This window comes from Nelumbo lutea, chromosome 8, assembly GCF_056320005.1.
Source record: "Nelumbo lutea isolate HS-2025 chromosome 8, American lotus-T2T, whole genome shotgun sequence".
Taxonomy (NCBI): Eukaryota; Viridiplantae; Streptophyta; class Magnoliopsida; order Proteales; family Nelumbonaceae; genus Nelumbo; species Nelumbo lutea.
The window spans coordinates 49,479,007-49,623,185 of NC_142691.1; the positions used below are offsets into that span (position 1 = coordinate 49,479,007).

The 144,179-nt window shown below is 40.9% G+C and overlaps 5 protein-coding genes, 3 non-coding genes and 2 pseudogenes across 8 annotated transcripts; 2 read left to right on the top strand and 8 right to left on the bottom strand.

Annotated features, from left to right (window-relative positions):
• Positions 1-23,447: 23,447 nt before the first annotated feature.
• LOC148844093 (protein POLLENLESS 3-LIKE 2-like) lies at positions 23,448-34,214 on the bottom strand (annotated as a pseudogene).
• Positions 34,215-40,381: 6,167 nt separating this feature from the next.
• LOC148844094 (ATP synthase subunit gamma, mitochondrial-like) lies at positions 40,382-59,457 on the top strand. Its single transcript, XM_088956783.1, has 9 exons — positions 40,382-40,560; positions 41,433-41,476; positions 41,588-41,740; positions 43,005-43,118; positions 43,218-43,345; positions 47,503-47,625; positions 47,754-47,873; positions 59,003-59,124; positions 59,232-59,457. Exons 1-9 carry the CDS (start codon positions 40,466-40,468, stop codon positions 59,374-59,376), a joined length of 1,044 nt encoding a protein of 347 aa, XP_088812909.1. The 5' UTR covers positions 40,382-40,465; the 3' UTR covers positions 59,377-59,457.
• A 1,881-nt stretch (positions 59,458-61,338) lies between these two features.
• On the bottom strand, positions 61,339-61,412 carry TRNAN-GUU (transfer RNA asparagine (anticodon GUU)). Its single transcript has one exon. It is a non-coding gene; the product is annotated as a tRNA-Asn (tRNA).
• Positions 61,413-61,487: 75 nt separating this feature from the next.
• Positions 61,488-61,568, bottom strand: TRNAN-GUU (transfer RNA asparagine (anticodon GUU)). The gene is given in 2 exon segments: positions 61,488-61,523; positions 61,531-61,568. It is a non-coding gene; the product is annotated as a tRNA-Asn (tRNA).
• A 183-nt stretch (positions 61,569-61,751) lies between these two features.
• Positions 61,752-61,825, bottom strand: TRNAN-GUU (transfer RNA asparagine (anticodon GUU)). The gene has a single exon. It is a non-coding gene; the product is annotated as a tRNA-Asn (tRNA).
• A 5,855-nt stretch (positions 61,826-67,680) lies between these two features.
• LOC148844098 (ABC transporter G family member 9-like) lies at positions 67,681-103,349 on the bottom strand. Its single transcript, XM_088956625.1, has 2 exons — positions 102,334-103,349; positions 67,681-67,975 (listed from the first exon to the last, which is right to left on the bottom strand). Exons 1-2 carry the CDS (start codon positions 103,133-103,135, stop codon positions 67,968-67,970), a joined length of 810 nt encoding a protein of 269 aa, XP_088812751.1. The 5' UTR covers positions 103,136-103,349; the 3' UTR covers positions 67,681-67,967.
• Positions 103,350-104,026: 677 nt separating this feature from the next.
• Positions 104,027-105,615, top strand: LOC148844099 (ABC transporter G family member 9 pseudogene; annotated as a pseudogene).
• Positions 105,616-106,326: 711 nt separating this feature from the next.
• On the bottom strand, positions 106,327-108,290 carry LOC148844100 (ABC transporter G family member 14-like). The gene is made up of 2 exons (XM_088959306.1): positions 107,367-108,290; positions 106,327-106,847 (listed from the first exon to the last, which is right to left on the bottom strand). The coding sequence occupies exons 1-2, from the start codon at positions 107,443-107,445 to the stop codon at positions 106,501-106,503; spliced, it is 426 nt and encodes a 141-aa protein (XP_088815432.1). The 5' UTR covers positions 107,446-108,290; the 3' UTR covers positions 106,327-106,500.
• Positions 108,291-108,882: 592 nt separating this feature from the next.
• LOC148844101 (uncharacterized) lies at positions 108,883-110,130 on the bottom strand. The gene is made up of 3 exons (XM_088959501.1): positions 109,843-110,130; positions 109,372-109,569; positions 108,883-109,269 (listed from the first exon to the last, which is right to left on the bottom strand). Exons 1-3 carry the CDS (start codon positions 110,128-110,130, stop codon positions 108,883-108,885), a joined length of 873 nt encoding a protein of 290 aa, XP_088815627.1.
• A 31,663-nt stretch (positions 110,131-141,793) lies between these two features.
• On the bottom strand, positions 141,794-143,008 carry LOC148844102 (putative glucan endo-1,3-beta-glucosidase GVI). The gene is made up of 2 exons (XM_088956892.1): positions 142,919-143,008; positions 141,794-142,746 (listed from the first exon to the last, which is right to left on the bottom strand). The coding sequence occupies exons 1-2, from the start codon at positions 142,971-142,973 to the stop codon at positions 141,794-141,796; spliced, it is 1,008 nt and encodes a 335-aa protein (XP_088813018.1). The 5' UTR covers positions 142,974-143,008.
• Between the last annotated feature and the right edge of the window lie 1,171 nt (positions 143,009-144,179).

Below are 144,179 nucleotides of genomic sequence, written 5' to 3' on the forward strand. Positions count from 1 at the left end.
AGAGCTCATCATCATTTGTCTCCTCGTCGTAGACTTCCATGTCGTAAGTGAGATTGAAGGGAGTCTCACCCATGGCCGTCTTGATAGTGGTTTAGTAGGCCCATAGCACACTGGGCAGTTCGTCCACCCACAGTCCTTTTGCTCAAGCTAAGCAAGCTTTCAGTCCATGGAGTATGGCTCTATTGGTGACTTCCGCTTACCCGTTTGCCTGGGGGTATGCCACTGAGGTGAAGTTTTGCTGTATTCCTATCTCGGTACACCAGTTCCGAAACTTGATGTCCTCGAATTACTTTCCATTGTCGGAGATGAGTACCCGAGGTAGCTCGAAGCGACATACTATATTCCTCCATAAGAAATTTTGTATGTTGTGGGTCGCGATCATCGTTAGGGGTTCTCTATGTACACGGTCTGCATGGTGTTGCTGCTTGTGCTGGCTAACCAAGACAAGGCGTCAGCCTCAGCGTTCTCAGATCTTGGGATCTGCCTAATGAAATAAGATGTGAAGCCACGTAGAACATCTATGACCTTGGCCAAATAAGCAGCCATGGTGGGGTCGCAGGCTTCATACTCGCCGCTGACTTGATTGACCATAAGTTGGGAGTCGCTACATATGATGAGATGCTTAGTCTTCACTCCTTTGCGAGAGCGAGCCCGACTACTAATGCCTTGTACTCTGCTTCATTGTTGGATGATGCAAACCCAAACCAGAGCGCATATTTCAACTTCACCCCGGTTGGACCATACAAAATTATCTCTGCATCGCTTCCTTGTTGGTTGGATGAGCCATCAACATGGAGGATTCAGGACTCTTCATCCCATGTCGGACTTGCTCTAACCGGGATTGGTGCTGCACTGGTTGAAGTCTTCTCCGTGTGCTCGAGCTCATCCAACTCGGGGATTGCGGTGCTAAACGTGCATTCTACCATGAAATCAGCCAAGGGAACTTCATTTGCGAGATTTGAACTGGTCGCCTTGCACAACCCTTACTCCATAGTCCATAGGGAACTTCATTGCCAAGTAATAGGTGAATACTACTACACGTAGTGTGTGCATAATGGGCCGACCTACTATGGCATTGTACAGGGAGTTGCGACCACTAAGAGTGTGTGCTCGAACCTTACAATATTTGGCCACATGTCGACCTCTACGGGTACTATGACTCGCCCTAGAGGTCTGACTTCCTCGCCGTTGAAGCCTACCAAAGGGGTATCCGTTGGCTTAAGGTCGCTTTGCTAGAGCTAGAGCTTGTTGAAGACATCCTTGAACAGAATGTCAGCTGAGCTACCGGAGTCCACTAAGACACGCTTGACTTTGAAATCATTTATCCTCAGCTTTATCACCATGGCATCATCGTGAGGATATTGGATCCCGCATGAATCATCCTCCGTGAAGTAGATAGGGTCTTCAAGTTTGGGTCTCTTCGGTGGGTTCTGCTCCTCATTTTCTAATTCACGAATTGAAGTTCGACCTGCTGTCGAAGTGCAGCCCGCAATGATGGACCCACCAGTAATCATATTGATTACTCCGCGGATCGATCTCTCCTCGGACAGTTGCCATGGCGGCTGTTCGTTCTGCCTATTACTAGACTCAGGAGCGTTTCTTCTTTGGTCCCCCTGTCGGTCTGTTTGTCGATCTGCTTGGTTTCTTTATTCTCTTCGTATAAAATTTTTTAGATACTCGTGATGGATGAACTCCTCGATCTCGTCACGGAGGTTTCTACAGTTCTCTGTACTGTGTCTATGGTCTTTGTGAAAGTGACAGTAGACGTTCCTATTCCTGGTGGCGGGATCTCCCCTCAAGTAAGGTGGCCACTTGACATAGGAGGAGTCTTTGATTGCCATCAAGATTTCTCCTCGCTTCGCGTTGAGGGGTGTATAGCTTGTCCTTTCAGTAGACGGAGTTCTAGAATGCTGACCTAACTTGCGAGATCGTGAAGGAGATTGGCTCCTGGACTTGTTTCTTCCCCTGGTCGGGGACTTACTCTTTCTTCATTTATTCTCGTCATTACCTGTGTTGTCACCTTCTCTTTTTCTCTTTTCTATTGGATTATCGGTCTTCTAATTCATCTCTTCCTCGGTCCCGATGAACTGATCGACGAGCCTGAGGAATTCTGTAATGTATTTTGGCTTGTTGGCCACTACATGCCATTTGAACTCCCTGTGAGTTATGCCCTTCTTTGCTGCCGTGAGCCTCATCGCTAGATCTAGGTCGGGGATATGCAGGCAGGTGTCATTGAAGCGCTTGATGTAGCTTCTGATGGACTCCCCTTCTCTTTGAACTACATTGAGGAGCCTTTCTTGGGACCTCGGGCACTTCTTGGTGGTTATCAAGTGCGAGGTGAACAACTCCATGAATTGCGCCCAATTCTTGATTGTTCCTGGCGCGAGGTTCTGGTACCATGTCCGAGCAACTCCTTTAAATGTGGTGGAGAAAGCCATGCACATGCAGGACTTGTCAGACCCAACTAGGTGCATCTGGGACTTAAAGGAATCTACATGGTCATTAGGATCAAAAGATCTGTCATACTTATCGAGGGGAGGCATTTTGAAGTCTTTGGACATCGGGGTCGCCAATAGCTCAGAGGATAGAGGGGATGACCCAGAGAGGAGAGGAGAGGTCTTTGTGGCTACTGAGCTCGCCTCTTCTTTACCTTTAATATGTTTTTGTTGGTTTGGCCTCGCGATTTGGTTGTTATGGACTGAAGTCCGACGTGTCTTGTGATGCCTTTGCTGCTGCTTCTTTGTTGGCTCTGCATTGGTGTTGCTAACCTCTGTGTGGTCTGGTACTGTTTTTCCGCGATGTAGCTCTTGGTTCTCTAGATGTTGATGCTGACTACCATGGATGGAAGGGCCTTGCCTTGAGTTCGCGGCTAGAACCCCAAACCGGTTACCTGCGAGCGAACCACCTTCTTGATGCGAACGCCGAGGAAGAATGGCTATAGTGGGTTGAGTGCCTTCGGACCTGTTTCTGAGGTTGTCTTGCGAAGCAAGCGGAGTGATGTGTTCGTCTCTCCTCCCACAAGGTGAGACTTGGCTCCTGGGAGGGGCTGGAACCTGAGAAGTCTCCTCGCCTCAGTTGGGAGATTGAGTTATGTCCTGCACGCGAGGTCGGTTCTGCTGAGATGCTGGGTGTCGGGGTGGAACCGACTACTGGCTTTGCGGTAGTGGAGGGAACTGCAACTAGGTAGAACTGGTAGAACATTTGTTGCTGGTATTACTGGAATTGTTGGACTTGTTGCATTTGGACCTGAATGACCCGCACACAATGTACTAGGTCGTTGAACTGGGACTGCCCGACTCCAGGGGGAACCACAAACGGTTCAGCGAAGGTCGCACACACGACTTGAGGGAGCGGAGCGTTTACCTGTGTAGCGCTTTGTGGCATGGTCAGTGTTGGGATCCCAACCGCAGTAAGCGGTATGGTGAACTAACCAATGCACACTGATGGCAACTGAGGTTACCCCCCAAAGACGTTCATTCCAGTGCTCTATCCAGCGTGACTGGAGGATGCCATTGATTTCAGATGAGTTGTTGATTGTGGAGAAGGCTTTTTGTAGCGTTTACCACAAACGGCGCCAATTGATGTTGCGTGATCTGACTGCTCCCTGCTGGAGGATGATATGGCTTCCAGTCGAACGATGAGCTAGATGGATCTGCAAGACAAGATCAAGGAACCTGGGGTGGCTAACCCGGCAAGGTCGCTCCGATGCTTAAGTAAGATAGTTGTTGCGAGCTGAATAGCTTTGAGAGTATAGAAAGCTAGAGAGCTAGAGTGCAGAGAAATCACGCGTACCTTAGGTTATCGGAGTTGGAGCCTTTATATAGCTAAGTCATCGAGGGTTTTGTGGATCGGTTTCTGGATCTTTGTCACGATGGGATCTATTTCCGCTTTAATTGGAGGATAACGTTACCAACTGATAAGGCTTATCAATTCCTCCCGAACCAAGCGGGGAGGAAATAAGGCTTGCCATTATGCGGCGTGATCCCGCAAGGTTCGAGGTCTGTTGGAGAGATTTCCGAGGTCGTCACATAGTGGTCTATCGGTATCCCCGAGCTGGTACTTTTTAGTTCCGAACTGGACTAAATGCCGAAGTGCCTTGGGACCGAGGTGGCTTAATGTCGAAGTGGTTGGGTGTCCAAGCTCAACTGTTGCGAACTAGGCATGTCGAGCTAAGCTGACATCTCTTGGTTAGATCGTGTCCACGTGTCCCCTTTTTACTAGGTCGAACCAAATCATCCTTCATCATACTCCATTTAAACGTGTGAATAGAATAACCTTTCAAAGTTGTTCCGACAAAGGCTTATTTGAGTAATACATGGTGAGATCTAACATGGAAAAAGGAAACCAAGAGGAAGAAGTTTATCAAGAGAAGAAGTCACGATCTAGGTGCAACCAAATTAGATGATACATGTAAAGTGTTGGTAGAGATTTTTACACCATGCATAAAACACATCCCAAAGGGAGCCATACCAAGATACACATGGTGGTGATTATGTAAACCACATCAAGTTCAAAGTCTAATTAAAGATAGAAAACAAAGGGTCAAGAGGTCTCGATTCAATACAGATTTGAGAATGTGGTATCATTTGCACTTGAGTGTGGTAATGGTGAAGGGACAAGTGGGTGATAGCTACGATATAAATGGAGTCATTACGTTAAAATAACACTTATTACTACAACCTAAGCAAGAAGGTGATTGGTTACAAGTTGATTTTCAAGAAAAAAAAGCAACATTAAAAGAAAGGAGTTGAAGAATTGAAAGCATGACTAATAGCAAAGGGAATAGATAGAAAAGATAGAATACAAAGAGGTATTTTCTCCTATTGTGAAGCAAACCTCTATTAATACCTTATTGGCCATGGTATATGCTTAATTTTTAAATATAAGCTTAACATAAAAATAACTGTTAGAACGGTTAGAATCCACCTTATGGATGGCAAATCATGTTAGATGGCTGGAAAGATTTTCAAAAAATTTCCAATCTTTCTAGGAACCGATTTCTCAATGTTTTGAAAATTTGCATTTTTCCGAATTAATCTTGCACTGAATTGGACCAGATTTGAAACCAAATCAAAAAGGGAAATTATACCTGATACGAATACCACAAGTGCAAATCCCAAGGTGGAAGTTCATGCCCAAATCAATCCTAAAACCAACATCCACTGAAGATGACGCGGTGTATAGTTGAAGCCGGTTCAGCAATACTGTTTTCTCCAAAACCGCTATCCAACTTGCTTGGATCTAATGGGGTGAGTGAGCCTAATCTTCCTCAAATTTTTTCTTGCAAAAACTTGAAGAAAAAATGATCAAAAATCAGTTCTTAAAAGCCTAGATCGAATTAGGGCTTCTTGAAAGACAAAAGATAAGAAGAGAGAATAAGAGAGAGAGAGAGAGAGAGATGTTCTAGTCTAGTTTGCCCAAGGTTTTGAAAACCGACCTAGAAACAGAACTGGTCAAGGCACCATTTTCTGGTTTAGTAGTTCAACCGTTTGGGTCAAACAGTTCAACATGTGACGTCATAAATAAATTAAGAATAGAAAATATTTATAAATAATAAATATATTATAAAAATTAAACAAAATACAAGAAAATTTTCCACCGATAATGGAGGTTTGACGGTGTTGGGGTCACACAGAGAAGGGGAAAATCGCCACTAGTGATTAAAATCACCATTGTGAAAATAGGCTCATCGATGGTGGAGAAGAAAATGTTGGTGCAAAACTTTCATAGATTGTGGATGAAACCAGTGATCTGTAACTAGTGGTCTTTTGTACTTTGTAAATGGTGGGTGTCATTGATTAAATTGTCGATTGTCGCTGCAAAACCATGTGTTCGACGACGGCTCGGACTCAGAGTGAGAACTGAGAAATACAAACCTTGCATTCATCGTAGGTCACTGTCACCACTACAAATCCATGCACTCGACGATAGCTCAAACTTAGAGTGAGAATTGAGAAATGCAAACCTTGCATTTGCCATAGATGGAGCTTCAACTGCGAGTCACCAACCACTGTGAGTTGTCATGGGTCACTATGGCTTGTCATAGGTCGCCATCGCCGTAGGTTGCCATAGGTCAAGCTAAGGGAATGATTTTCGTTTGAACCCTATAACCCCCCCCCCCCCGCAATTACTAATTCGATGGGGGTAGGTGGAATTTTTTTATTATTTTAATAAAGAAAAATAAAGCATATAACTCACAAACCACTGACTAGGTCGAACAGTTTAGCAGTTTGACCACTCGGGTCAACGGTTCTCTAACCTTTTCAACATTTTTTGAAAAAAGCAATTTATTGTATAATTGGAACTAGAGACCTGATCGGTTCCCGGTTTTCTGATCCAGTCCAATTTTGAAAACATTAGGTTCGCCCTCTTCTTCTTTTATCCCATTATGGAACACTCTCTTAATCAAATTATTAGATTATCCAAATCTGATTTAGCTCTAGACTCTATTAAGAGATAAGCCTTATCCTCTTGAGAGGATAGGTGCTCTATACCCATTACCAAACCAAATTCAACCCAGAAAACATGACAACTTAAGTTGATGTGATAGCTTACTTAATCTTATTAATTACGGGCCTTAGGCCCATCTACTTCAAAGGCTCACGACCCATGGTGTTCCATGGCCAATTTAGGCCTGATATTGTATGGTGTGGGACCCCACATTGATCTCACATAAACCCACATGAATTCAACCGTTTGGGCCCAACATTTACACTTAAATGATCCTTGGATTCAACCACCCTATGAAGACCAAAGAATAGTGAATTCATGTAAGACAAAGTCCATTAGATAATCAGCCCTGTAATGGTTTCTTACACTTAAACTCTCGATGCCCATAATGATCAACCACTGCCCTATAAGGAAGGACCTCTCTCCTGGCTGCAATGTGCAATGTCATACTCTCTGCTCGAATGGATCTTGGGATTAAAACATTTTTCAAACATTTTCATAAAATAATAATATATAACCTATAAATAAATTTTGCAAAACCAAATTTCAAACACATGTGAAATCCACTACGGATAGTTCAGGTTTCCATTAGAGAGAGTGAAAACCCTAATATTCAATTTTTCCGACAAAATGGTCGATCCTATCACTATGATCCCCCCATAGTTGAATTCTTAGATTGCCCTAACAGGCCCAAGTATTTAACCCTTAGTGGATCTCATTAATTGGCATATCAAAGATAGCGCAGTCCAACACCTAATGCAGTATCATAATCAATTCCAAGATTATGTGTAATTTTTCAACTTTTTTTCCTATCTATCTCCAAGGTTCAGGGGTAAATGTTGTTAATTTGGAATAAAACCTAGTAGGTAGGGGTTTTGGAGTGCTTGCATTTTATGGGTTGTCTAATTAGTCAAAAGGGGGGTTTTGAAGTATCAAGTCTAAGGTTGGACTTTTTAGCTAATAGAAAGGGTTAAATGGAATCTAGGTTTGACCAAAAGGTAAACAAAAGGTATTTTGGAATGAAATTTTAATAATGGATGTTTTGGAGTGTTTGGAGTTTAGTAAAAATATCTAATTAGTCACACGGGATACCAAATTGGCACATTTAAAGTTAGAGGGCTTCGATTAACTGGAAGGGCTGATAAACGGAATTAATTGGAGGACAAATGGGGGAGGTTTGTAACAAAATTTAATGGAAGCTTGGTTTCATTAGTGATTCGATAAGGGAGAATTGTGATGGTATTTAGGTGGCAAGATATTGTGAGGTGTTTAGGATTTGATAGAAAATTGGAAATTTTTGTAAGGAATAACTAGATTCTTTTAATTATGATCATTATATCTGTGAATTTTTATGAAGATGACAACTAGTAGGGATGCAACTTGGGCAGGCCTAATCCAACTAAACCTATGCTTTTGTACAGATTGGGCTTAAGTTTTTGAGGTACAAGTTAGACGAAGGTTAGAAAACTAAACTCAGGCCTGACCTAAACTTGGGTTAAGGTCTTAGGTATCCCAATTTTGACCCAACCCGAGCCCACTTGAATGGATACATACATATATGCATTATATTTATATAAAAATGTCTCCCTTTTATAATTGTTGGGATTTCACCTGAGCTTACGAAAAAGGGAAAACCTCATGACTGATGGTAAATTGAAGATACATGGCATAAAGAAGATTGCGATGTAACAATCCTCTATTAACAGCAATTCCAACTTGATTCTCAGAAAAAGGTTGCCACACGTTGCTTTTATGCAAGCAAGATTCAAAGTATCGATACGATATGAGTTTTTGAAAAGATTGTAGGCTGTTTTTATTATTAAAAAAGATGGGGTCCGGCGTTTCGGACCGTATCATTTGTAAAAGATACGATATATCGATACTTTGAACCAGGTCCTTAACTACATGCAAACAAGAGAAAACCGGGACATTGAGGTTTTTCACTCATTTGGCTCGGGCTTAGGCTGCGAGTTCGGGTTCTGAATTTAAAATAGGTATAGTTCTCTACCCTGATTGAGATCACTACTTTGTTGTTCATCTAAGAAAAAATACATCTGAAGAAGAACAAAAGGGATTAAAAGAAAACATTAATAGATCGAGAATGAATTTCCTGTAAAGATCTGGAATCAAAGAAGAGCTCGTAACTCATGGTATTGATGGCACTATTGGCAAGATAGGAGTGAGATTTCTGTGGTGCTTTAGCGAAACCTAGTTCGATCCTTAACCACCAAAAGCAAGTTGTGATGATATCAGGGGATTCCACTCAAGCCAGTTGAGGACTTTGCATATTTGAACAAGGGAATTGGGGATGGGGATGCGAGATAGAACTTCATCAACCAGAAATTCGCGATCCAAATTCCATGGTTTCTGTCACTAATGATGTCATAATTACAAAGTGATTCCCCTCAGCATCCAACTGATGTTGAATTCTTGAGAGAAACAAAACATCTTTTATGCCAAGCCCATAGAGATGGGAGATCAACTAGATTAATGATGTTAGCATCATGGACTCCAATTAGTAGGTATGAGAGTGCGTAAGAGAGTTACGTTGTTTGTACCTCCTACCACCTAGCCTACTTGTAAGTGAAGTGACTATTAAATGTGGAATTGATGAACTCAATAACATCTTCCCACTTCGGATTGCATTTATCACTCACATTGCCCAAGCTCGTAACGACTAGGAGTAAATTAATCTTGGGATAATAGCATATAAGGGCAATTTTTTAAATTAAAAAAAAATTAAAATTAAGATAATTTTTGAAAATTAATATTAATAAAGGGCAGAATCATTGTTCATCTTCTTCCTCTTACAGCCTATTCACCAGCGCTATCGCTCGCCGCTTCCACCTATCTCCACCCACCTCCACCTCTGACAATGTTGCTGGGGGTGGGTGGAGGCAGAGACGGCGCTGGTGGTTATTTCTCTGCCCAACACCACCACCTCCGCCTCCGGCAATGTTGCCGGAGGTGGGTGGAGACAGAGGCTGCGTCGCCACCTCTACCTCTGCCCACTTCTGACAACGTTGCCGGAAGCGGAGGCGGCAGCACTGGTGGTACTGCAAGAGGAACAAGCTGGACAGTGATTCTGCCCTTTGTTGATATTATTTTTCAACAGTTACTCTATTTTTGAATTTTTTTTAAAAATATTACTTTTACTGATATTATGGCCCAAAAGTTGCCCTTATATGCTATTATCCCATTAATCTTCAACTAATGAAGAGAAATTCTAATATGCCCTCCGGGGCCTGTGAAATGTTAAGAGTACCCTCTAAAATGCACCACATGGCATAATCCTATTGGTTGGAGGCATTTGACCGTATCAGATGTTATTGGATAGGTTCTTGAAAAATTTGTGTTAGCTTCAATTCTTGTAACGACAATAAGGTCCTAGTATCATTTGGGATCACTCCTTCTACTAAATTGCTTTGACTAGATTATTCGGGAGCAATGTGCATAAAGGTTTCATATATTTAATATTTGATATTTAAACTTATTGAACCAAAACCAACTTGGCCCAAATTGTGTTAGGTTAAGTTTGGATTGGGCTAAGCTGAATTCAAGGCTTGCACTTTTAGGATTGGGCTTCTGCGAACAATCAACCCAACCTAATTCACCTGAATTTTACCCTAGTGTCATTACCCTTAATTACAAGTAGGAATAGCAATTTTTCCCATTTTTCAGATCCCCGCCCCATGAGAATCCACGCTTATGTATGTATGTATGTATAATATGATTGAATATATTTGGATCTTTTTTAGTAGGATTGTAAATTTTAACTCTTTTATTTTTAATTTTTAAATGAAATAAAAAAATAAACAAAACAAATGATTGATATCATAAAAAAATCATGGGGAGTAGGGATCCCCGAAGGAACGATATAACCTTGTCCCCGCTAGCAGAGATGGGGATAGGGATTTTTGTGGGCACAGGGATAGGGAGTGGCTCCCCGTCCCTATCCCTACCCCATTGCCATTCATAAGTACTGAGTGGTTGTTTGTACTCTACGTTACCCTATATTATACAATTTTTTAGATATATTATATGTCCAAGGCAACATGACTCGAATAGATCTAGCCCCATACCTATAGCTCTTATAAGTAATAAGCTTGGCCTAGTCCATAATCACTCTTGTCCAGTGGATGCCATTATCACACTCTTTTTGTTTGGTGTACATTATGCTCTTAGCATATAAATCCATCAATAACAATCATACATCCCATACAATTTCTAAATCAAGATTATTATGAATGAAAGTCGAGCAGGATGAGCCAGGTTTAAGATCATTCTAGGCCCAACCCTAAAAACTGGGCCTAAGGCTTGAATCTAGATCAAACCCAATTTATCCAATCCAAGCCTAACCCTCATTGAAATTTGGTGTATTTGAGTTGGGCTCCGGCTTGATATATATGGGTTAACCCCCTTTTAGTCCAATGAAGCAAAAAGGAAAACAAATATGTATCTATAGAGGTCAATCACAATTTATCCAATCCAAGCATAACGCATAATTTACCCTTACAGGCCCATAAACTAAAAAAAAAAAAAAAAAAAATTAAAAGACTTAAACCTCCGTTGTTACCATAAGATTTGATAAAATTGACAAAAAGACCTCTATACGCTTCATTATTCTTTAAAATTTCAAAGAAAACCACATAAATATAGCCCACGTGAGGCTCGCATAAAGTGCAGGTCGTGCTTCCCTCCCTTGGGATATTTTGGGGTGTCGGCTCAGCATGGCCCACGTCCCGAGCCCGCACGGGCCCATGCCTTGCCATGCCGTGCCACATGCCTAGGCCATGTTGGGCCTAGGCTAAACGGGCTAGAAAGGCCTAGACTTTTTTTTTTTGCTAGCTTTCCTTTGGGCTTTGCAGCTTTGCCCAGTTGCCTTGTTTGGGAACAAATTGAAAAAATTAAAAATTTAACAAACAAATAAAAAAATACTTACCAAAATACAAAATGCACAACAAATTGGAAAAAATAGGAATTTTATTTCATTTAAAATATAAAAAATACAAATTGAAAATAAAAAATTACATTATTGAAAAAGTAACAAATAATTTAAATAAAATTGAAAAAATACTTCATCTCCTTAATGTTAATCATCTGCTTTATCAGGTCTAGTAGTGTCATGCCCTTCTTTGTCTTTTAATTTATCCTCAGCATCCAACAAATCTTTAAAGTAGATGTCTTTTTCTTGTTTCTCATGGATGAACAAATGTTTAGCCAAGTGGCAAGTTCCACCCTTGCTACTGAATCTAAAGTCAATCCTACATTTTTTTGTAAACGGCTCTTTTTCCATTCCCCTCAACCTCCTCTATTTTAAATAATTTCCAAATCGGGCTAATGAACTTAGTGTTGGGGAGTTGGTTTCAGGAGGAGGAACCAACCATTTTATTTAATTCTAAAATATAAAAATTAATATAATTACACTTACCTAGATGGTTGGATTACAGAATCTCAACTTGATTTCAATGGTTGAAGCTTTTCAAAGCCTCCTAAATGGCTAAATTGTTAAGTCTTAAGTGCTTAACTGCCTAAGTGTATGATAGTATGATAGTATGAGATTGTATGAGAATTGAGATGAGAGACTAAGAAAGTACGAGAATTGAGAAGAGAATTGTTGAATTCATGTGATGACACTAGTGGACTGGTGTGGAGCCATAGAGGATAGGGTTATTTATAGGAAATGAAAATAATTCAATTTCCCAAAATACCCTAAAAACTAGCCATTTTTTAATTATTGTGAGGGATATTTTGGTCATTATAAAGCCAAAATAAATAAATACCCTCTATATAGGCATAGGTATTTATAGGCTTATTAGCTTATAGTTGTTGATTAAGGGGCGTGAGGGTTGGGAAACAGCTCACTTGGGTTGGATTCGAAGTCACCACCCATAACTTATGGAAATGAAGGTGATGGGACCATCGGGAATGATTTTCAAAATGTTTTTGTTTTAGTAGTGACTCCAAAACCCAAGGCACTCGTTACACCTGCCTGAATAAGACTTGGATGGGATAGGGAAGGGATTAGGCACCCCTCTCTCGGGTCCAATAGGTGGGGTCCACATGGAATCTCAAACAAGCACAACCACAATTATCTAATCAAACGAAAAACATACTAACAAATGACAAGAACAAATCAGCAAGTCTATCCTACCAATTTTCATTATTATTTTATTCTAATTTTATTTTATTATTTATTTTTTTTACTTTTTTGTTTATTTTTTATTATTGTTGTTTATCCTTTTTTATTATCATTATTGTTTTATCTGCTTTTTTATATTATTTTTGTTATATTTTTTATTTTCCACCTTTTATTTAATTTTTCCAATTATTTATTTCACCATTTTCTTTATTTTTTTATATTGTCTATTTATTATTATATTTATTGTTTTTTTAATTATTTCCTCACATAATCCTATTTGTGTATCCTATTCTCTTTCTCCCAACCCTTCTCATATGACCTATAGATAGACCTGTTCATGGGACGGGTAGCCCGACGGCCCTACCCACACCCCAATCGGGATTGGAGACGTAATTAGGCCCGCGAGCCTGACCTCGGGCTCAAAACACCAAGCTCCATTTTGTGTCGGGCCAAGCTTAGGATTTGTCAAAAAAGCCCGACCCGACCCAACTCATTTATATAATATAAAATATATAATATTTATTATAATATATATTAATAATTTAATATATATATATATATATACATTTTTTATTTTTTTCATAATTTCTCTCTCTCTCTCTTATATATATATATATATATATATATATATATATATATATATATATATATATATAAGAGCTATATACTTCGAGCTCAGGCCCAAGCCCGGGCTTTGGGCTTTTTATGAGGGTTGGGCTCGGGCTCGGGCCTTAAAAAAGTATGTTAATGCATAGTGAAAGCCTGGCCCGACCTGGCCCATGAACAAGTCTACCTACAGAAAGACACATCCTTGATATAATATATATATATATATATATATATATATATATATATATATATATATATATATATCATTCGCATTTTTTTATCTACTGCACGCAGATTGATTGAGCTAGTTCGAACTACTTAACCCACTAGGACAAAGCAACCAACTACTCAATTCTCAAATAATTAAAACTAAGAAAGTGTAATATTGACTAAAGAAGATTAATAGAGCGAATGGATGGCAAGAAGATCAAAACAAAAAAAAAAAAAAGACAGGTAAGAAAGAAAATCCTCTAAGGGGGCATTCTTTTTTAGGATTTTGAGATAGGGGAAAGTTGGTCAATGGGATTTTGGTTCCCACTGACCAAAAATCACATATTATTTTTTCAGATTTATGTGGGGACCAGGGAAAGTTTATTTTTCTAGGCATCCAGATGGGTAAATAACTTTCCCACCTAGGGGAAAGTTACCAACACTTGAATGAAACAAAAATGCCATTTTTAATAATAAATTTTTAGGGATAAAATAATCATTGCCTTATGTAGATGAGAAATAAAAGAACATGGGTAAATACACTTACGTGGATAAGTATTTCCCAGGTAACTGCATTTACCCGAATAAGTAACTTACAGAAAAGCAAACATGGTCTAAATGCTTAGCAAACTCGGGTTAAATTTGCATGATAATTAAAACTTCAGAAAATCAATGTTATGGCTAGATTGGATTGGCGACGAAGGTTTCGCCTGAACTGGTTCAACGGAAACCTCATGACCACCCTTTTCAGATCCCTACTATTCCATGGCAAAACGCAGGAGAGGCGATATGAGACAACCAAAAAAAGGCAGAGAAATAGAAATGAGAAAAAGAAGAAAGAATAAATAAAGAGAAACAATGACAGGGTACTTTGTTAGGATTTCAGCTTTATTTGGGACAATATAAACCGGAGATCTCAGCAATCTCAGCAATCTTTGGGTTTGATTGGTCAATTACATGAGAAATTGCACCTGTACACTTGTTTGAAAAAATCAGTTTTTCTCTTACAAAAACCCAGTTTTGAACTTGTCCCACATTGGAAAATTATAAGTTTTGTTTTCAATATTTCAATAGGAGCTGATTTACACTCCTTAGAATTAGTAGAGGAGAGTATGGGGATTCGATACTGCGCAATGCGCACGCACGCGTATGCGCATGTGTGTGTGGCACAATGAGGTGCTTTAGAGGCTCACTTTGCTCGCACCCGCGTGGCTTGTGATGGGCGACTCTGGTTTTGGTACGTTGATGACCGTTGATCACCATTGATGAGATCAACGGTCACGATTCGATTGGGTGTGATCAAGAGGCACAATTCAAAGTTAATTAACAACTTTTTAAATAGTCACAATGATTGAAATTGTGACTGTTCAAGGTGCCTTCTCTAAACCAGCACCTACCTTTTCCTGATACCTCTTCACAAGTTATTTAAGGAGCATGAATCAGACTCCAAAAACACAATTTCGAAATTCACTATCTCTCTCTCTCTCTCAGTCCTGTCTGCTACAGTCTCACAGAAGGTTTCTTTGGAGACTCTTCAACTTTGCTGGTTGCAGATTCTTGCCCAAGGCTCTGTTGTATCCTGGGAACGAATTTGCCTGTAACCCAACAACAAACTCTATAAAACTAAGTGGGAGCAAATAACGTTCTAAAGACAATGTCTTCAAACGCGCCTTAGAGCTTCTCCTCCTAAGTTACACAGTGACCCCATCTTCACCAACAAATGTGACTAGGAGGTCGGTAGAGGCAAGGCGAGCTTCCAATGGGGGGTATCTCGGTTTATTAAGAATGAGATCTCCGGTTGCTGCAATGAAATTTGTTCAACACGACGAATATGACAGAGTATCGGGGATTGGTTGAGTCTGAAACATGCTCCTGAGTTCTTTTCTTCTATCGACAATGGCGATTGGTGACTTCAACCGAAAACAAGAAGAAGAGGTTAGACCATCTTGGCCCAGGTTTCGCTTGGAACCTGATGAGGATAGATCAATCATCGTTCTTGTTCAACTCATGAAGAAAATGAAAACGGGGGATTCTCCGTCTCAGATAGCAATGGCCTTCGGGGGCAGTCGGGGAAGACGTACAGAGAGGTCGCGAAAGGAATTAGGGAGTAGAGAAACGGAGAGAGAGAAAGAGAGAGAGAGAGAGAGAGAGAAGAGTGAGAGGGAAGGAAATCCGCTGTTGAAGTTGCAGCGGCGGTGACGATGCAGGGGAAGGAAAGAGAGAGAATGAGGGGAAGAGGAGAAAATGGAATGGAGAGATAGAGGAGAGAAAGAAAGGATTGACGGAGAAAAACAAGAGAGAATGAGAGAGAAAGGAGACAACCGGATTCTTCTTCGCCACTGCTGCTGCTCGGGTGTCGAGAACTCGAAGAAGATGAACAGTGCCAAAATTGGGATTTGGATCGATTGGTCATTACATCATTAGGGCGGACTCTTAAGTTGGGTTTTATTTATGGTATGGTTTAGCTAATTTTGATTAAGTGTACCTTATTCTTTAAAAATTGACTAATGCTATCCCTACTATTTTGATAATTATCTTGTTGTACTCTTACGTCAAACCCGGTACGTATGTGACATCATGTGACATTTAAAATTTTAAAAACCCAATATTACCTTTGTCCTCTTCCTCCTCCAACCTCTCTTTATCTTTCTCTAACTGTCTCCGCCAATACGAGATTGTCGTCGGTTTCGAAACAAGAATGGCACAATTAAGTAGATCAATTGTGATGGAAGGCCAGCATAGGACCCACCGAACCAACCGGCGCCAAATCAAGATTAGGACTCTTTATGCCAATCGACCTCGGATGATGGTGGACATTGAACGGTGAGCGTCGAAGGCATTGACATCGGACAAGTCATGTTTCTTACTTATTTTACAAGTCTGAATTACTTAATTATTTTACTCCACGAGTTTACCGATGTATATTATAAATACTTCTTTTTATGAACTTTAATAATACACAAAAAAAAACAAAAAATTATCACTTCTCTCTCTACTAAGGCTCTACGCCTAATTCTTTTCGTGAGGCTTCAAGTCCGAAGCCGACTCAATCGTCCGGGTGCTTGTATAGTTGGCCCGGTTGAGTGTGTCCCGCTGCGTCAAATTGTTTTATCAGAAACAAGAAAAACTGAAAGCCGTGAAAAGTGTAATTTGAAGAATCAATCTTCCATTTGTTTACATGTGTCCCAGCCACAAATGGTGCTATACTTCTTCCCATTTCCAATGGCAATTGCCACCTCATCACCAGCGATTATTTGCATTGACGAAACAAAATAGGAGGAAGCAGAAGAAGTAGCAAGGTTTCTCATCTTTGTTCTTTTTCCCAACGTATGTTGTTTCTGATTCATCTCCCTGTCTCTATATTGGTGACATATCTTTGGTGGATTATATTGGCATATCTCCCAACAAGCACGCAACCTATGTTCCACACGCAGCAGAGAGGTATTCTGTGAAGAGGTTCAGGAAGGCTCAGTGCCCCATTGTGGAGAGGTTGACCAATTCCCTGATGATGCACAGGCGGAACAATGGGAAGAAGCTCAAGGCTGTCCGCTATAATAGATTGTTGTTGGAGTTTCTCCCCATCAACCCCATCCATCAATTAAATTAAAAGTAAGAAAAGGGGAAACCTCAAGAGATGAAAGTAATCACTATGAAGAAAAAGAATGGAATTAAGATATATCTAACAGGGGATCTGAGAGGTGAACCACTCCATTATGTGAAGCGGGGCTTTGATCAACTCTAGTGCAAGCTCCACTTTGACAGTCACGCAGACAGAAGGACAAACTGAAAAGAGCTTCAGAGAGACAGTGGTGGCCGTCGTTGCTACTATTTGCGATTTCTTCAACCTGCAGGTGGTTTGTGTAGATCTGAGATCGTTTTTTTCCTCAAATCAAGTGGCTTGTGTAGTGGAGGAGAAGGCAGGCGGCGATTTCTTCAACCGCCGCTCCAAGCTCTCTCTTCTCTCCGTTCTTCCCCTCTGTTCGTCCACAGCAGCGGTTTCGGCAACATACCCACAATGGCAGTTTCGGCAATATACTCACTAAAAATATGGATGACTATCACCGGCAACTACTGGCGGATCTCCCCTTTTCCTTTTTTCTCGTGTGTTTTGGCTGGACCAAGCAGTAGATCGAGCAACAGCGGATCTCCCCTTCTTATTTTCATGTGTGTTGGCCGGACCAAGTGACAGAGAGCAGCGACGGATCTCCCCTGTTCGTCCTACTGAAGCTCTCTGAAAACCGGTGACCACTGCAACATTCAACAATTGTGTTCTATTACTCAGTGAACCCAACAACGATGGGAAAAGGAAGGAGAGAGAGAGAGGGAGAGGCCGATGAGGAAAAATAAGGAGAGAGGGAGAGAGAGAAATAGAGATCTAAAGGGTAAAATAGTCATTTTATCTTTTTGTTAAGGGGTGTTAATGGTAAGGGAAGTATTAATCAATTGTCAGTAAGTGTAGCATTAGTCAATTTTCAAACAGTAAGGATACACTTAGTCAATTCGCTAAACCATAAGGGTAGTTTAAGAAATTTACCCTTTTATTTATAAGGGGCTCAATGGAGTTGGGGTTCTAATCCAATGGTGGGTGTTTTGGGTCAATGGTCAAAGGGTTGCAATGGGTCTGAGCGCAGAGATTGGTTTTGTGTGTACGAGCTAATGGGATTGGCCAAAATAGAATATTTTTTTATAAATAGTCAAGCAGGGGTATTTTGGGTTGAAATATGGCAGGATGGGGTTTTTAGATATTTTGATTTGACTGGTGGGGTTGGATTGGACCAAGTGGACCGGGATCAGGCAGATCTGGAAAGGGTGCAATTTAATCGATTTAGAGCCTCAAAACATAATCTTTGTGTGATGTAGGGGCAAACAAGGGTATTTGGGGTTAAAATTTTATAGTGGGTATTTTAGGGTATCCGGGATCTAGTGGTAATGTCTAATTGGTTCAATGGAGTCAAGATCGTAGGAATTTGGGTCAACAAGAGGATTTAAAATGGAATCTTGGTTTGATGGAAGGGTAAACGGGGGAATCTTGAGTTGAAACTTTATGGTCAGGTGTTTTGGTATGCCGAGGGCTCAATCATATGGTTTTATTGGCTCAGATGTAAATCAAGGAGATTTGGGTTGTGGGTGTTTTAGGCTAATAACAGGGGCTGAAATGGAACCTTCGCTTGATGATAGGGTAAACGAAGGAATTTTGAGTTGAGGTTTGCTGGATAGGTATTTTGAGAGGTCTTGAGTCTGATGGCGGTATCTGATACGAGGTTTGAGGTGCAAATAGTGGTTGATCGAGGGTCATCAGGTTGTTATTGGATAGGTTTAACGATGGGTCTAAGGGCTCTCGAGGGGAATTTACGTTTTTAGGACTTTTAGGGTCACCCAAGGGCCCCAATGGCTAGGTTTTTCAAGCGGGGTGCACTTGGATCGTTGCAGGCCCATGGGCCATGTTGTGTCGTGTACTAGATCAGGCCGGCACACTGGCCGTGGACAATACGACACACACAATCGTGCCATGTCGGCCCAACATGGCCTACATGATTGTGTCATGCCTGGCATGACCCGCATTCCATCATGCCAAGCCGATTCAAAATTAGGCCGCAAGCGGCATGGTCCGATTTACACCTCTAGATGTCATGGTAAACAAAGGGTATAGAGTGGTTGTTTGTACAATAAGTTACCCTATATTATACAATTTTTTAGATAAATTATATGTCATATAACATAAACATTTTATATACTTAATATTTGATGTTTAAATTGGCCCAAAACCAAGGCAACTTGACTCCGGTAAATCTAGCCCCATGCCTATAGTACTTATAACTACTAAGCCCGGCCTAGTCTATAATCACCCTTGTCATGCCATTTTCACATCCCTTTTTTGTTTGGTGTGCATTATGCCCTTAGCACATTATATCCATCAATAACAATTATACATCCCATACCATTTCTAAACCAAGATTAAGAGTGTAAGTCGGGTAGGATGATCCAAGTTTAAGATCATTCTAGGCCTGACCCTAAAAATTAGGCCTAATGTATGAATCTAGAACAAGCCCAATTTATCCCATCCAAGCCTAACCCACATTGAGATTTGATGTACTTGAGATGGGCTAACCCCCCCCCCCCCTAATCCCAATGAAAGAAAAAGAAAAAAAAAATGTATCAATAGAGGCTAATCACAATCTACCCAATCCAAGCCTAACATAGATCAAAATTTGATACACTTGGGTTGGGCTCAGTCTTAACTCAAACTTGAGTTGCTCAATAAGTCTACGTTAAAATTTGATAGAATTGATGAAATGGACCTCTATACCCTTCACTATTCTTTGAATTTTCAAAGAAAATCATAGAATATAACCCAAAGGAAGATATGGTCACTTATATAAAGATGATGTCATGGCAAACAAAGGGTACAAAGTGGTTGTTTTCTATTTGTACACTATTGTACCCTATATATACATTTTTTAGATACATCACATATGCTATATAACATAAACATTTGATATACTTAATATTTGATGTTTAAATTGGCCCAATACCAAGGCAACTTGACACTGGTAGATCTAGCCCCATGCCTATAGTACTTAAATTGGCCTAATTCACAATCACCCTTGTCTAGTGGATGCGTTTCACACCCCTTTTTGTTTCATGTGCATTATGCCCTTAGCACATTAAATCCATCAATAACAATCTTACATCCCATACCATTCCTAAGCCAAGATTATTAGGAGTGCAAATCGAGTAGGAGGAGATAGGTTTAAGATCATTCTAGGCTCAACCCTAAAAATTGGGGTAAAAGGGGTAAAAGACTTAAACCTCCCCTAAGTTTTAAGATAAATACTTATATCACCCCTTTATTTTCTGCCAAGACTTAAACCTCCCTAGTTACAATAAGATTTGATAGAATGGACGAAAAGACCTCTATGCCTTTTATTATTCTTTAAATTTTCAAAGAAAATCACAAAAATATAACCCAAAGGAATATGATCACTTATTTAAAGATGATGTCATGGCAAACAAAGGAAAGCAGAATCTAAGATTGTCGGGGCTTGTCTACATTTGATAAACAGAAGGTATGATTGTTTAAATTTTTCTCTCATTGTTCTCTCTCTCTCTCTCTCTCTCTCTCTCTCTCTCTCTCTCTCTCTCCCTCTCTCTGGAACCAAGGCTCAAAGTATTGGAAGCGCAAAATGTATTGGTAAGACAACTTTTAGAGACGTATCAGGATACTCTTTGGATACGCATGAGTATGGATGAAAAAACCAAGATACACAGAGATACACTAGGAAATTAAAATAAATCATAAAAAATATATTAATAACAACAAATATAATTTTTATATAACTATAATGGATTTATTTAAACATAAAGAATCATATTTTAATGGTTTATATACATTGTGACACATCGAAACACATTTAATTGCCATTGAAAAATGATGAAAGAATCAAAATTTAATGTATTAATTTTCATAAAATCAATATAGTTTGTATTATTTTTTATTAGTATATAAATTTTAATAATCAATTTTAGCATTTATTACCCAACATTCCTTAAGAAGATAAATTTTATTTAAGAATAAAAGTGCATATGTTTATGACAGACAATTACAATATAGCACAATGGTAGACTTATTATCATTACAAACAAATGACTAAGGTTTGAATACTTTTACTTGTAGTTTTTATAGCCAATTTAAAGTGTGTTTAATGTATATGATAATTTTGAATTTGAATTTAAATGTAGCATTAAATAAAGGAGTCGATTTAACGCATGTTTAATGGAGTTTGGCTTCAAGTGCAAGCACGTGCTCACATTGTTCGAACAACCTCTTGCAACCTTGCATTGGGAACATCTCCCCATGAAATAAAGAACATAAGTATGGAGATAATCCCAATGCAAGAATGTAAAGGTTGTTCAGACAGGCATTGCATTGACCAAAGTTGAACTTTGTTTAATGGCATATGAGTCATTAGAGAGAGGGGAAGTAATTATAGGGGTTATAAATAGTAATTATAAGAGTAATTAAAGAGATGGGGAGTAGTTATAGGGGTTATAAATAGTAATTATAGGAGTTGATAAGGGGGAATAATAATTCGGAATGTATCGATCACCGATACATATATAGTAAAACAACCCGATATGGACATGTATAGAATTGATATAGACAAAAAAGGAGTGAAACACTTGATTTTAGTGTGTTCCATGTATTGAGCTCCTACATAAATGATATGTATCGGCCAATACAAACCAATACGTTATGAAATTTTAAACCTTATCTGAAACATTAAATTGAAATCAAAGGTGCTACTACACTAGAAAATGAGCTTTGAGCCTCCGAAGCTCTTTAGCCCAAAAGAAATAATAGTGAATGGAAAAAAGGGTATATCCATTTTTTGGTTTGAACCAATATCGCCATGGATTAATGGATCAAAATCAAATCATAGTCTTCTTGTTTTTTGCTCAAACTCATTTTTTTGAATAATGAACCTCTTAAATCTTTCCATCCCTTTGCTAAGTAAGTGAGGTCTAATGGTGTTTTGATGGTCGAGTGTCATACTCAGGTGAGAACACGAGAGCTCAAAGTCATTTTATTTTTAGCAATTTGTTGCATTCTCTTCCTAGAAACATTCAAATGGCCACTTGGAGATCGATGCTCTCTTGTCAATCTTCGTTGGATTTTTTATGTCCTTTATATGATTTAGAGATCTTTTGTTTTCAAGATTCCTGGTGAGAATATTGTGCTAGTAAAAGAGTTTCTACTAGCATTTTTTGTTTGGTAGTAGAAAACTAGGGAGAACTACAAGAAAAGGGGTGATAAAGAAGTGTAAAATTGGGTTTTACAAAAAAAATAACAATAAACTAGCATATCTTCTTATGTGCATACAAAGATCTAGACAAAATTCTTAAAGAGGGGATATTTTTGTCCAACGATGTCATTCAATAGGGGAAGTCTTAGTCTAATTTGGAAAAAGAGGGAAAGTTTCAATATTTAGAAGAAATCTTAGTGGAGGTTTAAGTATGTGTTTGGAACTGTGGGCGTTTAATCACTAAATGTTTGTACTTGATTTGTTTGCAAAACCGAGAAAAGTAATTATGAACTCTTTTATTGACACTTAGACGCCACTAGGCGCCATTAGGCACCACATCAGAAAAACAGTGAATAAACGCCTACTCGTTGGGGGAGCACTAAAATGAAGCTTCCCCAATGGTAGGCACGCACATAAATCAAGGCTTTCTTTTGCAAGTCTTTATGCGTATGAATCTGCATAATGAAGGAAATGCTGAAGTGGCGCCTATGTGGTAGCATTTGTTCAATAAACACCCATGGTTCCAAACACCGCGTAAGTCTTTTAACTTAAATATGTATGTAATGTATATTACTTGGGTTAGACTACCCAAGAGTAAGCCTCGGGCTCGGCATAAAAAAATAAAGGTTAAATACTTAAACTATCCCTATCATGTAGCATATAGACAAAAAGTTACCCTACTATTTGCATAATCACTTAAAGTACCCTTAGCATTTCTAACAATGCACAAAGTCACCCCTTATCGTTAGCTTCTTTCCATTAATGTCCGCTAGCATGTGATGCCACATGACATTTTTATTTTTTTTCAAAATTCCTAAATTACCCTTTTTCTAAAAATACCCTTCGGCCTTTGAGATAGACGCTCTGTAGTAGTAAATGACAACAAATGCTTTGCATATTGGAGTTGTGGTATTGCTAGACCTAGTCCTCTTGAGGCTTCCAAGAGGGTCATGGAAAAGGCCTAGAATTGGCTCTTTTACTAACTTTGATGAACAAAGTGGTGGTGTGTCGATGTTGAGTGAATTTCCTGATGATGGAATTAGAGGCTTATGAGATGGAACAACTTGGTTAGGTACTCTATTTGAATCAATATTCTCATCAACAAAATCATTTTGTAGGTGTATCTTTGTTGTATTAGTGGAAATGGACATGAACAGAACATTGGGTTGCTCTTTGCAAGGTTGAGGTTACCAAATGAAGGATGAACCCAGGTAGATATCAAAGAGACAACTCTATTCGACCTTGTCAACTCCTTTATTCATCATTTTTTACTCTAGATCATGAAGCATCTATTAGGCTCTTTCAAAGGCTTTGAGATGTGAATCTACCTCCCTTTTGGGCCACCTACTACAACGGGACCGATTTTTCTTTGGCCTCAATAATTCTCCTTTTCTTTGGCCTCTTGTAAAAAGGGAACACTACCAATAACCTTGTTGCTTCTTGCTCCATTGAAACCTGAAACTTCTTCCCTAAGGATCTACCAGTCTTGGTACGCTTTCCATTAAAAGCCAATCCTTGTTGAATCAAGTATAATTTATGTTTTAGAAGTCCAATTTGATCATCTAATATACCACATCTTTGTAAATAAGAAAAAAATCACTTTTTAGTTTATGGAATTTGATGAAGGGTGATCTAGCCCGACCTAGTAGATAGAGGACACATGGATGTCCCATCCAGCTAGACTGTGACTCGGCACATATTGTCATTTCAGCGCCACCTGTCACCTCAGTGGGCCAAGCCACCTCGGGTGTCCCGGGCACCTTGGCAATGACCGAGGACTTATCCTCACCCCGCCCAGATCGAACAGACATGATAGGCCTTATCAGCTAGTACGTTATCCACCTCCCAGGGCAGAATGGACTCCTAACGGCACAGGTCGAGGATCTCAGATGTGTTTCATAAGACCCATGGCAGCCCATCTATATAAGGGCATCAACCCTAGAGACCCAAGTACGCGCAACTTTGTGCTTACTAGCTCTCTTACATTCATAGTTTTAGCTCGCTACACAACTAACTATTGACTTAAGCATCGGAGTGACCGTGCCGGGTTATCCACCCTGGGTTCTCTGAGCCTTCTCTCCTTGCAGCTCGACTTCTCAGCCAACCAACTGACGTCCAAGCTGCCTTCCAGCTATGAGCACCAAATCGTGCACCATCAATTGGCACCTTTTGTGGGAAACGCAACTGAAAAGTCAAGTTTTCTACATCAATCACACTTCTAGCGTCTCATCAATGGCTTCTTCAAGCAACACCAGAAAGAGTGTCGAGATGACCATCTCTAGGGGCATGAACAGACCTCCGTCAATCCAGAGTTTTCCACAGTCTATATCGGCCAGATTACCATCCCCCTCACCATCTCGGGGGTCCCAACATTTCAAAGCCAGCCACAGTTCCACACCCAGTCATTGCATGCCCCACTCCCCTAGGTGAACACCACCACCATCTCAGTCCCAGAACCCTCCGTGGTACCTCCTAGGGTTGGGCATCAATAGTTCGATGAGTTGATCCAAAGTGTTTGAGTTACGCAACTCTAGATGCAACAAATGCATTAATTCTAGCAGTATCAGTAGTACCAGTAGTAGTTTCCGCCACTACAAAACCAGAACCAATACCAGAACGTTCCATAGAACCAGTAGTAGAAAGTGCATCGGTCTCCTCCTCGGGACGCAAGGGCATCCCGGGTCCTAGTCCCTCCTCGGGATCAGGCCTCACCTTGGGACCGTGTGGTAGGTCAGCGCACATGCCCACCTTCCCAAGTGGAGAACTGGAAGGTCGACCCCTGGACAGCCACCATACCAGGATCGATCAACAACAACATTCACAACATGAAAACCACGACCCCTAGGACAGTTGCTAGACGAAGATAGATTAGTAGCAGCATTCATGATGTGAAGACCATGACCCCCAAGTCAATAATTTCCATCTCGAGGCAAGAGGTGCGGGCTCACACCAAGACCCATCTGCACCTCGTAGCGGCCAACATCCAATTCGCGATCGTGAAAATGCGAAAAACAAGAGCCAGCTCCCACCTCGTGACAACATCCGAGAATTGAGCATACTAGGGTCGAGATACCAGACAACACCAAAGTGAACAGCACCAACGTCAAGGCCACGAAGAAGCGACAGCACACCAGACATCAGTCTAGAACAACCCACCAAGAAGCAATCGATCATTGGCACCAATCAGGGTGAGGGAGGAAATAAGCTTGGTAGCTGCACAGCCGACTCTAGTACTGTCGAGCAAACCCTTCCCCCTAGCACCAAAAATTCTCTCGGCCCAAAGTTCACAAGGATTTAAGATGCCCACACTAGAGACCTATGACAAAAAGTTTGACCCTAATGATCATGTTGATAGTTTCCAATCCCAGATGTTGCTCGTCGGAGCAGATGAAGCAAGTATATGTGTAGCCTTCTCTACAACTTACAGAGGTATGGCCAGGTTATGGTACAAGAATCTGGCTCCAAGCTTAATTAAGAGATGGGATCAGTTAGTAGATTTGTTTACTGCACATTTCATCACAAGTAATAAGTGCCTGAAATCTGCAGCAAGCCTTCTGAACGTGGTATAAAGGGAAAATGAATCAAACTGGAGCTACATCAAGCGGTTCAATGAAGAATGCTTGCAAATACCCAACCTTGACCCAGTCGTGTGTCTCATCGAAGCTCAAAAGAGAGTTCACCATGAAAATTTCTTGGCACCTTGGCGTAAACCCACCAAACACAATGGAGAAGTTCCTCGATAATGCCAACAAGTTCATGTGGACAGAAGAGGCTCTTGGGTCCAAAGTAGAGCTCCATCAAGGAAAGAAGAGAAAAAGAAATGATGAAGGCACCAATAGCAATAAAGACCGGCAAAAGAAGAGCAAGTCGCCGAAGAGAAGTCCCCGCGTAAGAGAAGCAAGTCCTCATCTCAGGGGTCCAGGTTAGGTCGGCAATCTAAGACCCCTCCAATCCAGAGGACCACCTACATTCCCCTCAATGCAAAACAAGGTGAAATCCTAATGGCGATCAAGGATACCGGCTATGGCAAGTGGCTGCCCAAGATGCGAAGTAACCCGTCCACTAAAAACCCAAATGTCTATTGCCATTTCCACCATGGCATCGGGCATAGCACGAAAGGTTGTCGAAACCTCAAGGACGAGATCGAAGAGTTGATTCACCATGGGTACCTGAAAAAGTTCATCAAGCATGAGGGTAGGGAGACAATGGACCGATAGGCCGACCAGCAAATGGAAGCTCCCGAATCAAGTAGAAGGAACAATCAACAACCACCTCAGCAACTGCCACCACCAGAGGATAGGCCAATCCACGGAGTGATCAATATGATCACTGGGAGGTCCATCATTGCGGGGTGCAGCACAGCGGTAGGGAAGACCTCAGTTCGGGAGCTAGAGCATGAAGATGAGAACCCATTGAAGTGACCTCGGGTAAAGGAGCCCATCTACTTCACCGAGGACAATGCGCATGGAATCCAGTATCCGCACGATGATGCCCTCATAGTCAACCTGGTACTCAATGACTTCGAGGTTAAGTGGATATTGGTAGAGTCCAGGAGTTCGGCAGACCTTCTGTTCCTAGAGGCATTTCATAAGTTGCAATTGAAGATGAAATATTTGAAGCCAGCAGACACGCCCTTAGTCGGGTTCAGTGGTGAGGTGGTCAGGCCCCTCGGCCGAGTCACAATGCTAGTTGCAGTGGGAGCAGGGACCAACTCAGTGCGTTTCGAACACACATTCTTGGTGGCCGCAACTCCATCCCCCTATAACGCTATTTTGGGTTGGCCCATCTTGCATGCCCTACATGCGGTGGTGTCGACCTACAACTTGTCCATGAAGTTCCCAACGAGCTGCAGAGTGGAGGTAGTATGAGGCGATTAGCTCGAGTCATGTAAGTACTATGTAGTCGCATTAAAGGGCAAGGCAAAGCTGGTGGAGGACGTCGAATTGGAGCCACCACCCGAGCATACGAAGGAGCAAGCTGCCCAATGGAGGAGATAGTTCAGGTATTGGTTTCTGATGTTGAGCCAACAAAGACCCTCCAGATCGGCGCTCTGCTAAGCAAACCATTTCGATTGTAATTAGAAACTTTCCTACTCAGTAACTTAGATGTTTTTGCTTGGTCTGCAGCAGCAATGCCCAGCATAGACCCTAGTATAAAAACTCATAAGCTTAATGTGGTTCCCTTAGTCAGGCTAGTTAGACAAACAAAATGAAACTTCGCCCCAGAGCGGTGGAGGGTAGTTGATGAGGAGGTCGGGAAGCACCTTGTAGCAGACAACAAGCTTTGTTAAGGAGGTCCAATACCCGAGCTGGGTGGCCAACCCTGTACTGGTGAAGAAGGCCAATGGAAAGTGGCACATGTGCGTCGACTACACCGACCTCAATAGAGCTTGCCCGAATGATTGTTTTTCCCTTCCTAGAATAGACTGCCTAGTAGACGCGACCTCGGGGCACGAGTTGTTGAGCTTCATGGATGCTTACTCCGGCTACAACCAGATTAGGATGAACCTAGCCGAATAGGAAAAAAACAACTTTTGTAACCAAACTAGGGTTGTACTACTATAAAGTAATGCCCTTCGAACTAAAAAATGCTTGATCAACCTTCCAGCATCTTGTAAACAAAGTATTTGAACCATTGATTGGTAATAAAGTTGAATGTTATGTTGATGACATGGTCGTGAAGACTCATTTTTCAAATTCTTTAATTGATGATTTAAATTGTTTTTTTTTTCAAATTCTAAGAAAATTTAACATGAAGCTCAACCCGAACAAACGTGTTTGGGATCACATTGGGCAAATTCCTTGGCTATATAGTGAACCGATGTGGCATCGAGGCCAACACGGATAAGATAAAGGCTATACTAGATATGAGACCTCCCTAAAAAATAAAAGAAGTCCAAAGGTTAACTGGCCCGGTAGCCACCCTAAGCTGGTTTATATCGAAGTCAAAAGGCAGAGTGAGGTATGGGACAAGCGAGGTATGGTCGGGTAGCCACCCTGAACTAGTGAACCGGCGTGGCATCGTTGCTGGACTCACACTATAAGGGCTGAGCGAGGTGAAGTTGGAGTACGCTCTCTAGTTCGGATTTGAGGTGTCAAACAACGAGACAGAGTATGAGACATTGATAGTTGGGCTGAACTTAGCAAATGTGATCAGCGCAAAGCACGTTGTGGTACGCAGCGAATCTAGTTGGTAGTGAACCAGGTGAACGGCCAGTATGAAGCTCAGGAGCCTACCATGATGGCTTATCTGGCTAAAGTAAGGGAACTCCTACCTTCATTCCTCTCCTGGTTTATCCGACAAGTACCGAGCTCAGAGAACGCTAAGGCCGACGTGTTATCAAGGTTGGCAAGCACAAGTGGCAATACAATGAGGACGGTGTGTATAGAAGACCTGCCTCATCCTAACATTCTCGGGGGGCTGAAGAGGTCACTCCTGTGTTGCAAGCAGAACCGAGCTGGGTTGACTTGCTTGTCGACTATCTGCTCCATAGGATCCTACCAGCAAATCGCAACGCGGCTCGGAGGGTAGAGCATCAGTTAGCTCGGTATGTTATTATCGACAAGCGACTCTACAAGAGATCCTTCATGCACACCTACCTACGTTGCTTGCGGCCTTCAAAAGCAGATTGGGTACTCCACAAGATCCATGAAGGCTCTTTATGGAGGACACCTAGGAGGCAGGGCACTTGCCCAAAAGGCGCTAAGGCAAAAGTATTATTGGCCCACTATGAAAGCAAATGCACTTGAGCTCGTCAAGAAATGTGAGAACTGCTAGAGGCACGCCAACATCCTCCATCAACCTGCCGCCAACCTGAAGTATCTGACCAACCCATGACCTTTCGCTTAGTGGGGATAGATATCCTCAGTCCATTCCCACTAGCAACCGGGCAGAGAAGATTTTTGGTCTGGGAGTGGACTACTTCACAAAGTGGGTGGAAGCAGAGCCACTGGTGACAATCACAACCCAAAATGTGCAAAACTTTTTCTAGAAAAACATAGTCTACCGCTTTGGACTACCCAAGGTGCTAATATGAGACAACTGTAAGCAGTTTGAGGATACTAAGTTCTAGAACTAGTGTGCTAAGATGGGGATCCAACAAAATTTCTTGTCGGTAGCACACCCTCAGGTGAACAGACATGCCGAGGTGACAAACATGGCCATCCTATGTGGATTGAAAGCTCTCTTGGCGCAATGCCCTTTGGGCCTACAAAATGACTATCAAGACCGCAACAGATGAGACACCATTCAATTTGATGTATGAAACAAAGGTCGTGATTCCAGGTGAGATCAAAGTACCAACCCTATGGCACGAGGCAAACAACGAAGAGGCTAACGACGAGGAACTACGGACGAACTTAAACTTGATCGAGGAAGTACATGACCTGGCCTATATCTAGACTACGGCTTACCAACAACAGGTAGCTCGGTACTACAACGCCCGGGTCAAGAGACGCCAGTTCCGAGTTGGCGACCTGGTACTCTGAAAGGTGATGGTACCTGAGCCCAACGTAGGTAAGCTTGGGCCAAATTGGGAAGGTCTATATAGGGTGAGACGGGTTTTTGGTGAAGGCACGTACGAGCTCGAGACGTTGGAAGGGAAACAGGTAACCTGCACTTGGAATGTTGACAACTTGAAGAGATACCATCTATGAGTTCGTGAGTCAAACATCCAAAAAAATTTACTAAGTCTAAAAGACCACCAAACTAGTCAGGGCACACATTGGAGAGTGGACTACGAGTCGCTCCTAGAGTCAAAGGGCAATAGTGTTGAGCTGATAGAAGACTTCGGCACTAAATAAGACCCAGTCGCCTATTCGGCATGGGCAACATAATACCCAATTGCCTCTTTAGCATGGGTAAAATAAAAAGTAGCTCGAGTTCAGCCTCATCGGTGTGCAGACAAGTCGGGCACATACCCTACAGTGTCTACTCACCTCGGCATACATTGACTTCGGATTATTCCTAACTATGCCTAGCTCGCCAGATCGACACCTCGGGGTAATCTACACAAAAAAAAATGCGCAACCATACACGAAGTGGAAAATAAAGGTACTTCATTACTTCATTGCAAAAAGGGAGTTTTAGTACATTCAAAAAAAAAGGAAAGAAAAGAGAAATCTACTCATCCAAGCTCGGAGGCTTGAGACATGATGTATTTATAGAGAGGTCCAAGAAAAGAGGCAAAGTATCGGTCTTTATGGGGCTCCTCTTTCCCTTCGTCGACATGCTTAGAGTCTTTGGTCAGTTCAGCTTCCATGAATGCATTTGCAGTAGCAACCTCATCGGTCTCCATGACCTCATCAACTACCACGCCCGAGCTGCCTGACTTCTCCCTAGCTTCCTTACTGATGCCATCATCACCTTCCTCTTCAGAATTTGGGTCCTCCTCTGCCTAGATTACCATCTCTGTGGAAACCCTAATGGTGGTAAGCGGCTTGAGGTCGAGCTAAGGAAATGCACACCTAGCCAACCAGGGACAAAATCTGAAGCCCTTGCGGAATGCCGAGGTAGTAGTTTCGTTCACAAACTCGTTGAACTCTGAAGAAGCTTTGTAAGCCTGAACAACAAGAACACCGATCTCCTTTATTTCTTTTGTGATGATGGCCTCGTGTTCGGCAAGGAGAGCCTTGTAATCCTTGACTTCTTTCACTATCTCATAAATACACTCTTCTCTTTGCTTTGCCTTGGCCTCCCACTTCCTCGTGCAATCAACAACTTTTAGTAGTTTGTCTTGGCACTTTATCACTTTAGACTTGGCGGACTACGTCTTGGCCTCGATAGCATGTACCCTAGCTTCCAAAATCTTCGTCTTCGCCTCGAAGACTTGCAGCAATGCCATCTGGCGATCAGATTACTCCACCAGGGAGTGGATCATTGAGTCCATCTGCAAGAAGAGCACATCATTAAGAAGGGCAGAAAACATAAAAGGGCAAGGAAATAAGTTCAGGAACATACCACCATAAGGTGACCCCAAGCTATGGCAGTGAGCTTAGAACATGGCATCTCAGCGTACTTAGAGACTTCGGCATGGAAGATAGCCTCCTTGCTCTTGGGAGTGGCTACCCGGGCATCGGAGATGCATTGGCCCTCCTCGAGGATTGTGCTAGAAGCAGCGACCTCGGGTTGAATGGGTCGGGGCTCGAGCTCCTGGGCCACCTCGGGCTCATGGAATGGAAACTTGTTCCCTGGTCATCTTCAACCAGGTTGATAACTAGGGCATCCTCCCTCTTCATTGAAGTAGCAGGTGTAGGAGGAGCAACGATCGACTCGGTAGCTGGTGGATTAATACATGACACCTTCCTCTTCTTCTTCTTCTTCATGTCAATGAAGAGCTTTGAGATTGGAACATCAGCCATGACGCCTGCAAAAAAGCAGAGCGCTCAATTAGTAAAAGAAAAGCAGTAAAAAGAACAAGTGTGTTTGCACAGAAGTGGAGACCTGCCTGGACTCAGCCCCGCATTGACCAGTTTCTCTTCGGCTAGAAAATTTTTCAGACTTAACTTGAGCTTCTCCTAGGACCAGATTTCCTTCTTCGTCTCCTCATCTAGATTGATGCCAGGGTTGTTGATGATCGTCCTCCAGAGTATCGGGAACGGCCACCCCCAGCCACAGTGGTGATGAAGTAGCGTCTCTTCTAGGCCAGGACCTTGTTGGGGTAATCAAACAAGACTTTGTACCCAGGTCAGGGGATCAAGTAGTAACTGTGTTTTTCAGATGAACAGACATTGGCAGGATTCTTCTTAATTGAATAGATCGAGCTAAAAATATCTAAGGTTAAAGATTTGTCGTAGTCATGGAAAAGGGAGATGAGGCCTACAACGGTGCAAACTGAATTTGGATGGAGCTGATCTATGGCAATGTTTAAAAACTGGATGACTTCCACAATGAAGAGATGGTGCGGGAAGTGCAGCCCGGTAGCTAGTTGCTCTTCGAATACCATGATCTCATCTTGATCATGGTCCCAAGGTTGCTCCAGTCATGGTCCTCGGGGAACTTATAATATGCAGCTAACACTCAGAGCCTCTCTGGCATCATCATAAAAGGACCGAAGCAATCTGGCCCTGGCTTCCGAGAATGATGTTAGGTTGAGGCTTCCTTCCCGGAGCGCTCCTTGAGTTGAAGTGTCCTTCTCGGACGGACTAGACCTCAAACTACATGATGAGGTACTCGCCTCGGCAGGACCAGACTCTGCCGAGGTACCAAGCTCGGACTTGGTTGACCCACTATTCATGTCTAACAAACTACTAGTACTAGAATAAGACATTTTGAACTAAAGGAAAAAATCAAGGAAAGAACAAAGGCAGCTTACCTAAAGACTAAAGGAAGGAGGCATATTCGAAATCAAAGGTGGGTAACACCGACTTGGGAGCAGATGTGCGACCTCAGGACCACGGGCACATGATATATGGTGAAGTGAAAGGTACCCCAAAGGGCCCTATTTATAGCCACTATAGTCGATCTTGAATGGTCTGGATCCATGCAATCCAATGACTCTCATGGAAACTAGTTGCATGCCTTCTAAGGTCAAAATTGGTTAAGCGCACGTTTTGAGGTCTGCGGAGTTAAGTAACCTACGTGATATCCGCGCATTCCCGACACATGATTTGGTTTTCTGATCGAGCCGAACAGGTCGTCGTGGTCAAACTGTCAGACTGGATATCAACCCAGAGAGAAACCAGGCCAAATCCACCTGAGCTGGTCATGAATTCCCCGCACCAGGTTGGGACCCCTGGTACGGGGAGTGGGGGCAATTGATGAGGGGTGATCTAGCTTGACCTAGTAGATGGAGGACACGTGGACGTGACCAGCCAGCTAGACTATGACCCAACATGTATTGTCAATTCAGCGCCACCTATCACCTCGGTGGGCCAAGCCACCTCGGGTGTCTCGGGCACCTCGGCAATGACCGAGGTCCGAGTAGCTCAGGGTCGCCTAACTTACCGAGGTGACACATATTAGATTTCTAGAAGCATGCCAGCTATCTCCTAGCTCTTCAGGATCATGTCGCACAACTATAGGACTTATCCTCACCCCGCCCAGATCAAACAAACACGATAAGCCTTATCGGCTAGTACGTTATCCACCTCCTGGGACAGAACAGACTCCTAATGGCGCAGGCCGAGGATCTCAGAGGTGTTTCGTAAGACCCACGGCAACCCATCTGTATAAGGGCATCATCCCCTAAGACCCAAGTACACGCGACTTTGTGCTTACTAGCTCTCTTACATTCATAGTTTTAGCTCGCTACACAACTAACTACTAACTTAAGCATCGGAGTGACCCCACCAGGTTATCCACCCCGGGTTCTCTTAGCCTTCTCTCCTTGCAGCTCTACTTCCCAGCCAACCAACCAACGTCCGAGCTACCTTCCAGCTACAAGCACCAGATCATGCACCATTAGAATTCTTCTCCACAATCTTAGTCTGAGACACCCTAAAAAGATAGAAATGAAAGAATGAGAAATTATAGAAACCTTGTAAAGATCTAGAAGAATATTATATAGAGACTCTTGGGATGTATTTGAACAGATATTCCTCAATAACTTAATGGCCTTAATGGATTCTTCAACCCTGTTTCATTGCTTTCGTTACACTAGCCAATGTCTTTTAGAGAACTGCCAATTCTATCTCTGATATTAATTACTGCTTAAAATAGTGAAATTGCTCTCTTAAGGTCCTTGTCCACCAACTAATTCACATAAACATTTAGAAAAGAAAGGCTTTCTCATCAGATAAAATCGAATACATAACAACTGGGGAACAAACAATCTTGAATAGACATTTGGGTTTAGAAGATGGAAACTTTCTAATTTAAAGAGAATATACTTGCCTAAACATGTTTAGCCCTTATGTAAGGATTATCTCCAATAGGAACTTTGTGAGTGACATGAAAGGACTCCGAGCGAGTTCTGGTGACCCTAAAGGATTAACAAGTGAACAAAGAGTAGACTTTAAAGGTCTGAAACCAAGTTGGGTGTTCCATAGATCCTGCATCATCATCATCCAAGTGAGTTCTCTATTTTGCTCTCATTTCATATTCACTGAGTGTCGATCGTTAGTCAATTCCATCACATATGGTGTGGGTTTGTGTAATTTGGTGTGGGTTGAGCTTCAATCGATCCATTACTGAGCACCATCTCCTTCTTCCTAAACCTTGGTTAAGCCTCGAGGGACATCCTAGCAAATAAGGAAGAGGCTGTGAAGTTTGATGGCACATCACATGCATTGCTCACTTCCAAACCCTAATCTTGATAACGTCCGAAGTATCGCTTTGGGTGGACTTCATTTTGTTGTACTGGTTGGATTTACAACAATCTCTTGGTGGACTATTGTGCTTGTCGGGATTTGTAGTGGTCACCAAAGATCTTGACAAGATTTGTAGCACCTTCTCTAGTGTGTTTTACTCATCAATGAAAAGAACCTTTAGCTTTGTACTTAACATAAGGGCAGTATTGTCATTTCACCTTTTCCATTAATATTTAACGGTTTTGTCCATTGTAAGAAATGTTAGGGGTAATTTTAAGTGATTATGCAAAGAATAGGGTAAATCATAGGGGTAGTTTATCTATTTGATCAACCATAGGGGTAATTTAAGTATTTAATCCAATCTATACTACTTTAAAAAGTACCAATAGCCCTAAAAATTTCTAAAATTTTAGTTGGACAAATTTTGCCCCTTTGTGTTTAATGCTTTCATACTTGAATTTGAGGAGAAATTTGATATTTTGTTGATTGTTTTAAATGACTAAATGAGTTACTTAAATGAATTGTAACTCAAATTTCATGGAGTGTTTAGTTGGTTATATATATCTCCCTTTTAATTAATAATGAATTGTAACATAGATTTAATGGAGTTTTAGCTAGATGTATTTCTCTCTTTTAATTAATATTGATCAAAACCATTGGTATTTGATCATCTTTAAAAGTAGGTCTAATTGTCATTATGTAATGGTTTTAAAAATGTGGATTTTGAGTGTGGCTCCACAATTTTGATTATGGCTTCTGACAATGTTTTAAAAATCTACCTGGAAACTGAACCACTTTAACTATCATTTTCTGGGTTAGCAGTTCAAGCATCTAGGTCGAACGGTTTGACCCGAAACATTAAATTTTTGAGAAATAAATCTCATAATGCCCGCATTAGATAAAAGGTGAGATGTGAGAGGTGACAAAGAGAAAGTGTGTTAGAATAGCATAATAAAAGAGAGAGAGAGAGAGAGAGAGAGATTAATTGACCAAAAATCCACAAACCAATGCCTGGGTCGAATGGTTTAGTTGTTCAACCGCTCGAGTGAGTGGTTTTTTGACAAAGTTAATGTTTTTTCATAAAAAGTGGTCCAACCCAAAATCGGACACAAAACTATGACTGATTCCTAGATCTAACGATTTGATCATCCGATCCAATCTCGTTTTTAAAACAATGGTTTTTGGGTTAGCTTTTCTATTGGTTTGTAAGTAGTTTCTGCCCAATGGCCCCAATCTCAAGATGTTTGATAAGGTTTTCACCTGAAATATACATTTCAAAAAGTTAGTTAAATTTTAAAGATTGATTTCTAAGATTATGAGCATCACATATTTGAGTGCTCAACTTTTCAAGGCATAATTGATAAGAAGGCTCCGAATAACATTACAAGGCACCAACTAGCTAGTTGGTAAGGTCACTTGGTGGTTGTAGCTGAGAAACTTGGAATCAAATCCCACCTGCACCTGGGTTAGGGGGTTATGGGTTTAAGGGATGGGCCACCCATTTTGTGAGGCCCGTTGTCAACACCTAATTTTTGCTCGACCCCCTCTCTAACCCATTTCTCACATTCCAAATGCCTGATCAAACCTCACCAACTTCCTCAAAACATGCTAAAACCCCAATAAACCAAATTTAACTCAAATACCCTCAAATTCACCATTAAATCCATAAGATTCCCTTTTGATGGTCCCGATTATGCCACATCACCATACCTGTTACCCGATCAGACCACATCACATGAAACCAAACCTTCAAACAACCAATCACGCCAAATTTCAGCTATAAATTCTTTGGTTTTGCCATGCATCTAGAAAGATTCCAAATGAACCACTCGCATCACTTGATACTAGCCAAACTCAAGATCTACACTATGAAACACCATTCCCCACCATTAAACCTCATTTAAACCTTTGTCAACCCCTTGATCGACGATCTGTTCAATTTTGGACCTTAAAATGATAATTTTACCCTTCATCTAGAAAGACTCTGCATCAATCACACGATATCCTCCGAAATCAAGATTTGTACTATGAAACACCACCAAACCTCATCCAAACCCTTAATAACCCCCTGATCGACAACCCATCCGAGTTTGAACCTCAAAATGACAATTTTACCCTTCATCCAGAAAGATTCTGAATGAACCACTTACATTGCCCGATACCCGCCAAGCTCAAGATTTATACTATGAAACACCATTCCCCACCATCAAACCTCAACTAAACCTTTGTCAACCCCTTAATCGACGATCCATCCAATTTTGGACCTTAAAATGATGATTTTACCCTTCATCTAGAAAGACTCCGAATCAACCACACGATATCCTTCGAAATCAAGATTTACACTATGAAACACCACCAAACCTCATCCAAACCCTTATTAACCCCCGATCGACAATCTGTCCAATTTTGAATGTCAAAATGACAATTTTACCCTTTATTCAAAATGATTCCAAATGAACCACCCACATCGCCCGATATCCGCCAAATTCAAGATCTACACTATGAAACACCATGCCCCACCATCAAACCTCACCTAAACCTTTGTCAACCCCCTGAATAATGATCTGTTTGATTTCGGATCTTAAAATGATGATTTTACCCTTCATCTAGAAAGACTCCGAATCAATCGTACAATATCCTTTGAAATCAAGATTTGCACTATGAAACACCACCAAACCTCATCCAAACCCTTATCAACCCCCCGATCAATGATCCTTCCAATTTTGAACCTCAAAATGATATTTTTACCCTTCGTCCAAAAAGATTCAAAATTAACCACACATCGCCCAATACCCACCAAACTTAAGATCTACATTATGAAACACCATTCCCCACCATCAAACCTCATCTAAACCTTTTTGAACCCCCTGATTGACAATGCATCCAACTTTGGACCTTAAAATGAAGATTTTACCCTTCGTCTAGAAAGACTCTAAATCAACCACCCCTATCACTTGATACTTTCCGAATTCAAGATCGGCACTACAAAACACCATTAGACCTTATCCAAACATTTATCAGCCTCCCGATTGATGATCAATCCGACTTTGAACCTTGAAATGACCATTTTATCCTCCATCTGAGAAAAACACCACCGACTGTCACCACCAGATCCAGTTAAACCCATTGTCATCTTTTTAATTGGCGGTTTGGAAAACACAGGCCATAAAATGCCTGTTTCACCCTTCCATCAAGGACGTTTCTACGATCTCACCTGTCGGGTTAAATCCAAAACGTCTAGTCGTTTACACCCCTCTCAAGTTTTTGAAATTACTTTTCTAGCTCCTCCTCACTAAATCCCTTTTGTTTTCCTTTTTTCAAGAACCCCCTTGACGCTTGTCACCTACCTAGCCATTGGATCTCTCTAAAAACTCCCAAATTCAATCAAGGACTTCCATGTCCTTCCTTGGCTTTTGACAATTACAGCCTAGTCCCTCCTTGTAATCTTGTTTCAAAATATTTACAAGGAGGTCCTTGCCAACCATAGATTGCTTGCTTACCTTTTGGCAAGATCTAGGCACCTTTACCATTTTTGGAAGAGCTCTTTTTGCTTCCTAAAAAAGTCATGCAGCTTTTCCTTCTAAGTAAAGCTAGGTACAAAGAAGGTATGTTTCTTTTTCTTTAAGAAATATGGAGATTTTTTGGAAAAAGAAAGGAAAGAAGATCCATTTGTATGAGATCAATATGGGGGGGGGGGGTTCCTAAATAGCCCAAAGGGTCTCTAGGTGCTCACCCTCCTCCTTTGAATCCATCATAGCTAGCTCCCAATGAGTTGCTTTTTCTTGACCAAAATTAAAAGTCCACTTCATTAAAAAGGGCTGTGGTCCCTCTCTATGTCTCTCTTTCCCAAGATTTCGGCCCTCACACATATTCACCCAAAGGTTCTTCACTCCACTGACTCTTTCCCAGCCTTAGACATCACCCATCTTCAACTGAAGACTCTTCTCTACATTCACTCTTCCCATCACCGAACCACCTTCTCCTACCGATCTCCCTATTCTAATCTTCTTCTTCCTCTACACCTCTCACTCAAGCTCCCTCCATCTTTCACGTTATCTTCCTCCTTTATATTTCTAAGGTGAACCTATCTCAATCTATCATATTCGTTTAAGAAGGAAGAGGGGAAGTCCTATTTTGGTCTACCCATCAAAGCCTTTACATGACATTCCCAATAGTCCTAGAGAAAAGCCACAAGTGAGGTAACTTTTCAATAGAATTTACAACTTCTTTTCTTTTCACTTTTTATTTTTCTTTATTTTATTTTTTTTTTACATTTTTTTGCCCAATAGAAAAATTTCAAGTCGGTTGTTATGATTTTATTATGTTGGTTAGTTTGTTTGAAAATGAATGAATATGCAGATTTTTTTCTTTATATTATCTTGGTCTCTTTTTCGAACTTTCCTCATTGAAAATATATGTGTTTTTATTTGACTTTTGTTACCTTCATCTTACTTTTATAGTTAATTTTGTTTAAGAATGAATGAAGATGTTATGTATGAATTCGGTCATCTTATTATTGACTAGTCATTTGTGTTTTTCTTTTTGTATAAACTAATGCATGCATCATATTCGGATTAGGGGATTATGAATTCGACTTAGAGTGAAATTCATGGTGGGTTGTATCATTCATGGCTTCATCATCTCCCTCCTTCGAGTAGAAGTGTGGGAGGCCTTGGATAAAAAGGGGGTAGAATGTGTAGACACTTGCCCCTTTGCTCCTTAAGGGCTTCCCACACCCGAGAAGAGGGAAAGAGAAGATCAAGCCATGTAAGATAGCATCCTCTTTATGACAAACCCTCATTGAATTGGAGGAGGCCATTTAGCTTTTCATTAAGAATGTTTTTTTTTTTTTAATCTTGATTGGCATTCCCAAGATAAGAAAGGGAGAGGGGTGCCTAACACCTTCTCTCTCATTCCCTTTGGTGCCTAGAGTCTTTGTTATAGGGATTGTGAGTCATTTTTCTCAAAACAAGGGAGGCCCATCACTCCCTTGTTCAAATGGTTGATGGGTGGCGGCTCCTCTCATGGCCATGAAGTGATGCCCAATTAAAATGGGACATTCACACCCGTGAAGTCAAAAAAAAAAAAAAGAGAAAAAAGAAAATGTAATTCTTCTATTTCAAATGTTATTCAAATAAACATACCCTCAAAAAGATTGAGGGTATAAGCTAAAACCTAAGTCAAATAACAATTCAATTAGTCTAATTGGTCTCTGGGCAAGCAATGGTTCAATTAGCACAATAAAAAATATTAGTATAAACTATAGAATAAGTTGAAAGGCAATGAATTATCAATTCATATATAATTCATTTGACATTGCCACGTAGGTCTCGTTCCTTTGTAGGTAAATATGCATGGGAAAGTTGGTCAATGAGTAACTTTTTCCTACTGACCAACTTTTTTATGTTCCTTTTGCATTAAGCAATAGGCCCTATAGTAAATTTATCTCTACTTTCCTAGGTAAAACTTATCCATCTCAAATGGTAGCTTTACTACTTGAAAATTTTCACAAAACCTGATGAGACCATTTTACCTATTTTAAGAAAAGGTAAGCTGCACTGTTTACAAACGAACGGGGCCGTAGAAAGAAGTGCATATTTACTGCTTACAAAAAAAAAGAAGTGCATATTTACTCGTTACCGAAAAAATAAAAAAAATTGAACTTTTTTGGCGCAAGCCCAGCCCGTGTACCGGGTTGGTTCAGGCTCGGGTTGGGCCTGTTACACTGACTCAAAATCGCATGATTCCCTCTGTTCTCAGCCCTTACTTACGTCGGATGGGAATCTACTTTAACTCACCAAAAGCCGGATCGCAGGGTTGGTTTAGTGCGCAGTACGCTCTCGGCGCATTTTGTCTATCAATAATCGCCGTAGGTGTTCATTTGCTCTCCAAAGGCCTAATCGCAGGATTCTTTCTGCCTTCTGACCTGGTTCAGACGCTCGACCGCTGTAAACGAGAGAAAGCCCCAAATTCGTGGAAGAAGAAGAAGAAGCTGATCAACAATGGCGATGGCTGCGTTGAGACGAGAAGGGAGGCGTTTCCTGCCATTGATGTCTTCCAACTCCATTAATGCCGCTCGATCTTCGATTGTTTCTGAGTAAGCTAACCCTAAGCCATTTCATAACGTCCCAATTTGTCAATGTCGATAATATATATATGTATACATCCTTTTTTATGGCTTCTGTTTTCCTAACACTGCTTTTCCCATTTTGATCTCATTTTCGTTCCCTTGTGTTTTCTTATTTTTCCTTCCTTGGATACAGAGAAAATAATGTTCATTAGGAGATTTCTTTCTTTTCTTTTTTTTTTTCGGACACCAATTAGGGGTTTGGACATTGGTGGAGGTGGGATATTTACCCGCGCTTTCTTAAAGAGAATATTTGGAAAAAATTATCACGATTTGAACTCAAAATAACGTGGTAATCATGTTAAGATCTTTGATGGTTTATAGTTTAGAAGAAAAGAACAAAAAATTAGTCTTGAACGGGCGTCCAACTTGTAAAGTTCACTGATCGGGGGTAAAACTAAATCAAAGAATTCTAAGTTCAACTGGTAAATGTTCTTTAGTCCGCCTCTCAAGGGGGGAAGGGGGCGGGGACGGTTGAAGAGCTCCATAAATAACCAGTTTGGCATGCAATTAATGTTAAGAGATGGTTTGCAGTTTTGCACTGATTATTCTAAAGGTATATACTGAGGATTAATCACTGAAGCTGATGATTCCTGTTCCTTGTCCTATAATATATCCACATACTGCTTTGATCTCATAAAAATTGCGTTAAAAGATAGTCTATCCACAGACAATTCTGGGACTTCGGTGGAGTTTTTAATGATTTATAACTACTTCCTTCAAGTATTACCATAAAAATTGTGTTGGATGCAGATTACCATTTTCCTTCTATAACTACTTCCTCCAAGTATTAGTGCCTCTATTTATTGTTTAGTCAATTAATTGAATATTGGAATGTGCAGAGATTTGGCCCCTCAGGGTGCACGTGCTATTTCCACTCAAGTAGGTAGGAATCATTATCTTGCTTCATTTCTCTTTGCAAGATAGGGTGACTTTTATTAAGTAAAACTTGACAACTAAACTAGTTAATTTATGGTTCTCTTTTTTCCTCATGCAGTTAGGAATCGGATGAAGAGTGTAAAAAATATTCAGAAAATCACAAAGGCAATGAAAATGGTGGCAGCTTCAAAGCTACGAGCAATTCAAGTTAGAGCTGAAAATTCACGTGGCCTATGGCAGCCATTTACGGCACTTCTTGGGGATACTCCTAGTATGTTTATTAAATATTAACCTTCATTGTACATTTTCTATTGTCAAGTTTGCTTATTCCATTTTTTTTATGGAATCTGAGAACATGTGGTTACTTTACACATTTCCTTAAAAATGTTTTTTTTTTCTTAATTCTTCAAAGTTCTGCATCATTTTTAATGCTATTCCTTTCTTTACTTGTCTAATCTCTCCCATACTATTGGAACATCTCGTTCTTTTGCCCTGGGTCTGGTGGTTGAAGTCTCTCTCTAAATAACAATTGAAAACATTTTTTCAAGAGAAAGAAACGGGTGTTCTGAAGTTTATACTCCAGAAAAGGGGTTTTGGTGAATGCTATATTAAATGAGGATCCATTGTAGAGCTTAAATAAGACATCCTTTTTGACTTACAACTAGGAACAAGACAAATCCTACTTAACTACTAGAATAACTTTGCATTGCTAAAATAACTCTATATCCAATTAGGAAAACAAAATCTTACATCCATCAGAAAATTACTAATGACTCTAATAATTTGAAAATAGCTACTGAAAAATTGTAACAATACCTTTACCATCTAAAAGCGCCAAAAATACATAAAATTTAAAATATCACAGATCTGACTTGTTAGCTCTTGCATCAGTTTGTGTCCTTTATGGCAATAAGAATGGTAGAGTTGAAAATTTAGTTCTTCCTTTCGATGTGAATGATTTTTGAGGCCCGGAATTTGGGGATGCTTGCAGTAGAATGCAATTTGTTCAGTGCCTGGGCATCCTAGAAATGGAAGTGTTATGAAAGATTTTCTCATATTATAAAAGAATAATATTGCTTCTAGTACAAGCAATTCATTCTATTTAATTCCAACTTCCGAACATGGTAATGGTTATGCTAAACTTTGAGGATTTAAATTTTGACTTCGGAGCAATTTTTTACCTGGGTCAAACTGAAATTTTGACATGAAGTTTGGCAATAATTCAAACTTTGATTAAAATTTTGAAAAACTTAAAGCATTCGTACTAAAAGAATAATTCTATTTCTTCCTTATCATCTTTATTTTCTTTTATTTTTCATTTGATCTTGTCTTTCCTTTTCTATTTTCTAGTTCTTCTATTTACCTATAGTAGTGCTTTGAACTGAAAGTATTTGGATGGATGGATGCGTTCATGCATCTCTACATGTTCTTTCTCGCCTACACACTGTATTTGTTCTTTCTCTCCTCCAAGGCTGATTGACTCTCCCTTTTTCTCTATAATAAAATTGATTACTCATTCATAAAAAAAATGCTAGGTGTTGATGTCAAGAAGAATGTTATTGTTACTATTTCATCTGACAAGGGTCTTTGTGGCGGAATTAATTCTACATCAGTCAAGGTCAGCAAGTCGCTTTACAAGTGGGCTTCTGGTAGGATATGAAAACACAGACAATTATTGTTTATTTCTTGTAATGTCAGCAATGATAAGCAAACCTTTGTAAACTTACCTTTTGATCAACTGACATCAGGTCCTGATAAGGAAACTAAATATGTCATTTTGGGGGAAAAGGCAAAAGCGCAGCTTGTACGTGACTCAAAGAAAGATATTGAGATATCCATAACTGAATTGCAGAAGAATCCATTAAACTATACCCAGGTTATTCTGATCTCATCTTTTCTTCTATCTCTCTCTTTTTCTTTCTTTCTTTCTCTTTTCACAAAATCCTTGAATCTTTTGTGTTTCAATGATAAAACACTACAATGAAACATAAGTAATATAAATGATAGGATGTATCAGTCTATGAGCACAAAAACTGATAACTTGGACCTGTGGTAATAAATATTACAATAAAGTGCATCTCATGTAACTTTTTCGCACCTAGCCGGGTGTTGTTTCTTAGGCAGGTTCTTGGTGCCAGATGATCATCATGTAAAGAATAGTGCAGGTGGAAGGGGAATACTATTGCTGGGTATGGATTGCATGAACCTAAGTCTATGCATCAGCGATATCATCTAGATGTTGAAAGTTAGGAGGAAGAAGCACAAGACTTAAAATGCTTAAAGGGATGAACTAATGGTACTAATGCAAGGCTTAAAACTTGTGGTTCTAAATAATTGGATGAACATTACTGTAGAGGGAGACTGCCAAGTAGTAATTTCATGGGTGTTTTCTGAAGATGTTCCTTGGTGTGTCAGACTTTCAGTAACAGAATCTCAAGCAGCAGAAACAAATCTGAACTGCTTGTTCAGGTGGATTCCAAGGTCTGCAGATGAACTAGCAGGTTCTCTAGCAAAATCTGGGGTATGAAGGCAAAACTTAGCTTGGGGGTGTCCAAGACCTGGGAGCTGAGAATGAATTGTAATTGGTACTGCTGGAAAAAGAGAACAATTGTTGAGTCAGTTTTAAGCTGTTTTCTATTTTCTCTTCTTATCTTTTGGATAGAAAGATTTTCTGATAATGAATATACTTTATTCTGTTGACAATCAAAAAAAAAGGTGAGGAGAAAAAGATATGGAGGTCTTTTTGATAATGCCTCAGTAAGGTAGGCCCATACATAGTTTTCAAGGCACCAAGGTGCTAGGCAATAGTGGGTGCCTTGTCACCTAGTTCCTAGGCACCCTCCTAGATGTCACCTAGGCAATGTAATTTTTTACATAGAAACCCTGATTCCTAGGGTAAGTTCCTAGGTTCCATGGTAACTAGCAACCATCATCTTTCATTGATAATTATCTTTAAACGTCATAAAAGAGTATACAGTTCATGTTAAAACATATAAGATCAACATAGTTGATTTTGTGGAAGAGAGAAAAAGGTAGATCTGTGGGTGATTTGATCTCTCATATATCTTACTTGTGTAACTTGTGGTGCTGAATTTTACAGAGTTCAATGGGATTTCCTTGAATAATCTACAGCTGAATGTAGTGGAGATCTTGTTTTCTTCCCCCATTCCTCAAAGATTTCCCAAACTCCTAGATAGGGAAATCCTGACACAGCTGGAATTGGAGCTGTGTTAAGAAGAAGAGATGGAAGCATTCGGTGGGCTTTCAGTGGACCCATTGGGCTTACTGATTCCACAAAGCTGAGGTTCTAGCTGCTCTTATTGGGCTTCATATAGCAAAGGTACAGGGATTGTTTAGTCTAGCTATCAAAGGAGATTCTGTCAACACCATAAACTATCTAGGAGAGAAAGATAGTGGTCCTTGGAGGCTTGCTCACTTTCTGATGGAGGCAAGAGATATCTTGAGTTCCATGACTGTGAAGCTCATCTGGATTCCTAGGGAATTGAACCATTTAGCTGATAGTTGGGCCAAAAGTGGCATTGTTAGGGAAATTTTTTACAGTGACAGAAACCTGTCTTTGTAATTTCTATTTTGGGTTTCCTCTTGCACACCTCACCTCATGGACCTTTCTTTTGTTTCTTAATAATTTCAGTTACTCTTTCTCTCAAACATCAACATAGTTATGAGAAGAAAAATAAAAAAGAAAAGAAATTTCAGAAAATGTAGAACTGAGCTGCTACTTTTTTTAGGAAAAGGAAAAAAAAGGTGGATGAAGAATGTGCTGCTGATGATAAAAATAATGAATGTGTTTATTGGATAGACTTTTAAGTTCTTAGTTCTTACTTGCTTATTGGTTCAGGTTTTGAAGTCTTTGAGGGTTCAAGACAGCATACACTAACATATGTGTTGATTGAACCCTGAAAAGCAAGAAAATAATAAAAAGAAACTAGTATATAAACCCACAAAGTACAAGTTTTAGCTTAATAATATCTATTTAATTATTATAATATCAAAAAACAAAGAATATGAGTGTTTCATAGTAGCATGTACAAAATAGGTAGGTGATTAGGTGAAGTGACCATCCGTAGGTGCCTTGTCACCTAGGCATCGCCTTGACAACTATGGGCCTATGGAAGGTAGCTGGTGTCATTTGGGGCTTTTGTTTTAATTAATTTTTCTGGGTAGCGGCATGTTTTTTTTTTTTTTTTTGCTATTATTATCAGTATTTTCTGAGTGTGGTGCATCATATATCTGGTGCTTTCTACTTGTTGGAGGTTTGGAGCTTTAGTTTTGGTCTGGTTGGGGTCTCTTCTGTGTGCTTTGATCTGGTGATGCCTAGGTCGTTTATGTGGATTTGTGATTTTTTGTCTTTTGGTTGCCATAGTTAAGTTATATTATTGTATCCACAAATCATTTGTTTTTGTTCTCTTAGTCAGTCTCTACTCGTATACCAGTTGTACATGTTGTACATACTGCTCTTGGTCCTGGTAGCACATTTCCTCTTTGCCATGAAGATAAACAAACAAGCTTTTGGTTATGAGATTATTCAGAAGGTGGGCACCTATCATCACATGTTCAGAGAAGATGACAGGATGGGTAGATGATTTCCTCTCATGATCAATAACGGAAAATTTTCATGATAGGAAATCATCTACCTTAGTCTGGATTCATTTTCTGATTCCATTTAGGGACAAAGTGGTTCTGCCTGTACGAGATGTTTGAGGCTATAAGAAGGAATCATGTTAACCTCAGAATCAGAACATCAAATTTTATATTGAGATGTTCTTTTTGTTTTTTAATCAGCATGTTGAGATGTTCTTTTATCATTGACAAAATAACAGCTTCTTTAACTTTGAATTTGTACATACCACCATTCAACTGGTTGTACAGGAGCGTACTATATGCATATATAGGAGTACATTACACTTTACCTTTTCAAGAAAACAAAAAAAAAGAACCTTATAGTTTCATATTGGATTTCTATTGTAGATATGCCCATAGAAATATTTATGGGGTTATATTTTTGGGTATCACTTTGACATAGCCAGATCCAATTTTCTAAGTGGATGGATATTCATTTTTGGGATCCTTCTGAACTGCTTATTAGCAAGCTTAATTTGAACAAGTGCTTGTTTAGGCTGGTTCTATCTTTGTTGGAGGCCAGCTAGCTGATTGCCATCTCGTATTCATCTATTCTTTTAAATTTTGGTATACTTTATTTCACTCCTCTTTTGCGAAAAAAAAAAAGAACAACACGCACACACACACACACAAAAAAAAAAAAAACCGCTCAGCCTAAATGACCCAGGAGGCTGCCCTCCCTCCTACATCAGCTAAACAAATAGAAGAGAATACATATTTTGTCCTCACTTGAAAGCCTGAACTTTCGCTATGACCTGTGGCAGCCAGACAATCAGGAGCTTGGTTGCTTCCCAAAACACATGCTTATATTGAATGTTTAGTCTCCAAGATTCGCGGATGTAGTAGCACTCTTTGATGATAGCATTAATAGCATCCCAATCCCTAAGACAGTCGATTATCAGCTTTGAAACCCCCTTCAATGATAATGTTAAAATTTCTATACAATTTGCGGCCTCGCGAGCTTCTAAGGCAGTCCATGCTTCTGCTGTATTAATGGAGCATTGACCCACTGGCTTGCTTCTGTATATTAGAATTTATCCTTTGTCATTCCACTTTGACATTTTTCTAGGTAGCTACTTTTTATTGTGTTCAATGTTCAAACTCAAAGAATGGGTGAAACAAGCTTTTGGTCATAGATTACTAATTCTTGCTGTAGAATCAGTGAAGTACACCTTAAATTATGGTTGATAAATATCAAAGCTTATAAGAAATAGTCAGATTCTTCAACAAAGACATCTTTCACTTGCATTATCAAAAATTTATGAATTGAAAAAGTGACAATCATTTATCTCTAAATGAATTGTTAATCCAAGTAACTACTCTCTTCCCTGTCCCAAATGCACATGCACACTCAACAGGCTTTGTGAATAATTCAGGTTCTTGTTCTTCTAGGTTTCAGTTCTTGCTGATGACATTTTGAAGAATGTTGAGTATGATGCTTTGAGGATTGTCTTCAACAAGTTCCATTCGGTTGTCTCTTTTATGCCAACTTTAGCAACTGTATTGTCTCCCGAGGTGACTAGTTTATTGTTACTTATCTTTTTGTTTTTCGATAAATGTTTATTGTTACTTATCTTGTTTGCTTAGAAAAGTGTGTTTTCAATTTCCTGGATACTTTCTGAACTTTGTTTTGTTTGGGTCAGGTTGTGGAGAGAGAGGCTGAAGCTGGGGGGAAGCTTGGTGACCTGGACAATTATGAAATTGAAGGTGGTGAGACAAAAGGCGAAATTCTTCAGAATCTTGCAGAGTTTCAGTTTTCGTGCGTATGTACTCTCCCTCTGGAAAATAGGACATTATTACTCTTCCGTTTCCTTTTCTTTCCTGGCAGTAGGTAGGGCCAAACCTTATTGGCCTTGAAATGCAACCCTTGTTATAACTTATAAGGTAACACTGTAGCAATTTCTTATTTCTGGTGTGGTTATTGTACGTGTTAAAATAGTTTATGTTGTAGAAATCTATTTTTCTATACAGTTTGTGCTGCTCAAAACATAATTGGGATTTGGCTGTGTTTAGAAGCCGAAAAAGATTAGGTGTGCAGCCCTCCCTCTGAAGTTCATATTCTAGTACCTTTTAACCTTTATTGTGTTAAGCAATTGGGTGCTGCCAGAACTGTGGTGTCATGCAATTGATGCTGCTGAAAGTCATCTTGAGAAACATTGAGATGCTGTGGAAGCTATAGATGCCAATCACCCCCTCTTCGATGTGTGCATGGTTTAAAATTTCCCTTAATTTCTTTATATTTTCACAACATGTTTCCATTTCCATGGGTAGTAACATGAAATTTTACTGGAATCAACATATTCCCTAGTGAACGCTACCAGTACTATGCAGAGTGCAAGAGATAGTATTATAATATAAACTGGTGACAATATTGTAGATATGTTTCCTCTCCCTCCCCTGTGGTTCAAGAAAGTTGGGTACCACCGCCTCAGTTCAGGGTGATGTTAAACTTTGATGGAAGCTCCTTGGGTAATCCAGGTCAGTTGGGAGTTGGGGGTGTATTCAGAAATGAGAAAGGAAAAGACTTTGCCCTTTACTTAGGCCTGATTGGGATGGAAGATTCCTTAAGGGCAGAAGTCATGGCCTTACTTCAAGGCCTGAGATTGGTGAAACAATGGGGAATGCAGCAATTAGAAGTGGAAGGAGACTCCAAGCTGGTAATAGGGTGGATGCAATCTGGAAACTTGTGAGTTTGGTCACTTAGGCAGCCTCTAAGAGAGATTATTAGCTTAGATAGGGAGATTGGGGTGCAATTTAAATGGGTAAGAATGTCAGCAAGGAATGGGCGACATGTTAGCTAAGCAAGGAGTTTCTAGGGAGTCTTTGTTTTGGGCTTGTTTGGAAGGTTTTGTTTTTTTGTTTTTATATTCCATCCATCTTGTGGGTGGTAAATCTGTAATTTTTCAAATCTTCAATGAAAGTAACCATTTCCTATAAAAAAACATTGTAGATATGTAGAGTAGCAATGTTATTGCCTACTTAACTTGCATGATTACCGCTTTGAGCTAGCTTGATATGCATTTCAAGCATGAAATTAAATATTAGTTTGTTTTTGTGTAATAGATTATTTAGTTTTTTTTTTGCTAGGAAAGATTATTTCATTGATCTATTAGAACCATTTGCATTTTCTATGAGTTTAAAATTTTTCTTTAACTCATTCTATCATGTAATTTTGAATCTTAGGATTTACAGGACAACTTTAAAACATATTCTTTTGCCTATAACCTTAGTTTCTTAGCTATGTTTAATGATTTAGAACAAGATAATAATTTGAAAAGGTGTGCCTATGCTTATTTTATTATTTCATAAAATATCATTCTATATTTTTGCATATTTTACAATGTTTTCACCATTTCTATAGTTTTTACTAAATTTCCATCTGATATTTCTGACATTTTGACATGTTTCCTATATTTGGACAACCCGATATTTCCTCCACACTGGCATTTTAACCTATGTGGGCTACACAACAGAGGGTAACCCATCCTCCATACTCATAACCCCCAAACCCTGGTGACAGCGGGATTTGATGCCAAGTCTCTGCTACAACCAGGTATATGCTTATCTCTGACCGAAGGGTATAATCTTGTAAGGACTTGCTTTGTAGAAGAAGAAATTCAGTCCCTTCAACTTAAGTTCAATATGTTTTATGAGTTTATTCCATCTCTCCAAAAGTTAAAACCAGTCTCAGATTTGGTGCTTTACTCTCTTGGAAATCTGTTTGGATTCTGGGTTATGAGGACTTCATGACCATGAGTGAGAAGGTGATTCTTGAAGTCTGTAACATTTTCCTTTGACCTAATGAGTGTGATATTTCAGTGTGGATGGCTGAATCCTTAGGTTGTTTCTCCTCAAAATTATTAATCTATCCTTGTCCTAATCTTGTTCTGTTAAAAGCTCTTTGTAATGGTCTTGATCTATTGAAAATTAAAGCCTTTTGTTGAAAATGGCTCTCATGATTATCATGGGGGCTTCAGGGGAGATGCAGGAGAAATGATAATGGTCTGTTCTAGACCAACGGGGGAATAGAATTCCCTAAAAGCTCTCTCCCTGTTACAGGGCCTAAAATTAGTTTTCTTGAGCTTGGTTTGGCTGCAAGTGGATGGACATTTTATGGTCATAATTGAGTGGATAGTCTAGCTAAAGGAGGGGGAAGCATTGTTTTGTGGTTTGCAAATGGCAGGATGACATGAATCTCTTTGATTTTTTTTTTGATAATAATCCCACATGGCCTTCTTCATGGCTTTGTTGATCCTGAGGAGGGAGTCCTCGGCTTCGAGGATTGGTTGTCCTTCTGTTGGTTCACGGACCTGATTACTAATGCCCCAAACAATGCTACCAGGAATACGCTGATCAATGTTGTTTTTTGCTCATCTCATCAATAAGTCATCATCTGATCCACAAACTTGCTCTTTAGAAGAGGGCCTAGTGGAAAACCATGGAGGAAGGGAGGTTTCAGCAGACTGAGGCTCGAAGAAGATCTCTAAGGTTGGAAGCAAAGCAGTTCCTATTTGAAAGTTACAGGGTGAAAGGGAAGAAAGCTTTAAAAATCAGAGAAGTTAATATGGCCACGGTGTTGCTAGTAGGGGTAGAAGCATTGGTGTGGTTTCAGACTTTCATCGAAGATGCTGTTCAGGTGAGTAGGAAGTCTGAAACAAAGATTCAATTGAGATTAATGGCGGAAGGTATATAGCAGAAAGAAGGGAGAATCCTGAAGGAAGGTACGTGGTGCTTATGGAATTCTTTGGAGAAGGAAAAAAGCAGATGGTCTGCTTCCCTGAAGGTAAGAAGTGGAATGGCTGGGAAGAAGTTTCAGGGATTTTGAAGGACTTCATTACACGGGAGAAAGCTAGAGAAGAAAGTAGAAGGGAGCTAGTAGAAGAAACACAGGGGGTTTATGGAGACTCTAAAGTGAGGGAGCAGAAGGAACTGCCAGTAGAGGTAACAGAAATGCAGCTTATGGCTCAAGCAACAAAGGACTGTAGAATGGTTTGCAACAAGCACAAGAATGACTGGGAGAAGAAATTTATTGTTACCTTAACAGCCCCACCGAAGGACTGGACGAGAATTGCTGAAGAGTTACTAAAGAAGCTGAAGTTAAACAGTACGGTTATTTTAGCCTCCTTTGAAAAATGTAAGGCCCTTCTAGAGTTAGTAGAAGAGAAAATGGAACTCCAGGCTATGTGTTGTCAATTGGAGTCAGCCTCTGTGACTGCTCAAAATGGATTCCTCATTCTAACTCTAAGGATCTGCATGAGAGGGACAAAGTAATTGTTCGTTTTTGTCTCAATAGCTACCGTTTCATCTATGGATTTCAGATGTTTTTGTCTCAATAGCTACTCTGTAAAAAGCAAGGTTAGAAGGCTTTTTTTGTTAAAGACCTCCACTCAGCTGCAGTATGTTTGAGTAATGTAAACTTGGAAGATATCCCGTGTTCAGTAAAGGTACTGGTTGATGGAATCATTTATTCAGCCTGGCTAGTAACAACCATTGAAGCTGAGCTTTGGAGGGAGGGAAGAAGGGAAGAAGATGAGAAGGTAGAAGAAGAATGGCTACGTGGAAGAATTCCAATGGATGCAGGAAAAGAGAAAGGAAATTACACTGAAATGGCAAAGCAAAATCTGGGGAGAGGAAAAGGTGAATTAAAAGAGGGAGAAGTGTATAAGGCAAGGGAAAGAAAGGGATGAGACATACGGCTGGTCTTATGCTGAGGTGCTGACAAATGGGCCTAGACGTGTGAATCAGTCCCAATTTCAAATTTCAAAAGAAGGGGTGGGTCAGCCAGCTGGTGGATCAGGTTTGAATAGAACTGAGCCATTAGGGTCAAAGGCTATTAAACCATAATCACATGATGGGTATTAAGAAAGATGGGCCTGGGTTGGTGAAACAGGGGCTGGGTAACTTAAAACTTACTTTGGGCCCAGCTGTTGGGCCTCAAAGGGCAGCAGCACATGACAACTTAAAAGAGCACGTGAGTCAGAAGGAAAGCCCTTTGATGGATGATAATATTGGTCCATCTTCTTCCTCTTCGATCAAGTCAGTGACAAAGGAAACCGAAAATACCAGAGACGGTGTTCGGCAATGATCTGAGTACAGAGCAAAGGGAAAACTCTGGTTTCCCCTGAAAAGCGAAACCCAAAATTTAATAGATGTGGTGGTAAAGGTAAGGAGAAAGTGCAGGAACCAGACTCAGAATTTGAAGAGAGTTCCAGCGAGGACGAGTCAGACTTGAGTGAATACTCAAGCTTGGGCAGTATAGATCAAACAGTGCAGGTTGATATGAACAAAGCAGAGAGTTTCAACACTGAAGAACTGTTCTTGGGAGAAGAAAAGGAAAAATCGACCAATACGAAAGAAACAAAGGAATTTGGGCAGATGACACCTTCCCCTAAATTAGAGAGACTACCTCCTGTTTCCAGCAAGAACAGGATGCACAGGAAGTGAGACAAGGGGAAACTTTGAAGATGAGTATGAAGGCAATAGAGAGGGGTGCATTTGAAAAGGTTTTAGGCGCAACCAGAATTGTTAATAATCCCACTCCCACTCAACACAGGCAATTTTCAGGGGCTGATTCTGATTTTCTGGGCTCCAAACAGGACTTCCCAACCACACTTGTCTTCGATTCTCGTCCAATGTCTCCAAGTAGTGTGTCCTTTCAGTTTTGGCCACTGATATGTGTGCTTTGCCTGAAACAGGTACAGCAGCTAACCAGCCTGATTGGTTAAGGAGAGAGGGTGGAGATGGGATTGTGAGGTTAGAAGAGGGAGAGGTAGAAGATAGAAGAGGGGGGGGGGGAAGAGGAAGTGGAAAAGAGGGCCTAATAAGTGAGCTTGTGGATTTGAAAAAAAGGGAAGAGACAAGTCAGGAGGGTGTGCAAGAAAAAGGTGACTCAATTTTAAGGGAGAATACAAAAGATAAAGGAGTTCAGAAGACAAAGAAGCTTTCTAGAAAGAGTGAAGAAAAAAACAAAAAGTGGAAGAGGAAAAAGACAGAAGTGGAAAGGCTGATTCTTGATGTAGAGGGTGATATTGAATTTAGTGGGAGAGGAGATAGGCGGAAGCAACAAAAGTAGGGAGGAAAAATAAAAAGAGGGTTTCAATTTAAGAAGTCAAAACATGAAATTAATTAGTAGGAATGTGAGAGGTTTGGGAAGTGCAAGGAAAAGGAGTGTGATAAAAGACCTAATAAAAAGAGAGGATCTTGATGTGGTAATGCTGCAAGAGACCAAATTAACATAATTGGATCGAAGGGTCATCAGTAGTTTGTGGAGAGCGAGAGGAATAAGATCGGTTGAGGCTCCATCTTGGGGGGCTTCATGGGGTATGGTGATTTTGTGGAAGGATGAAGTTCTTGAAGCAATGGAAGAATTGACAGGTAGGTATACTGTATCAGTAAAATTCAAGAGTGTGGAGAATGGATTCAATTGGGTGTTAACTAATGTCTATGGACCAAATACTTATAGAGAGAGAAGTGATATGTGGGAGGAACTGTATGCAATTTGGGGTTTGTGGGAAGGTGCTTGGTGTTTGGGAGGGGACTTCAATGTGATAAGATTTTCTAATGAAACTTCTAAGCCCAATCAGTTTATCACCACTAGTATGAGGAAATTTAATGAATTCATAGACTTGTGTGAATTGAAGGAGATCTCCCTGTTGCAATCCAATTTCACTTGGTCCAATTTTCAGGAAAACCCACTATGCTCAAAGCTGGATAGATTTCTGTTCAATAGAGGATGGGGAAATCATTGGGAAGGTTTGGTTTCCAGGGCGTTGCCTAGAGTCACTTTAGATCACCACCCCATTAGATTAGGAACAAAAATCTTCTTACATGGCCCTGCTCCTTTCAAATATGAAAACATGTGGTTGACGCATCCAGATTTTATTCAGAAAGTGGAGGATTAGTGGAAGGAGGAACTAAGAGGAATAAGGTGGGAAGGAATCAAATTCCATAAGAAATTGCAAAGATTAAGATCTAAAATAAAGGAGTGGAATAGGGATCATTTTGGAAGGTTAGAAGAAAGGAAATTGACCCTAATTTCCCAGATTGAAGAGTTGGAATGTGGAAATCGAGAGAAATCTCCGTGCGGAAGAGAGGGATTTAAGATGTAAATCAAAGAAAGAATTGGAAGAAGTCCTTAAGAGAGGAAATATCTTGGAGACAAAAGTCAAGACAAAAATGGATAAAGGAAGGAGATGGGAATACACAATTCTTTCATGTGATTGCAAATGGAAGAAGGTGCAAAAACTTTGTGGCTAGGTTGGAAATCAATGGAGAGCTAATATCAAATCAAGATGAAATTGCTAGAATCTTTGTGGACCACTTTAAATCCCTTTACAGGAGACCTCTAGAGGATAGATTAAGCTTAGAAGGTTTGGAGTGGCCTTTACCAGATGAGGAGGCAGCAAATTGGCTGGAAAGAGATTTTGAGGAAGAAGAAATAAGAAAGGCAGTGTTCTCCATGAATGGGTCTAAAGCATCGGGCCCAGATGGATTCACAATTGCTTTCTATCAGGATTGTTGGGAAGTGCTGAAAGATGATTTAATGAAAGTCTTTAAGGAATTCTCAAATACACATATTATTAGCCCTAGAGTTAATGCAACTTTCTTGGCCTTGATTCCAAAGAAAGGTGATGCTAGCCATCCAAAGGATTTCCGACCCATTAGTCTAGTGACTAGTGTTTACAAGATAATTGCTAAAGTCCTATCATTGAGGATCAAAGTGATTCTCCCCTCCCTCATTAATCAGTATCAAGGAGCTTTTGTTCAAGGGAGACAAATAGTTGATCAAATTCTAATAGCCAATGAATGTGTAGAGGAGATGAAGAGGTCTAGGAAGGAAGGTTTTGTGTGCAAATTGGACTTAGAAAAGGCCTATGATATGGTTGATTGGTGTTTTTTGAAAGTTCTGCATCAACGGGGGTTTGGGGAGAGATGGTGCAATTGGATGCTTGGGTGTGTACAATCTTGTCATTTTTCTATCTTTGTTAATGGAGTGGTAAAAGATTTATTCCCATCTTGCAAAGGGTTAAGGCAAGGTGATCCCCTGTCACCCTTCCTTTTTACTTTAGTGGCAGATGTCTTCAGTAAACTTCTCTCTAAGGCAGACAGAGAAGATAATTTTAGGGGTTGGAGAGTGGGTAGAGACAATGCCCCATTTACTCATCTCCAATTTGCTATGATATCATTATTTTTTGTGAAGGAGGAGACATTAGGAAAGTTGGGAGATTGAAAAATCTAATCAAGAAGTTTGAAAAAGTGTTGAACATAAAAACAATTTGGACAAGAGTTGCATAGCATGCATTACTTTGGAGGGGATGGTCCTACATAGGATAGCAGATTGCTTAGAATGTCATAACACCCCGTGGCCTTTGACCTACCTAGGGCTTCCCCTAGATGCAAACCCAAAGGAAAGTAGGTTTTGGAATCCAGTTATAGAAAGATGTCAAAAAGAGATTGGTTGCTTAGAAGAGAAGTTACATCTCTTTGGGAGGTAGGATCACGCTGATAAAATCAACTTTGTCTAACCTACTCATCTACTTTCTATCTGTCTTTAGGATTCCACCAAGAGAAGAAAAGAAATTAGAAAAAATTATGAAGGATTTCCTTTGGGAGCCAGGAGAGACTAGAAAGGACCACTTGATAAAATGGAGGTTGTGTGTAAAAGAAAGGAAGGTGGTTTAGGTCTAGGGATTGTAAGGAAGAAGAATACAGCTCTGTTAGGGAAATGGTTATGGAGATGGCCTCTTCAAAGAGAAAACTTGTGGGTTGAAGTAGTGGCAAGTATACATCATAGATTGGAGAATGGTTGGGATGCTAGTGTATCGCATAGGGCTACCTTGGCAGCACCTTGGAAAGCAATTCATAGCCTCCTCCCTCAGTTTCTCAGGTACATCAGGTATGATGTTGGCTCATGGAATTTAATTCGTTTCTGAGAAGACACTTGGTTTGGTGATCGGCCTTTAAAGGAGGTTTTTCCATCTTTGTATTCTATATCGTTGTATAAAAATAAGGTCATTTAAAATTTTTGGTTCTTCCTTCTTTGCCTTTGAGTCTTAATTGGGATCTTGGATTTCGTAGGGGTTTGAGGGATGAGGAAGCAACTTGTCTGTGAGAGCTTCTCCTTCTCCTTGATAGTGTTTGCTTAGAGCTTTCTTGTCCAGATAGAAGAATTTGCTTCCCAAGCTCTAAAGGTTCCTTTTCTTGTGCCTTCTTTTTTAAAGCTCTTTGTCGGTTCTCTTCCTCTTTGCCCTTTCCTTGGAAAAAAGTGTGGTTTTCAGTGATTCCCCCTAAAATTCAGGCCTTCTGTTGGGAATTGGCTCTTGGGAAAATTAATACTCTGGATTATTTGCAAAAGGAGAGGCCTTTTCTGTGTATTTCCCCGAATTGGTGCACTCTATGCAAATCTGATGGTGAATCTTGTTATCATTTACTAATTTCCTGTTCTTTTGCTACAGATATATGGGATTGGTTTTTCTCTTTGTTTGGGTGCAGGTGGAATATGCCAACAGAGATAAAAATGCTGTTTGACCCATCTACCTTTGTGTTACCGAAGAAGAGGGGAAGAGTAATTTGGAGGTACACTAGAGCAGCAGTGGTGTGGACCTTGTGGAAAGAGAAATTCCAGAATCTTCCAAGAGAAAGAAAGGAGCAAACAACAAATTGTGGAGTGTATAATGACTAGGATTATACACTGGCTACAAATGGTGGAACTATTCAAAAATTTCACATTTGATGATATTTGGAGGAATTGGTCTTTAGTGGCTTCTAGCTCAATGCAGAAGGTTATGGCAAGGTTGGCTTGGGCTCCTCCCATTGAAGGATTTTTGAAATTAAACTTCGATGGGAGTAGTCAGGGCAACCCAGGCCCAGCTGGAATAGGAGGGGTCATCAGAGACAAGCAAGGAAACTTAAGAGCACTCTTCTTAGCAGCCCTACAAGGCAGAATTGTACTCAGCCCTACAAGGTGTACAGATTGCAAGAGAGTTAGGATTGGAAAATTTGGTGATAGAGGGGGACTCCAAGGTGGTGGTGGGTTGGCTAAAAAACCCAGATTCAGTGATTTGGGTTTACAGAAATGAATTGAAGAAATTCAAATGGTTAACTCAGCAGATGGAGGTAACTATATAGTGGGTGGGGAGGGAGGCAAATGCTTTTGCTGATTCTCTAGCTAAACAAGGGGTAACTGGGGAATAGTTGTACTGGGCCCAATTGTAACTTTATGATGCTTCTGTATCAACGAGTGAGGCTGCACCTCGTGCCTCATATTGGGATGCTTGTAACAAACTATTTATCATTCGCTTCTAATGGAATCAATTGAATTTTATCTATAAAAAAAAATCTCAGATATGTATCTATTTGTATCTCCGTAACCATAGTTGTCAAGGCGATGCCTAGGCGACAAGCAGTTTTGCATACTGTGTAATAAAATACTTCTATATTGTTATTTTTTTGAGATTATAATATTATAAAATAGATATTATTAAAGGAAAATATTCATTTTTTGTGTTTATAAACTAATTTCTTTTTATTATTTTCTTATTTGTTAGGGTTTAATCAACACAAACATTGCTAACTGCTGTATTGAACTCTCAATGATTTCAAAATCTGAACCAATAAGGGAAGAACTTACAATTTTAGTTTACTCAACGCATTTCTTCTTCCATATTCATAAAAAAAACACATTTCTTCTTCCACATCTTCTCCTTCTTTTCTTCTTTTCCTATAACAAAAATAGGTGTTCAGCCCCCATATTTTTTGAATTTTCTTTCCTTTTTTCTTTTTCTTCTCATAAAAATGTTGATTTTCTAGACTTAAACATGAAGTTTATAATTTTCTTATGAAAATTATGGATAGTTATTAAAGAAAGTTGGTTATGGAACCTAGGGAACAACCCTAGGATATGTGATTTTTACTTAAAAAAATCAATCACCCAGGCGACTAGGTGACAAAGCGCCCTCCTGTCACCTAGCCTTGCCTTGGTGCCTTGATGTCCCTAACCCCTATATATTTATTCTCAGCCTTTAGAGCAGTTGGTCTTATCCCTGACACCATGGGGTGTGGAGGTTTGTACTCTTTCACTTTTAGCAATGAACTATTTCCCTTTTGATTTTTATACTGACTGGGGGGGGGGGGATTTGAGTGGGTACTTTTAGCACAGATGGTCGCCAGACTCAGGCAAGAAAGAAGTGAGAGCATTGGCATCCACATTGAACAGTTTGAAGTGGATCCCTTTGGTCAATGCTCTTACTGGTAATCTAGAAAGGGAGGTAATAAGGACATCAGAATTGTAGCGGGTGGCTGTTTGGGGTGGGGGTGGGTGGGACGATAGTTGTTATATATATATAGTACTGTATTACTGTTTTGAGAGTTTGTTGTACTTTTATATTATATTTTGTTTCTCTGTTCCAGGAGTCTCTTGGATGCAAGGTTCCTTCATTATCATCATCATTAATGATGCTCATTTGATCATTTCAAATGATAAAGAAAAAAAATATTGAAAATTTGAGATATTCCATTTGTTAGAAGCTTTTAAGTGTTCAGTCTGAGATCCATCTCTACTGGTATGCGTGTTCAAAATCTTTTTTTGATCAGTAGCATGTTCAAAATCTTGAGGTTTTGGATATCATATTAGCCAGATATTAGACAGTCTATTTGAAAGAATTGTTGTTCTTAATTTGCAACTTTTTTTTTTTTGTTTTATTTTAGTCCCAACTATTGGTAGGTCTGTTTTTGGTTCAACTTGATGATGGCAGAAGTGATGATATTCTGCCCCCGCCCTGCACACAACGAAATGAAAAAGAAACGCCAGATTATTTGAGTTAAATTTTATGCATTTCCTCGTTTACATTCTTGCTTTTTTCTTTTTAAATATATTTTTTTTTCACCATGGCAGGTTCTGTTCAATGCAGTACTAGAAAATGCATGCAGTGAGCAGGGGGCAAGGATGTCTGCGATGGACAGTTCCAGCAGAAATGCTGGGGAGATGCTCGATAGGCTTACTCTTACATACAACAGGTCTCTCTCTCTCTCTCTCTACACAGACATTGTGACCAATATATGCATAAAATCTTATTTACATGTAGAGTGACTAATCATCTGCCCGCTGTTTTGTCATATACTAGGACCCGCCAAGCATCTATTACAACAGAGTTGATCGAAATTATTTCAGGAGCATCAGCACTGGAGTCAAGCCTATTGACAAAACTCATTGAGTGGTTTCCCTCAACTTACTTTGTCTTATTTCCTGATAAACCAAAAGCAACCTAAAGGTTCAGTGGTGTGTTCCACTTAGACCTGTTCATTGGCCGGCTCCGCTTGGCCCCTGGACGGGCTTGAACATGCAAATGAGCCCGTGGGTTTAATCTCAGGCCAAAAGCCCGACCCGTAATAAATTCGAGGCGGCGAACATTCATTGGCGCAACAACTCTGGCGGTGAGTCTTCTCTCCTGTTCCTCTTCTCACTTCTCTTTCAAATCTCAAACATCGACGAGGGGACGAATATAGGTACTGGTGGTAGCGGTGTGTTCTCTCTCTCTCTCTCTCTCTCTTAGGTGCGAATTGACACACTTTCACTGTTAAAATTGCAGCTCACCGCGAACTTAAGCTTCGGCGAACATAGTAACCGGTGGTGAGTAAAAGCCCGGGTTCGGGCCTAACAAATTTCCATTCATGAAGAGTAAAAGCCCGGCCTGGCCTGACCTATGAATAGGTCTAGTTCCACCCAAGATGGGGCTCTACACAAAAACCAGCCAGCATGATGATTTGATGTGTATGCATTCTAGGCCATGGATGAATTATGATATATATTTCATTTTGGCATATTTAAAGGAGCCTAAAATGGAAATTTTGATATGCCGTCCAAATGTCAGGGTTTTAAAAATTGACCCGGGATTGGAATTGCTTTGCCACTGGTTTCCAGGTTAGTTGTTCGGCTGTCTGGTTTAGATGGATGGCCTTTTCTATTTAAAAAAATAGAAAGAAAAAAAAATTAAAATAAAAATGGCTAAAACCCATTGTCCAAGTCAAATGGTTTGACAACGTGACTGTTCAGGTCAACACGTCGTTGATAAAGTCAATGGTTTTTGGCCAAGGATTGGGCTAAGGGTGAAATGGAATCAGTTGCCTAGACGGTTCCCAAGTCGAATGTTCTGATTGGTTCGAAAATACTGCCAAATATTTTCTTCCAAGTTAAATATCTTTCTACTACATTTCTTCTTTCCTAAGCTTTTTTCATTGTCACAACAGTTTGGTTTGTGACTTGGTATCCATCCATTTGAGGAGGCGTGTATTCCCACCACAATTAACACCACTAATTGGGCATATATAGGAATGACAACGGGGTTGGGTTCTTGATGCCTTGTACCCGACCCCGAATTCAAATTCCCCACCCCAAACCTGATTGGACTAAAATTCCTAACCCTATCCCCGTAGGGAATAGGGATTCCTAACTTTGCCCTGCCCCACCCCAATCATTCTTACTTGTATACTTGTAAATTTATTTTTTGTTTTTTAAACTTACCTAGAATTATTTTATATTATATAATATAATATAGTATTACATAATATATAATATTTTAATATAATATATATTAGCATATATTAACAATTATATATGTTATATAATATATTGGGGTGGACAAATACCGTCTCTGCCCCGTCCTCGACCCCCAAAGTATCGAATCTTCTCTGAGTACGCCCTGAACCATATCAGTGGTCAAAAAACCCACCCCAACCTGGATGGGGCGGGGTGGAATCCACAGGACGGGTCAAATTGCCATATCTAGGCATAGCATCCCACTCGTTAAGGGAAAACTTTTTTCACAAAGACGAATTCGAAAACTCTTTTCACAAAGGCCACACGCTTTAACCAATTGAACTATCCCAGTATTGTTGATAATGATCCCACATAACTCATTTATTACTCAAAAACTAACGACTATATTCAACACAAACGCAAGAAAAAGGGGTTGAACCTGATTAACAGCCACACGCTCTAACCAACTGAACTATTCCAGCAATGTTGATAATAATGCTACATACCTGATTAATTACAATTGCATTAATAGACGAGTTTAAAAATTTTTCAATGCAAACGCGTGAAAGGAGGGCTTGAACCTCCGACCTTATAACAACCACACACTCTAACCAAATGAGCTATGGTAAAAATGACACATACATTATTAATTAGAATCACATTAATAGAAGAGTTTAAAAAATCTTCAATGCAAGCGCTAAAAGGAGGGCTTTAATCTCCGACCTTGTGGTTAACAGCCACACGCTCTAACCAACTGAGCTATTCCAGCATTGTTGATAATAGTGTAACATAAATAATTTGTCAGTTACAGTAATAGACGAGTTCAAAAGTTTTTCAACATAAACGCTAGAAGGAGGGTTTGAACCTCCGACCTTGTGGTTAACGGTTAACAGCCAAACGCTCTAACCAACTGAGCTATTCCAACACAACGCCAGAGGTTTTATTAATAAGCTAATTACATTAATAGACGAGTTCAAAAATTTTTCAATGTAAACGTACGAAGGAGGGCTTAATCAACTGAGCTATTCCAGCACGGTTTATAATGATGTCACACACTTTATTAGTTGAAATTAGTAATAGACTTCTTTAAAAAATTTTTTAACGCAAACGCTAAAAGGAGGGCTTGAACCTCCAACCTTGTGGTTAACAACCACACACTCTAACCAACTGAGCTATTCCAGCACTGTTGAAAATAATGTCACACTATCATACTATGTTTGGTTTGAAGGAAAATGCCCATTCTTCCCCTACCTTTTTCTTCAAACCAAATATAGGCTTAATTAATTGGATTGGGTGGGTCGGGTTTGAGTTGGGCCAAGATACTTCGGATTGATTCGGGTCGGGTTGAATTTTGGGTTGGGTTATCAAATGCTAGACCCTAACCCTAAATGTTCAGATTAGGGTTGGCCAATGGGTCAATTTGGGTCATCTAAAAAAATAACTGAAATTAAAAAAAAAAAAAAGAAAAACTACATGAAAAATGCCAAAATAAAAGGAATTAACCTTAAAATTCCAAATATAAAATAAAAAAACTTGAACATTTAACAATTTAAAGAGTAAACTATAAAGAGTAAAGAATAATTAGAAAAAAAAAAATTAAAGAGTGGAAATTTCTAACAATACACAAATAATCCCAATTAGACTTGACAATCAGGTCAACAGGTTGACCCATGACCCAATCCAACCCAGTTTTTTTTGGGTTGGGTCAGGTCATGTCGCGTCATTCTCACATTCAGATAGCTAAATATAAGACCTTAACCCTATTTTTTCAGGTTCGGTTAAATCGGGTTTGCAGATTGGGTCAACTTTTTTGCCAAATCTAGTTCTAACCAACCTAGCTATTTCAGCACTAATAACATATTTGAAATGCATTATTTTCATCATCTTTACACGTGGCAATATCACAAGCCAATAGATAGTTCCACTTGTTCTTTCGACCATCATCTTGTATTCTTTGTTAAAGCTTTTCACCAATAAGCCCTTGCCACATCTAATAGTAAAGGGTAGTTGCACTACAGACATGAATTATATAAATTCTCAATCAAATATATGCTTACTTTAAGCGACATTGATTTAAGCCATTGACAAAGGGGAATCCATCTTACTTAGCATATGGCCTACACAAATGCCGCTTGGACGCCATCTAATTTCTTTACAATGCCATTTGTGAAAATGATACAAATGGCACGTTTTGAAAAGTTAATTCATTAATCTTACGTTTTTTTGCATCAACCAGGCTTGTACGGTTTTCCTACATGACTGGATGACTAAATGATGATGGAAACAAACCCTAGCTTTCGGACCAGAAAGCAACTGCAATCGGAATTACTTTCCACCCATGGTTTTCAAAATCGGACTGGACCGGATAGTCGGACCAGAAAAATCGGGAATCGGTCAGGTGATCGGTTCCGTTTTTTCCAAAAACCAGATTCCCCCCCCCCCCAAATTATTGATTTTGACCATTTTTTATTTTTTTGATTTTTTTTTTGTTTTTTTGTTAGAATGGGCCGAGTGTTCGGTTCGAACTGTAGGACTGTTCGACCCGGTAACCAGACCCCTGACTGATTTAGTCACCGGGTCGGTTTTATAAACCATGCTTTCACCTGTGTAACTGATCTCTGAAACCAATGTTTTCGAACTGCCATTGATCTGGACGGTCGGATCATTCGGCTTGGGAACCATCCAGGCAACCGGTTTTATTTTACCCCAAACCCGAAATCTGGTTAAAAACTGCTGAAAAAGTCAACAAACTGTTGACCCAAGCAATCAAACCGTCGACCTATCAACCTATTCAACGATTTTTGACTGTTTTTTATTTTTTAATTTTACTGTTAGAACAGGCCATCCATTCAAACCGGATGATCGTATGATCAACCTAAAAACCAGTGGCCAGAACGATTCTGTTTCCGAATCGTTTTTTAAAACTTTCTTTCAAACCAAACCAAAGCGCTACTTTGAAAGCTCAGCCAGGGCTACATATATATTTTCATTAGTTATCAGAACTTGAAAACAATTAATGGATCACCTCGTATTCGCTATTCGCAAAATCAATCTCTCTCTCTCTCTCCCCGCTGATCCTAGTGGATGAATATCATCCACACCGGAGGTGGGGACGAAGGCTTATGCATTCCAGATTTACACCTCTTTAATGGTAAACGATCCAAGACTTACAAAAAAACCACCATCATCTAGTGGGGAATGTTACAAGCAGGAAGTAGGGGTGCCTGCAATAATACCTTGACATTACCCCCAAAGTTCAGGGTACTAAACTAAAATGTGGAATCGAATCCCGCAACCAGCACACTTCATGGGAAGCGTGAACTTGCCACTGGACAAATATTCCTATAGGTACTCTCCAGTTTTCCAAGAGTGGAGCCCACCACCATACAGAGTTGTGAGAAGTAGTTCCTAAAAGAAAGGAAATTGTGCTATTAATTAATGTTAACTACTAAACTAATTAATTAATTCCAACTACAAATTACTGTTAACTACTTTTAGTGAATTAATTACAGCTATTAATTACTGTTAACTACTTATAATTAATTAATTCTAGCTATTAATTATTAATAATAATTACCCACTGATAATAATTAATTACTGAAAATAATTTTTTATAGTAATTACTGCTATTACTTAATTGCTGATAATAATTAATTAGTAATAATATTGCTCATTATTAATTCGGAAAAATAATTTCTTATAATAATTACTGCTATTACTTAATTGCTGATAATAATTAATTAGTGATAATATTGTTCATTATTAATTCAGAAAAGTAATTTCTTATAATAATTACTGCTAATACTTAACTACTGATAATTTATTAATGAAAATATTGCTCATTGTTAATTCGAAATGATAATTAATATATGTTTTCGTAATGGTATTTAATGATTCGGAAATAATCATTTTATATTTATATTAACTCATATTAATTATTTTGAAAATAAATATTTAATGGTAATTATTTATATTATAATTATTATCAGAAATTATAATTCATACATTTATATGAAATAATTAACTATATTATTATAAGTAGTTATAATTAATAATAAATATTTTCATAATGGTAATTAGTAATTCAGAAATAATCATTTTATATTTATATTAACTCATATTAGTTATTTTGAAAATAAATATTTAATGGTAATTATTTATATTATAATTATTATCAGAAATTATAATTCATATATTTATATGAAATAATTAATTATATTATTATAAGTAATTATGATTAATAATATTATATTAATGAATATAATTATATTATTATTATCAATAATTATAATTAATTATTACTAATACTAGTGATGATAATTATTACTTCGGAATGTTAATTAATTAATGATAATTAATAAATATTTTAATAATGTTAATTATTAATTGGGATATACTCATTTTATATTAATGTTAATTCATATTAATTATTTTATAAATATATAGTTAGTGTTAATTATTTACAATATTGTTATTACAAGTAATTATAATTAATACTATTATTATTCTCCAATAAATATTTCATTTAGTGAAAGTTAAATTATAAAACTTTCAATTATTCAATAATTTTAAACTTAAATAATTATAAAAGAAAATATTATTTTATGAATTAACTAAAAATTGTAATTATAACAAATTAATTACTTAAGAAAAATAAAAGTAAAATAATAATAATAGTAGCAATAATAATACTTTAATATTACTGATTTCAAAATCAATACACACATAATAAGTACATATTATTAGTTAATAATAATAATAATAATAATAATAATAATAATAATAATAGAATAAATAATAATAATAATAATAATAATAATAATAATAATAATAATAATAATAATAATAATAATAATAATAATAATTAATACTTGGGCCCATGAAGCACAATTTTTATTTTATTTTTGATTTTTTGGGCAATTAACAATTCACAGTTTGAGCTCAGGTTTGATTCGTTCAACTCAATATTAGGACGATAGGCCTTTTTAACCTGAATATTTTGTTAACCACAATTAATAATTGTTGAAACAAATAAAAATCACAAAATTATAATATTTATATTTATTAATATTAATCATCATCATCATCATCATCATCATCATTTAAGCCTTATCCCAACTTATGGGGTTAGAGGCTTGGTTACATGAATCTTGTTTTACCATTTGGTTTTGTTTAGTGCCATATCATATTCATAAATCATGAATGCTTAAATTGTATTTTAATGCTTCAACTCATGCCCTTTTTTGTTTGTTTTTAACCCTTCTAGACAAGGTGGCAAAAGGGTGGATTGGGTAAGGGTTGAATACCAACCCACCCATATTGACCCACCAACTCACCATGACCCATCATCGATCATTGTTAATGGGTCACAACCCATCCTTACCCTAACCCACTTGACCCATCCATATTGACCCTTATCCACCCTCACCAATACTAACCTATGTACACTCACATATAATTGCAGAAACGGGTAGGTGAACCCATATACCTCAAAAACATTTTTTTTTTAAGAAATTCATCTCTCTCAAGACTATTATGTGATAGACGTGGTTAGGGTTAACTTGTATACATGAAAATCAATTTTAAGATAATTGTCTCGCTCTCGTGCTTGTCACATGGTAGATACGGCTTGAGTCAACCTGTACACCCAAAAAACAATTTTGAGAGAACCGTCTGCTCCTGTCACGTGATAGATACAGGGAGTGCCAACCTATATGTCCAAAAATTGTAAAAGTGGAAAAAGTTATAGAAAATTATAAAAATGCAGAAATGTTGCAAAAATTTATAGAAAAATGCAAAAAATGCAGAAATTATAGAAAAATACCAGAAAATGCATTAAAATAAGAAAATTGCAGAAAATGCAGGAATTTTGTAGAAATTGCAGAAATTACAAAATTTTGGCAGAGAAATACTACAGAAATTGCAGAAAATATCAGAAAAATCCCTAAAATTTTGCAAAATATTTAGAAAAAATGCAAAAATACTGAAAAATTGCAGAAAGTGCAAAAAAAAAAAAAAACAGATATTTTGTAGAAAATTCAGAAACAATTGCAGAAAAATACCAGAAAATGCATTAAAATATTAGAGAATGCAGAAATTATAGAAGTTTTGTAGAAAATACTGGAAAATTACAGAAAATGCATGAAAATACAAGAAAATTGCAGAAAATGCAAAAAAAAAAGCAGAATGTTTACAGAGAATTCAGAAAAATGAAGAAAGATAACAGAAAATGCAACAGAAAAACAGAAAAATTGCATAAAATGCATAAATTTTGTAGGAAAATGCAGGAATTACAGAAATTTTGTAGAAAAATTTAGAAAAAATGCAGCAAATACCAGAAAATTTTAGAAAATGCATGAAAATATCACAAAAATTGCTAAAAGTTTGTAGAAAATTCAGAAAAAAGTTTTAGCAATGTAGCAAATGCATGAAAATAGCAGAAAAATTAAAGAAAATATAAATATTGCAGAAGCTTTGTAGAAAAATGTATAAATTATAGACATTTTGCAAAAAATGAAGAAAGAAGCAAAAATTTGCAAAAATGCATGAAAATACCAGAAAAATGTAAAAAATTACATAGAATTTTCAGAAATCGCAGAAATTATAGAAAATTGTAGAAATTTAGCGGAAGTTACAAACAATTTTCATAATATAATGTTTTAAGACAACTCTCAATAGTATCAAATCTTAGCATGGTAAAGATATCACAAGTTTCTATTTGGTTGGAATTAAATGGAAGAGATAGCTCACCAAGGAGCTCTTCTAAGGAGTCCAAAATGATCAATTTGATAAGGAGTTCTGCTATCAAATATCACTCTCTTTGTTGTCTCCACATTAGGGAGATGTTACAGTAGACCCACAAATTGTCAAATAGTTGTTAGTTAAAATATATATAAATGGCATTTAAACAGTCAAACTCTAAAAATAAATTGATAAATATATAAATGGTACTACCTTTCTTGTCAAATTGAAGGGATATTCTTTCAAATTTGGAGATATCAAACTCTAAATCAATGTCTATATCATCATTTTCCGCTTTATCTACATTTACAAAAACAGAAAGTAAAAAAAAAAAAAAATTACTAATATGAAATAGAGGAAGAAAATGTAAATATCAATGTCTCAACCATTCTTGGGGCAAGCCCCGGCACTAAATGCTGCTTAAGAAGAAATCGCAAGCCATTAGAAACAACTTGGGATATCATTTTTCACATGATTTCCAATATGCTATGATATCCAGTTGAATTTTCCTGTCAACATGTCTCCTCCAAATGCATGTTGTGATTTCCTTTCATTTGTAGAAAAGATTTGGCTCTCAAAAGCATCATAATCCTACATAATACAAAAAAACATATAATTAAAAAGTACAAAACAATATATAATTATCATTTTGCATATGACTTATTATCATTTATCAAGACAAAAATATAAAATACTAATTACCTTCATAAAGTTATATTCATTGTAACGCGTTGCATTTCAAATAATAATAACACTTCTATTGGGGTGATAACTGTGCAATTTGTTAACCTTGGTGTATTCACTAGGAGCAATTCTAAACTAAACTTGCATTTCTGATACACTTGATATTTCTGTCATGACATCATCATTGCAAAAACCATTTAAGAAATGTAAAATTCTATCTTAGACCTATGACAAGGGTTCTTGATTCCATTGAACCAAATTGAAATATCATTAACGTCAAGTACTGTATTTTCTAACACTTAAAAATTTAATTAATCCCTGTAATCAGGAAGCTTATCTATGTGTAATTACTTCAAATGCAACTTTGCAAATCTCAAGCTGTTAAATTATGAATGAGTAATGAACTTTTCTTTATGAATGCAGAGAATGTTGTTCTAAATTATGAATTCTGAAAATGATCAAATATCCATTTTGACCCTATATATGAGAGTTTTTGTTTGTCTTTTTGGGGGTATCATTGAAAAATAAAAAGTTGTCTGATTGCACTTTAAGAGATAAGTGATGAAGGAAGATTTGGCCTGACCTCGTAAGCACTCAACACGTGGAAAAGCAGCAGCTCGGCAGTTCGGGCCAAGGCACGAGCTCCGAAAAGAGGAACCCGTGGTCCGAACTCCCCACAAGGAGCCCGAGCTCTCCCTTGGACCCCGAGCCTTACAAACACAAAAGACAACAACCCGAATTGGCCCGCCTCATGGCAGTTTGGGCCACACCTCTATCCGAACTCAAGATTTCACCTCGCACACCACTCCAGCACTTCGCCTCCAGGGCACCGAACTGAACAACCACACCGTACCTGACACCGAAGGAGTCCGTATCTGGAGGCTGCGCACCTGACTAACTTGGGACCTGACGTTTGACAAACCGCACTTCAACGGCCACCTGCCACTACCATCTCCGGTTACAGAGACGGCTTCGACAAAGAGAGTAGTGGCGGTTCTACCCCAGTAGAGGTGAGGACACCCGAATTGGCAGAAGCACAGAGGTAATCATACCCGACCTGATAGAAGCTTAGGAGTGAGTGCGCGAAGTGGTTATAAAAGGCTCTCTACCCACCAAGAACGAGGTATGTGAACTTTGCGCCATCTGGTTTATCATCTTGCCTTTGAGGATACTAACTTGATCTTCGGAGCATTCTCACCGGGTCCCTCCCTGGAGATACTCGCTTTCTTCCCCGTTTCAAGCACCTTATGCTCCAGCCAGAGGCAAGATCATTGATAGCTAGGACCAGCCGGATTGCGCACCATCAATTGGCGCCGTCTGTGGGAACGCTTCTAAAAGCCTCCCTCTAAAACTCTTATAACCTCCTTTTTCCAAGAAACCTCAACACTCATGGCTTCTTCCAGCAATGCCAGACATAGCACGGAGATGAATGTCCCCGGGGAACAACCTCAAGTCCCCGCGATGTGCATCGGGCAATTCACCATCCCCCTTCCAGTGGATGGGATCCCCAGCCTGAATGCGCCACAAATAGCGGCGCCAGTGAACCTACCCGCCGTGAACGTCCCCCTTCCTCTTCCTGTCGAGACAACCTCTACCGAACCAACTACTGTTCCCTTGGCAACTAGCCAGAGCCAGTTTCACGACCTAATGCAGTGCATGCGGGCAATGCAAGCCCAAATTCAATAGTTCTAGCAGCACCAAGTACTGCACCACCTCTCTTAGTATCACTATTAGCAGCAGTTCCCCCAACTACCTCTGAACCAACCCCAACTTCCACCTCGACACCCTGTTCCAAAGCCGGTTAAGGCCTTCCCTCAGGGCGGACGCCTTCACCGAGGAGAAGCCTCCCAACTTCAGAACCCCTCCAAGAGCCAGGCCTCATCCCTGGGCCAGAGGGAAAGAAGGATCTCCCCCACCTCGCAGCTCACCGGCAGATCAGGAACCTCGCTCACCAAGTCGGCACCTCGGCACTCCAAGCTTGAGCTCCTGCCCATAGAGAATTGATTCAGCGTCCTAGCGGCAGACTACCGACATTCAGGGCCCATCGAGCTCAGCAACACAGAGGCCAGCAGTGCCAGTACCAGGCAATCCCCATGTCTCAGAGGTAAAGAAGAGACAAGCTCGGACGAGGTAAAAGCTGCCCCTATTCTCTTAGTTCCTTCCCCCCTCTCATCAGAACTCCTTGCAGTCCCCATGCCCAGAGACTTTAAACTCCCCCCTTTAGACAAGTATGATGGGTCATTTGGCCCCAATGACCACGTCGATGCCTTCCAGTCCCAGATGCACCTAGCAAGGGCCAGTGAATCGTGCATGTGCGTGGCCTTCACCACCACCTTCAGGGGGGTGGCCCGCACTTGGTACAGGAACCTTCCCCCCAGGTCGATAAGAAGCTAGACCTAGTTCGTGCAGGTCTTCACCGCACACTTCGTTACCAGCAAGCGGTGCCCCAAAACCGATGAAAGCATATTCAGAGTAGTCCAGAGGGAAGTTGAATCCATCCGGGGCTACATCAAGCAGTTCAATGACGCGTGCTTGCAGATACCGCGACTGGACCCCGCGGTGCAGCTCGCGGCGGCCAAGAGAGGAGTTACACACAAGGAGTTCAAATGGCACATGGTAGCTAGCTAGTCCACAACCGTAGCCGAATTCCTCAAGCTCACGGATAAATTCATGAGAACAGAGGAAGAGATCAACCAAAGGACCGAAAGCGGGATCGAGAAAAGGATGAGGGAAGGCGAGCCCTCCAACCTAGTTGATAGAAGAAAAAACCCGGCCCGGGAGATGAAACCAAGCCAACAGTTCTGAGCTCCCTTAGCAGCTCGGGCGAACTACACACCCTTGAACGCGAGGCAGATCAAGATCTTGATGACGATCAAAGATGCCCCATACGTGAAATGGCCACCTCGCCTAAAAGGGAACCCAAACGAGAGAAATAAAAACTTGTACTGCAGTTTCCATAGATATCACAATCATAGTACCAAACAATGTAATAATCTCCAGGACGAGATAGAGGGACTCATCCGCCGCGGGTACTTGAGAAATTTTGTACAACATAGCAATAATAATAATAATAATAAGACAGGTCGGCAAGGGGAGCACGGTAAGGATGCTCTCGAATCTAGCGGTAGGCCGGTCGAACCGCCGAAAAAACAGCCTCCGAAGGAGAGGCCAGTTCGAGGAACCATCCATGTAATAGTGGGAGGTTCGATAGTCGCGGGTTGCACTTCGGCAACAGCCAGGGCATCAGTTCGCAAAGCTTCCTGAGAAGAGCGGAACCCTCCAAAGAGGCCGAAGATGAAGGAACCAATTTTCTTCATAGAAGATGATGCGCGAGGGGTCCACTACCCCCACGATGATGCCCTTGTCATCAAACTAAGGATCAACGACTTTGATGTCAGGCGCATGCTTGTTGATTCAGGCAGCTCAGCGAACATTCTCTTCAAATCAACGTTTGCCCAGCTTCAGTTGTAGAGAAGCGAGCTGAAACCCGCAAACACTCCTCTGGTAGGCTTCAGCGGAGAGGAAGTCAGGCCCCTCAAGAAAATAACAGTACTAGTGGAAGTTGGCACATGGCTCTATGCGGTCAGACTCAACCACAATTTCTTGGTGGTTGCGACCCCTTCCCCATACAATGGCATAATAGGGCGGCCAATCACTCATGTCCTACGGGCAGTGGTCTTCGCCTATTACTTGGCGAGGAGATCAAAAAGCTCATCGCAGTAGAATTCATAAGGGAAATTCACTACCCGAGCTGGGTAGCCAACCCAGTGCTGGTAAAATAGGCAAACGACAAGTGGCGCATGTGCGTCGACTACATCGACCTGAACTAAGTCTGCCCGAAAGATTGCTTCCCCCTCCCCAGAATTGACCGTCTAGTGGATGCGACCTTGGGACATGAGTTGCTAAGCTTCTTGGATGCCTACTCGGGCTACAACCAAATCAGGATGGACCAGTCCGATGAAGAGAAAACCACCTTCATAACCGAGTTCGACCTGTACTGCTACAAGGTCATGCCCTTCGGACTGAAGAATGCTGGGGCAACCTTCCAAAGACTTGTGAATAAGCTGTTTCGGCCCTTAAATGGCACGAAAATAGAATGTTATGTAGACGACATGGTCGTCAAGACATAATTTCCACAGGAATTAATACAAGACTTATATTTTGTCTTCCAAATTCTACGTCAGTTTAGCATGAAACTGAACCCAAACAAGTGTGTCTTCGGTGCCACATCGGGTAAGTTCCTAGGGTACATTGTCAACCGGCGCGGCATTGAGGCCAACTCGGACAAGATAAAGGCCATCCTAGATATGAGACCACCCCAAAAAATAAAAGAGGTTCAGAGGCTAAACGGTCGTATAGCCGCTCTGAGCCACTTCATGTCCAAATCGGCAGACCGCTGTTTGCCTTTCTTTAAAGCAATCAAAGGCAAAGGGTTCGAATGGACCCGAGACTGTCAGCTCACGTTCGACGAGCTAAAAAACTACCTCGCTAGCGTGCCGATTTTAACCAGGCCCGAAGAGGGCGAGGTCTTAGAACTATACCTCTCGGCAAGGATGAGATGGTCAGTTCGGTACTAATAAAAAAAGTAGATCGGGTCCAACGACCCATCTATTATGTTAGTAAAATTTTGCAGGGAGCAGAGACGAGATATCCGCAGATAGAAAAGTTGGCATACGCACTGATAATTGCAGCTCAGAAACTCTGCCCATATTTCCAGGCTCACACTGTCATCGTCTTGACTGACAAACCTCTGAGGCAAGTCTTAATCAAGCCCGAGGTTTCCGGTTGGCTAATGAAGTGGGCCATCGAACTCAGCGAGTACGACCTCCAGTAAAAGCCACGAACTGCTATTAAGGCCCAAGCATTGGTAGATTTTATCGCCGAGTGCACTTTTAGCCTCGAAGTCCCTAGGCTGGTTGAGCCCGAGATCCCCAGTTCGGGTGAACCCAGAGCTCCCAGGCCAATATAGTCTGAACCCCGTGAAGTAGCAACCGGGGTGGCATCTCTCTTGGTTAGGCCAAATGCGAACTGGGATAAGGAGCCCTGGATCCTTCACGTAGATGGCTCCTCGAACCAGCAAGGCAACAGGGCTGGAATAGTGCTACGTGGCCCGGGTGGCACGAAATTCGAATATGCACTACGCTTTGAGTTTGCGACATCCAACAATGAGGTGGAGTATGAGGCATTGATAGCCGGACTGAACCTAGCGCAAAAGGTAAGAGCAAAACACATAGTTATCTGTAGCGATTCCTAGCTTGTGGTCAACCAGGTTACGGGCGAATACGAAGCACACGAGATAACTATGATCGCCTACCTGGCAAAAGTAAAGGAGGCTCTGCTCAACTTCCAGTCACACTTCATCAGGCAAATCTCGAGGTCAGAGAACACTGAGGTCGACGCCCTGTCCCGGTTAGCCAGCATGGGTCACAACACCATGAGAATCGTGTACATAGAGGACTTACCTCAACCTAGCATTCTTGGTGAGGCAGAAGAGGTCACTCCCATCCTTGAAGCAGAGCCGTGCTGGATCGACCCACTCACGAGCTTCTTGCTAGATGGAACCCTTCCTACGGACCGCAATGCAGTCAGGAGGGTGCAGTGCCAGGCAGTCAAATACGCCATAATAGACGAACGACTATACCGACGGTCCTACATGCTCCCCTACATGCGTTGCTTGCGACCTGCTGAGGCCGAGCTCATACTCCATGACACTCATGAAGGTCTGTGCGGCGGACACTTGGGAGGCAGGACCCTCACCCAAAAGGCACTTCGACAATGGTACTACTAGCCAACGACGAAGGAAGAGGCCATCGAGCTCGCCAGAAAATGCGATAAGTGTCAGAAGTATGCCAATATCCACCATCAGCCTGCCACCGACCTCAAGTACCTCACCAGTCCATGGCCCTTTGTGCAATGGGGGATCGACCAGTAGGTGGGAGGAAGTTCCTAGTGGTGGCGGTAGATTACTTCACAAAGTGGGTAGAAGTTGAACCTCTCGCAACAGTTACAACTCGAAACATACATAACTTCTTCTAGAAGAACATAGTATGTCGCTTTGGGTTACCTTGGGTATTGATCTCCAACAATGACAAGCAGTTCGAAGATATCAAATTTCAGGAATGGTGTCAAGATATGGGGATTTAGCAGAATTTCACATCGGTTGCACACCCGCAGGCAAACGGTTAGACAGAAGTAATGAACAGAGCTATCCTCCGTGGACTAAAAGCGCGACTAGACCAAGCTAAAGGGTTGTGGGCGAACGAGCTACCAAGTGTTCTATGGGCTCACCGAACTACGGAAGAAACCACCACGGGAGAGACCCCCTTTAACCTCACCTACGACATCGAAGCGGTACCAGCGGAGATCAAAATACCTACACTACGACTAGAAGCATATGACGATCAGAAAAACGGAGATGAGTTGCGTACCAACCTCGACCTACTGGACGAGGTAAGAGACCTCACGTACATCCGAACCGTAGCTTACCAGCAAAGAGTAGCTCGATACTACAACGCCAGAGTAAAAAAAAATGGAACTTCCGCGTTGGCGACCTGGTCCTCCGTAAGATCATGGCACCTAAGCCCGGCATGGGCAAACTTGGACCGAATTGGGAAGGGCCCTACCGAGTAAAGAGAGCGCTCGGGGGGGGGCATACGAGATCTAACCTTAGAGGGCAAACAAGTACCCCGAGCTTGGAACGTCGTTAACTTGAGACGATACTACCTATAGATCACCAAGCGAAGTGGACTAAGTCTCTACCAGAGCCTAAGGGCTAGGATACCGAGTTAACAAGGACCTCGGCATGGGCAAGCATAGGCAAAAATGTCAACTAAAAGCTCAGGCAAAGCGCCCACAATGAACTAATAGGGGCATCGACATATGGTCAGTTTAGAGGAAAGAGTGACCAACACTTAACCATAAGAGTCATTCCATTGCAAAAAACTTTGTGTACATTTCCAAAAAAAAAAAACAATAGAAGCGAGCTCACAGGCCTAGAGGTACTTCTTCACCATCAGAAGGCACTTCAACGACACCCGAAGGTCCTGCCTCGTCCTCAAAATCCGGCTCATCGTCAGCAGCGTTGGCCATCTCCTGAGTAATGCGCGATGTGGTTATGGCGCTAATATCGAGCTCGGGGTATGTATTCTGGATCATCCACTGGCTCTGTTTAAAGCCCCTTCTGTAAGAGCCCACCATCAGGTCGTCAAAGCGTGACGAGACGATATATTCATCGACAACCTTCTTCTTGGCATCCTCGATGCCCTGAGAAAAGATCTTCGTTCTCTCCCTAATATCATCTTGAAGGTATTCAACCTGATGCTGCAAGTCCAGCCTTAGGTCCACCATGTGCTTCACCATAACTCCCATGGCCTCGGTATCTCTTCGAGATCTCACCAGCCTGGCCTGTGCAGCGCGAGAAGCTGCCATAGTAGCTTGGAAAGCCTCCTTGGTAGCGCGGGAAGCCTCTTCGGCAGCTCGCGTATGCCTCGAGCTCCTTTTCACTTGGGCCGCCAAGGCATGGATAAAAGAATTCACCTACCAAAAGGAAAAATAACAAATGATCAAAAGAACGATAGCAAGAAAGATAAAAGCAAAGAGCTCAACAAGAAATCGCTGACTTACCACCATGGCATGAGTGGCAGCACGACAAGCTACCTAGTTCAAAGGGAGCTCGGTCCATGCCATGACCTCCTCAGGATAAATGGCCTCCCTACTCTTCTGAAGAGCGTGGTTCGGCGACAACATGCTCTTGAACTTGCCTTAGGCTCCCGAGCCTGAAGGCCCAACTCGCGTATAAGCAGACTCAAAGTAAGCAGGAGCCCCCGTGTAAGTAGCCTCGGCATAAGGAGCCCTTGCCGCTTCTTGTGCTGGAGGGGCCATCTCGGGTTCCCTGGGCGGATCCACTATGGGTAGTCTGGTACCTCGGGCTTCGCATCTCGGGGTAGTTCGGCACGAGTTTGTTTGGCGACTCGCTTCCTCGTCTTCATGGCGTGAAATAGGTTCCCACCACGAGTCCTCTCTGAGTTCATCACACCTGCAAAAAGAGCTTGGCATTAGGAAAACGAAGGAACATAGCAAAACAAAAGGTAAGCCTCTGAGTAAGGAACCTACCTGAACTCAGATCGACCTCGATGAGCTTGGCCTCTGTTAGATAATGGTGGCATTTTAGCCCAAGCCGTGCCCATTCTCGGAGGCCTTTCGCCATCTCCTTATCAAGCGTAACACCGGCATCAGGGGCAGCCATCCCCCACCCGGTTTGGAACTGCCACCCCAACGCACTTCGCACACCGAAGTAGTCCCGTTTCCACGCCGAGACCTTGTTGGGAAGATCATGTAAAAGCTTAAACCCCGGGTGAGGTGACAGGTAATACGCCCGCCTACGCCCGGGAAGGGGACTCGCTTGCTTCTTAAGCATTAGAATGGAAGAAAAGATCTCCAAGTCTAAAGGCAAGACCTGCTCGCAAAATAAAGAGATTGTCCCCACCAAGTTATGAATAGAATTCGGGTGGAGCTGGCCGACAGTAATGCCGAAGTGGTTCATAACCTCGACAACGAGGGGGTGGAAAGGTAGGCGCAACCCAGCCACGAGTTGCTCTTGGAATATAACGATCTCATTAGGACCATGTTCCCAAGGGAAACAACCCGAGGGTATGAAGTAGGTGTACTCCCTAGGCAAGTTGAACTGAGTAATAAGGGACTGAAGCCCCTCAGGCGTCATGGTCAAGGGCCGAAACTTGTCTAATGTCCGACCTCGACGGGAGGAGGATGCCAAACTACTAGAGGCGACTCGGCCTACGGGTTCATGGTCCTCCTCGAGCTCTACCTCGGGTTCACTAAGGCTGTCGAGGGATGCGACGCGATTCGTAGAACCTGCATCTGAACCCCTCGAAGAATTGTCTGAGTTGTCCGAGCTAGACGTCAGGAGGAAAAGGATACCAGGAAGAAAGAAGACTCACCCAAAAAAGGCAAATGAACTACGAAAACTTGGATGCGAGCTAAAAAACTTGGACACAAGCTCAAGAAGCAAAACGCGAGAGAATGGCAATGAAAAGCGACTGGGGTCCCCCAATATTTATACCCACAATAACAAAAAATCAACAGCTCTAATCAAGGCCAATCCAATGGCTCACAGTCGCGATGACCGCACGTCTCCTGAGACCGAGACGTGACTGGCCGCACGTCATTCGAAATTGAAAGAGCGCCAGCACACGTCTCCCCGCGTTAAAGACAGTAGCAACTCATTTTTTAAAATATTGAAATAACGCCCGCTGTTACGTCTCCCAACGACACATTTTTTAAATTTTGAAATAAATGCGCGCTGTCACGTCTGTTAGCATTTATAGACGGATTGGCACGTTTCCCGACTTTTTGGCACTCTAGAAACCCGGAAGAACCCTGACGAACGCGCACTCTGCGCTATCAGCAAACCAGTCCGAAGTACGGGTCAAATCCACCCGCCACCTCGCGAACTCCCCACGCCAAGGCAAGTCCCTTTGCGTGAGGAGTGGGGGGCAATTGATGAAGGAAGATTTGGCCTGACCTCGTAACCATTCAACACGTGGAAAAGCAGCAGCTCGGCAGTTCGGGCCAAGGCGCGAGCTCCGAAAAGAGGAACCCACGGTCCAAACTCCCCACAAGGAGCCTGAGCTCTCCCTTCGACCTCGAGCCTTACAAACACAAAAGACAACAACCCGAACTGGCCCGCCTCGTGGCAGTTCGGGCCACACCTTTATCCGAACTCAAGACTTCACGTCGCTCACCACTCCAACACTTTGCCTCTGGGGCGCCAAATTGATCAACCACACCGTACTTGACACTGAAGGAGTTCGTATCTGGAGGCTGCGCACCTGACTAACTTGGGACCTGACGTTTGACAAACCGCACTTCAACGGCCACCTGCCACCGCCATCTCCAGTTACAAAGATGGCTCCGACAAAGAGAGCAGTGGCGGTTCTACCCCAGTAGAGGTGAGGACACCCGAATTGGCAGAAGCGAAGAGGTAATCATACCCGACCTGACAGAAGCTTAGGAGTGAGTGCGCAAAGTGGTTATAAAAGGCTCTCTACCCCCCAAGAACGAGGTATGTGAACTTTGCGCCATCTGGTTTATCATCTTGCTTTTGAGGATACTAACTTAAGCTTCAGAGCATTTTCATCGGATCCCTCCCTGGAGATACTCGCTTTCTTCCCCGTTTCAGGCACCTTCTACTCCAATCAGTGGCAAGATCGTTGACAGTTAGGACTGGCCGGATTGCACACCGTCAATAAGAGATAAGAGGAAACAAACAACCATTTTTCTCTTAAAATTAAAAGATTCTTCTTAAGAGATAAGAGTTAGAAGAAACGAATAGACCCTAAGTGTTAAGTTAGCAGAAACAATATAAGAAAGCCACACTACATAAACCAAAGAGATTGTCATGTACAAGGGTCCAACGTGATTTAGTTTTCAAGAAACCCTTGCATAACCATGAACTCCTACCAATTGGGTCCTAGATTGCCTTCTATTGTGAAAAAAATGTTGCTAGGTAGACATTTTCTTATTTTAGTTTAAACCTTCATTCTACTGCAATGCCTTTTGCTAGTGAACTATTAATGTTAACATTGACATCATTTGGGTGGCTTTAGGTTTGCTACTACAAAATCATCTTTTGGCTTTATAGAATAATGCGAGGGAACTCAGTTGTCCAATTTGGATGGATAATAAGCCAAGGGAAGAAATTAAGGAAAGTGGGGAACAACCAAATCCCTGCTAAGAAAAAGATGGGCTGTTTATCGGTTGAGGTTGAGTTCGGATCTGCTACACTTTATATGCTGAATTTTGGGCTGTTTAACCAATGAGAACAACCTAGTCATCGCTGCATGTAAAACGGCCTTAATTGTGTAAAAATATGAAAATATTACAGTATCTAACATGGACAATCATTTAGAGATTAAGTACAAAGAATGAAAAAATGTTTAGGCCCCTCCTTCTTCATCACCCCCTCTGCCCCTATCAATCTAGTTGGTCTCAGAAAATTTGAAACTGTCAGGGAAGCCAGTCTTTAGACAACTTAATGAATCCAAATTATCTGAACTTCTTTGTACTTCTGCAACTATATCAACATGTGTCCCCCAAGCTTTTCATTCCACTATCTGCCATGGTGCCTCTTGCTTATTGTTTGTAACATCTTACTCAAGAGACCTTGAAAATGTTCTCATAAAGGGGGCCATTACTAAATGTTGGTCCCAGCTAGAATCTGGAAAGGGTGGATCAGATACAGACCTAGCTTTGGAATTCAGCCCTTGTTTTCAGGCTTGTCGACCTAAGATTTCCCCATTGCACTAAGCATTGGTTCCTTTGAAAATGTTTCCTTTTCTTGCTTAACAAATTAAATGATGCTATTTTGTACTTGGTCCAAGTTTTACCTTTCTATTTTATGTTTGTGCTTCCTTTATGTTATGCCTGTTCTTGGTCTATGCTTGTTTCTTGGACAACTGCCAAAGGTTCACAAAAAACTACAATGATCAGTTTCTTTCAGTAGTTAAACGAAAGATACACAAATAATTGGTGTAACCTTTATTAAAGAAATAAAAATAAGGGTAAATTTTTTAAATTATTCTTACTGTTTGCAAAATTGACTAAGTTTAGATATTGTCTTAAATACAAATTGACATCAAAATTTCCTTTCACTATTACTCAAATTTCAAAATAAAACCCAACTGAAAAACAATTTCGATGATGATGCCTGATCCCTTTTTCCGGCAAACTGTGTTTCGCCAACGGAAGACAGTGAAACAACCATTTTCCGGTGAACTGTGTGTGCACTGAAACTCGTCATTTGTTTTGCACTTAACGTGTTTTCTGAAACAGAGGATCATCCCACTCCTAGACTCTTTGTTCTTTAAAAACCACTGGCCATTGGTGACCAAATGCGTCGGTTTGTCTATAAACAATAATCTCCGACACTGTTCCGGCAAGGGACCCGATTTTTCGCAGTCAAAACCGCCCTTTTTCTCCAAAACAGGGGAGCATCTTACTCCCTTCACTTTAATAATCACCGACCATTGGCAACCAAATGGGGAGCATCTGACTGCACAAAATTTCTAGAATCTGACCTGGATTCATTGTCTTCTTAACCCGTTTTCGCTACAGTTGTCGTTCGATACAACGACCATAGTAGTGAAGTAGGGTACCTTTTTCTGGGATTTTCCCGCTGGAAAATAATGATCGGTTCCTGGAACTACGCAGGCGACCATAATTTCTGTAAAAATCAACGTTGGCAGCCCAAGAAAAAAATAATTAATACTCCACCGACCTGGAGTGGCTATGAACAAGCGAGGGGTGGTCAGCTCGGCGAAGCGAAGGGCCTTAAAATCTTAGAGAAAGAACGGCAGGGAAATTTTGACTGGAACAACCAGTCAGTTCCCTGTGAGACCAGAGGATTCAGACGGATTCCCAACCAGCCCATCTTAGCACGATAACTCGCTCTTTGCGTGCACTAGCCAATGAACAAGACAGACAGCGCACCACCTTACATAACTAGCCTAAATAAATGTCTGCCACTGTCAGTAGTATGGGTATTGAATCCAGTTCCATCACTGAACAAGGAGAAGCAAGTCCTGATAGTCAAAATATAGAACGAAATGGTGACACCCTGTTAGCTATAGAGAAAGTTGATCTACATGGGGATATTTCTGCAAGTGAATCTCTTCTTAGGATGGAAGATCAGAAAAGACAAACGGAAGCGCTTCTGGAAAGATTTAAAAACTCATATTTTTTTTGTTAGAATCACAGAATCAGATGAGCCATTTTGGTAAAAAAGAAATGAATCAGGATCATCTTCTGAATCATCTGAGATGGTTGGGGAAAATTCAACTGTACTGTGATTTTTCCATCTTTCCTACTCCTCTGTTCTGCTCACTCGTTCTGAAACTCCACCGCAGCCACTGCGACTTACGGTATCGGCGAACCATCGCTCTCTCCCCTCTTCCTCACTCTCTTCCCTCTTATTTCCTCTCTGTCACTCCCTTTGCTTACTCTCTCCCCTAGCTGGACTGGTTCTCTTCTATAATCGGGAAACAGAGGTAGAGGATGACTTGTCATCCACAAGGAGAGGAAGAAGAAGATCTCTGGCGAGTGGACCGGCCCTGCTCACATTCAAGTAATGCATAATATTCAAGTCAAGGTGTATCTCCTCACACATTCGAGACCTAATCCAGGCGGTGGTGTTTTGGGTACGGGGAAGAGAGGAGATCGAGCACGCCAGTTCCAACCACAGAAGTGGCAGAGGCACTTGGTGCCGTCTATGCACATAGCTTTGCAACCGCCGTTCCCGAGGATGAAATCATTGCCGAATATGCTGTTAAACCTCAACTGACGGAATCATCACATCCCTGAACATGAACGGTCGTTTCCCTTTTTTTTCTCACCTCCAGCAGCGATTTGGATCTAACATCCAAATTGCTGATTTTATACAAGAAATTCAACGTGCCTTTGGGTTTTTCTGACAGTGAGGATCAATGTTAGTGGGTGGGTAGGTTTTGTGAACGATGGGTGTCGAGATAAAGGGGACGAAGGTAATATTAGGTTTTGAAATACTTCACGTGGGGTTATATGTGCACAGATCCTGATGGAGCACCAACTGATGATAATAATGGTAGTCAATTATGATAAACAGTAGATGTAGGTTAGAAAATAATCAAACAGTAAGAATATACTTAATCAATTTCGCAAACATTAGGGGCTGGTTGTAGCAAAATGATAAACCAATGCTAACCAATATTAGTCTTGATTTAGAAAATAGCATGATAATTAGAAAGGAAAAAATGAAGAAGATATTAACTTGGTTTGATTTAGTTACCTACATCCACAATTTTACGTCTCTCACCCTATTGCCTATACAAGTAATAGAATCCAAAAAGAGCTTAAATAAAAAACTAACCTAAAAATAATTCAAAATAGAAACTCACCCCAACAGACCCACAAAGACCCAAAGAGACCCAATTGAACATAATCCATGAGTGAATAGAACTCAAATGTATTGGGGTTTTAATCCCCAAGGGGATGAGGGACTTGTGAAAGAAGACTAGATTGTGGTTGTTAGCCATGGATAACTTTCTTTAAGGGGTCTAGGAACACCAATGCTGTATATCATTTCTTTGTACATATCTTAATAAATCTTTAACCGTTTCTGATCCGAAAAGGAAAAAAAAAAGAAAAAGACCCATGAGCATTTGATGACTGAGTACATGATGAGTAGCTAGGCCAAGACTACATGATGTGACACAAATTACACTCTCTCCATCACCCATGAATTTTCACTATTGAAGATGGTGGTATGCAATCTTTTTTTGGTGTTACATTTGGAAAGGTAACTTATGATTACAAGTATTTGTAGCTGTTATTGAGGAAAAGGTCCAGTGATTACAAGCATTTGTAGTTGTTTATTGAGGATAAGATATATCAAGTGTTGGGTTTCACTTGTTTCATCAAAGGTTCTGCGAAACTACAAGACTTGAATCGCATACTTCTCAAGGACTGCCTTAACTTGCTCTGTAGTCTTTTATAAAGACTAGTGTTATTACTAGCACTAGTGTTGACGAGATGAGTCCAAGAGATGTTCTAGACTCTGGGAATCTGTCAAAATGACTAGAGCATCACTACTAGCACAAACTAGTGTTGACGGTATGAATCCAAGAAATGTTTTGGACCATAATTTTGAAAATCGGAATGAAAAAACTGGTCAGGTGACTGGTTCTGTTTTTCCTTAAAATCGGATTTTTCTCAAAAATTATTGATTTTGGTTAGTAAACCGCTTACTTGGGTCGAACCATTTGAACTATTCGAACGGTTTTGACCATTTTTTTATTTTTTTAATTTTTTTTGTCAGAATGGACTGAATGGTCGTACCGTTCAACCTGGGAACCGGACCCTTGACCGATTCGTTCTCTGGGTCAGTTTTAAAAACTTTGTTCTAGACCCTGAGAATCTTTCAAAATGACTAAGGCATTGCTACTAGCACAACTAGTGTTGATGGGATGAGTCCCAGAGATGTTCTAGACTTTGGGAATCTATTAAAATAACTAGAGCATCCCTACCAGCACAAACTAGTGTTGACAAGATGAATCCGAGAGAAGTTCTGGACTCTGGGAATCTATCAAAATGATTTGAGCACTGCTACTAGCACAAACTAGTATTGACGGGATGGGTCTTCTGAGAGATGTCATGAACTCTTGGAATATGCCAAAATGACTAGAGCATAACTACAAGGACAAACTAGTCCGAGAGATGTTCGGATTCTAGGAATCTTTCAAAGTGACTATAGCATTGCTGCCAACACAACTAGTATTGACGGGATGAGTTCGAGAGATGCTCTAGACTCTCGGATCAATTTTAAATCTTTTTGTAGCTCTTACAAAGATTACATACTTTTTTTTTTTCATAGTAGCATTGTTGGCATTACATAATTTTTAAACACCATGATTTTTTTCCTTCCTCTTTATAAACAAAAGCAATAGATTTGAATTGATATGTAACAGAATATGATGATTATAGATCATTATCTAAAGAACTACAATGAATTAGGAGTTGATATGTAACAGATTAGGACGATTAGAAATCAATCCTCTATCACAATGTCTACGTTAAGTGAATATAAACTGAAATTTTATGTTCTTCAATTTGAAATCAAATAGCAGGTAGAAACTAAAAACCGTACACTAAGAAACAACAATTTCAGACTAAAGAAGATGATTCCATCATGATTTCCTACTTCAATATGCCAATCACTATATAACAACTACGATATTGTTTGGGTCATGGATGAGTTGGTCCTAGGAGACACATGGCCGCTCAGTCATCGCCCAGTCAGCCCGGTTATGTCGGCATAGTTCAGTCGAGCTATGCTATTACTGTGGCCCACCCTAGCCCCTAAACTACATTGGTCACACGTCACATGGATAAATACAACCAAGGATAAGAGAGAGGAGGACAACTCTGCTGAGGAATAGGACTCTATCCCAAGGACTTCGGTGGTCAACTTCATCCCAGCGATTCTAGAAGCCTAATCCAACCCAGACACGGGTCTTCGTCTATAAAAAGGTATTCCCCGCTCGAGGTAAGGGATCCAACTTCAGACACCCACAACCAACCACTCAGCTTGTCAGAGATCCAAGCTGAGTGGTTGGTTGCATGGTCTCCGTCGTCGAGTATAGCTCAGTGAAAGGCCTTCCTATGTGCTCCAAGAAAGAAAGGGCATCACACATCGTAGCACCAGACCATAGGGATGCCAAAATTTGGGAACTCCGACAACACTTAGAAGAGTTGGAGCGAAGCCAAGCCCAGAGAAGCACACCATCGGCTGTAGATCAGCCCATGCAGCCAACCACTCAGTTTGTCAGAGAACCACCGTTCATCCAAGAGATCGTGGATGAGGTGCCTCTTGCAGGATGGCGGGCACCTCAGCTAGACAAATACGATGGGAACACTGTCCCTACTGACCTCGTCGAGGTCCTGAAAGCTCAGATGATGCTGCATGGATATTCTGAGGGCCTGATGTATAAGACTCTTATGGCCACACTTAAGGGCCCAGCCCATACCTGGTACTCCTCACTACCCTCGCGCTCCATAGCATCGTCGAGTCAGCTAGAGACCCTGTTCCGGGTGCAATTTACGACAAGCCAGAAGCAAAGGAAAACCTCGACTAGCGTCATGCAGGTGCGGCAGAGGAAGAACAAATCTCTCAGAGACTACTTGGCAAGGTTCAACACGGAAGCACTGCAGGTCAGAAACCTGAACTAGTCCGTGGCTGTCACTGCCATCCAACATGGATTTCGCCCCTCACTGTTCAACTTCTCCATCTCTAAGCACCTTTCACAAACATTAGCTGACCTGATGACTCATGCCCAGAAGTACATCAATGCAGAAGAAGCGCAGGCACAACTGCGGGATGAGGAAGAAAGGCCCGACAAAAAGAGGAGAGACGCCGAGGAGCGGAAGTCAGAAAGATCAGACCAGGACCACAAGAGGCAGGACCACCGACCCGAACACAGACCACGAACACCACCGCCGACCTATCGAAACTTCACGCCATTGAACACGCCGCGGTCTGAAGTTCTAATGCAAATCCGGGATCGCAATTACATTTGATGGCCCGAGAAAACGAAACACAAGGAAACAAGAGGAACCACGACAAGTATTGTGAGTTCCATAGGGACCACAGCCACGACATGGAGAACTGCTTCGACCTACGCAAGCACATCGAAGACTTGATCAGGCATGGGTACCTCGACAGGTTCACTGACAAAAATGAGAAGCCAACACAGGAAGAATAACATGTAGAGAATGCTTGGCCATCGCTCTGAGCCCCTCTTGCCAGTGTGATCCACGTGATATTAGGAGGGATCACTGCAAGAGGAGAGAACAGCTCAAGGTGCAAGAAGTATGCATGGTTGTGCAAAATCGACAACCGGGGACACAAGAAGAAGCGCAACCAGTCAATCACCTTCACCGACAATGATCTCTGAGGGGTTCAAACCCCACACGATGATGCCTTTGTAATCACAACTGAGGTTGCCAACTTCAAGATGTGGTGGATTTTGGTCGACACAAGTAGCTCCATTGATGTGCACTTCGAGGACGCATTCGAGAAGCTTGACATCGACAAAGAGTGCCTTACCCCTGTCAACACTCCTCTAATGGGCTTCTCTAGGGGGTCCCTCTTGCCCACTGGAAGGATAATCCTTTCTTTCCTAATCGGAGACGATGCCATCACTGCGACAACCATGGTGGACTTCAATGTGGTTCGTTGCCCCTCATCGTACAACGCTATCCTTAGCAGGCCAACCCTTAATGTTCTGCAGACTACGGTCTCCACATTCCACCTCACCATGAAGTTCCCTACTGAATACAACATAGGGATAGCACGTGGAGACCAAAGAACTACGCGTCAATGCTACTTGCTCTCCTACCGAGGACCACGCCCGGCCACGGAAATTGATGGCTGAAGCCTATGATCTGCGGGACGAGGTGAGAACACAACATGGCCAACCTGTCGAAGACCTCATCCAGGTGCCACTCAATGAGAAAGACCCCAAGAGGATGGTCCATGTTGGCTCTCTCCTAGATGACCACCTCCGGGAAGAACTTGTGCAACTACTATGGGATCACGTTGACGTGCTCGCTTGGTCGGTGGTGGATATGCTGGAGATTGACCCCAAAGTCATCACACACCACCTGAATGATGACCCTCGCTACTGACCCATCAAGCAAAAGAAGAGAAGCTTTGCTATAGAATGATGGCAAGTGGTCATCAATGAAGTGCAGAAGTTGCTTGACTTTGGCTTCATTTGGGAAGTCAAATACCCTGATTGGCTAGCCAATGTGGTGATGGTGAAGAAGGCCAATGGGAAGCGGAGGGTATGCATTGACTTCACCGGCCTAAAGAAACCCTGCCCTAAAGATAGCTTCTCTCTATCGAGGATCGATCAACTCGTCTACACGACGACAGGGCATGAACTCCGGAGCTTCATGGATGCCTTCTCCGAGCACAACCAGATTTGAATGCACCCTAATGACCAGGAGAAAATGGCTTCCATCATTGACAGTGGCTTGTACTACTACAATGTGATGCCCTTTGGTCTCAATAATGTCGGTGCAACCTATCAACAACTAGTGAATGAGGTATTCAAGGACCGACTCATAAAAAGCAAGAAGGCCAAGCACCACCTTGCCGACCTAAAGAAAGTCTTTGACACCCTCAGGAAGTATAAGATGAAGTTGAACCTAACCAAATGTGCTTTTGGGGTCATTTCCGGTAAATTCCTTGAGTTCATGGTGACACGGAGGGGGATTGAAGCGAATCCAGAGAAGATATAAGCCATCCTCGACATGTAATCACCCTAGACTCACAAAAAAGTTCAACGACTCACCAATAGAGTAGTTGTCCTTAGCAGATTCATGTCCAAATCCATTGACCGATGTTTTCCCTTCTTCAAAGCCCTCAAGTGACTGAAGGACTTCCTGTGGACTGAGGAATGCTAAGGGTCCTTTCAAGAACTGAAGCAGTACTTGTGCTCACTGCCTCTCCTTACCAAACTGAGCCCAGGGGATGAGCTATTGCTCTACCTCTCTACCGGGGATTAGATCGTTAGCTTGGTGCTGGTTAAGGAGGAGTACCGAGTACATAGACCGATCTACTATACTAGCAAAGTCCTCCACGGGGTAGAAACCCAGTACTCCAACTTGGAAAAAATGGCCCTGGCATTGGTTACCTTGGCCAGCAAGCTCAGGCCATACTTCCAGGCCCACAGCATTCGAGTGCTCATTGACTAGCCGCTCAAGCAGGTCCTCCAAAGGCCGGAAGCATCTGCCCACTTGATCCAATGGAGCATAGAGTTAGGTGAGTTCGACATTGATTATGCACCTCGACCCGCAATCAAAGCTCAGTCCTTGGCCAACTTTAGTGTTGAATGTACATTCACCATCGAGGATCCTGCCCCGTCGCCACAAGTATGGACTCTGCATGTGGATGGGTCATCAAATCAGCAAGGTAGCGAGGTCGGCCTCATTATCCTCAGCCTAGATGACACGGTGTTAGAGCATGCTCTTAGGTTCGAGTTTAAAGCATCCAACAACGGGGCTGAGTATGAGGCCCTGATCGTTGGACTTTGCCTCACCTTAGACCTGGGAGCCCAAAGAATTGAAGCCTTCAGAGACTCACAACTGGTAGTCAACCAGATACTCGGCCAGTTCGAGGTGTGGACACCAATGATGGTGAGCTATGTACAGAAGGTACAAGAGCTCATCCACCTGCTTGAGCATTTCAACATCCAACAGATTCCTTGAGCCGAAAACACACGAGTTGATGTGTTGTTGACCTCGAAGCAACAATGTGGTTAAACATGCTGGCTCAGCCGAGCATCAAACTAACAACCCTCCTCATCCTTCCGGTACAGCACGATTCATCCTGGATGGACCCCATCACGCAGTACCTCCGAGAGGGCACACTTCCAGAAGATTAGACATAAGCAAGGAGGCTCCAACATAGATCAACCCGGTACTGCCTTACCCAAGGTCAGCTCTATCGCCTTTGGGACACTCTCCCCTACTTGAAGTGTCTCTCCCTAGCCAAGGCAGATTAAGTTCTTAGGGAAATCCACGAAGGTATCTGCAGAGACCACCCCCGCGCATGCACCCTGGCACACAAGGCACTCCGGCAAGGTTACTCTTGGCCGACGATGAAGCAGGATGCAACTCGGCTCATTTGGAAATGTGACAGTTGTCAGCGACACTCCAATCTCCATCATCAGCCTACAGTCCCCTTGAAGCCGATCACCATCCCTTAGCTATTCGCACAGTGGGGCATGGACATCCTTGGCCCCTTCCCTATCACAGTTGTGCAGAAGAAGTTCCTCCTAGTGGTAGTAGACTACTTCACCAAATGGGTGGAAGTTGAAGTACTTGCACGCATTACCGCGCACAACGCTCAGAACTTATTCTAGCAAGGTATTGTCTACCAATTTGGTATTCCGTGGTTCCTCATCATTAACAATGGGACATAGTTCATCGACCGAAAGTTTGAGGCTCTTTGCGCCGACTTAAGGATTAACCACCAAACCACCGCCGTACATCGACCCCAGAGCAATGGGCAGACCGTGGTGATCAATCGAACCTTATTGCACGACCTAAAAACCCGACTGGATCAGGCTAAGGGAAAGTGGGTCAAGGAACTACTGAGCATTCTCTGGGAATACATGACTACTCCACAGACGAATACCAGAGAGACACCTTTCATCTTGACCTATGGGGACGGGGTCATGGTACCTGTGCAAATAGGCTCCCCAACTCTCAGGACCGAGCTTTTGTGACAAAGACCAGAACGACGAATACCTCTGTGCAGAGCTAGACCTGATAGAAGAAGCACGGGACCGAGTGCATGTCAAGATGGTAGCACAACAGCAGAGGACGTTAAAATATTACGACTCCAAAGCCAGAAGATGTGAGTTCAAGACAAGCAACCTCATCCTCTGCAAAGTCATCATGCCCGCGTAAGGAGAAGGCAAGCTCGAACCAAATTGGGAAGGACCATACATGATTACTAGAGTTCTAGGACCCAACACCTATAGTCTCGAAGACCTCGACGACTGACTAATACTGAGGAGTTAGAACACGGAGAATCTTCAAAATGTATTATCAGTAATTTGATGATTAATGAAGAATGCTTTATCAAGCCACATGCCACATGTTTGATCGTCCAACACACCACACATGACACAACACCACACACACATCATGTAAACCACACTACACAACCGCGCTACACAACCGTACAACACTCGTCACATGCTGCGCAACACATGCGAAGCTCGACATACCCCACTAACTTAGTTGATCTTTGAATGGTCTGAGCTATGACGCATAGCTCGACAGCATATCACCAACCAAATAATTCGACTCGGCCGTCGATGACCCGAGCCTAAGGTGGAGAAGAAGGCCCTTGCCCATCAAGGCCTGAGGGCGGTCATTAAATTCCACAAGTCCATTGACTTACAGTCAGTTAGAGCTAGCCGAACAATGGCTAGCCCTTGAAGAGCCCCAAAAAGCTTCCAAGACCAAAAACTGTGCATCCCAGAGATGAGAGTTCGAAATATACTCTGGCTCCACCAGCCAGAGATTGAAGATCTTGGCGAACCTTAGACCTCGATTGAGGCAAGGCCGAGGAATCCAAAAAAAGAAGAAAAAAAAAAAAAGAAAGAGAGAGACAACACGTAAGACAAAGGAAAACCCCACGACTATTCAATCCTCGATGGGGGAATCAATGGCCTCATCACCATCCTCGCCATCCACCTCCCCGTCAACCTCCTCATCAAGGTCATATGAAGTAGGTGGGATGTCCAAGTTGTACGCCTCCCAAGTCTACGCAATCTCTCCCAGCTCCAGATAATGACACAGTGTCTTCCTATGAAAGGCGTTGAATCCAACCTCAAAGGAAGCAGAGGCATACTGATCCATCTCTCATTGGTACTCCATCGAGGCATTGTATTGATCTACCATTGCTTCGGCGGCCTCCTGCCTCTGCTGCTCCTTCTCCGCATTCAACTCGGCAATCTCCTGCTTTAGGCTATGTACCACGTTCGCCTACTCAACCAACTGAGCCTTCAACTCGGGCACCTCCTTCTCTAGCGCGGCTGACTGCTCCCCATTTGCCCAAAGCTTGACCAATTGAGCCTTCATCTGTAGATACTCGGAGTGCTCTTTCTCGTACATTCCCCACAAGTTCCAAAGCCAATCAAATAGAGAAATTGTCGAGCATGTGTTCTACCGACATAAGAAATATTCTTAGCATGAAGAAACTTACTTAAAGCAATGAAAGCAAGTATGAACTTACTTAAGCCGCTGCCCGAGTGAGTGAACATTCCGTGGCACCACTTCTAGTACTCTTGGCCTCCTCAGTAATGTACGTCATCATAATTTTGTGGAGTAGCTGCTCAGGAACCCCAGGAGTCTCTAGCCCGTCCCTGCTATGGACCGACCAATGCGGCATATGGATGTTCGAGTTGCTGCACTCGACTTCACTCTACGGAGGAACGACAGTCTGACGAACGTCCTCAGGGTCCATGACTATGATGTCCTTGTCATCATTTCCTCACTACCGAGCCCATTTTTAGTGACGGGATGCCCTCTCAGAAGACCTTAGTGGAGGAACTACCTTTGGGCGGACTTGTGGCTACGCACTAGCCCGGTTCTGACTTTGCTGATTCTCCCTCATTTGGCACACAATCTCCTCCTTGTTGGCCATCTCCACACCTGCACCATGGAACCATAATGATAATGTGAGAGCGAAAAGAGAAAACAAGGATTCGACAAGTAAACCAAAGCAACAAAAAGAACAGATTGACCACCCTACGCATCAGCCCAACAATCATCAACATCTCTGAGCATGTGTACGCCATCACATCTATCTCATGAATCATGCTCAGGGCCGACCTCTCACCCCAGGTGAGTGCAGACCACAGAGGTTGCAACACTCTCATCCTCGACACCTACATCATAGTTGGGAAGGGGAGGCCCCCAGGACAATGCACAAAGAAGAAAGTCTCCATCCAATATTTCATGAAAGAGGGGGCCATGACCAACAGTTTGATGCTCTTCCTAGTCGAGAAGTAATAGTAGCCCTGCCGGTGGGGTTTCAACTGAAGGAGGTAGCTCAACATGCCTAGGGTCGGCTCGATGTCACGGACTGCACAATTTGGCATAGGGCCGAACAAAAATCTAAAGGAATTTGGCATTAGCTGCACCGGTAATACTTGGTACCACCCAAGCACCCCGACGATCCCTTCATTCAGAGGAAACCTCAACCCGACTTCTAAACTGTTCTTATACACGCATATCTCACCTGGCTGAGCATTTGTTGCCATCTCATCGTGCTGCAGACACCTCATTTGTGGCTTGTCTCAGCCACCAGGGTGAGACCCAAGGCACATGCAGTGTAGGATTAATTGAATCTTTGAACCGGACCAGATTTTCAGTATTGCCCTGGACCTTGGAGATTGGTGGGCAAAATTGGAAAGTTACACCTGACCCCTAGACTCGATTATGATACTGCACTAGGTGTCGGATTGGGCTATTTTTGATATGGCAATCAGTGAGATCCTTAGTGGGGGTCAAAACCTGGGTATGTTGGGACAGTCTGAGAATTCATCTGAGTGGGTGATCATAGTGATAGGATCATGTGCTTAGAGAGTGTAGCACTGTTCCTTGTAGCTGAGGGAGAGGTCCTCTCTTGTCAGGCAGTGTTTGACCATTATGGGCTAAGAGGTTAAGTATAAGACCATTGAGGGTAATGCCTAATGGGCTAATCTTGTATCTGCCCACAATCCCTGGGTGTTACAAGGTGGCTTGGCCCAGGGACCACTTAGGGTAAGTGTTGGGTCCATAGAGCCCATGTGATGGGTTTTAGGGGGTGCACTGTCCATAACAGTATATTCGGCCAGACTTTGTAACAAAGGCTGGGCTGAACCCATGTGGCTGATGTGTAGATCAATGTTTGGGTCCCACGCCATACAAGGAAGCCCAACTGGGCAGCAGTTTGGAAGGATAAGTGAGCACATAACCTTAATGGGCCTAAAGCCCATTTTGAATTGAGCTGATTTGCTCGGTTAAATAAGGGGCAAATTCTGAGATTGGATTAGTAGATAGGATTGGGTCTTAACCCTATCCACTCAGAGAGTCCAGATCTAAATATGATTTAAATCTTGAAACCTCCTAAAGAAATTAGGAAAAGGCTAATCTAATCTACAGATAAGATAAGGGTTTAGCCTTATCACTTGAAGGGAATTCTGATCCAAATATGATTTGGACCAGCAACTCCTAATGGGATTAGGAGTTGATCCCTTTAAGGTTATAAAAGGAGGAGGGGGCGCAACCTTTAGACACTACAAGATCACCACCTGTCTTCAGAGCTGAAATCACAGAAGAGAGAATTCAGTACATCTGTGAAAATTCTCTCTTGCCGCCTCCTTCCTGCCACCACCGCACCTGCCAGTTTGATCTCCAGTTCAATGGGAGAAATCAAGATTGGGTCTTGATATCAGTTTCTTGTGAAGGGGCTGATTGGAAGTTGTGTTCACGTGCCGTCCTGCTAATTCTTGCGAAGGGTTAGGTTCTTGGGAAGAACACTGTTGATGCTGCTACATCCTGCACTGCGCCATCTTCAGTGGGAGCAGTCTTTGGATCCTTCCTTGGGCGTAACACCTTCGTTGGGAGATATATCCCTCTCCTACTGCTTTTGTTCAGATTTGGTTCGATTCATAGTTTAAGAATGATCCTTAAAAAATATGATTTTTCTAAAATAAGGGAATACGATTCCCAGTAGGATGGAGAGAAATTTTTTGAAATTCGCCCATTCTATTCCGCAAGGTTCGGGCATCCATACGATTAATATCTCATCCCTTCAGTGGCATCAGAGCCAGGTTCAAATCTTGAACCGAATTGGATCAAATCTGAACCTACGCAAATGGGTAGAACCAAATTGGTTTCTAGTTAATGTGTGATTAATCTGAAATTAAATGTTATAAATCTATTTATTATTTAGAACTGCTCTTTATAATTTTCTTGATTTATGGGCTGTTCATACACATGGAGATCGAAATCTTGATTGGCGCAGGGAACATACGATTTTGTAGTTTCTTGATTATTTTATTACATTTGGTCTGTAAAATAATTCTTTTATCTTTTAGATTGAATGTATAGGTATTTGATCTAATGTAATTACAATAGAAATTAGGTTTTCATTTTTTTAAATTTGGATAGAAGATGGTGGCGCAAGGAAGGAGATTTCGCAGATGGGAGAATCGCTATCTGCGATTTGTAGTTTATGAAACTGTAAACTATGATCTAACCTCTGTTTTGCATGATGGATTGTGCGAACAGCCCTATCTGACTGATTCTTGTTTTTCTTTTATCAGTATTTAATTTTAGATTAAGTTATTGAATTAAATCTTTAATTAAAGATCAAACCCTAGACCCATTTGAACCAAATTGGTTCAAACTGGTTGGACCGAATCCAGGGTTCGATCAAGGCTGAATGTCAGCCCTAATTCTCCCATTAATGGGCCTAAGGAGTGATAATTAATTGAAAGTTTAATTCAGCCCAACCTGTAAAGGCCAAATTTTAATTTGTTAAAACTGCTAAAAGCCCACTTCACAAATAAAGCTATATGGACCAAATTGATTAACCCTAATTTCGGGCCATATACCTAGATAATATTAATGGTTAATATTATGGGCTTTAAAATGGGCTTTACAGATATTGATTGATTGGATCAATTCTTCCCTACATGTGATGTATGGATGTGTGATGTGCTTCGTTCATGGGCCATAAGTGCTTGGCTCATGCTGATTCGATAGTGGCTCTTGCACACACCATGGCTAAATGCACATCATTGCCATGGTGTCCCTAATGGTCATTGGATGACTTCCCTCAATGGTGGGCTCCACACCTCTTGAAAAGGATATGTGCGAAACCCTATCCGATTTGGGCCCACCGAAATCTGGCTTTATGAAAGTTAGTGGGAGCCACTTTGGTTTGACCTAGATCAAACTAGGGCATAATCATTCGTTCCCTCTAGCAAATATGAGTGCATGCGATAGAGAGATTAATGTGATGAACTCTCTAAAGGCCTTCCATCATTAGCATGAGGATGAGTTCTTCAGTAATTGAGGAAACACACCAGAAAATGGGCTATCCATTTGCTGTTGGGCTTGTCTGAGTGTTTCATAAGATGATAGGGGCGTCATAGACTGGTGTGGGAGGGGCTTCACCAGAAAATGGGAACTCTCTCACGATACCTTGGCGTTCACGAATATGATGAGTGAGCACTTACTGGACAGAAAGGTTTACCTGAAAATGGCTCTGAACCTTGTTTGACAGAGGCCAAAGGGAAAATTCATATGATGAGTGGATATGATCCTTCACAGAAAGGTGGTGGGGTTTTGTAGCTGAAACAGTTGGCTCCATGCACCCTATGTGGTTTCCCACATTTCTAGAGACAAGTCGCTATTTCCGTCACTGAGATGGGAGGAAAATCTCAGAGATGAACAAATGGAAATGGAACATAGATTAAAAGCCATATCTATGTAATGAACATGAATCAAAATAGGTTGTGGACTGATATTTGCTATTTTACTAGAAAATGGCAAACAGACAATTTGCAACGCTTCTTGACGACAACAACCTTAAGGGCCCGAACTATGCCGATTGATACCGTAACCTCATGCTGGTCCTAACATCTGAAAAATTGGATAAGGTAGTTAAAAATCCTACCCCGGAGCGTCCGAGCGACATGGCTTCTGAGGCTAGAAGGAGGGAATTCCAAGATTGGGAGGATAAAAACTCCCTAGCCCGCAACTATGTCATTGCCTCCCTAGAAAATCCGATACAGAGGCAGTTCGATTAGATCGAACTAGCCAATGACATATTGAATAGTTTAAAGATAATGTATGAAGAACAGAATCGTTCTACTCGGCAGAAGGTTTTGAAGCAGTTCATGACCACTCAAATGTCCAAAGGGCAACAAGTTCACACGACCATTGTCTTTGGATGATGGGATATATCAACGAGCTTGAAGCCCTTGGATCCGGGCTAGATCTTGGCACGCAAGTGAATGCCATCCTTAACTCTTTGCCTCCTTCATTCAACCCGTTCATAATGAACTACAATATGAACAAGCTGAATGTTAGCGTCTAGGAACTCAAACAACATGTTGCAGAGGGCCAATGATTTATTTAGGAAGGATGAGCTTGTAGCTATGCTTGCTGAAGTTAGCAAATTGGGCAAGAAAAAGAGAAAGGCAAAGAAGCCTCAGAAGAAAGCTGCCAAACCCAAGAAGCAGAAGAAAGATATGGCATTGGATGCATGTCACTTCTGCAAACAGACCGACCAATGGAAGAGGAATTGTCCTTAGTACCTGGAATCCAAGAAAGGTAATTTTGAATCTTGTGTCATAGAAACCAATTTATTGGTGGCTTTTGCGTCCTGGTGTATTGACTCTGGGGCTTCAACTCATGCGTGTAACTCACTGTAGGGGTTCAAGGTAAGCAGAAAGCTGAATGAAGGCGAAGTGACGCTCTACTTGGGGACTTCTGCAAGTGTTGCAGCTACGACAATAGGAACCGTAGAGTTATTTTTTAGAGAAGGATCCATTGTACTTAAAGATTGTATTTTTGTGCAAAATTTAAGAAGAAATTTGATTTCTATCTCAAAACTGTGTGCGAATGGATATTCTGTCTTTTTCAGTAATGCGATTACTATTAAAAGAAATAACAGATTCATCGCATATGGAAAACTGGAGAGCGGTTTCTATGTTCTACATCATTCTCTAGAAACTAACATAACCGAAACTACGTCGGCTGATATCCCCAAGAAAAGAGTGCGTGATACAGTTAATCCCACGTGCCTATGGCATTACCAACTTGGCCATATCGGTATTGACCGAATCACAAGACTGGTAAACGATGGTCCTTTGGATTTTCTAACTATAGAAGATCTTCCCACTTGTGAGCCTTGCCTTCAGGGTAAGATGACAAAGAGGCCATTTAACGGTAAGCCTGAGTGATGTACAGGCACGCTTGACCTTATACATATTGATGTATGTGGTCCCTTGAGTGTTAGGACCTGTAACCAGCACGTGATAGTACCTAATGAGACATAAGTCTAAATCCTTTGAAAAGTTCAAAGAGTTCAAACAAGAGGTCGAGAAACAATTAGGGAGAGAAATTAAGGCCCTTCGATCGGATCGAGGTGGTGAGTATCTCTCTGACGAATTCAGGGACTATTTGAAGGTCAACGAGATAGTATCACAATTGGCTCCTCCTGCTACACCACAACTTAACGGTGTTTCAAAGAGGAGGAATAGGACCTTATTGGATATGGTCCGGTCACTTCACATCCGTTCAGAGTTACCCACATCCTTTTGGGGATATGCATTGGAGACTGTGATATACGTGCTGAATCGGGTTCCAACCAAATCAATTCCGAAGACTCCCTATGAGCTTTGGACCGGAAAGAAACCAATTGTACGACACTTGAAGATTTGGGGTTGTCCAGCACACGTTAAAAGAACGAGTCCGGACAAGTTGGAATCCAAGACCAGCCGTTACCTATTTTTAGGCTACCAAAAAGGCTCTGTAGGTTACCTATTCTATGACCCAAGTGAGCAGAAGGTGTTTTGCAGTCGAAATGTACAATTTTTAGAAAATGATTACATCCTGGACAATCATCGTCAGGAAATTGTTTTTGATGAGGAGAGCTCGGATGTAGTGGGAAGTGTCCTACAAGTTCCAGGTAGTGACCAACATAGAAGATCTACCCGGGTATCCAGGCCACCAGTCCATTTTGGTTATGACCAGGATAGTTACCCGATGGAAGCCTTGACTAGTGAGGAGGATCCCGTGACTTATGCGGAAGATATGTTGGACATAGACTCCCTTAAGTGGGTAGATGCCATGAGAGCTGAGATGGACTCAATGGAGACCAATGGAGTCTGGACTCTAGTAGATCCGCCCCTAGGGTAAAAGCAATTGGTTGCAAATGGATTTACAAGAGGAAGAAGGGCCTAGATGGTAGAGTTGAGACCTACAAAGCTCGTCTAGTGGCAAAAGGGTACACTCAGAAAGAGGGCATCGATTATGAGGAAACCTTTTCAACTGTGACCATGCTTAAATCCATTAGGATCCTGCTAGCTATAGCAGCATACCATGACTATGAGATTTGGCAAATGGATGTCAAAACTGCATTCCTGAATGAAGATCTTTCTGAAGATATCTATTTGCAGCAACCGCAAGGTTTCATTGTTGCAGGTCAGGAACACATGGTATGTAAACTGAATAGATCCATATATGGACTTAAGCAAGCTTCTAGGAGTTGGAACATCCGATTTGACTCTACTGTCAAAACGTTTGACTTTGAGCAGAATCCGGATGAGCCCTGTGTTTATAGGAAGACAAGTGGGGACAATGTTACGTTCTTGGTTCTGTATGTAGATGGCATTCTACTCATTGGGAATGATGTAGGAATGTTAACTACGGTGAAAGTATGGCTTTCACAACAATTCTCCATAAAAGATCTTGGAGAAGCCTCCTATATACTAGGTCTTCGACTATATAGAGATAGATCGAAGCGGATAATAGGATTATCCCAATTTGCTTATATTGACAAAATTGTCAAGAGATACAGCATGGAGAACTCCAAGAAGGAAAATGTTCCTTTCAGGCACATAGTCACTCTCTCCAAGAAGATGTCTCCCAAGACCTCTGAGGAGATTGAGAGCATGAAGGATGTTCCTTATGCCTCAGCTGTAGGGAGCATCATGTATGCCATGCTGTGCACTCGTCTTGACATTGCTCAGGCAATGAGTGTGGTAAGCAGATTTTAGGCCAACCCATGGTAGGAGCACTGGATTGCTGCGAAAAGCATACTTAAATACCTTTGAAGGACAAAAGAGTTTTGTCTGGTATTCGATGGTAGTCCAGTATAGATCCAGGGGTATACTGATGCCAATTTCCAATCAGATCCAGATGATAGAAAGTCTACATCTGAGTATGTTTTCACGATAGGATCATGTGCTATTTGCTAGAAAAGCAGCAAACAGGGGTCCACGACAGACTCCACAACCGAAGCCGAATACATTGCTGCAAGTGAAGCTACCAAGGAGCCGTGTGGATGAAGAAGTTTGTTCACGAATTAGGAGTAGTTCCATCCAACACATCACCCATCCCGTTGTTGTGTGACAACAATGGAGCGGTTGCTCAGGCTAAGGAGCCACGAGCCCACTCAAAGTTGAAGCACATCGAGAGAAAGTACCACGTACTACGGGAGATTGTTGGTAAATGGGATGTCCTGATTCAGAAGGTAGAGTCAGCGGAGAATGTAGCTGACCCATTGACTGAGCCACTGACACAGAAAGTGTTTGAGAAACACATGGAAAGTATGGGACTCCGGCTTGTACCAGATTGGACCTAAGTGCAAGTGGGAGCTGTTAGACAATTGTATGCCCTTATCTCCAATCAGAATGACGTACATTATGAATTTATTGTAAATGAATAAAGTACATATTTGATTCATGTTCCCGTGATGTGTTTCTGTGTAATACCCTTAAACTTGACACTTATGAGACTCGTGTTAGTTTAGTATGTTCACAGCCATTGGATAAGTCTGGGGAGATTTATCCTGCCAACGCTGACACTGGTGTGCTACCAAATGTTGGGGTGGCCTGTCTCAGCCACCAGGGTGAGACCCAAGGCACATGCAGTGTAGGATTAATTGAATCCTTGAATCAGACTAGATTTCTAGTATTGATCTGGACCTTGGAGATTGGTGGGCAAAACTAGAAACTTACACCTGACCCCTAGACTCAATTATGATATGCTAATAGTGAGATCCTTAGTGGGGGTCAAAACCTGGGTATGTTGGGACAGTCTGAGAATTCATCTGAGTGGGTGATCATAATGACAGGATCCGCCCCTTTGTCGGACAAAGGTAATGATCGGGGATGCACTATCTCTAATGGAAACCAAGACTGCCGGCAACCGATTTCAATCGTTGAGATTTATTTTGCAAAATATATTTTATATGAGATAAAAAAGTATATATATTATGGTTTCCAAACGTTTGAAAAAGGTTTTAATTCCTGGGATCCATGTGCTTAGAGAGTGTAGCATTGTTCGTTGTAGCCGAGGGAGAGGTCCTCTCTTGTCAGGTAGTGTTTGATCATTATGGGCTGAGAGGTTAAGTGTAAGACCATTGAGGGTAATGCTTGATGGGCTAATCTTGCATTTGCCCACAGTCCCTAGGTGTTACAAGGTGGCTTGGCCCAGGGACCACTTAGGGTAAGTGTTGCGTCCATAGAGCCCATGTGATGGGTTTCAGGGGGTGCACTGTCCATAACAGTGTATTCGGCCAGGCCTTGTAACAAATGATGGGCTGAACCCATGTGGCTGATGTGTAGATCAATATTTGGGTCCCACACCATACAAGGAAGCCCAACTGGGCAGCAGTTTGGAAGACTAAGTGAGCACATAAACTTAATGGGCCTAAAGCCCATTTCGAACTGGGCTGATTTGATCAGTTAAATAAGGGGCGAATTCTGAGATTGGATTAGCAGATAGGATTGGGTCTTAACCCTATCCACTCCTAGAGTCCAGATCTAAATATGATTTAAATCTAGAAACCTCCTAAAGAGATTAGGAGAAGGCTAATCTAATCTGTAGATAAGATAAGGGTTTACCCTTATCACTTAAAAGGAATTCTGATCCAAATATGATTTGGACCAGCAACTCCTAATGGGATTAGGAGCTAATCCCTTTAAGGTTATAAAAGGAGGAGGGGGCGGCAGCCTTTAGACACTACAAGATCACTACCTATCTTCAGAGCTGATTTCACAGAAGAGAGAATTCAGCACATCTGTGAAAATTCTCTCTTGCCACCTCCTTCCTGCCGCCGCCGCACCTGCTAGTTCGATATCCAGTTCAGTGGAAGAAATCAAGATTGGATCTTGATATCAGTTCCTTGTGAAGGGACTGATAGGAAGCTGCGGTCACGTGCTGTCCTGCTAATTCTTGTGAAGGATTAGGTTCTTGGGAAGAATACTGTTGATTATGCTCCATCCTGCATTGCGCCATCTTCAATGGGAGCAGTCTTTGGATCCTTCCTTGGGCGTGAACACCTTTGTTGGGAGATATTATTTATTCGTATCAGGTATATCTCTCTCCTACTGCTTTTGTTCAGATTTGGTTTGTTTCATAGTTCAAGAACGATCCTTGAAAAATATGATTTTTCTAAAATAAGGGAATACGACTCCCAGTAGGATGGAGAGAAATTTTTTGAAAGTCGCCCATTCTACTCTGCAAGATTTGGGCATCCATACGATGGATATCTCATCCCTTCAGAAGCGATGATCTCGATAAGCAATGGTTAGGGCATTAATTGCCCCGTTTCGCCCTGTAGACTCCCTAATTCGCCATGTGGCACCAGTTCAACCTACGTCATGGATGTTTAAGGTTTGCCCAGGACCATCGGTCCAGTCATGCTCTCGAGTCTCCTTAGTACGCCCAACAACAGAATACGCAAACCAAGGTAGGCCGTGTTTTGCTTCAACTAGGCACTCCACTCTTCGACTTTGGAATTGGGGGTGTGGTGTTTGGATTTTGAAATTTCAAGAACAAGTTCCTTGGCTGAAGAATAGAGAGGCCTAGACCTCAGAGCTCGGCACCTTCCTTGGTACAACACATCCAAGCATCAGAGAGGCCTAGACCTTGGAGCTTGGCCCCTTCCTTGGCACAATGCCACTAGGCATTAGGGAGACTCAAATGAAGCTTAGAAACCTTCCTCAGCATGGTGCTACCGAGCATCAGAAAGATTCAGATGAAGCTTGACTCAACACCTCCGTGCTTGGATCCAGGCTATGCATGACATCGCGCAATACCTTGACGAAGCACTCCCCCCTCCTCAGCTCCAGAACTGGGGGAGTGGTGTTCGGATTCCGTAGTTAGGACTCTGGGAGTTCTGTAGCCGATGATTGAAGGACTCCTCAGCCAAACTCCACATTGCCCAGATCTCAAGTCATGGCAAGCACCGAGTAACACCAAGTGGACCAGACGCTCAACCAGACTTCAACTTGAAAGTTCCTCAGCTGAGGAAAGCTTCATTCCTCGACTTCAGAATTGGGGGAGTGGTGTTCGGGTCATGGCCAAGCTTGTCCTAGGATACATGTGGCCACCCAGTCATTGCTCGGTTAGCCCGCTCACATCGGCATAGCTCGGTCACGTCGGCATAGCTTGACCACGTCGACAAAGCTCGACCAAGCTGTGCTGTTACTGTGGCCTCTCATCGTAGCCCCTCAACTACATTGGTCACACGTCACATGGATAAGCACAATTGCGGATAAGAGAGAGGAGGACAACTCCATCAAGGAATAGGACTCTATCCCTAGGACCTCGATGGTCAACCTCATCTTGGAGACCCTAGAAGCATAATCCAACCCGGACACGGGTCTTCGGCTATAAAAAGGTATTCCCCTCTCGAAGTAAGGGATCCAACTTCGGACACCCACACTGTTACTCTGCTTGCACTAGCACTCTTATTGCTCGGCCCAACCATCCACGACCTCCTACTGACTTGAGTGTCGGAGTCCTACTCGGGGATAACACCTCAGGCCTCTAACTTCTCCTTTCTTAATCACAGGTCTTGAAGTGTGGCCTCGTCCTTGTAGCTCGACACCACCCTGTTGGTAGGGACTTTATGGTTGCTCTCCTCAGTTTGTGCACCACCTCAGATTGAGTAGCATCAGATATTAAAGAAGATGATCAATGTAAGATTTACCTTTACAAAGCCTCGGCCTATACATGACTTGAGAACTCTGAGAAACAACAACGATGAAAACAATGGCATTACAGGAAACAATGGTGTTGAAGTTAATAGAATAAACTTGGTTTAATGGAAAAACAAACAGAGAGTTGAGAGAATTGAGATAAAACTTCAACCCTAACAACTTCAACAGTGAAACAACGACATTGAGACCTTAATAGTTTTCAACCCTGCATGGATGGACCAGGTACAATCCAATCCAATATTGCTTTGGAACATTAAGTTAATTTGAACTGGTCCAATTCAATATGTTTTATTGCTCCGTCCAGTCAATTCAAATTGATTTTGATTTGGATGGGTTCTAACCTAAAATCGGTCCATTGACACCCTAGATATAATCAAGCCCAAGTTACAGCATACATACCATTGGCAAGATCCAAGAGGAAATCTGAAGGATTCATGGGGAAAGATGGAGCAAACTCAATGCTGGAGAAGTAATCCATGGCGTCTTCGCCCTTACCAAAGTACAGTGAGTTACCTTCTGATAACAACACCACCTTATCAAACATGTAAAATAGCCTGCTAGAAGCTTGGTGTATGGTCAGAACCACCGTTCGTCCACCTTTAGACAGTTCCCACAAGGTGGACACAATCTGCTGGGCTGTCGTTGAATCTAGACCAGATGTTGGCTCGTCAAGCAGCAGAAAACTTGGATTGATCAGTAATTCTTGCCCAATACTCACCCTTTTGCGCTCTCCACCCGAGACCCCTCTTAGGAGAGGACCCCCTATAATGCTATTTTTGCAGCGAGAGAGTCCAAGCTGAGATATCACCACTTCTGCAGGAGTGATTTTCTCTTCCTTGGTGAGACAGTTGGGTAAGCGCAGAAGAGCAGTGAAAACTAGGGTTTCTGTGACAGTGAGGTGGGGATAGAGCACATCATCTTGGGTCACAAACCCAGTCATCCGCTTCACCAGGACGGAGAATGGCTTTCCATTGTATGTTATACTTCCACCAAGTTTCCCGCCAAGTCGACCTCCCAATGCTGTTAAGAGGGTTGTCTTGCCACTGCCAGAGGGGCCTAGCAAGGCTAACATCTCACCTGGTGACACTGACCCTGAAACCCCATTCAGTATCATCACTTTCTGTTCAAACTTGGAGCTTCTGAAATAATCAAATCTTTTTTTCTCGATGCTTATCTTGTATACAACGTCTTCAAACTGCATCAGAAATGAAGTATATATTTAGGGTCTATTTCGTTTACAGTCAGAACCGGAATCGGAATGGCCTGTTCCTAATAATCTATTTGGTACAGATGGAAATAAAAATTGGAATCAGCAGGAATGAAATTTTATTCCCAAGTGAGGCTGAGAATGGTCATTCTCTGGAATGGGGGAATGCCATTCCAACGGGAATCAGAATAGTTCATTTTGATTCCTATTCCAGATTCCTATCTGGGGATGCGGAAAATTGTCATCACCATTAACAATCTCTATCCCAAAACAAACCATGCAAACTTACCTTCATTGTGACCAGACGATTCATTTTCTTAAAAATGGAGGGAGCTGCTTCTACCTCAAAGGTTTGATTCTGAGCCTCTGTATCAATCATCTCCATTTCAAATCTATGCATTTATTTTCTACAAAATATTATGTAGCAAGAGAATTACACCCTTGTAAGTGGTGCAATTGGGAAGTAAAAGGAAAGACAACCCCCAAGGCAGGAAGGCCAAACCACGCTAAACTTTTGGTATCTTCCCACAAGAAGTGAACGAGGCTTGATCACCTATAAATAGAGATACCAATCAATTAATGGAAAAGGAAATAGTAAAAAAGTTCCAAACCTTTGAATCATACTTTTCAAACGTTCTCTTTTGTGTAAAAAAGACGTAGAAAATGGACTACATAACCAGTGAAGAGTGACCAATCCATGACTTTAATGGATCCTGGGTCACATAAGCAGTGCATTAAAGATGTTTGTTTGTTTTTTTTCTTTTCTTTTTATGCTGAGATAGAATGGCTTACGTATTCACAAGTATGTGATTGGGATGGGCAAAGAGAAACTCATAAGGAGATTGCTACATAATATTTTGTAGAAAATAAATGCATAGATTTGAAATGGAGATGATTGATACAGAGGCTCAGAATCAAACCGCTGAGGTAGAAGCAGCTCCCTCCATTTTTAAGAAAATGAATCGTCTGGTCACATTGAAGGTAAGTTTGCATGGTTTGTTTTGGGATAGAGATTGTTAATGGTGATGACAATTTTCTGCATCCCCAGTCCCTCTCGGTGCCTGGCCTCCCCGATCCATATGAAAACTCCTCTGGTGGGAAGAAACGGAGACGGAGATGGAGAGTGAAGTCCCGGAAAGACATAATATTGAGAAGGCTTAGACCAATCACAATTTCCATAAATTTTGGTGAAGAATCACCTAATTGGTTTCTACTTTTATGATGCCAGTTGATTGGTTGTAAATCTTTTTAGTATCATGTGGACATTATAGTCCAATCCATATATATATATATATATATATATTGAATATTTAATATATTATTGGTATTATATGTTCTTACTAGATTTATGTTAATTTCAACTCATAGGACTATTCACAGGTCGGGTTGGATCGGTTTACTGATGTTTTTCCAGTCTACCCGACCTGGTCGGATTACCTGAAATTGAAACCGAAACCGACCCTATGTTAAGCAAAACCAATCTAATCGGAATAAGGATCTGGAATAGGAATCAAAATGAACTATTCTGATTCCCATTGGAATGGCATTCCCCATTTGAGAGAATGGCCATTCCCTCAAATAGATTATTCGGAACAGGCCATTCCAATTCCGGTTCTGACTGTAAACGAAATGGACCCTAAATATATACTTCATTTCTGATGCAGTTTGAAGACGTTGTGTACAAGATCAGCATCAAGAAAAAAAGGTTTGATCATTTCAGAAGCTCCAAGTCTGAATAGAAAGTGATGATACTGAATGAGGTTTCAGGGTCAGTGTCACCAAGTGAGATGTTAGCCTTGCTAGGCCCCTCTGGCAGTGGCAAGACAACCCTCTTAACAGCATTGGGAGGTCGACTTGGTGGAAGTATAACATACAATGGAAAGCCATTCTCCGTCCTGGTGAAGCGGATGACTGGGTTTGTGACCCAAGATGATGTGCTCTATCCCCACCTCACTGTCACAGAAACCCTAGTTTTCACTGCTCTTCTGCGCTTACCCAACTGTCTCACCAAGGAAGAGAAAATCACTCATGCAGAAGTGGTGATATCTCAGCTTGGACTCTCTCGCTGCAAAAATAGCATAATAGGGGGTCCTCTCCTTAGAGGGGTCTCAGGTGGAGTGCGCAAAAGGGTGAGTATTGGGCAAGAATTACTGATCAATCCAAGTTTGCTGCTGCTTGACGAGCCAACATCTGGTCTAGATTCAACGACAGCCCAGCAGATTGTGTCCACCTTGTGGGAACTGTCTAAAGGTGGACAAACGGTGGTTCTGACCATACACCAAGCTTCTAGCAGGCTATTTTACATGTTTGATAAGGTGGTGTTGTTATCAGAAGGTAACTCACTGTACTTTGGTTAGGGAGAAGACGCCATGGATTACTTCTCCAGCATTGGGTTTCTTCCATCTTTCCCTGTGAATCCTTCAGATTTTCTCTTGGATCTTGCCAATGGTATGTATGCTGTAACTTGGGCTTGATTTTATCTAGGGTGTCAATGGACCGATTTTGGGTTAGAACCCATCCAAATCAAAATCAATTTGAATGGACTGGACCGAGCAATAAAAATATATTGATATGGACCAGTCCAAATTAACTTAATGTTCCAAAGCACTTATTGGATAGGATTGTACCTGATTCATCCATAATGGATTCATATTAAATTGGGTCGGCTTGAACCAATATCTAGTCCATTGATAGAAGATAAGAATTAATACAAGTGTCAATGGACAGTTTTGCATTGGAACCAATCTCAATAAAAACCAATTTGAATAGATTAGACAGTCCATACATTAAATTGGTCTGATCCAAAATGGTCCAAAGTATTCATAGGATTGGATTAGACCTGATCCATCTGTAATGAACTCATATTGGATTGGATAGGATTGGATTAGACCTGATCCATCTGTAATGAACTCATATTGGATTGGATAGGATTGGATTAGACCAAATCCAGTCCAATTGACACCCCTAATGCTATCTGAATAGAATAGAATTGGCTTATCTTTTCTGTATGTTTATATAGGTACATTTTCAAATATTAAAGTGGAAGATCCGATAGCTCTGAAGCAAGCTTTAGTCTCTTCTTATATCAAAGGAAGGTTATACATTTCTCTTTGATATAGATGGATGACCCAATTGCTTCCTCACTTACAACCACAATAAATAACCTTCCTTTTTCCTCATTTCTCTTTGATATAAATTGTATGGACCACATCCCTTATACTTCCTATTGTACTTCATACAAACAACCAAAACAAGCCAAAGTAAACCAGGATTATATTTACACCAATGAAAATGAAATTCAGGGAGCAAACAAATAGAGCCTGAAGAAATTAACAGTCACATTAAGAATAAAATTAACCTTAATTACCCTTTCTTTCAATATATACCTGATCCTGTATGTTGGTAACATCAGATTGCCACCATAGAAGTCCTGCTAGTATGGCGACAACCACTATTTGAATCACTTTTAGATAAGAAAAGTACTCCTGTCTTATTTCCTTCATTCCTCTTTTGACCAACACAGAAAATTGTTCTCCCCAAGGTGTGTTCCATTTGGGAGATTCCCCATCTTGTGCACTGTCTACACAATGAATTTCAGTACTCTGCATCTCTGCTTTCAGCTTTCCAACGATGTTCCTCTTATAAGAAGAGATTAAAGCTTGCTTCAGAGCTATCGGATCTTCCTCTTTATTATTTGAAAATGTACCTATATAAACATACAGAAAAGATAAGCCAATTCTATTCTATTCAGATAGCATTAGGGGTGTCAATTGGACTGGATTTGGTCCAATCCAATCCTATCCAGTCCAATATGAGTTCATTACAAATGGATCAGGTCTAATCCAATCCTATGAATACTTTGGACCATTTTGGATCGGTCCAATTTAATGTATGGACTGTCTAATCTATCCAAATTGTTTTTTGTTGAGATTGGTTCCAATGCAAACCTATCCATTGACACTTGTCTTAATTCTTATCTTCTATCAATGGACTAGATATTGGTTCAAGCCGACCCAATTTAATATGAATCCATTATGGATGGATCAGGTACAATCCTATCCAATAAGTGCTTTGGAACATTAAGTTAATTTGGACTGATCCATATCAATATGTTTTATTGCTCGGTCCAGTCCATTCAAATTGATTTTGATTTGGATGGGTTCTAACCCAAAATCGGTCCATTGACACCCTAGATAAAATCAAGCCCAAGTTACAGCATACATACCATTGGCAAGATCCAAGAGAAAATCTGAAGGATTCACAGGGAAAGATGGAAGAAACCCAATGCTGGAGAAGTAATCCATGGCGTCTTCTCCCTAACCAAAGTACAGTGAGTTACCTTCTGATAACAACACCACCTTATCAAACATGTAAAATAGCCTGCTAGAAGCTTGGTGTATGGTCAGAACCACCGTTCGTCCACCTTTAGACAGCTCCCACAAGGTGGACACAATCTGTTGGGCTGTCGTTGAATCTAGACCAGATGTTGGCCCGTCAAGCAGCAGCAAACTTGGATTAATCAGTAATTCTTGCCCAATACTCACCCTTTTGCGCTCTCCACCTGAGACCCCTCTAAGGAGAGAACCCCCTATAATGCTATTTTTGCAGCGAAAGAGTCCAAGCTGAGATATCACCACTTCTGCATGAGTGATTTTCTCTTCCTTGGTCAGACAGTTGGGTAAGCGCATAAAAGTAGAAACCAATTAGGTGAGTTTTCACCAAAATTTATGGAAATTGTGATTGGTCTAAGCCTTCTCAATATCACGTCTTTATGGGACTTCACTCTCCATCTCCGTCTCCGTTTCTTCCCACTAGAGGAGTCTCCATATGGATCGGGGAGGCCAGGCACCGAAGGGGACTGGGGATGCAGAAAATTGTCATCACCATTAACAATCTCTATCCCAAAACAAACCATGCAAACTTACCTTCAATGTGACCAAACGATTCATTTTCTTAAAAATGGAAGGAGCTGCTTCTACCTCAGCGGTTTGATTCTGAGCCTCTGTATCAATCATCTCCATTTCAAATCGTCTGATTAAAGGGAGACGAGAGACCTCCAATAAAAACCAAACGGTTCTAAGAAAAATTCTTCAATTGATAAGTTTTGAAAGAGTAAAGGAAGTATAAATGCATTATAAGGCTGCGTTTGTTTCGTTGAAGCTTGGACCTTGAGGACAAGGTCCATTTTAAGGGTGTGGGAATGTGGTTTAAATTAGAAGAATTAAGTAGTGGGTGTTTTTTTTCTGTTAGTTGTTGGGCTATGCAAGTAGTGGAGAGCCATGTGGCCCAGCTATGAAATTTGTTAGAAACTTGTTCCTTATTTTTGGGGTCAATTAGTAGTGGGAGAGTGTCATGGTTAGCTGCGTAAGGTAATGGGTTATGGGTATTTGTATGAATCTATTAGGGAGTCTGTATTTATACTTCCTTTGCTCAGTCATTAGCAAGAAAAAATAAACACAGATCTTCTTTGGGAGAGGAAAACCACAAGAATAGGGATAATACTTCTCTGCCTCATTCATGTCTGCTCACCCCTTTTTAAACAATCCGAACCACAACTGAAACAACTGAAAAACTGAACAGAGACCCAGTCACCCACTACATCGACACACTACATCAAATAAACAACCCAGTCACCCACTACCACATAAACACATACCACTATAACTCAAACACTTAAATACATAACTACACAACTTAAACAAACTGGACACCAACTGGATACACTTATGCACTGGTTGCTATCACATATACTTTGGGTTGGGCTTGGGGGTCCGAGTGGACCTTCTGGGCTTATCAATGCCCACCCCCTCGAGAGGGAGCTTGTCCCCAAGCTCCCAGTCAGGAAACTGTTGACACAACTGTTTTATAGCTTCCCAAGTGGCATCTTCATCAGGCAAGTGCTTCCAACAAACTAAACATTCTTCGACAAAATTACCACCGTAGTTGACCCAACGTTGATCAAGAACGTGCTGAGGTTCTAAAATGATAACTCCATCATTATTCACTAGAGGTAAGTCAAGGGGCTGATTGGCTTGGTCTCCAACATATCGCTTGAGCAAAGACACATGGAACACTGGATCAATTCTTGCTGTTGCCGGCAGCTGCAATTTGTACGCCACTGGTCCTAGCTTTTGTAGAATGGGAAAAGGGCCATAAAAATGACTTGATAACTTTTAGTGTGCTAGCTTGAAGACCGTTTGCTAACGATAAGGGTGCAACTTAAGGAAGACCATATCACCTATTTCAAAGGAAACCTCTCGGCGTTTTGAGTCTGCTATTTGCTTCATCCGATTAATGGAGGTTTCCAAGTTGGTCTTGAGTTGGCGGAGTAACTTGTCACGGGTGATGAGGCTTTGGTCAACTTCATGTACGGGGGAAGAGTTATTGTCATATGCTGGAATTGAAGGTGGTAAACGGCCATAAAGTGCCTGGAATGGAGTCATTTTTGTAGATGCATGGTATGTAGTATTGTACCAGTATTCAACCCAAGTTAAATATGTGCTCCACTTGCGCGGCCATTGATGAACAAAGCAACAGAGATATTGCTCAATACAGCGGTTAATGACCTCGGATTGACCATCCGTTTATGGATGGTAAGATGAACTAAGCATCAATTTGGAATCCGATAACTTGAAAAATTCCTACCAAAATGTACTGGTGAAAATTGGGTCTCGATCACTGATGATGGATCGAGGCATCACCTGAAGCTTGACAATGTTCTCAACAAACTTTTCTGCCACCACTTTAGCTATAAATGGATGTGTTAAGGGAATAAAATGAGCAAACTTACTAAGCCTATCAACAACCACTAAGATGGTGTCTTTTCCATTTGAGCTTGGTAGTCCTTCAATGAAATCAAGAGTGATATCATCCCATACTTGGCTAGGGATGGGTAGAGGCTGCAAAAGTCCAGCTGGTGTTGCAGTGTCTGCTTTGATACATTGGCAGACTTCACACTTTTGAACATAATCATGCACGGCTGTGTACATTTGTGGCCAATAGAATTATAGGTGCAGTCTCTTATATGTTCTTAAGACCCCTGAATGCCCCCCAATCTTGGAGTCGTGGACTTCATAAAATAATCGAGCTCTTAATGTTGGGTCGGCAGGAACCACAATTCTTCCCTGGTAGAAAAGTAACTCGTCACGCCATATAAAAGAGCTGTGTGGAGTGTCACTTGCCCTTTCTCCCATTGCTTGTATGTAGTTGTCAACTTTAGAAGCTTGTCGAATGTCATCCCATATATTCACAGCTGAGAAATGAATGGCATTTAACATTGGGTTGTTACTCCTTGACAATGCGTCTGCTGCTGAATTCTCGTGTCCAGGACAATAGATGATTTCATAGTCATAACCCAATATTTTAGCCACCTATTTTTGTTGTTCTGGAATTGCAACCCGCTGGTCTGAGAAGAATCTTAGGCTCCGTTGATCAGTCTTGATGTAGAATTTCCGCCCCACTAAATATGGCCTCCATAACCGAATAGCTTCCATTATGGCCAACATCTCCTTAGCATAGGTGGACCACGATTGCTTTGTCACTCCCAATACCCTAAACATGTAAGCTATAGGCTTGTTGTTTTGAGTCAGAACAGCGCCAATCCCATCACCTGATGCATCCGTTGCTATGGTAAAAGGTTCTGCAAAGTTGGGCATAGCTAATGTGGGTGTGGTAGTCATGGCTTGCTTTAATGCAAGGAAAGCTGTCTCGGCCTCCTCATGCCATTGGAATTTTCCCTTCTTGAGTAAGTTTGTTAATGGATGGGCTATTATGCCATAGCCTTGAACAAACTTGCAGTAGTAACCTGTTAAGCCCAAGAAACCACGTAATTTTGTGATGTTTGCAGGTCTTGGCCAAGCCACCATAGCTTCAATTTTCTTGTCATCCACCTTTACACCTTGGTGTGTAACAATATGCCCCAAATATTCCAGCTCTTGCTTGCCAAAAACACATTTACTTAACTTGACAAAGAACTTGTGCTGCTTCAAAATACTAAGTGTATGCTGAACATGCTCCAGATGTTTTTCCCATGTAGGACTATATATCAAAGTGTCATAAAAAAATACAAGAATAAACTTTCGTAAATAAGGACGAAAGATAGCCACTTGGAATGTAAAGGGAGCATTGCAAAGGCCGAATAGCATCACTAAGTATTCATAATGGCCATTGTGGGTACGAAAAGCTGTTTTTGGCACATCAGGAGCACTGACTCTGATTTGGTGATACCTTGCCCTTAGATCAAGCTTGGTGAAGAACGTAGCACTGTATAGCTCATCTAGCATGTCATCACGGTGGGAATAGGGAAGCGATCTTTAATTGTGACAGCATTGAGTGCTCGATAATCTGTGCAAAAGTGCTATGTCCCATCATTTTTCTTCACGAGGAGCACTGGTGATGAAAAGGGGCTAGAACTGGGACGTATTTGAAGGGATTAGAGATCCATCATATGGATGGCCGAACCCTGCAGGTAGGTTGGGAAAATTTTCAAAATTTTCCTCTCCCCTCATCTGGGAATCATATTCCCTGTTTTAGAAAATCTACATTTTCTAGGACCAGTCTTTAACCACAAACCAAATCATATCTGAAAACAAAAGCAGGAGAGGGATATACATAATATGGAGAAGCAGTATCTCCCAATGGAGGTGTTCAGGCCCAAGATAGGAACCAAAAACTGCTCCCACTGAAGATGGCGCAGTGTAGGATGGAGAAGAATCAGCAATGTTCGTCCAACGAACCTAACCCTTCACAAGAATTTGCTGAAGACAGTGAGCACACCTTTAGATCAACCTTTCTCCAAAAACAGATATCAAGATCCAATCTTGATCACCCCTGCTAGAAACAAGAAATCGAACTGGCAGTAATGACGGCGGCAAGAAGGAGGCGGCAAGGAGAAAACAACTCAGTCTCACTGGGTGTTGCGTTCTCTCTCTGAATTTTGAATGTGATTGATCTTCTATAGCTGCTGCTCCCTTCTCCTTTTATAACCTTAAAGGGATTAGCTCCTAATCCCATTAGGAGTTGCTGATCCAAATCATATTTGGATCTGAATTCCCTTTAAGAGATAATGATAGATCCTTATCTTATCTGCAAATTAGATCAGCCATCTCTTAATCTGATTAGGAGGATTCCAGATCTGAATATGTATTCAGATTTGGACTCTCTGAGTGGATGGGGTAAGACCCTACCCTATCTGCTAATCTAATCTCAGATTCGACCCTTCTTTAACTGATCAAATCAGCCCAATTTGAAATGGACTTTAGGTCCATTAATAGTATATGCTCAATTAGCCTTCAAAATTGCTGCCCAGTTGGACTTCCTTGTATGGTGTGGGACCCAAGCATTGATCTACACATCAGCCACAAGGGTTCGGCACAACCTTTGTTACAAGGCCTAGCCGAATTCACTAGAAAGCCCAGTGAACCCTTTGAGCCCATCACATGGACTCTATGGGCCCAACACTTACACTAAGTGGTCCCTGGGCCAAGCCACCTTGTAACACTTAGGGACTATGGGTAGATGCAAGACTAGCCCATCAGGCATTACCCTCAATGGTCTTACACTTAACCTCTCAGCCCATAATGATCATACACTGCCCGATAAGAGAGGACCTCTCCCTCGGCAGCAAGGAACAGTGCTGCACTCTCTTCTCACATGGATCTCGGGAATTAAAACCTTTGTAAACAATTTGAAACCGTAACACATATATATACTTTTATATCTCATATAAAATATATTTTGCAAAACAAATCTCAACAATTGAAATCGGCTATCGGCAGTCTTGGTTTCCATCAGAGAGTGCATCCCCGATCATTACCTTTGTTCGACAAAGGGGCTGATCCTGTCACTATGATCACCCAGTCAGATGAATTATCAGACTGTCCCAACATACCTAGGTTTTGACCCCCGCTAAGGATCTCACTGATTGGCATATCAAAGACAGCCCAATCCGACACCTAGTGCAGTTTCATAATCAAGTCTAGGGGCCAGGTGTAACTTTCCAGTTTTGCCCACTAATCTCCAAGGTCCAGGGCAATATACTGGAAATCTGGTCCGGTTCAAGGTTTCAAGTAATCCTACACTGCATGTGCTTCGGGTCTCACCCTGGCAGCTGAGATAGGACACCCCAACACTTGGCAGCACACCAGTGTCAGTCTTAGCAGGATAAATCTCCCCAGACTTATCCGACGGCTGTGAACATTCTAAACTAACACAAGTCTCAATAAGTGTCCAGTTTAAGGGTATTACATAGAAGCACACCACAAGAACATGAATCAAATATGCACTTTATTCATTTACAATAAATGTCATAAGTACATCAAACTGATTGAAGCTAAGGACATACAATTGTCTAATAGTATTAGACATGCATTCAACATTTCTTGAACTTGATGCTCTATTTCTGCCTTCTGAAAATGTGCATATTGATAGGGTCTCAGATTTATGGCTTCAGTTCCTTCTTTTAGGGGAATGGTATGCTCAACTTCGCGAGCTGGTGGCAGATAAGTGGGCTCCTCAAACACTCTTGAAAACTGCTTCAAAAGGGCTTGCATATCAAGATGAATTTCTTCGTGAGTGAGTTATTTTTCAAATTGAGAATATAGGGCAAATACAATTTGTTCGTGGCAAAATTCCTTAGTTATCTCTTGCAAAGAAGTTGTTTGAATTGGTTGTGCTTCGATTCCCCGCAAACACTTGGACTGTTGCTCCCAAATAAAACTCATAGTTAACTGTTTCCAATCACAAACCACAGAACCTAGTGTTTCGAGCCATTGAATTCCCAAGACCAAGTCTATGCCATATAATAGTAATGAAAAGACGTCAAGCAGAAATTTTATACCTGGCAAGTCGATTGTAACCTTTTCATACCTTCCTTTGCATGATAATTGTTCTCCATTTGCAATTCGCACTTTGAATGGTTCAGTGGGTTGTACTAGCAAGCAAAGCGAGCTAGCTATGCGATCACTGATGAAGTTATGAGTTGAGCCGCTATCGATTAAGGCCACCACTTCTTGTGACCCAATTTTGGTTTTAATGCGCATGGTTTTTGGGATGGTCCACCCTGTTAATGTATGCAACGTAATTCCTGGCTCCTTTATCTCCTCAACTTCTTCATTATTATTTGGCTCTTCCACGGTTTCTTGACTTGTATCCCCATCATTCAGTGTGTGCCATTTCAATATCAAGAGCTGCGACACTTGACACTTATGTCCAGGAGTGAATCTTTCATTGCAATTGAGGCATAGTCCTTGAGCTCTCCTCCTCTACATCACATCCCATGACAATCGTTTAACCCCAGCTTGTGACGCTGTCGGGGTTGTAACAGGACTGACAACTGGAGCTCGTGTTGCACTTGGTCGTACAAACCGTTTTTGCCGCTGGATTTGATCATCTCTCATTCAAGCTAAACAAATAGCTTCTTTAACTGATTGAGGCTTGAATGTCCTATTGACATTTGCAATTTCTGGTTTTAAACCGCCCATAAACGTTCCTACCAACGCCTTTTGTGTCCATCCTCATAATCGGTTCCCAAGACATTCAAAATCTCACAGATAATCTCTCAATGCTCCTGCTTGTTTGACTCGAGATAGTGCCTCATCAAAGTCTTCTGCACCAGATGGTCCAAATCGAGCTCTAATTTCATCTTCGAAAATTTGCCACGTGATGGCCCTTTGTTCCTCACTGAGTGCCTTCCGCAATCATTGCCACCACTGATTTGCTTCTCCTTTGAGGTGAAAGAAGGCTAAGTGAATTTTTTGGTCTTCGTCAATCTCCTGGAACTCAAAAAATTGATTCACACGGTTGAGCCATTCAGTCGATTCATCTCTAGAAAATTTGGGAAATTCAAGCTTTGCGGTCTTAGAGGAGAAGGGTTTGTTGTTGTCATTGGTATCTCTGCGTGTTCGACTCTGCGTTTCCTAATTATCGTTGTTGTGACTTGGTGAACCGTGGCTCGAAAGCAAAGCCTCAGATAGCCAAACGATGGTGCCTTCCAAGCGTTGAATTTCATCATTTATTCCCACTTCCAACTTCTGCATCCCCTCTTGAACTCCTCCAAGTTCTTTCTCCAAAATTTCAATTCTCTCTCTGTTAGTTGCCATTCAAGCCTTGCTCTGATACCAATGAAAGGTCCCAATCAGTAGCAAGAAAAAATAAACACAGTTGTTCTTTGGGTGAGAACAAACCACAAGAATAGGGATAATACTTCTCTGCCTCATTCATGTCTGCTCACCCCTTTTTAAACAACTAGTACCACAACTCAAACAATTGAAAAACTGAACAGAGACCCAGTCACCCACTACATCGACACACTACATCAAATAAACAACCCAGTCACCCACTACCACATAAACACATACCACTATAACTCAAAGAAGAACTATTAGTTGCCACTACCTATTCCTGTGGTTTGTTCTTGCCCAAAGAAGAACTGTGTTTCATTTTTTTTCTTGCTACTGATTGGGACCTATCATTGGTATTAGAGCAAGGTTTGAATGGCAACTAACATAGAGAGAATTGAAATTTTGGAGAAGGAACTTGGAGGAGTTCAAGAGGGGATGCAGAAGTTGGAAGTGGGAATAAAGGATGAAATTCAATGCTTGGAAGGCACCATCGTTCGGCTATCTAAGGCTTTGCTTTCGAGCCACGGTTCACCAAGCCACAACAATGATAATCAGGAAGTGCAGAGTCGAACACGTAGAGATACCAACGACAGCAATAGACCCTTCTCCTCTAAGATCGCAAAGCTTGACTTTCCCAAATTCTTTGGAGATGACCCGACGAAATGGCTCAACCGTGTGAAACAAATTTTTGAGTTCCAGGAGATTGAAGAAGCCAGAAAATTCACCTAGCCTCCTTTCACCTCAAAGGCGAAGCAAATCAGTGGTGGCAATGGCTACGGAAGGCACTCAGCGAGGAATAAAGGGCAATCACGTGGGAAGTTTTTGAAGATGAAATTAGAGCTCGATTTGGACCCTTTGATGCAAAAGACTTTGATGAGGCGCTATCTCGAGTCAAACAGACAGGAGCCTTGAGAGATTATTAGTGAGAGTTTGAATGGCTTGGGAACCAAATACGAGGATGGACACAAAAGGCATTAGTAGGAACATTTATGGGCAGTTTAAAACCAGAAATTGCAGATGGCATTAGGATGTTCAAGCCTCAATCAGTTAAAGAAGCTATCAGTTTAGCCCGAATGAGAGATGATCAAATCCAGCGGCAAAGATGGTTTGCACGACCAAGTGCAACATGAGCTCTAGTTGTCAGTCCTGTTACAACCCAGATGACGTCACAAGCTAAGGTTAAACACTTGTCATGGGATGAGATGCAGAGGAGGAGAGCTCAAGGACTATGCTTCAATTGCAATGAAAGATTCACTCCTGGACATAAGTGTCAAGTGCCGCAGCTCTTGATATTGGAAGGACACACATTGGATGATGGGGATACAAGTCAGGTAACCGTGGAAGAGCTAAATAATAATGAATAAGTTGAGGAGATAAAGGAGCCAAGAATTACGTTGCATGCATTAACAGGGTGGACCGTTCCCAAAACCATGCACATTAAAGCCAAAATTGGGTCACGAGAAGTGGTGGCCTTAATCGATAGCGGCTCAACTCATAACTTTATCAGTGATTGCATAGCTAGCTTGCTTTGCTTGCCGGTACATCCCACTGAACCATTCCAAGTGCAAGTTGCAAATGGAGAGCAATTATCATGCAAAGGAAGGTATGAAAAGGTTATAGTCAACTTGCAAGGTATCAAATTTCTGCTTGACTTCTTTCCATTACAGTTATATGGCGTAGACTTGGTCTTGGGAATTCAATGGCTCGGAACACTAGGTTTTGTGGTTTGTGATTGGAAGCAGTTAACCATGAGTTTTATTTGGGAGCAACAGTCCAAGTGTTTGTAGGGAATCGAAGCACAACCAATTCAGACAACTTCTTTGCAGGAGATAACTAAAGAATTTCGCCACCAACCAGTTGTATTTGCTCTCTATTCTCAACCTGAAAGTCAGCTCTCTCACGAAGAAATTCATCCTGATATGCAAGCCCTTTTGAAGCAGTTTTTAGGAGTGTTTGAGGAGCCCACTTGTCTGCCAACAGGCCGCGAAGTTGAGCATACCATTCCCCTCAAAGAAGGAACAAAAGCCATAAATGTGAGACCCTATCGATATGCACATTTTCAGAAGACAAAAATAGAGCGTCAAGTTCAAGACATGTTGAACGCAGGTCTAATACGTCTCAGTACTAGCCCCTTTTTGTCACCAGTGCTCCTCGTGAAGAAAAAGGATGGGACATGGCGCTTTTGCACAGATTATCGAGCACTCAATGCTGTCACAATTAAAGATCACTTCCCAATTCCCATCGTACATGACATGCTAGATGAGCTATACAGTGCTGTGTTCTTCACCAAGCTGGATCTAAGGGAAGGATATCCCCAAATTAGAGTCAGTGTTCCTGATGTGCCAAAAACAGCTTTTCGTACCCACAATGGCCATTATGAATACTTAGTGATGCCATTCGGCCTTTGCAATGCTCTCTCTACATTCCAAGCGGTGATGAATTCTATCTTTCGTCCTTATTTACGAAAGTTTATTCTTGTATTTTTTGATGACATTTTGATATATAGTCCTACTTGGGAAAGACATCTGGAGCATGTTCAGCATACACTTAACATTTTGAAGTAGCACAGGTTCTTTGTCAAGTTAAATGTGATTTTGGCAAGCAAGAGCTGGAATATTTGGGGCATATTGTTGCACACCAAGGTGTAAAGGTGGATGACAAGAAAATTGAAGCTATGGTGACTTGGCGAAGACCTGTGAACATCACAGAATTATGTGGTTTCTTGGGCTTGACAGGTTACTACCGCAAGTTTGTTCAAGGATATGGCATAATAGCTCGTCCACTAACAAACTTACTCAAGAAGGGAAAATTCCAATGGCATGAGGAGGCCGAGACAGCTTTCCTTGCATTAAAGAAAGCCTTGACTACCACACCCACACTAGCTATGCCCAACTTTGCAGAACCTTTTACCATAGAAACAGATGCATCAGGTGATGGGATTGGCGCGGTTCTGACTCAAAACAACAGGCCTATAGCTTACATGTTTAGGGCATTGGGAGTGACAAAGCAATCGTGGTCCATCTATGCTAAGGAGATGTTGGCCATAGTGGAAGCTATTTGATTATGGAGGCCATATTTAGTGGGGCGGAAATTCTACATCAAGACTGATCAATGGAGCCTAAGATTCTTCTTGGACCAGCGGGTTGCAACTCCAGAACAACAAAAATGGGTAGCTAAATTACTGGGTTATGACTATGAAATCATCTATCGTCCTGGACACGAGAATTCAGCAGCAGACGTATTGTCAAGGAGGAATGACAGCCCATTGTTAAATTCCATTTATTTCTCAGCTGTGAATATATGGGATGACATTCAGCAAGCTTCTAAGGTTGACACCTACATACAAACAATGGGAAAAAGAGCAAGTGACAGTCCACACAATTCTTTTATATGGCGTGACGAGTTACTCCGCCAACTCAAGACCAACTTGGAAACCTCCATTAATCGAATGAAGCAAATAGCAGACTCAAAACGTCGAGAGGTTTCTTTTGAAATAGGTGATATGGTCTTCCTTAAGTTGCACCCTTACCGTTAGCAAACGGTCTTCAAGCGAGCTCACCAGGAGTTATCAAGTCGTTTCTATGGCCCTTTTCCCATTCTACAAAAGCTAGGACCAGTGGCGTACAAATTGCAGCTGCCGGCAACAGCAAGAATTGATCCAGTGTTCCATGTGTCTTTGCTCAAGCAATATGTTGGAGACCAAGCCAATCAGCCCCTCGACTTACCTCCAGTGAATGATGGAGTTATCATTTTAGAACCTCAGCAAGTTCTTGATCAACGTTGGGTCAACCGCGGTGGTAATTTTGTCGAAGAATGTTTAGTTATTCCACTTGGGAAGCTACAGAACAGTTGCGTCAGGAGTTTCCTAACTTGGATCTTGAGGACAAGCTCCCTCTCGAGGAGGTGGGCATTGATAAGCCCAGAAGGTCCACTCGAACCCCCAAGCCCAATCCAAAGTATATGTGATAGCAACCAATGCTTAAGTGTACTCAGTTGGTGTCCAGTTTGTTTAAGTTGTTATGCATTTACGTGTTTGAGTTATAGTAGTATGTGGTTTGTTTACGTGTTAGTGGGTGATGTAGTGGGTCGATGTAGTGGGTGATTGGGTCTCCTAAAGACTTGGCCATTAGCTTGTTCAGTTTTTCAGTTGTTGGTACTAGTTGTTTAAAACAGGGAAGAGCAGACATGAATAGAGTAGAAAAGGTATTATCCCTTTTCCTGTGGTTTGTTCTCGCCCAAAGAAGAACTGTGTTTCTTTTTTTTTCTTGCTACTGATTGGGACCTATCAATTTTCTACAAAATATTACGTAGGAAGAGAAGTTACACCCTTATAAGTGGTGCAATTGGGAAATGAAAGGAAAGACAACCCCAAAGGAAGGCCAAACCGCGCTAATACACAAGAAGTGAACGAGGCTTGATCACCTATAAATAGAGATACCAATCAATTAATGGAAAAGGAAATAGTAAAAAAGTTCCAAACCTTTGAATCATACCTTTCAAACGTCCTCTTTTGTGATTTTGGTCTTAAGGTCTAGTTCTTGAAGAAAGACGTAGACAATGGGCTACATAACCAGTGAAGAGTGACCAATCCATGACTTTAATGGATCCTGGGTCACATAAGCAGTGCATTAAAGATGTTTGTTTGTTTTTTTTCTTTTCTCTTTATGCTGAGATAGAATGGCTTACGTATTCACAAGTATGTGATTGGGATGGGCAAAGATAAACTCATAAGGAGATTGCTAGATTATATATATATATATATATATACATATAGTTGACCTATTTCCTAGTCAAGATCAGTTAATATTAATATGGCTACTAAAACAACAATTAAGTCTGTAAATGGGTGGGATTCTTGAAATTCCAGATCCATATATGATCCAAAATTCGATAAATTGGATTTGGATTTAATCTGTATCTGCTTTATTATTATTAAAATGAAAAATAATTATTTTTAAACTTATATACATATTTATAAAAATGTATGTAAATAGTAGCCATATTAATATTAACTGATCATATATATATATATATATGATCAGTTAATATTAATATGGCTACTAAAACAACAATTAAGTCTGTAAATGGGTGGGATTCTTGAAATTCCAGATCCATATATGATCCAAAATTCGATAAATCGGATTTGGATTTAATCTGTATCTGCTTTATTATTATTAAAATGAAAAATAATTATTTTTAAACTTATATACATATTTATAAAAATGTATGTAAATATAAATATTATTCATTATTATAGTATATGTAATTGGGTCCGATTTTTATTGAATCCGCTGGGGTCAAATTTACTGATCCAATTAGTATATATATATATATATTATATACCCGGCCTTACATGATGCCCTCTCTAATATATAGTCAACTATATCGATCAATGTTGCAATACTTGATGCCTTTAAAAATGATCCATGGGCCATGTTGTGGTACGACACAATTGTAGGGTCATGTCGGGCTTGGGCTTTTAGATCAGCGGGCTGAGCCAATATGGCCCACACTGTTGTGTCGTGTGGCTCGTAGTTCGTGGGCTAGCATGGCCCGGCCTGCGGCTTGCCCGAAAAATTAGCTGTTGGAGATCCCCCAATGGCCAGTTTCAACATTTTAGGGGGGATTTACAAAAATACCACCCCAGTAGCTATAAACAGCTATATATGGGGTATTTATATATTTTGACTTTGAAGGGATATAAAATGATAATAATGCCCCCCAACAACTATATTAATAGCTAGTTTAGGGGGGTATTTAGGTAAAGTTATAAATGACTCTATAATGACCAAAATACTCTTCCCAACAACTAAAAAATAGTTAGTTTTTAAGGTATTTTGTGGAATTAAATTATTTTCAATTCCTATAAATAGCCTTATCCTCTATTATTCTCATCACACAAATTCTCATACTCTCTTATAATCTCTCAAATCTCAATCTCTTCTCATACATCATACTCTCACATATACTCTCATACTCTCTCTACTCTCCAATTCTCAACTTGATTCAAGTTTCAACAAGAAAAAAGGCTTGCTTGAGTATCTCAAATTAGCAATTTGTGAGACATGGATGCTTCAACCATTAAAGTTGAGTTGAAATTCCAAACTCACAATCCAAGTAAATGCAATTAAATTAATTTTTATTGTTTTATAATTAAAAAATGATTGGTTCCTCCTCCTGTTCTCGACACCAATTCCCCAACATGGTCAATGTTGACGATGTCGCAATATGGATGTTGTTGAACACTAGGTTGATTACTAGTTTGGAGACTATTTAAAATAGAGGAGGTTGAGGCCGGGGAAAGGAAAGAGAGCCATTTGTCAACAATGTAGGAGTGACTTTAGCTACTACAATATTGGTGGTACTGGCCACTTGGGCAGACATTTGATATGCCATATGATGAATGAAGAAGAAGGAAAAGAAAAATCACAAGCACAAATAGGAAGTGAGATTTTGGTAATTTTAAATATTCCCAAGAAAAAATGAGGCAATAATTAGAAAAATATATCGTGCATGCTAAACATTAATTTTTATTAGTTAAAACTTGAAAATTTTTTACGTAGAAATACTATTAGAACAGATGCTTTAAAAATGTTATATATATAAATATAATTTAATTTCTATGTTATCAAATCTTAATTCTAAAATTTCAATTACTTATGATATTTGGATATTTAGATTTAACATAAGTTATATTTGTGTTACCGGTTATTTTATTGATGAAAAATGACTTTTACATAAACGAATTTTAAGTTTTACTAGGCTTCAATGGCCATATATTGGCCCAATTATTGCTGCAAGTATTTTAAATATTTTACATATTTGTGGAATTGAAAATAAACTTTTTTTCTATTAGTTTTGATAATGCTAGTAATAATGGTTCAGCAATAAATATTTTAAAATTTCAATTAAAACCATGCTTAAATGGTAAATTATTTCATATTATTAGATGTCCATGTCACATCCTAAATTTTTGTATTTAAGATGCTTTAAATATTATTTTTCATCATATTTCTAAAATTAGAAATTGTGTAATATATGTTAAAAGCTCTTGAGCAAGAAAATAATAATTTAAATATTTATGTCAAAATTATGGTTTAAAATATAAACATTTTGTATTAGATGTTCAACATAGATGAAATTCTAAATATTCTATGTTAGAAAGTTGTATTGGTTACAAACAAATTCTTAGTTATTTTTATAATGGAAAAAATGCCACACGATCTTATACTTGAGGAAGATTGGGAAATGATAATTTCTGTAAAAGATTTTTTACAATTATTTTTGTAATGCATCTAATGAATTTTCAGGTGTTTATTACTCAACTAGTTGTCTTTTAGTTACACAATTATTTATAATTAGTGAATGTTTTGCAAAATATAGGAAAATTCACAATTTCATAGTATTATTGAAATTTGAAATTATGGAAAATAAATTTAAAATATGTTGAGTGAAAATTTCTTCCCTTCATTGCTTAGCTATAATATTAGACCCTAGAATTAGGAAAGATGGTTTAGAAATTTTACTTGAATCATACTGTGAAAATATGAATATTGAAATTGGAAATAAAATAGAAGTTAATAATTTATTATTTGAAATGTATAATTTATATGAATCTCAAGTGGTAGGGCATAGGAAATCTTGTACAAGTGCAAATTCCACTTTTGAAACAATTAGTTCAAATAGTGGAATAGACAAAATTCTGTCTCTAATACATAAGAGGCAGAAACCTAATACTAGTTCATCGACAAGTTCATTTAATAAACTTAATTTTATTTACAAGCAAGTATTTCTACTTCAACCAATTCCCACGATGAGGGATAGGATAATTTTGATATTTTAGCATGGTGGAGAGGACATGAAAAAAACTATCTAGTCCTTGCCTCCTTGGCACATGATCTACTAACCCCTCTGGTGTCTACAGTTCCATCAGAGTCTTGTTTTAGTGTAGGTATTAGAGTATTGGACAACAAGAGAAGTTGTATGAATGATGAAAGTCTTGAAATGCACACCCACCTTAAAGATTGGTTGGATGATGATGATAGATTATAAGATAAAGGAGGGCATGACATTACACCTGATGTTTCACCTGAAGTAGATGATGCCAATCAAGGAGATGATTAAATGAAGATGCAGGTGGAGGTAGAAGTTAAAGAAAAATGATAAAGTCTATTTTTTATTGTTTTGTATACTCAATATTTCCTTATTTCAATTATTGTATTTTTTTTTAAATTATTATAGTTTTTTCAATTTTATTTAAATTAGTTGTTTTTTTCAACAATATAACTTTTCTTTTCAATTTATAATTATATTATTTTTATATTTTATTCCATTGTCTATATTTCATTCATTCATTGTCCATTGACCATTTTATTGTTCAAATTTCAAGAAATAAAATTACTATCTTTATTAGATTTTATTTTTCCAATTTGTTCCCAAAGCTCAAAGAAATTATTGGATTAAGGAAAGTAAAATATTTTAGCAAAAAAATAAAAAAAAAATCAAAATGTCAAAAAATAAAAAAAAAGCAGTTTGGCCTAGGCCCAATGCCTGGCCTATAGTTCGAGTTAAACATAGGTCAAGCCCATGGAACGACCCATAACCCGCCTGGCCTTGCACGGGCCCTCATGGGCTCGGGCCATGGGCCTTACCGAGCCGACTCTCTAAAGTATCCCAGGGGAGGATAGCAAGGCCGAGTACAGCTCGTGGGCTAACACGACCAGCCAATACTTTGCATAGGCCGCAAGCGGGTCATATTATACCGGCCCAGCACAACCTGATTTACACCTCTAGCAATACCAATGGGTTGGATTTAACATAGGTTCACTTCATCTCAAACCAGGCCAACTCCAAAACCAATTCAATGTTGGTTTACGGTTTACCTCTTAACCCAACCCACTAACATCCCTAGAGAAGGTTTGTAGGATAAATCTATGATGCTAAAAAGATATGATAATAGACCTGTTTCATGGGCCAAGTAGCCAGTCCGACCCATTCTACATCAGGCTTGGACAAATTTTTAAGCCCATAGACTCAGGCTTGAGCTCCAAACACCATATGTAACTAACTATTTTTTAGGACAGGCTTGGGCTTCCCAAATAAGCCCTGCCCAATAGTATTATATATAATAAAAAAATATAAGATGTATTATATAATATTATGTAATAGTATTATTAGTAGAAAAAAAGAGTATTATATAATATATAATATATTATTAATAATATATAAATAATGTATTATAAAACTTTTGTTTAGATCAGGCTTAGCCTTTGGGCTTTATATAGGGTCGGGCTTGGGCATAAGATCTAGGCCCAATGGTCAAACTAGGCTCGGGCTCGAGCCTGTCATTGTTTGTTTATAAAGAGGCAAAGCCCAACCCAGACCTAGCCTACCTTGGCCCATGAATAGGACTTTGACGAATCAAAGTCCTCAATGAATTATCATGAAAAAGCACCTAATATGTTACAACTTTTGTGGTACTTTTTGATTGGTTATAGAATTTTCTCATATCATGTTTGTCTAGTATTTGAAGAGCATTGACCAATCAAAATCCTCCATGATTTTGATGTAAAACACCTAATTGGTTACCACTTTTATGATACTGGTTCATTGGTTATAAAATTTTTCGATCATTGTCAAACCCATATATATAACCTTGGCCAATGTAGGGCCCATTTGGGAGGGTTTCAATGCTGTCAATGTTGATTTAGTTGCATTGACTAAGCTATTTTCAAGAGGCTATTGAAAATAACTTCACCATAAAATTGATTTTTCATCTCATGAAATCATATTTTTTACTTTTTAGGTTTTCACCAAACATGGCTTCACGGCTTTCCATCTAGGGCCTACCTTGCAATCCAAAAGATGTTGAATAAAAGCCCTCCCAAATGGGAATGTAATAACTAGTCCTATCATGTTCTAAAACTCAATTCCCTGATTATATCTATGCCTAAAATTAAGTTGAACAACATTGATGGTCATGGGTGGGAATGGCCATGGGCTAGAACTACAAAGAAGGACAATTCTTGTTAGGAAAGTAAATCTCTTGGTATTTCTTTGTGCAAATCAAAGAGAACAACAAACAAATAGCAAGTGCCAATAACAAAAGCAAATAAACATACACAATGCAAACAATAATAGGGACACTGATATTTACATGGAAGACCTCTCAAAGTGAGGGTAAAAACCACAAGGCCGAGGTCCAAAATTTACACTATCAACCACATGGTAGGATAAAATGATTTCTATCTAGTTACAAATAGAAATTAACATCAAGAGAGAAAACCCTTGGTTTCCAACAACAAATACCGTCAATGTAGATGGATAAATAAGTAGGAAAATTCTCACTAAGATGAAAATACAAAAGAAAGTAGCAAGAGACATTGTAGGATTTAATTTCCTCATCTATAACCCTTAAATGGCTGCATGTTCCTTCCCAAACCTTCCCCACTCACAAAAACCCTTTTGCTTTTCTTCAAAAGCCTTAGAGAGCAAGGGAGAGTTGAGACGGCTAGACCTATTTATTCAATACCCAAAGACATATTGGCTTGTAAAACAAGCTAATACAAAACCTTTTGGTTTCCCTCTTTTTGTCTTTTTCCATTTTTGCTTTTATTTGTCTTTCCCCTCTAATTGATGAGGGGGCCTTTTTCAAGCTCAAACCTACTAAGCTCCTATAGAAATCAAAATTGTTCTTGGGTCGACATTTAGTCATCATATCTAAACCATTCTTTTCAATATAGATCTTCTCTAACTGCAATTGCTTCTCTTCAATAACGCCTCTAATCCAATGAGGCCTGACTTCAATGTGCTTGGACTTGAAGTGAAAGCTAAGATTTTTAGCTAAGTGGATAGAACTTTGACTGTTACAAAGAACAAAATATTCTTCTTGTTTTACACCTAACTTTTCAAAGAACACTCTCATCCATAAAAATTTATTTGCAAGGTTCAATTGCAACAATGTATTCAACTTCTATAGCAGAGAAAAACATACTTCTATAATTCGGATGATTTTTTACAGTTTCGGCACTGTTCAGTAATCTATGCCTAGCTCTCGTATCCAAGATTCGATTGGGCTGATTCAAGACTCACTGGAAAGATAAGATAAAAAGCTACAAAATTGAGTTCACTAAATAAAGAGATAAGAGTAGGATTAGACTAGGACTTTCTATTTTTGAAAGTTAAACTCCAAGAAGGAGTTGGAGACCACCTCCTCCCCTTTAAGCTATATAAAGGGATGAGGGGTGGACTAGAGAGGTATCAAGAGGTAGAGGAGCAACCAAATAATTCATATAGCAGACCAAATAATTCATGGTGTGAATTGAATGGTATATAGGGGTATATACACATGATTCATCTGAATGTAATAGTTTTTCCTTCAACTTAATGCATTTCTATCTTGAGAACTCTAGTCGAGAGATCGAGGGGTTACCTGATAGAAGTAGTTTTGATATATCTTGAGAAAGAATATTGAATAAAATTGGAAAAACTTCAGCTTATGGGAACGACAAATTATCTTGGATAATCTCATCTATTGCTATTCATTGGAATGGTTAGGCGGACCAAAGGTCCTAGCGAATTCAGCCAATTGTTGCATACTTTAGTATTGGTACTCTTGCTCTTGTTTTCTTTTTTTGTTTTTCAGTAGCTTTTACTCTTAAATCTGAAATTCAATTGTCCAAATAATTAAGGAAGGTTGTAGTTCTAATACTTATTTTGTTAAATCCTCATGGGAACGATATTTTTATACTACTTGATAACTAGTGCATTTGATAGGATTATAATCATAGCTATCAGATGTAAAGTGGGTCATGTCGGGTGGCCCGCACAAAGTGTGGGCCGTGCCGTGTTGGCCTGCAGGCCATGCTGCCCTCCCTGGTGAAAATTTTGGGGGTCGGCCCAGCACAACCCACGACTCAAGCCTGTGTGGGCCCGTGCCATGTCGTGTCGTGCCACGAGCCGGGCTGGCCCGTTGACTAAGCCTTGGTCCAGGTCAGGCTGTGCATTGGGCCAAAGCTATTTATATAAAAAAATGAAAAAAAAAATTTAATTTTATATGAATTTTGTGTATAAAATTGCTTATATATGCAATAATTAAATAAATTAGTATAATAAAATTAAAAAATATATTTATTTTATTAATATATTATATACTATATATTATTATATAATTATAATTTATATAATTATATATAAAATATATATAAATAATATATATGAGTCATATCGGGTAGTGTTGTGGGCCAAGGGTGGCACGGCCCGCTCGGTCGTGTCGTGCCGTGCCAGCTCGTGGACCTAAAACCCCAGGACCAACACAGTCTGCATGGTCATGTCGGGCTTGGCACGACCCACGAACTATCGTAGCAAGCTATGCTGGGCCGGTCCAAGTTTGTGCCGGGCCACAAGCGGCATGACCCAATTTACACCTCTAGTTTTACCACTATAAAAACATAAATACAATTCAGAAGTTTCCTTGAGATACTTGAAAATTCACTAAACTTCTTTCCAATGATTTAGTAATAAGACCAACTACATGTGCAATGTCAAGCTTTGTACATACCATAATATACATCAAGCTTTCCATGGTTGAAGGGTATGGAATGTTTATCATTTCTTCTTTTATGCTCTACATGCTAATAATCTTGGCTTCCTAGCTTTCCTATCATGAGAGATTTGCAATCCCAATATTGCTTTTGTCCTATCCAATGATCAACTTGTCATCAACAAAGAGCAAGAGAATAATAAAATCATTGTCCTACATAAAGGATTTAAATTTCTTCTACTATTGATTAGGGGTTTAGTTTAACCCATATATGCTATTTCTTATCTTATAAGCCATATGCCCTTTTTTCCTTAACTTTAAGTTCTTCTAGTTACTCCATATATAGATATATCTTCTTCTAAATCACCATGAAAAAAGATAGTTTTAACATCAATCTGCTCAACTTCTAAATTCATGCTTGCTGCTAGGCCCAACACTATTCTTATTGGCAACATCTTCACAGCTGGAGAGAAAATTTCATTAAAATCAATGCCCTTTTTTGACTAAAACATTTCACAACCAACCATGGTTATATGTTTATTCCTTCTATCTTCAACCTAAATACCTATTTGTTCTTAAGTATTTTTTTTCCTTTAGATAAATCCACCAAGTCATAAGTGCAATTGTTATGCAACGAATCTATTTCTACTTACATACCCTTCAATCATTTTTCTTTTTGTTTATTTTCTAGAGCTTTTTATGACGTTATGATTCACCTGCATCACTAAGCATAACATACTCATGAGGAGAGTATTTATTCAATGGAGCACATTCCTTACTAGCTCTTGTTAGTTGTGGTTCATCTTCTAGAACTTGAGGTCTTATGGTGCTTGAAGAGTTTGTGTAGGTAGCTCCCCCTCTTCTTCATAATCCACATCACTTGATTTACAATTTGAAGCACTACCATCATCAATCACATTGTCTTACAAATCTGCTCTATTTCACCATTTACAACAAATGAAGGAATTAAATCCAAATCAATAAAGCTTTTAGACTTTGGTTGTGACTTTGCAATGTTCTCAAGCTCAACTATTTGGTCTTCAAGAAAAGTTACATCTCTGCTTCTTATTAACTTCTTATCAACTTGATCCCATAATTTTCATTTGTATAACCTAAGAAAATGTATTAATTGAACTTTCCATCAAGCTTGGACTTTTCATCTTTAGGAACATGTATAAATACTTTGCAACCAAGCATCCTTGGTTGGTCATAACTCATAAGAGATATGCCTTCCCGTCTAAACCTTTTTTAGCATATTGGCATCCAAAACAATTAAAAGAGATAAATGTTAGATAGTGTATGCCTATAGCACCAAGCAGATTGGTGTACATATACATTTATTGTGAATGAATAAAAGTATATAATTGATTAATGTTATATTTGGTGTGTTTCTGCGTAATTACCCATAAACTAGACACTTATGAGATCGTGTTAGTTTAGAATGTTCTTAGCCATTGGATAGACTTGGGAAAATGTATCCTACCAAGGCTGACACTAATGTGCTGCCAAGTAGGTTGGGGTAGCTTGTCTCAACTGCCATGGTTAGACCTGAAGCACATGTAGTGTGTATTTGTTTGAAACACTAAACCCGGACCATTTTCTAGTCATGCCCTAGACCTTGGAGACTGGTAGGCAAAACTGGAAAGTTACACATAACTCCTAGGCTCGATTAAGGTACTTCATTGGGTATCGGATTGGGTTATCTTTGATGTGTCAATCAGTGAGATCCTTTGGGGGTCAAAACCTGGGTATGTTGGGGCAGTCTGAGAATTCACTCGAGTGGGTGATCAAAGTGACATAATCAGCCCCTTTGTCGGACAAAGTGAATGATCGGGACTACATTCTCTCTAATGGAAACCAAAACTTTCGACAGTCAATTTCAAACTTGTTTGAGATTTGTTTTGCAAAATATATTTATAAGAAAAATGTTTGCAAAAGGTTTTAATTCCCGAGATTCATCCGAGTAGAGAGTGCAACACTGCAGCTTGCAGCCAGGGGAGAGGTCCTCCCTTGTCGGGCAGTGTTTGATCATTAAGGGTTGAGAGGTTAAGTGTAAGACCATTTAGGACCGTTATACCTGATGGGCTAATCTCACTTATGACCATTGTCCTTGGGCCTTCATAGGATGGATAGAATCAAGGACTATTTAGTGTAAATGTTGGGCCCATTAAGAGCCCACATTGATGGACTCAGGGGTTCACTATGTTTGATAGTGAATTTGACCAGGCTTTGTCATAGAAGCTAGGGTAAACACATATGGGCTTATGTGAGGTCCTTGTTAGGGTTCCATGCCATACAAAGAGAGCCAAATTGGCCAGCAACTAAAAGGAGACATGAGTCACTTGTTTAATGGGCCTAAGGCCCACGATTATTTGGATTAATCAGGGTGTCACATGACAGTTTAAAGCAGTCATGTGACATGGGTGAATATAGGTATGGATATGGGATTAGATCAGCAATAGGTTAAGAAGATAACTCTTATCCACTTAAAGGATCCAGATTCCAAATGAAGATTTGGATTCGAAAGCTCCTAATTGGATTAGGAGAGCTGATCTTTATGGTTTATAAATAGAGGAGGGCGAACTGCTCCAAAGATCATCTTTTTGGTAGCAATTTTCTCCCTTTGTTCTTGCCGCCCAAACCCTAGTTCGTTCTCCATCTGGTGACTGATCTTGATCAGTCTTGGTTTCTAATCATTACAAGAAAAATCAAATTTGCATCATGCTCACATTCCTTGCTCGATCCAAGCTATTGGATTTTAGTTCTTGTTGAAGGACTACGTTGCTGAACCAGCTTCAATTCAAGTTGTGCCATTTTCAGTGGAAGCTGGTTTTGGTATCCTCTTTGGGTGTGAACACCCACTTTGGAAACTACACGTGTGGAATCCATATCAGGTGTGATGGAGATTTTATTTGATCTTAGTTTTTGGGTGATTTGATTTGAAATTAATTTTATTTTATTCTACAATAATTATAGAATTGTTCTATTATTATTTCTTGATTTTTTGGGTTGTTGGTGTGAGGGAGATTGTTTTCTTTATTGGCGCCAAGATTTGCGCACCTTGTGATTTATTCATTTGATTTTGGTCTGTAAATAATTTTTTTTATTTTTATAAAAAATGCATTAGGATTTATTCTTATGTAATTAATAGAAAATTGGGGTTTTCTATTTTTTACATTGGAAGACTTGCTGGAACGCGCGGAGAAGAAGAAGAAATTTTGTAGAAAATTTCTGCAATCTACGATTATCAATTTTTTACAAGTTTGCAGTTTGTCCAGATCAGATTCAAACTATCACACTTGCAGCCCTAGATTATATGTTTTGCTATGATTGATTGTCAATATTTATCTGATTATAATTTCGGATCAAAATCTTGAGAATTGTAACAAGTTTTGGACACCAAACCCTAGGCCAAATTGACCTAGTTTGGTTCAAACTGGTTGGACCAAACCCATAGTTCAATCGGATCTGATCTCAGCCCCATGGGTCACATTTTAGGTGGCTCAAATTCGGTTATGGGTCAAGGGTTTGATGGCCTATCACATGATATGATTTGGCCCACTCTTGTAAAACCTAATTTTGCTAAGTTAAAGCAACATCAACCAATTTTTAGCATAATTGCTATATGGGTCAAACTGCTTTTTGCAGTTTTGCCCATATACCTAGATGATATAATTTGATAATTCATGGACCTCAATGGGCTGATTTTGTTTTAACTTAAATTCTTTAGGATTTTACAAGCTTCTGATTGATTGGATCAATTTGTGTTTTTTTTAATGCTTGTGATGAGCTGAATGTGATTCATACATGGGCCATAAGTGCTTAGTCTATGTTTAATCATATGTGGCTCTCTATGAACACTATGGTTGAATGCACATCATTGCCATGATGTCCACAAATGATTGGGTGATCTACCTTTTCAATGGGCCCCTTGATCAAGTTTCTCCCCAAGAGGAACCCTGCGGAGCCCTAGCCCGTTTTGGGCCCATTTGAATCTAACTTTATGAAAGTTAGTGGGAGCCACTTTGGTATGACCTAAATCAGACCTAGGGACTATTTTAACTTGTTCTCTCTAGATTAATATAAGTGCAAGTGATAGGGAATATCATGTGATGAATTCTCTAAAGGCCTTCTGTCATTAGCATGAAGGTGGGTTGAATTGATGGGTGGAGATGCACCATAAAATTGGGCTATCCATTTGCTGGTCCAATTGGTTGGATTGCCCAACAGGGCCACTCCACCTCACACCTGGACGTGTATGAAGGATGATCCTCGCCTCGAGGACCCCAAAGCACGCCAAGCAAACAAGGGGGTAGCGCAGTCCAATCAAGAGAAGCAGGACACGACAAGAAAAGTCCGCCCCCTCCACTCGTTCTCATGAACCTGGCAACCACAACAGGACACACCAGACTACACAAATCACCGCCAAAGAAAGACTTAGTAGGCGGATGCCGCCTCGTGTGGTCTCCATCGCCAAGTATAGCTTAGTGAAAGACCGCCCTACACGCCCCAAGAAAGAAAGGGCAGCACACACCGCAGCACCAGATCATAGGGATGGTGAAATCTTGAAACTCCGACAATGCTTAGAAGAGTTGGAACAAAGCCAAGCCCAGAGACGCACAACACCGCCGACCTATCGGAACTTCATGCCATTGAACACGTCGCGGTTTGAAGTTTTAATGCAAATATGGGATCGCATTTACGTTTGATGGCCCGAGAAAATGAAAACACAAGGAAACAAGAGAAACCATGACAAGTATTGCGAGTTACATAGGGACCATAGCCTCGACATGAAGAACTACTTCGACCTGCACAACCACATTGAAGACCTAATCAGGCACGGGTGCCTTGGCGGGTTCGTCGACAAAAGCGAGAAGCTGGATAGGAAGAACAACACATGGAGAATGCTCGGCCGCTGCCCCGAGTCCCTCTTGCTGGTGTGATCCATGTGATATTAGGAGGGATCACTGCAGGAGGAGAGAGCAGCTCAAGGCACAAGAAGTATGCATGGTTGTGCAAAATTGACAATCGGGGATACAAGAAGAAGCACAACCAGTCAATCACCTTCACTGGCAACAATCTCTAAGGGGTTCAAACCCCACATGACGATGCCTTTGTAAACACAGCTGAGGTTGCCAACTTCGAGATGTTGTGAATTTTGGTCAACACAGGTAGCTCCGCTGATGTGCTCTTCGGGGATGCATTCGAGAAGTTCGGCATTGACAAAGAGTGCCTCACCCCTATCAACACTCCCCTAGTGGGCTTCTCAAGGGAGTCCCTCTTGCCCAATGGAAGGATAATCCTTTCCTTCCTGATCGGAGATGGCGACATCACTGCAATGACCATTGTGGACTTCATTGTGGTTCGTTGATCCTCATTGTACAAGGCCATCCTTAGCAGACCAACCCTTAATGCTCTGTAGGCTATGGTCCCCACATTCCACCTCGCCAAGAAGTTCCCTACCGAATATAGCATAGGGGTAGCACGTGGAAACCAAAGAACTACGTGGAAATGCTACTTGCTCTCTTGCAGAGGACCACGCCCGACCACAGAAACATTGATGGTTGAAGCCTATGATCTGCAGGACGAGGTGAGAACACAATGTGGTCAAATTGTCAAAGACCTCATCCAGGTGCCTCCTAAAGAGAAAGATCCTGAGAGGATGGTCTAGGTTGGCTCTCTCCTAGATGACCACCTCTGGGAAGAACTTATGCAACTGCTATGGGATCATGTTGACGTGTTCGCTTGGTTGGCAGTGGATATGTTGGAGATCAATCTCAAGGTCACCACACACCATCTGAATAATGACCCTCACTACCGACCCATCAAGCAAAAGAAGAGAAGCTTTGTTATAGAAAGGTGGCAAATGATCATTGATGAAGTGTAGAAGTTGTTCGACTTCGGCTTCATTTGGGAAGTCAAATACCCCGATTGGCTAACCAATGTGGTGATGGTGAAGAAGGCCAATGGGAAGTGGAGGATATGCATTGACTTCACCGGCCTAAACAAAGCCTGCCCTAAAGACAACTTCCCTCTATCGACTATCGATTAGTTCGTCGGCAAGATGGCAGGTGATGAACTCCTGAGCTTCATGGATGCCTTCTCAGGGCACAACTAGATTCGAATGCACCCTGATGACCAGGAGAAAATGGCTTCTGTCACCGACCGTGGCTTGTACTATTACAAGGTGATGCCCTTCGGCCTCAAGAATGCCGGCGCAACCTATCAGCAGCTGGTGAATGAGGTATTCAAGGACCAGCTCGGTCGAAACGTGGGACTATACATCAATAACATGCTCATAAAAAGCAAGAAGGTCGAGCACCACCTTGCTGACCTAAAGGAAGTCTTCGGCACCCTCAGGAAGTATAAGATGAAGTTGAACCCAACCAAATGCGCTTTCGGGGTCGACTCTGGTAAATTCCTAGGGTACATGGTGGCACATAGGGGGATTGAAGCGAATCCAAAGAAGATATAGGCCATCCTCGACATGCAATCACCCCGGACTCACAAAGAAGTGCAATGACTCACCGTTAGAGTAGCCATCCTTAGCTGATTCATGTCCAAATCCACTAACCGTTGTTTGCCCTTCTTCAAAGCCCTAAAGCGACTAAAGAACTTCCATTGGATCGAGGAATGCTAAGGGTCCTTTCAAGAACTGAAGTAGTACTTGAGCTCGCCCCCTCTCCTCACCAAACCGAGCCTAGGGGATGAGCTATTTCTCTACCTCTCGGTCGAGGATGAGGTCATTAGCTTTGTGTTGGTTAAGGAGGAAGACCAGGTACAGAGACCGATCTACTATACTAGAAAAGTCCTCAACGGGGCAGAAACCTAGTACTCCAACTTGGAAAAAATGGCCCTGGCATTGGTTACCTGGGCCAGAAAGCTCTGGCCATACTTCTAGGCCCACAACATTCGAGTGCTCACTGACCAACCGCTCAAGCTGGTCCTACAAAGGCCAGAAGCATCTATCCACTTGATCAAATAGAGCATAGAGCTAGGTGAGTTCGACATTGATTATGCACCTTGACCCGTGATCAAAGCTCAATCCTTGGCTAACTTCATTGCTGAATGTACATTCACCGCCGAGGATCCTACCCCGCCGCCACAAGTATGGACACTGCATGTGGATGGCTCATCAAATCAGCAAGGCAGCGAGGTCGGCCTCATTCTCCTCGGCCTAGATGACACGGAGTTAGAGCACGCTCTTAGATTCGAGTTTAAAGGATCCAACAATGAGGCTGAGTATGAGGCCCTGATCGTCGGACTTCGCCTCACCTTAGACCTGGGAGCTCAGAGAATTAAAGCCTTCAGTGACTCCCAACTGGTAGTCAACCAGATACTTGGCCAGTTCGAGATGCAGACACCTATGATGGTGAGCTATCTACAGGAGGTGCAAGAGCTCATCCACTAGCTTGGGCATTTCAACATACAACAAATTTCTCGAGTCGAAAACTCACGAGCTGATGCACTATTGACCTCGAAGCAACAGTGAGGTTAAACATGCTGGCTCAGCCGAGCATCGCACTGGCAGCCCTCCTTATCCTCCCGGTATAGCACGGTTCATTCTGGACGGACCCCATCACGCAATACCTCCAAGATGGCACACTTCCAGAAGATCAAGCAGAAGCAAGGAGGCTCCATCATAGATCAACCCGGTACTGCCTTACCCAAGGTCAGCTCTACCACCTTTCGAACACTCTCCCCTACCTGAATTGTCTCTCCCTAGCCGAGGCAGATTACATTCTCAGGGAAATCCATGAAAGTATTTGCAGAGACCACCCCAGCGTGCGTACCCTAGCACACAAGGCACTCCAATAGAATTACTTTTGGCCGATGATGAAGCAGGATGCAGCCCATCTCGTTTGGAAATGTGACAGTTGTCAGCGACACTCCAATCTCCATCATCAGCCTGCAGTCCCCTTGAAGCCGACCACCAGCCCGTGGCCATTCGAACAGTGGGGCATGGACATCCTCGGCAACTTCCCTATCACAGTTATGCAGAAGAAGTTCCTCCTAATGGCAATAGACTACACCAAATGGGTGGAAGCTGAAGTACTAGCACGCATTACCATGCACAACGCTCAGAACTTTTTCTGGCAAGGTATTTTCTGTCGGTTCGGTATACCATAGGTCCTCATCACTAATAACGGGACGCAGTTCACCGATCGAAAGTTTGAGGTTCTCTGTGCTGACTTATGGATTAACAACCGAACCACCATCATACATCAACCCCAGAGCAATGGGAAAACTAAGGGGACCAACTGAACCTTATTGCATAACCTGAAAACCCAGCTGGATCAGGCTAAGGGAAGGGGGGTCGAGGAACAACTGAGCATTCTCTAGGCATACAGGACTACTTTGTAGATGGCTACCGCAGAGACACCTTTCAGCCTGACCTTTGAGTCCGAGGCCATGGACCTGTGGAAATAGGCTCCCCAACTCTCCGGGCTGAGCTTTTATAACAAAGACCAAAACGATGAAGATCTCTGTGCAGAGCTAGACCTAATAGAAGAAACATGGGACCAAGTGCATGTCAAGATGGTAGCACAACAGCAAAGGACGACAAAATATTAGAACTCCATAGTTAGAAGATGCGAGTTCAAGACAAGCAACCTCGTCCTTTGCAAAGTCATCATGCCTACGCTAGGAGAAGGTAAGCTCGAACCAAACTAGGAAGGACCATACAGAATTACTAGAGTTCTAGGACCCAACACCTATAGGCTCAAAGACCTCGACGATTAACCAATACCGAGGAGTTAGAACACAGGGAATCTTTGAAATATATTATCAGTAATTTGATGATTAATGAAGAATGCTTTATCAAGCCACATGCCACATGTTTGATCATCCAACACACACACACACACACCACTCACGACACAACACCACACACACATCATGTAAGCTACACTACACAGCCACACTACACAACCGCACAACACTCATCACATGCCGCGCAACACATGCGAAGCTCAGCACACTCCATTGACTTTGTTGATCTTTGAATGGCCTGAGCCTATGATGCATAGCTTGGTAGCGTATGATCGACCAAATAATTTGACTCAGCTATCGACTGCCCAAGCCTAAGGTGGAGAAGAATGCCCCCGCTCATCAGGGCTTGAGGGTGGTCATTAAACTCCACATGCCCACTGACATGCAGTTAGTTAGAGCTAGCCGAACAATGGCCAACCCTTGAAGAGCCCCAAAAGGTTTCCAAGACCAGAAACAGAGCATCCCAGAGATGAGAAATCGGAATATACTCTGGCTCCACTAGCCATAGACTGAAGATCTTGGCCAACCTTAGACCTTGACCGAGGCAAGGCCGAGGAACCCAAAAAAATCTGAAAAAAAAGAAAGAGAGAGACAACACACAAGTTCGAAATAGAAAAAAGTATCTTCATTAGATTAACAATCAATACAGCATTCAAAGCTTGGCATACCGAGCCATTACAAGAACCGGAAAGACAAAGGAAAACCCTGCAGCTATTCAATCATCGGTGGGGGAATCAGTGGCCTCATCACCATCCTCACCATCCTCGTCGCTGTCAACCTCCTTATCAAGGTTATATGAAGCAGGTTGGGTGTCCAAGTCGTATGCCTCCCAAGTCTATGCAATCTCTCCTAACTCTGGACAGTGACATAGTGTCCTTCTATGAAATACATTGAATCCGGCCTCAAAGGAAGCTAAGGCATATTGATCAATCTTTCGCTGGTACTCCATTGAGGCCTTGTACTGATCTACTGCTACCTCGGTGGCCTCCTACCTCAGTTGCTCCTTCTCCGCATTTAACTCGGCAATCTTCTACTTCAGGCTATGTACCACGTTCACCTACTCAGCTAACTGAGTTTCAACTCGGCCACCTCCTTCTCTAGTGCGGTTGACCGCTCCCCGATTGCCTGAAACTTGACCAATTGAGCCTTCATCTATAGATACTCAGAGTGCTCTTTCTCGTACATTCCCCGCAAGTTCCAGAGCTGATCAAATACAACAATTGCCAAGCATGTGTTCTATTGACATAAGAAATATTCTTAGCACAAAGAAACTTACTTAAAGCAACGAAAGCAAGTATGAACTTACTTAAGGCGCTGCCCGAATGAGTGAACATTCAAGGCACCATTTCTAGTACTCTCTACCTCCTCGGTAATGTATGTCATCATCTTTCTGCGGAGCAGCTACTCGGGAACCCCAGGAGTCTCTAGCTCATCCCTTCTATGGACCAACCAACGTGGCATATGGATGTTCGAGTTGCTACCCTCGACTTCACTCTACGGAGGAACGGTAGTCCGACGAATGTCCTCAAGGTCCACGACTACGATGTCCTTGTCATTATTTCCTCACTACCAAGCTCTTTTTTGGTGATGGGAAACCTCTTAGAAGACCTTAGTAGAGGAACTACCGTTGGGCAAACTTGTGGCTGCACACTAGCTCGGTTCTGCCTTTGCCAATTCTCCCTCATTCGGTGCACAATCTCCTTCTCGTTGGCCACCTCCACACCTGCACCGTGGAACCGTAATGATAAGTACGAGCTCAAAAAGAGAAAACAATGATTCGACGTGTTGAAACCATAACTTTGTTCGCTCGTCTTTGGCTTGTTGTTTTCTCTCTCAACCCAAATGATGTTGAACCTGTACGACCCAATGGGTACCCTTGACCTAACCTACCCTAACCCTAATAAGTCACTTGACCCATATGACCCATTGTTGGAATGGGTGGGTGGGTCAGGGTCAAAATTGCAAGCCCTGCTTCTAGTCCCTTCAATTTGAAAAATAGCTAATATTAATATTTATCATGTTTTCTCCACTTCTATTTTTTTGCAAGCTCTTATAAGAAGATCATTTCATTTTAATTCTTATTGATCAAACTTCTTCATACATTGGGATCAAATGGGGAATGCATATGGACTTCTTTATCCCTTCTGAGTGCACTCTTGGTAGTGCTTTGTTGATCAAGTGTCAGCCAATAACAACTACTTTTTCCACCACAACCAACATCTTTTCCTTTTTTTTTCCTTTATGTGTGTTTGGTTTGAAGGAAAGAGTAGGAAAAGTAAAGAAACGTTTACAAATTCACATAATATGCCTCTACTTTTGCAAGTCCCTATTCGTACAAATTCATATAATATAGGAAATATTGAAGTGATGCTTATGTGGCAGCATTTATTCAATAAACACCCACGGATCCAAATATATGTACATATCATGACTGATGACTAATTTTTATCATTTCTTCTTATTGATAAAGTTCACTTTATCTTCAGCATAGCATTAATTTTCCTCTATCTTGACTCTTTCTTAGTTGATTAATTTGTTGTAGAAAAATAATGAACTAGTGTTTCTCCATCTTTGATTCAGACAACATGCATGACATAAAAATCCATTTCTTTTATTTTGGATTTTGTAGTCAAAAGGACTAGAGACAAGTGACCCAAACTTCTTACATCAACCGTATTAGCATCTGAATGAAGTTATTCATATATATAACTAAAAGAAAATCTTTTTTGTAAGCTTAAAATTTTCGTGATACTCCTTATATTGGTCGTCTCGTATTGTATCATAACTCCCGAAAACTTCAAATAAGGGGTATTTTGTATTTTAACCGGTTTCAGGGGTAAATAAACATAAAACCAACCCCCTGAAGTCATTTTGAAAAAAAATTATTAGGTATTGAAAGATCCGATACACCTGTTTTTGTGCATCAAATATATCGATCCTTAAATTTAAACCTTATCTTTTTGAATATCATCATTCATCACACATGCATTTGACCATGCAAATGCATAGTCATTTACGCATCCTAATGGTTGTTCATTATTTTTGGATTAGTCAATGATATCAATTAGTCTATTATTCATTATAATGCAGTCTTTGGATTAAAATAAAGGACATGATTTATTTTTACTACTACCTAAACAATGGGACTTGGGGATGCCATTAACTAAGTCATTTACGCATCCTAATGGTTGTTAATGATAGAAATTTTTATAATAATACATAGTAACATCATATGTAAATTTCTTATAAGAAGAAGGTCAATTTAAAACTGGGATTCGACTATATGATGCTGGGAAGACATGATACTGCACGAAAAATTTATAACCAATCAACCAGCATCATAAAAGTAATACCCAATTAGGTGGTTTTTCATCAAAATTCAGGGGATTTGGTTAAAGCCTTTCCAATATTACATCTTTCCGACATTATAGATTTTTCCTTGAAACTGTAAACTATATAGATTCCTCAATTCGGTCTTTTGCAGAAGCAACAATTCTATGTTTATCAACTCTTCCAATCGGATAGCCCTCCTGGGCCCGACTTTGATGCATGGTTTTAAGAACCTGATTGCTTATCATTTGAGCATGTGGTTCTATGTTCTAAATAATCAAGTTTTGCAGGCTGTACACTAATTGTGAACTGACTTTTGCTTCTTTTACAAGAGAGGAAATGGTCCCTATTCGGGGGATCATTTCCTCTTTAAAAGGAAAATTTTCTCCCAGCTTTTCAGTGTTAACTTTTGGCTTTTGTGAGGTGGAAACTTCTTTTAATTGCTTCTCCTAACCAAAACTTTAGTCCTCACAAAGGGACCCTTAGATTAAAATGCAAATTAGGCCCTGAACTTCTTACAACCTTTTGTATCCTCTGTTCTTAGAATGTTCTAGTTTGCTTATAAAAAATAGATATGCCAATTGTGTTGATTTTATATTTTTATTTAACCATGTTTTCGGTTAGGAGTGCAAACGGATCGGATCATGATCCAATCTGATCCGAAGTCCAATCTTATATTCTTGGATTCGGATAGCCCCATTTCAGAATTTGGATCAGATCGTATTGGATAATAGGTTTTGATTAGATATTGGATCGAATTCAATTCACCCCTATTTGATCCGAGAAGATCCAATCTGATATATATTATTTATTTACATAAATATAACACATATATAAATACATGTATGTATATATGTATATATATATATATATATATATATATATATATATATATATATATGGTATTCGATCGATTCATAGATCTAGACGTGTGGTATCGGCCGGACGTATCCTAATCACCCATCACCAACCATTGCCAATCGCCGCCACTTGCTCCCAGCTATTCCTCCTCTCAAGCAACTTTGACTAGAAAAAGGGGCTTCCACATTGAGGACTTGAGGTAAACACACACTAGAACTTATTCTCTAAGTCTCCTCTCTTACTTGGTCCGACCCCACATAACTCTTGGCTAATTTGATTGTTAGAGTTTCTACCCCTGGAATAACTCTTGAGCCCTATGACATCTTCTTTCTCTCAACAGATTGGATCCATCAGTCTCGGACACTGAAAATTACGTTGTTGCCCTTGGCACCTTATTTGGCAACAACATATATATGCTACTTATTTATTTATAAATATATTACCTCTATTGCATTTTTGTAAATTAGTTTTTTTCATTATTTAAATTATTATATTTTATTTTTCTTTTAATAATTTATTATTTTTTAAGAAATCAAATCGGATCAGATCAGACCCAAAATCCGACTTCCTTATTAGATTCGAATTAAGACCCATATTTATCAGATCTAATCATCGGATTAGATTGAATTTACAATTAATAGTATTGGATCAGATTCAAATATACTCTGATTTAAATCCAATCTTATCCATTTGCATCCCTACTTTCAGTAGGACCTATCAAATGGTGGGTTCTAATCTTAGCATATACAGATGGTAACTTAAGAGGGCATTCACAGTTGTTATGATGAGAGCACCCACGTGTAATTTGTGTTCATTAATTTGTTTTTTTATCTTTGGCATAAGAGTTGGGATTTGCACAAAATATACTCATCAAATAATTTGTGCTCATATATATAGAAAGAATTCAAGTATATCCTCTGCAAAATAAAATAATAAATAAAGGAAACTAATTAAAAGAATTAAAAGAGATACGCTACAAAAAATTATACCATACTCTCTCTCTCTCTCACACACACACAAACACACTAATTAAGCAAAATTGACATGATACACTTCAGTCATATCAGGGTAATAGATCCCAAAGTTCTGTTCAGTCCCTTCAGGCTTCTTGTTCTCATTAAACATGGCAAAGAGATAAGTTTCTATGCTCCTGCCTGGCCTCCTTGGTGTACCAGACCCTGACGACACATGTGCAACCAAGTTGTTGATATAAGTCCGAGCATTGGTGATGGTTGCAATGTCACCGTTTCCGGCCGACGGCCACCCAGTCTCGGCGACGACGATATCAACATTTGGGCCACCGACCTTCTCCAGTGATGAGTACAATGTATCAACCATAGCATCAAAAAGGTTGGTGTATTGGAGGGATCCATCTACTGTAACCACAGTCTTAGATGTCAACAATGCATAGTCCAATTGCATATTTTTAGGGTCACCAGCGTAGGCAAAGTAAGGGTAGATGTTCGCAAGTAGAGGGCTCTTGTTGGCTTCCAGGAACCTTGTGATGGGTACCATGTCTGAAGCAGCTTCAGCTGAAAACGTTCCTTGAGATGGAGGAAAAGAAGAAGAACCCAAAACTTGCATGAAAACACATGTAGTAACTGGGATTGTGAGCCCTGCAGCCTTCAATGCAGTGTCCAGGTTCTGCATGGCTGGAAGTACGTAGGCTGATAACGGCCCTGGGATGACTTCATTTCCGGCTGATATATACCTGAATCGCACAGTAGATGTGTAGGGTATGACATTGGTGTTCACCCAAGAAGCTGCAAAGGATGTATCAGTTGAGAGTTGCTGAAGATCTTGGTTCCGGACTCCCAGAATAACTTGGATTCCAGACCCCTGTAGAGCTCTCAGAACACCGCTGTTGGGATAAAAAATGCGAATTTTCTGAATGTTTCTTGATTTCATGAGGGCTATCACACTGTCTGGGGCTGGGAGGTTGTCACCAAGTAATCCATAGTTCACACCCACGCTTTGAGCTTCTGCATCAAATAAGAGAAGCAGATCTGGTGAATATATATTATTAGCTTAATTATCTCAGAACATGAACTATTTAAATCTCATGGTAATCAAGCTGTTAATGGAGGATTAATTGTTCATTCTTTTGGGTGTTGGGGCAGTAGGCAAAGTGAAGAATAAGTGAGAAGAGAATACCAGAGTGATCAAGGAGGAGGACAAAAAAGAAAAACAACAATCGGTGATGATCCATTGAACCAAAGCCTGTGATGAGATGCCTAGCTTGAGTACTCTCTAGCTTGTTTCTCTTAGTTGCAACCACCCTTTGGTGTGTATGTATATATAGCAAACTAAAAACAGTATAAGCAAGTCGATGAGCTACCTACCAAAGCGAGTACTTGTTCAAATCCTTATAATAAGGAATATTTCTAAATAAATATTCCTACCTACCAAAGGGTGTGTATGAATATATACCACCCTTTCCCACATTTCTCACAAATAGGAATATTTTTAAATAATATAAAAAGGGTGATAATAAGTGAAGTAGCCAACACAAACACATACACAAATCAATAAATAAATAATAAAAAGTGATTCTTTTGTTTTGATAATTGGCTAGGGAGTGTTTTTCTGGTCTTTGAAGAAAAAAAAAAAAAAAGCACTATTAATCAGACTTAGGGGGCACCTAATTCATAATCACCATATTGGATGTGTGTGTATTTGTTATAATTTGAATTATGAGGAATTATGTAAATATTGAAGCATGAAAGAGAAGCGAAAATTAGAATATTTAATCCCAAAGACAAGGTCAAAAATAACATTGAGAAAGGTCGACCCCATGCTTTTAATTTTATTCTTTTTAAATCAAATTTCCATGAAATGAAAGAGACAGTGCACCAAATTTTTATTTGTTCAACACTAGCAAGGGACTAAGTCTTCTAATTTTGACACTAATAGGACAAAGAGGAGGTCTTCCTTTATATATACAAACTCTAGAAGATTTGAAACCGGAACTACTCTGCTGGCCCCTGTTGAATAACTCAACTCAAATTAAAGGGTGTTGGAGCTAACTCTTGAATTCGAATAATATATAGAGCAACCAACAGGAAGGGAGTTCCAAATAAGGCAGCTCCTTGGAGATTTTGCTCAAGGCCCATGTATATACTAGGCTTTTAGAGGTAGAACCACAATGTTATATGCAATATGAATTAGAGGTGTAAATTGGGCCGTGTCACCCGTGGCTCGGCATGGCTTGGCCCGACTTTGGATCGGCCCAACACGACCCGGCATGATGGCACACATGTCGTTTTACATCCGTCACGATTGTGTGGGCCGTGTTGCTCGTGGCCCTCATACCAGCACGGCTCAAATATATATTATTTATATATATTATATATATATATTTATATATAATATTATATAAATTATAATTATATAATAATATAATATATAATATATT

What these genes read in the sequence shown, in the direction of transcription:
- LOC148844100 (XM_088959306.1), bottom strand. Translation starts at nt 107,445, where the DNA reads ATGGATTACTTCTCCAGCATTGGGTTTCTTCCATCTTTCCCTGTGAAT. An exon ending in TCTCTTGGATCTTGCCAATG is followed by an intron (nt 106,848 to 107,366) that starts GTATGTATGCTG and finishes ATGTTTATATAG; the next exon opens with GTACATTTTCAAATAATAAA.
- LOC148844102 (XM_088956892.1), bottom strand. Translation starts at nt 142,973, where the DNA reads ATGGATCATCACCGATTGTTGTTTTTCTTTTTTGTCCTCCTCCTTGAT. An exon ending in CCTCCTCCTTGATCACTCTG is followed by an intron (nt 142,747 to 142,918) that starts GTATTCTCTTCT and finishes TATTTGATGCAG; the next exon opens with AAGCTCAAAGCGTGGGTGTG.
- LOC148844101 (XM_088959501.1), bottom strand. Translation starts at nt 110,130, where the DNA reads ATGTACACAGCCGTGCATGATTATGTTCAAAAGTGTGAAGTCTGCCAA. An exon ending in AGAACATTGTCAAGCTTCAG is followed by an intron (nt 109,570 to 109,842) that starts GTGATGCCTCGA and finishes ACTCCATTCCAG; the next exon opens with GCACTTTATGGCCGTTTACC. An exon ending in CCTTTGAAATAGGTGATATG is followed by an intron (nt 109,270 to 109,371) that starts GTCTTCCTTAAG and finishes ATTCTACAAAAG; the next exon opens with CTAGGACCAGTGGCGTACAA.
- LOC148844098 (XM_088956625.1), bottom strand. Translation starts at nt 103,135, where the DNA reads ATGCAGTTTGAAGACGTTGTATACAAGATAAGCATCGAGAAAAAAAGA.
- LOC148844094 (XM_088956783.1), top strand. Translation starts at nt 40,466, where the DNA reads ATGGCGATGGCTGCGTTGAGACGAGAAGGGAGGCGTTTCCTGCCATTG. An exon ending in ACTTCTTGGGGATACTCCTA is followed by an intron (nt 41,741 to 43,004) that starts GTATGTTTATTA and finishes AAAAAATGCTAG; the next exon opens with GTGTTGATGTCAAGAAGAAT. An exon ending in ATCCATTAAACTATACCCAG is followed by an intron (nt 43,346 to 47,502) that starts GTTATTCTGATC and finishes TTGTTCTTCTAG; the next exon opens with GTTTCAGTTCTTGCTGATGA.